This window comes from Carex rostrata, chromosome 32 (assembly GCF_964058835.1).
Source record: "Carex rostrata chromosome 32, lpCarRost1.2, whole genome shotgun sequence".
NCBI lineage: Eukaryota > Viridiplantae > Streptophyta > Magnoliopsida > Poales > Cyperaceae > Carex > Carex rostrata.
Window position 1 is genome coordinate 229,975 of NC_135949.1, and position 144,179 is coordinate 374,153.

Genomic DNA, 144,179 nt, shown 5'->3' on the forward strand with positions numbered 1-144,179 from the left:
TCTCCGATTCAATATTCCTTTCTCTCCTTCTCTCTTTCGAAATCTCGAATTTTCTCGATTTCTCATATTTTCGTTTTAAACTCGAGATTTGTGTTCGAATTGCTCGAGGATTAGTTCCTCTACACTCCTTGCTTGTTTATTTGTCAATCTTTTTCCCGATTTTCTTCCGATTTGTGGATTTTGATTTATAGGATTTCGTGCCAAAACCTAACTTGAGCATAATCGTGAATTGACTCGTTTAATCCGACCGATTAGACTTATAATCGGTAAGGTTACCCCTTGATCTTGAATTTCTAGAACATTTAACGGCTGATTTGAGATTTGACCAAATTAGGGTTTAACCAAACGGTAAATCGAATTGTCACGAGAACCAAATTGGTGAACTAGTAAGTGCATTGTTATCCAATTGAGAGTTTGTAAGGTCCAGAGGACCTAGATGAGATTGTGTGAGGTTTTAGAGGATTTTGGTAAGAGATAATGAACCGAACGAATTGGTACCAAAGGATAGGAGATTAGTTAAGGTATGAGCCCTAATACTGTTGGGTTTTAACTGTTCAAACCCATTGATTAAGTATGTTGGGGTTTTGACTGTTCAAACCCATTTATATGCTTAAGGTGCGGAAAGAGTAAAACAAAACTTTTACATCTACCTTAAGCTACGGATTAAATGAATCAAGAAGATCCGTTTAATCCTATTTACAGATCTACTCCATAATTGATTTCTAAAACATTAAATCTATTTATCAATTAAATAGATTAATATAACATGTTTATACCTTGTTTCCAAATCACAGTTGGAATGCAGACCGAGCGAGTAGAGCCTCACCAGAGAAGGAATCGACTTGGAGTATCACACGTGTGATACCTCTATTGTGTTGTTCTAGCAATAATCTTTTTAGTCTATTTGACTAATTTGCAAAAACATACAATTATTGAATTTTACGATTTCTTCTATTTTAGAATTATGCAGGTTCAAGTCAAATGGAATTGCAATATGGAATACTTGAACTGAAGAAATCATGAAGACTTATCAAGAATGTAAATTGTAAAATCTAAACTTGGTAAAGTGTTTTTGATGTTGTTTCAACAGGATAAAAACGTTGGTAACGTTTGTAAAACGTTATAACGATTATACCTTAAGAAAACGCTGTGAAACAACTCGATCAAAGTCAAAAAAAGTCAAAAAAAGTCAAAAAACGTTGCTGTAACGTTTTAAAACGTTGGTAACGTTTTAAAACGTTGGTAACGTTTTCTGTAACGTTTTAAAACGTTGGTAACGTTTTCTGTAACGTTTTAAAACGTTGGTAACGTTTTCTGTAACGTTTTAAAACGTTGGTAACGTTTTAATTAATTTCCAAACTTCAGAAATTCCTGATTTTGATCAAGTTTTTACAGTACAAAACGTTATGTAACGTTTTATAAACGTTGTAACGTTTTGGATGAGTTAGCTGAGCTGTCAGAAAAGTGTAAACCTAAAATCGCATTATAAGTTAAAACGTTGTAACGTTTTTGAAACGTTTGTGTAACGTTTTGGTGCAGCTCTCGGACTTTTGAAGTTTCATAAAACGTTACCAACGTTTCTGGAAAACGTTGTAACGTTTTAGCTCAAACAGCTCATTTTTGAGCTGCCACTATAAATAGACTGAAGGGATCACTTTCAAATCTAACCTAGCCGTCCCTAAACTTCAAAAGAGGCGATTTTCTGAGAGCTTGGTTCCACCATTGTTGATTGAGCTTAAAACTTCAATATCTCTCAATCAATCTCAAACAACCTCAAATCCACTTCACTAATCTCTAGTTAGATTAGGTTAGAGTGATCTATTGAGTGTTTCTCTTGTTCTCGAGTTGCTCGTGTGACTTCCCTTGGTTGTAAGGGCTCGCCGGCGCTCATCTCTCGTTGGCCGTGACTTCCCGTTTTGTAAGGGCTCACGGTTCACAATTGTAATCCTTTCATATTGGGTAATAGAAAGGCGCACCTAGAAAGAGGTTGCGACGCCCCGGAGACGTAGGCCATTGTTTTGCCGAACTCCGTTATCATCCCGCGTGTCAATTTCTCTAAACTCATCTCTTTTACTTTCAATTGCAATTTATTTTCAGTTTTTGTTCATTTAGAGGTGCATTAAGTATAACAAAGTGGTATCAGAGCAAGTTACTCAAATTAAGACACACTTAATTAGAGTTAGATCAACTTGTCAAATGGCACCCTATAGACCCGTGAAGGAACCCCTAATTTTTGGCAATTCGACCAAAAATTTTATGCATTGGAAGAAAACCATGATCAATTATTTAAACATTCTTGAGTTATGGGATGTGGTTAACAAGGGGTATACACCAATATTCACTACCACTACCACCGACATTAAAATCGAGACTCCCGAATCCAAACAAACCAAGAAAGACAATGATCTTGCAATTAATGCCATAATTAACTTGGTTAGTGAATCGGTTGCCTTAATCTTTGGTAGCTCTTCAACCGCAAAAGAAATGTGGGATGCTCTTGTAAACCGGTATGAGGGAAATACCCAAATTAAACGAACCAAATTAACCGGTTTAGAAGCCAAATTTGAAACCTTTAAGGTTGAAGATGGCGAAAGCATTGAGGATATGTATAATAGACTTATGCATATCCAAAATGAATTTACCGAGTTGGGAGAACCGCTTTCTAACAATAAAATTGTAGGGAAGCTATTGAGGATCATGCTCATGAGAGACAAATGGTCCGGCTTGGTGAGTGCGCTAGAAGCAATTCAAGGCACACATGACTCACTCACACCGGATGACCTCTATGCACACTTACGAAGCTTCGAAGAGAAACTTCGGCAATCCGGAAACCCAAAGCAAAGTTCAAAATTCAAAACCATGGCATTTCCGGCTCAAAACCGAAAACCTTCTAGCTCCTCAAACACTTGTCTCTCAAATGATCAATTTATAAACAAAATTGATCATAAGACCTCCAAAAATACCATTCTCCTATCCAAAATGTTTCAAGACATGCTTGATCTCGAAATAAATTACAACAAGGAACGAGAAGAGAAGAATAAAAGAGTAACGTGCTTCACATGTCATAGAAAAGGGCACACCACTCAAACTTGCTTCCAATTGGATGGGTACAAGGCCAAGAAAAAGGCTAAAGCCTTGCAAGCCTTATTCTCGTATGAGAGCGAGGCCGAGCAATCCAACACGGAGTCGGAAAATGAACAAGAGACAAACCTTGCATTGATGGCAAGTGTAGATGAAGGTCTCTCGGCAATTGATGTGGACTCGATTATCGCAAGCAAGAATATCACTGATGAGATCACCATCGAATTCCTTAAAGACCTTGTCAAATCAAGAAACATCAACAAGGAAGGTGATGAAATTGAAGCCTCAACTAGCTCCGCTAATGAGGTACATTTAAGTTTTGGTCTTAATGATCTTGATACCGAAGATGAATTGACCGATGAGGAAGAAGGTGGTGAAGAATATAATGATTCAATTGATGAGACCAAATATGACTTGTGTACCAATCGGTTAGAAACCAATGATACAAGCAATTTCACAAATGAGATTCTAACACGGTATGATGATGAACCTAGGTGGCAATCTCTCCTTGATGAGTCCAATAGAATTTTGGTTGAAAAGGAAGGTATTATTCAAAAATTGATTGCTAAAAATGACATGTTAGAATGTGAAGTTAGGAATTTAAAAACATCGCATATAGGTGAAATAGGCATATTAAAGGTTAAAGTTCAAACCTTAGAGACCGAAAATAGGGCATTAAGGTCTCCTAGTGAATCTTCAAATGTCACTAGTCTAGATCCTTATTATGTGAGTAATTTGATACATGATCAATCTTATCATAAAATAGATAGAGTTGGTCTTGGATTTGAGAAGGATAAATCCTCATTTAAATCCAATCACATACAAGACCCAAAAGAAAAAAGGGAACATTCTCAAACTTCAAGTATTCCAAATGCCAAACTTAAGTTTAATTGTGAGCAATACTCAACTTATCAATTCTTTACCAAAAAGGGTTTAACTCCCTTGAACAAGGAGTCATCCAAATTGAAGTCTTCTCATGCCTCAAATGCTAAACAAGATAAAAAGTCACCAAATTATGCATTTAGGTATAAGTACAATAAAAGAAATTTCAAGAACAAAAATATTTTTCAAAATAGTGATAAGAACATGTTTAATCCAAAGGGGTCAAACAAAACTTATTTCAAAGGACCCGATGGATGGTTTTATGAACTTAAAAATAAAAATGCTTTACAAAACCAAACTCAAAGAAATGGTGTAGCTAGAGATGTTCCCCAACATCATAATCGATTTGATTTCAACAAAACTAAGAGTGTCACATCTAAAGTTGCAAATAGGTCTCATGATAGTCGTAGGTGTAGCATGCATGAAATTAAGCATCAATACCAATCTGCTTTCAAGCAAGGTTCTATTGCTCAAAAGCCATCAATTACATTTTGTAATTATTGTTGCAAAATTGGCCATACCTCCTTAGAGTGTAGGTTTAGGAATGGAGACAACAACTCAAATGTTGTTTGGGTTCCTAAAGTTAAACTAGCTTAGATTCATACATAATCTCCCCTAATTTATTCAATTTGCCAAAAATCAAGGGGGAGATTAAACAACGTTTGTGTTAGTTACTAACTCAACAATAACTAATATATACTATTGTAGGAGTGATTGATTGCATCTCATAAACAAAATGCTTGGATCATTGATAGTTGTTGTTACACACAAATATTATGCGCAATCTAAACTCTGCATAATTATGAAATTCGCTTCCGCTACATACCAATTATGTGTGACAACACTAGAGCCATAAAACTAAGCAAAATAAAAATATTTATGTTAGCTATGACTCATACATATCGACACCAAAAACCAAATTGTCAATATTTTCACGAAATCCTTGAACTGTTGAGTCTCATGAATTGTGAACTTGTTAAGGGTTTGAATGCAAAAATGTTAATTGCTTGAATTGCTATATCTTAGTTAATTTGGTATTTGTAGTTGGTATGTATGAGATGTATGAATTATTTGAATTGTGTGAATTGATAACTTGTCAAGGGTTAAATTGCAAAATTGTTGAATGAGTAGAATTGTGTATCTTAGAATCTTGGCAAGTTGTGTGATATATAGAAATGCATGAATTGAATTATTTTATATGAATTGATATGCATTGAATTGATTTGTCAATTGATAATCATTGCTTTAAAATTGCGACATTTAAATGGATTTGTAAAATGTTTGACATGAAGTATTAGAGTAATCCCTCAATTTTATCTCATTTGTGAATTATCGGCATCATATTACTAAATTGAGGGGGAGTGCATATTTTGAGGGGGAGCACTTTTAATTTGTGCTAATTTTTCTCCCTTTCGTCGATTTCCAAAAGGGGGAGAAATGACTTGACATGCAAAATCACAATTGGGTGAACCAATTTGAAAATTTTTCAATTTATGCACTTACTCGCATTGTATGTTTTTGCAAATCGTCAAAAGGGGGAGATTGTTGTTCTAGCAATAATCTTTTTAGTCTATTTGACTAATTTGAAAAAACATACAATTATTGAATTTTACGATTTCTTCTATTTTAGAATTATGCAGGTTCAAGTCAAATGGAATTGCAATATGGAATACTTGAACTGAAGAAATCATGAAGACTTATCAAGAATGTAAATTGTAAAATCTAAACTTGGTAAAGTGTTTTTGATGTTGTTTCAACAGGATAAAAACGTTGGTAACGTTTGTAAAACGTTATAACGATTATACCTTAAGAAAACGCTGTGAAACAACTCGATCAAAGTCAAAAAAAGTCAAAAAAAGTCAAAAAACGTTGTTGTAACGTTTTAAAACGTTGGTAACGTTTTCTGTAACGTTTTAAAACGTTGGTAACATGAAAATATGAAAAAAAAATTTAAGCAATAAATTTAAAAATTAAGAATAATAAAATTTGAGATTGAGAGAATGAGATAATATGAAAATATTGAGAGAAAAAAAGGAATGTATTTAAAGAGTTTTGATTGGAGGGGGAGTAAAATTTGAAATAATAAAAAAAAAAACTGGGGGCATGGGTTTGATTTGACCGGTCCAGAGGGGGGGGGGGGGATTTTGAAAAATTTTGAAGTTTAAAAAATTAACGAATACACGACTATATGGTACACGGATATACAGGTGTGGGCACGGGTACACGGACACGAGCTCACGGGCATGGGTTAACGGAAATTACGGGCCGGGTATGCACAGGTTTTTTTCTGAAAAACCAAATCCGACCCGTTTCAAACCCGTGCCCATGTACCTGTGTACCAGTGCATATCCGTGACACGGACATGGGTACGAACGGATGGGACCGGGTTTAGCCCCTGGGGATTTGTCAAATCAAATGTCAAGATTTAGCCAATTGAAAATTAGTTACAACTGCACCCGGTCCAGTGCGTACGGTATAGAAATATCGCGTTTGAATTGATTGTCAAATTGCGACTCTTTTACGACGCGGGCAATTGAATATTTGAATCCAGCCATTTTGAGAAAAAGAAAATAATCTGTTTTCTCCATTTAAAACGGAGCGTCTTTCCCAATTAGTGAATGAAGGAGCGACACGTCTTCTGTGTATTGATCTGAACGGTCGATACGCTTTGACTTAACAACGGAGATGTCCATTTCTTAAAGAGATGATATTTGTACCTTGTTTGGTAACAGCCAGTAAGACACAGGTCAGATAACAAAGAGGACATATTATTTTATAGACACGGTCTTCGTGGGATGACCCATTTGTGTTTAATCTATTCTATTCTGAAGCAGGCAGAGCTAGCCACAATAATGGTAGACATGGTCTAGGAAAGTGACGCTCCAGCTCAGCTTGTATATAATAATAATAATACGAAGCGACCCTAAGACCAAAGCCATGATTTGAATGACATTATGACAATTTCATGGTTTCATGGTTTTTATTTTCCCAATATGTCTCTATGACAATTTCATACTTGATAAATTATGCCCATTCACATTCAGATGTAGTCCCAATATCTAATTAATGACATATCCAAAGGTTGCGGTTTATATATGTAGTCATTTTGATTGGCTTGGCTCTAAACTAAGGACATAACTCAAGTACGCACTCCAAATTCAGATTAATTTCTTTTGGACTTGATGGTTAGGTCGAGAGCCTGCTGATGCTGAAACATCAAGAAAGCAGGCCATGAGACGGTACAACAAACAACTAGCTAGTGAGCTCCAGTCTTGGTATGAAATTAGAAAATTCACCACTTTCACTCTTACTCAATCGTTTGATTTCTCCCGTAATCGAGAAACAAATGGAGGAAGTAATTTTTTCTACCGAAATTAAATCATTTTATTTGGCTGGTTTCACCAGGCGCAGATTGGTTTCCAATTATTGATTTAGGTGCATTGCTGGCTGATTGAGCCGATTTAATTTATTACCAAAATTTGATTGGATGAAAGGACTTGATATATACTAGCCTCTCGGAGAAATCACGAGGGGATCTTAACTTTAGCATTTTAATTTTTCGTCACTTTGAATTTTTGGGAGACTCGGCCAGAGGAAAAACGTGAAGAACATTTCATTTTAATAATCGGGTCAGAGGAAAATCGAAGGAAGAGAGAGCTGCACTTGATTAAGGGAGCCCTTATTCTTTTATTTTTTTTATTTTTCTGATTTTAATGGAATCAAATATGACTTGTTATTGTGTTGAAAGTATGCTTGGCTAAACATTTTATCTAGGGATATGAGAGTAACTTGATACTTTTGTTATGTTAATTTAATTGTTTGAATTTTATTTGTGGTTGTGATGTTGATTTGTTCATGAATGCTTGAATGATTTGTTTAATTATTTCTTATTTTATTAAGGGATTCACTAATAATAAATTGAGACCGAAAGGAGAAATTTATATTAGAAGTACTTTTTAAAATAACGAGAGTTATGCAAACAATATTAGGTAAATTTGGTGATGGACCGAAATGAGAAATTGAATTACTAGAACAACATAAACAAACTTAAGTACTCGGAGCTACGAAAGTAGTCCAAAAGGCTTATGGGGGAAAAACACGGGTTATCAAATAGCTTAATGGATTTAGATTAAAACTGGTAAGCCACGAACGTAGGAGACCTATTTAATCTAGATACGGTGCGAAGCCGTGAAAGTGGATAAACATCTACCTTAGGATAACACCCCCTCAATAATTGCAATCCAAATATTAGAAAAACAATTAGAAATACATAATTAAAAGTATCATAGTAAAACCATAATCCTAGATATTCATTCTCTCTTATTTTTCTCATCATTTTCTGTTTCTGGAATTCAATCTGCATTCTGTTAATTTAAGTTGCATTCAGATAATTCATCCTGCATTCTGTCTGGAATTCAGGCTGAGGTTCTGGAATTTAGTCTGCATTAGTTTATAATTTATCTTGCATTTAGTTAATTCATTCAACATTTTTATAATTCAGTTTATAAAACAAAATCACTCAATATTTGATTGTCTAGATTATTGAAAATCGGTAAACCAGTACTTACAATACCTCTCTGTGGTTCGATACCCAAATTACTAAGTGATAAGGTCATGCGCTTGTGACCGAATTTTATTGGAATTAGGGATTAAATTGTTAAGCTATTAAAATTACATCACCTCTCAAAGACTAAACACCATAAAAACCCTAAACCACGACAATACGTTACGAATAAGGTCCGATGCTAGTAATGCAACAGCTAAATTTAGAATTTGATTAATCTGGTTTGATAATAAAAAAAAAATTGTAGTAAATACTAGCATAACATACATGAGCATTGACAAATTTACAATGTATAATGATATTTTTGCCTTTATGATGCCTTCTCCCATTACCAGGGAAGAAATTTCAAAAATGCAAAAACTTTGGGGAAAGGTGCCATGAAAAGTACATTTGAATTGAGAAGACGTTCGGTGTTAGAGCCAGAGGATCTCTCGGATATGGCACAGATTGCAGCAGAAGGCGAATTTTTGAAGCTTAAATTAGTTTTATGTGAATTAGGATGCTTGATCCAGTTCGTAACAGAGAAGGGAGCTGGTCTTGACAAAGAGAGGCGAGTGAAGGACGCAGCCTTCATTAGAGAGAGAGAGAGGTTGGCAGAGCGCGTAGGCGGAGCGCCTGTGTGAGGAAGTAGCAGAGAGGAGAGACGAAGAATCAAATTCACATACTTTGAGATATTTGAACTTTTGCAATTTTTTTTAATCTCAATCGTTCAAATACGTTATACACGAATCTCAAAGCACAAATTATACTTGCCTTGCGTTATCCCTGAATTCGATTGGGATAGGCAACGGACACGTGGGTCCGGATCTCTTAAAGTAATTCAATTTTTGAGTTTAGATCCGGAATATTTGGTCATGCAAAAGTTACAGGGTCCGAACAATCAAACCGTCAGATCAATAGAAGCGAAGAAGAGGGTTGAGATATCTCAAAGTATGTGAATTCGATTCTTCGTCTCTCCTCTCTGCTACTTCCTCACACAGGCGCTCCGCCTCCGCACTCTGCCAACCTCTCTCTCTCTAATGGAGGCTGCGTCCTTCACTTGCCTCTTTTTGCCAAGACCAGCTCCCTTCTCTTTACGAACTGGATCAAGCATCCTAATCCAAATAAAACTAATTTAAGCTTCAGAAATTCGCCTTCTGCTGCAATCTGTGCCATCTCTGAGACCTCTGGCTCTAAAACTGAAGGTCTTCTCGATTCAAATGTACTTTTGATGGCACCTTTCCCCAAAAGCTTTTGTATTTTTGAAATTTCTTCCCTGGTAATGGGAGAAGGCATCATAAAGGCAAGGATATCATTATACATTGTAAATTTGTCAATGCTCGTGTATGTTATGCTAGTATTTACTACAATTTTTTTTATTATTATCAAACTGGATTAATCAAATTCTAAATTTGGTTGTTGTATTACTAGCATCGGATCTTATTCGTGACGTACTATCGTGGTTTAGGGTTTTTATGGTGTTATTTGCAGTAGCGGAGCCAATTCAGAGCAGGGGTGGGCAGTTGCCCACCCCTGGAAATTGATTTTTCTTTTACCGGATATAGTGGTTTCAAATGATGCCCACCTTTGATTTGTTTGTTGCCTCTCTCTGCAGCCCACAAAGCAACCCAAAGCCCAAATCTTATTATTAACATCAGCCCAAATCTTATTATTAAAATCAACCCAAACTCCCAAAGCCACTGGACGGCTGGACCTGCTCTAGCAATTTGGGGAAATCCAGAACAAAGAAGCGGAGATCCAGAAGACCAGAAGCGATTTGGCGGAGACGATCAGACGAAGTGACGAACTCTAGCGATTTGGCGGAGGCGATTAGACGAACCCAGGCGGACTGGCGGAGCCACGGTAACGGAGGCTCAGTTCCTGCCCCCTCTCTCTCAAATGGCGAAGGAGCAAAGAAGCTCTGCCTCTCTTTATCTCTCTGTCTGACCCGGCAAAGGAGGTCAGGTGATTAATTTCTCTGTCTGACCCGATAGAGGTGATTAATTTGGTTAAAATCTAGATAGAAAAAATAAACAAAGGAGTTGTTACGGTGTGTTTTATGATTAGATGTTATTTTTAATCGTAATTTAGATTTGTAATTTGTTACATTACTGCACAATTAAAAAATTGGATTGAAGCTAATTCAGATATGTAGAAAATCAGACTAAGGTTCTACTATTTTCTCACATTTTTGTTTTTCCTGTCTTTAATTTTGTTTATTAGAGTATCAAAGATGGACAAGTACTATAAGAGAACATCTAAATCTCCAATTGATTCACCTTCGCAAGAATCACATGAGGTTGATATTGTTGAACAAGAACCTCCCTCTGATCCTGCCCTAAGACCACCTATATCTCAATATAATCCAAATGAGCGTGATAGAATTCGTCGATTTTATCTAGTAAAAGGCCCATGTCAACCTAACAACCATGATTTTCCCCAAAGAGATATAGGGGGTACAATGAGAAGATTTAACAAAGATTGGTTTAAACCTGATCAGTATGGCTCTTGGTTGGAATATAGCATTGATAAAGATGCGGCATTTTGCCTTTGTTGTTATCTCTTTAGACCAGAAAACCTTGGATCAGGTGAAAGGACCAACTTCATAGGAGAGGGTTATAGAAATTGGAAAAATAAGAAAAGGTTTGATGAACATGTTGGTGATACAAATAGCTGGCACAATCAGGCTTGGAGAAAAAGTTTGGATTTGTTGAACCAGAGGCAATGCATCCAAACGGTCTTTGAGAAACAAACTGTTAGGCAAAAGATGGATTATCGGGTACAATTGAATGCTTCTGTAGATTGTGCTCGATTTCTTGCGAAGCAAGGTTTGGAATTCCGTGGGCATGACGAGTCCGAAAGCTCTATCAACAAAGGAAATTTCCTTGAAATTAGATCAATAGATGAATTCTTGAATTGTTGATTTTTTTTTTGAAACTTTCATATTTTTTGGTGAATTGTTGAACTTATCATATCATTATATAAATTGTTGAATTTGTTGAAAATTTTGTATCTATTGTTGAATTATTCTGCCCACCCCTGGCTCAAATCCTGGCTACGCCACTGGTTATTTGGTCTTTGAGAGGAATTGAGCTTTCATTTCATTGGCCCATTCAACTAACAAAAAGGGAAATTCAAGTATCCAACCGATCAATAAGCATGCACCATACCTAGCACCATGGTTCCAGAAATCGGCCGATTCCGAGTCAACTCGGCCGATTTAACTCGGAATCGGACCGGACCGGGCCGAGTTTTACCCGATTCTCACGCCTATATGAGTTTCTCAGCAAAAATCGGATGAACAGTGCTTGACTCGGCCGATTTTCCGATTTTCCGGCCGAGTCAAGCTGAGTTACACCGATTTTTCCCGAGTTATCCCGAGTTAACTTAGCTATACAAGTAATGTACAGAAAATCGATAAAATTGAAGCGAAATCAAAACATTTGACCGAATTTTCACTCATTCTCTTCTTGCTAGAGCATAAGTACACTTGTTTCAGTGATTTAATAAGACCAATTTTGAATTTTTTGCAACGACAGTTAAATAATTTGGGGAAATCGCGTTTCACAATGAAGAAGGAGAAGGTTAAATCCTTTTAAAATATTGTATAGACTTGGTGTATGAATGTTGTACTGTTTTATTCAAGGTTCTAAATAGCGATTATAGCGATATAGCGGAGAGACAAAAAAAAAAAGCTATTACGAATAGCGTAGCTATAGCGGAAGCTATCACACAGCGATTTTCTCTTTTCAAACTTTATATTCTATATTTCTACTAATTATCAACATAATCAATATTAGAGAATTGATATAACAACTAAATGACAACTAATCTAAGTCTATACTTTTTATCAATTACGCAATAAGAAGGAAAAAAAAATCTAAAAAGTAACATTATTTAATAGTTTAAACTTCATGGTATTACATATTATAATAGACAAAGAGTAATTAATTTTATAAGGTAAATGAAGTCAATATACATATTTAAACATTTTATAATTATAATAATAATCAAAATCAACTTTCAATTGAAACGAACGATAATAATTTTACAAATGAATACTATAAAAAGAGTAATCAAAATGAAAAATTAGTATTTGAATATTTCTCGATATAGAATGATAGAATAAATCACAAATAAAAATAGAAGCATATAGTTTGATTTAGTATACTTATCGTAGAAGATTATGTAGCATTAGAAATAAAAATAGAAATACAGAAGTCCATATAAATTGCAAAAAAAAAAAAACATGTAGCATAGCGGTAGCTATAGCGGGTCTCATATAGCGGTAATAGCGGTCAGCTATTATAGCTATAGCGGTCGTAGCTGAGTTAGCGCAATTTTATCTCATAGCTTAGCGTTTATGGTCTGGAAAAGCTATAGCGCCGCTATAGCTAGCTATTTAGAACCCTGGTTTTATTTTAAAAATATAACATGGTTTACAGTGCACAATGTCCAGACCAGTTATAAAAATGGAAGAGAATCAGCGGACGCACAATATATGTCAAAATGTCATATTGAGCAGTAATGCTATTTCTTGGTTTATGCCAAACTTAGCTATTAACAAAATGCTGTCCTATTAAGTTTAATTAAATAGAATGTGATTTATTTTATTATTATTATTTTTATTTGACTGAAGTAAACCGTGCATATACATAGTTGTTGACAATAGTAATTTATTTTAGATAAATGTTTTGGTACCCCGAGCAATGCATCAAACCTGAATCGTCCCCCAACCAGTTCAACCGTTAATACATTCCTAATTAGTCGGACCGTTATTTTCTCTCCTCTCCGGTTTCCTTTTTAGTCTTTCTAACCGAAATTCCCAAATCAAACATTTTTAAAAAATCAATCACTAGAACGAGAGAGAGAGAGATGAGAAGTCATGGATACTCACCTCCGCCTTCCACACCTCCGTCAAATCTCCTGTCAGCGCGATTTCGCTTAGATGATTTGCCTCAGACGATCTTGGTGGTGCCTCCGCTCAGACTCGCCCCCTCTTCTTCGATTGAACGAAAGAGAGAGAGAGAACGAGACAGATCGGAGGCGATCGGATCTGCGACAAAGTCAGAAAAAAAATCAACAAAAAAGGAGCAACAAGGCAAGCTAAAGCCTCCCTTTGTATAGTGTTAATGGCAACCAGTGATTGAATTCGTTGAGCTTTCTCTGATTAGAGTTATCTCTCTTTAAAACTGTAGTGTTAATAGATTGTTTGACCACTTTTTCTCTTGAATTGAAATAATGGTACTGTTTGTTGTACTCCTATTGATCTGCTTTGCCAATTTGATGATATTTTAGAGCTTAATTATTACGCTGGCTATACGGAAGTCATATATTCCCTTAGTAGTATATATGTCTAAATAATGAACATGAGGGGTAAATTTGTTAAGTCGAACCTATATTTTTCAGAGGGGAGTGGAGAGCAAGTGCAGTTTGCAAGCAGATTTAATGTGGCCAACTATGGTGAACAGTCTCAGGCTCGTAGTTACTCTTTTCAGAGCTCTAGGGTGACTTATGGTGGTGTTAATGGAACTTATTATACCTCTTCTACAACTAGGAGAAGCGGCAATGTTGGGGTAGGCCATTGGTACTACTTAAAAGCCAAAATCCTTATATTCTTGCAAAATTCATTAGTTGCTAGCAGTAGTGTTTGAACTTTAATTAGTTACTCCACCAAAAATATTCTCCGTTGCTGATACTTTTTCAAACCATATCCAACCACGGCAGCTCTCATACCTTCGTGAGGGACAAGCTAACGCATCCTCATCTCCAATTTGTATTCCGTCGATCACATCCTCTCTCAACACTCTCACACACGCAAATTGCAATTGCAAGTTAGTTTTCTCCTTTCAAATTGTTGTATATTGTTGAGGTTTAAATGTTTTTTACATGAGGTTTATATGTAGAGATTTGAAGTATTATTGATGAGGTTAGATTGGTGTATATTTTATTTATTTATTTATTTGATTATTAGTTTTAATGCTCCATTATTTTATTTTGAATGTTTATCCTTTGAGGTTTAAATGTTAGATCTCACTATAAATAAATTGTATGTGTATTATTTAGTTGATCGTTAAGTTTAAATGATTTATATATGAAGTTTATACGCTTTATTCTAGAGAACATCACTCTTTTCAGATGTTCGAGATCTTTAGAGATACAATAACTAATTGGAAGAAGAAGTCAAGACACATAAAATTTAGAACACCTTGAATCAAATATAGCAACAAGGAGACAGATTTCTAAGAGAAAGTGCAATCCGAAATTTGAAGAATTGAACAAGCAGAATGTAGTTGGGTAAGGATAACAATGCACAAAATTGACGAAAGGATGAGGGAATGGGGACTAGTACGCATACGAATGGGTACTGGTATGCAAAAGAACTGATATTGGTGTGCTTCAGACCCGGTTCAACATCGTCAAAACACAAGGTAATGAACTAGTACAGCAAAACCCAGTACTGGTACAGGAAATTGATGGAAATTGGACTGGTACATACTCGACCTGACACTGGTACGGTTTGGACCTGGAATGGCTCCGACAATAGCTATTGGTATTGGAAGACAAAGTACTAGTACAGTTCTTACTGATATTGGAGGCATACTTTATTGTCCTCTGACTCAACATGCAATTTTTGTTTTTCTGTCATTTACAAATTTTTAGGGACTTCTTTGCTTATTTTTCTTGTAATCCTTTTCTTCCTGTTTCAGCTCAAATGTAGTGAGCTCTTGCTTTTACTTTATTTTTAATTGTAGGTACAAACTTTTTAGCTATAAATCATTAATCAAATGTGGGAAAAGACCCATATTTTCTTTTCTAAGAAAATGTATGCTTATTGATATTTGGTTATTTGAATAATTTGATTACTTTATTTTCAGGGGGTCATTCGATAACTAGGAGGCTAAATTTTGATGGTTGCGTAGACACTGCTCAAATGATGCATGGCCTGTGCTCGGAAATTTTTTGGAATGGTAAGTGGCCAAAATGAAAATTTATGTTTCTTTAGTTGTCTCCATTTAATTTAGGCAAAGATCGGACAATTTGAGTACCGTCACAAATTAAAATACTTATTTTTGTTTTTTTGTTGTCTACTGTTTGCTGAGTATATCTTCAATGTTTCTATTTTGTGATATGCCACTTTATTTGCTAGAGTTCGAAGAAAATTGGAAAGGCAATGCGAGACAGAATTTTCCATAATGGAATCTTGATACAAATCATAGAAAACCTTGATTCAAAATATTATTCTGTTTTCCAATCAAATCCAAATGCAAATTTATTTACATATTATATGTTAGATCATATAGTAATTTCTAATATTTTATCTCTAGACTGACCTATTACTGAATTTCAACTATATATTCATATATAGGAAGGTGAAAGAGGCAGGCTTACCAGAAAGAGTATCACCATCACGGATTCCATCATAGCCCCACTTGCATGCTTAATTTATACTTTTGTTGCATATATGTTGTGTTAACATTTCAGGATCAAGTAAAGAATATTTTTACTGAATGTCAATTTTGTCCATCTTTTATTTTTGTAGATTAAGCAAACTGAAAAATTACCTTGTCGGGCAAGAGAGGAGATCAGTACAGTTGTGCCAAGTAATGATCAGCTCCAACATCAGAAGTTGTGCTACCTTCATCAGCACTGACAGTTGGACCTGGCGTTGCTTATTTAGTAATGTAGTGGAATTGTATGCTTATTTGTTATATAAAGGTCTACTAAAAACCTATGTCTTGATATGTTAGATTTCAATATTTGATATGTGAGGTTTAAATGTTTCGTATTAGATATTTATATGCTTCACAACTCTATAGTTAGCATTATTATAATCACAAGGTCAGAGAAATTTTTTGTTTCATTATTATACTCTATAGTTAGCATGTTATTCCAAATGTATCAGCACTTGGTGGGAGTATTTACTAAAATACATAACCATGGGTGATGTTTCTCATCTTTTTGTTTATCTAACTTGTAAAAGGGTAACTGAACTTAAAAATATTGAGAATCTTGGGGAGACATCAGCGGCATCAACCAGCGAGAACTGCTATGTTTCTCATCTTTTGCCTCAAGGTCCAGGAACTGATCAACTGAGCTTAATGGAGGAGGCGAGAGAGAGTTTGCTGGTGGTAGAAGAAGAATCACATTCCCCAAATAAGGTACTCAAATTAATCTCATAATTATTTGGTATCTGTGAATTAATTTCTTTGGATTGCAAGCTGAAGAGTGGTACCTCAAAGATTCTATTTGTGAATCAATTTCTTTGGATTGCAAGCTGAAGAGTGGTCTTATTGACATTTCTATTAAAACTCAATTTTAAATTTATAAAGTACCCATTTTAACCTTTATTTAAAAAATAAAAAATATTTAACTTTGTTTCAGATAAATTTTTTAGTCTTCTAACTTTGCTAGGGTCGCTTGTTGATCATTATAGTCTTCTGAAAGGGGTTGGGTCTAAAAGGAGGAATATTGCTATTCTCAATATAACTTTTCCTTATTGATCATTATAGAGGTTGAATTTTCCATTTGAGCTTTCTATTGATGATGATGCTTTTACTTCGAGGATTACCTTGATCATTGAGGTTTAAATGTTACATCTCACTGTAAATATATTGCATCATTACTTGGTTGTTAGGTTTAAATGCTTAATACATGAGGATTATTCACTTTATTCTGGAGATATGAAGTGTTATTTTATCTTGAAGTTTGTATATGTGAATGTGATATGTTAGTTAAAAACAGTGGATGTTTGTGTTGATGTTTGATATACTTGTTTAGATATAATTTTGTATTGTTTAAATGCTTCATATTTGTATTTTAAATGGTTGCAAATAGAGCTCTGAATGCTTCAAAATAGGCGTCAAAAGCATCTACCAAACAATGTTATATGGCTTGTCAGTATGTTATATGTCTGGAGCACAAAGGAGACCGTGCTCTGGTTTCTACACAAGGTCAAATTATTTCATTTTAATTTTTGTTTACTTGCTTTAGATACTGTTTTTTTTTGCTAATTTTGAGCTCTAGTTCATTTTAATTTTATGAAGAAATTATGCTATGGGCCTCTATCTATCCACTTATGTGTGATGACTGATGAATCCTTCAACTTTGAGGCTTTTATAAGACCTCTTGAGACAAAATAATGCACCATGTAGTTGCTCTTTCTACTTAATTTAGATAAAACTTGAATTGAGTTTACCCTAGATAAAAATAATAGTTGCAACTTTAAAGGTCTAATGTGCAAAATTTTCAAAGTGGAGAGGCCTAAGGTTTAATTCAAGTACCACTCTAATTGACATAAGTTTGTGCAATGAGTCTGTTGAAGAGCTTGTTTAAATTAGATTAAGTGTGTTTGATCTTTTACAATTCAATGTGCTGATCTAAGCATATAATAAATACACCCTTTATACCTTATGTTTACATAGTTTACTGTTGCATCTAGTAACAAATTATTCGGAGTTGTTGTTACAGTTTTTTACTCATCAACTACTTTCAGACCTGTAATTACTTTTTTCCTTTTTTTCTTCTGTTTTTTTGGTGCAGATGGCAGAAAGGCTGTTCGATTTTGTGATAGCATGGACCGTGATGTTTGCATAAGTCAACTTTACAAACTTCATCTGACTATACTTCTAGCACATATATTTAGACAATATATTTAAGGCATGATGATGAATAAAACTTAGTTTTGTTTCAGTAGTCTTTTATTTCAATAATGTAGTGGAATTGTATGCTTCTTTGATGATGAATAAAACTTAGTTTTGTTTCAGTATAGTCTTTTATTTCAATAATGTAGTGGAATTGTATGCTTCTTTGAGATTTATATGTTTAAAAAAGATAATAACTTTGATTTATACGGAGTGTTTTATTTCATATGTGAGATTTATATGTAGTGTATTATTTCATATTTGGAATTGTATGCTTATATGAGATTTGTATGTAGTGCTGTATTTTATATGTTTAAAAAAAATAATAACTTTGATTTGAGTTTTAAACGCTTGAACATAGTAGTTTAAATGGTGGACATCAGAGATTTAAATGGTTCAGAAGCTGCATTCCAAGAGGCGTACCAACCTTCTACAAAATCGTCGTAGTCAAAAGTGTCAGTTGTAAACAATAAAAAAAAAAATCTCAAAGGTGTCAACTGTAAACAATAAAAAAAATTATATTGTCAGCTGTAAAAAAAAAACCTTATATTTGAGGTTTAAATGTTTCAACGTAGTAGATTAAATGGTAGAAATTATAGGTTTAAATGATTGAGAATTGAAAGTGTTCAGAGGCTTAACTTAAACTTAAAAAAAATGACGACTTAAAAATAACTTAAAAATTGAGTATAAAATGTACGTATTTTTAGATTTGCAAAATTCATCATAGATCGTCGGAAAAATTGACGAGAATAATCAGAGAAATATAAATTAGAGTGGGTGAAATGAATATTTCCTTTTTTGGCTTGAAGACAAGTAGTTGGGAGTTAAAAATTATCCAGATTTAGAATTTAAATGCTTGTATATAGAGTTTTAAAAGCTTGCGAGTAACATTGTAAATGGTTATAAACAGAGCTTTAAATGCTTGAATATGAGCGCTGAAAAATGAAGTTAGACATTAATTACTTGGGGGACTCATTCGGGGATTTTGTTTGGGGTACAATTATCAGGCTCCTTTATTTTATTTATTTTTTATTTACTTAATCAAAATAAATATTAATTGTTTATGAAATAAAATATTTTCTACGAAGAAAAATTAATGAATACAAAATAAAATATAGAAATGTAAAGTTAAAATTAAACATTTTATATGTCTTTTGTGAATTTATTAAGCTTTTTTGTTATTTTATGGAATAGTCTATTTAATTTCTATATTAGAAAAATATTAGTTTTATAAGTAATAAACTATAAATTTGATTGTTATATGTCTAAATTTAACTATTATGAGTGCTATAGTGGTTTATTTGAAAAATGTAGTCCAAAACGTGCTTCTGGCAAAAAAATCCGAGTTTCCGATCCGATTCGGCCGATTATGACCGATTCACCCGATTCCAATTCCACGATTAAATGACCGATTTCGATTCTGATTCCGATTTTCAGAACCATGCCTATCACATTAACTATAATTTACTAGACAGTTTAAGTTTTCTATTTGTTTATTTATTTGTTTTAGTTTCCTAATGTTTTTCTTTATTTTTTGTGTGTGTATGTTTGTGCGCGTGTGGTGGTTGGGGTTGGGGGACTAATTAACTAATTTTTAATTATTACGGGGGGAATCAAACGATTGAGTTTGAGTGAAAGTCCTGAATTTCCTGATGTCATACCAGGACTGGAGCTCACTAGTTGTTTGTTGTACCATCTCATGGCTTTCTGATATAATCAAATCTTGATGTTTCAGCATCAGCAGGCTCTCGACCTAACCATCAAGTCCAAAAGAAAGCTGAATTTGGAGTGCATACTTGAGTTATGTCCTTAGTTTAGAGCCAAGCCAGTCAAAATGACTACATAAACTGCAACCTATGGATATGTCATTAATTAGATGTGACTACATCTGAATGTGAATGGGCATAATTTCTATATCAACTATGAAAGTACATAGAGCATATTTCTATATACAAAAAGGTCGACTCATTGATGCTAGGGGCAAAATGTAAAATTTCAATTGACAAAACTGTCAATTTGTAAATATGAGAACATGTTGGTCATTATTCATCCAGGATTAAAAGTTCTTAATCAAAGCAGTTGTTACTATTTTGTAGGTTGAGACAATACTTGACAGTGTGAAATGGAACAGCTAGCAAAGGATTAGCAGTTGCAATCGCACAAAACATAACATAGATACCGGCTCAATTCTTATGCAAGGGTTTGCAAATAAAGATGCCTTGGAAAAAACCATTTTGTCTAGAAAGGCCACCTTTTACAGCTGGTCCCGCTCGTCACTTTGGACAAAAGGAGAGACTTCGATGAACTTTATTAATGTGCATGATGTATTTCTTGATTGTGACCGAGATTCGGTAGGTTCTTCTTCTGTTTTGGCCTTTTATATTGTACATCGACATCTTAGACATCTGAAATAATTATGAACCAAATAACCCTCAGAAAGAGCACTCAAGACTTTTACTGATAGTAAACATACATGCTGATACCAATGGTGACTGCTACGAAATAGTATATTATTACATGCTGATACCAATGCTGATACCAATTTGTGAGACTAGCATATGCAAGGTTATCTGAGTTTTAGAATCATATGCATGAATTGTTGCATAAAATTGCCTCAGCCCTTTCTAATATTCTTATACCATTTCTATTAATTTAAGGTTCTCATTTGGTGTGTTGTATCAGATAATATACTTGGGAAAGCCAGATGGGCCTACATGTCATACAGGAGCAGAAACCTGCTACTATACTTCCGTGTATGATACATTGGAAGGCGGCAAGGTGGACAACTCTAATCTTCTATTGCATAATTTTTTTTTTCTTGGGTATATTCTTAATTTCGTTAGCCTGGGTGCAGCTTTTCTATTTTTCGAGTTTTCTTTTCCACTATTGCTGCATCTTGTGGGGATGGTTTATGATTACAAGATTAAAACTTTACTATGTTTGATTTGGGATCTAATCAAGACACACTGTGAGGTTTAGGTCCATGCTTTTGCATACTATCGGTACATGCTAGTATTAATTATACCCAATCTGATATTTTACCGGACCTTTTTATTCCAATAACTCCAAGATTGATTTAACATAATTAGACCTCATGTTGGGGCTACATGATTTTGCACTAAACTGAAATGTGTTTCCGTTTGAACTTCTTCTTTTCCTCTTTTTGTTAGTCTTGTTTCCATAAAACCATATCCCTATTCACTAGTTTAATAAGAACAAAATTGATATATAGATTAGCCCTACTTCCCTGGTCACTTGTGTACAAAAGAGAGTGAAATAAACAATAGTTTTGTGTCAGGATAATGTTTTGTTCTAATTGTCAAGTATTTTTTGCAAATATCAAAATTTGTTGGTGCTTTCTGTCAAAATTGGGGTAATTGGGAAAACAGAAAACAAGAAGGAAATTAAAAATGAAAGGATAGCCTTAGTGCTTTTGGGTGGGTCATGGCACTTACTGTTAATTGGTCCTTAATACATGCAATTAAACTTGAAAGACATAGCAAGATGAATTGTTAAAAACGGTTGTGCTGTGCATCTGATTTGGAGTTGGTAGACACCAGTACTCCTAGAACTTAATTTCAATTTAATATCTTTTGAAATTTTGGAAAAATTATGTCTTTAGGAAGGCAAGGAAGAGAGGTTGGCTAATACAACGCTCTACTCGTTGGAGGCGACAATTTCGAAAAGGAAAGAAGAAACTGAGACGTTGCCAAATGGAAAACCCTTTTGGACCAAGAAGTTGTTACTTGACCAGGAATTACTCTGCTCAAAAGTTCGGTATGTTGAAATTTATCTTTCATTCTGCTATGAGATATTTTTTTAAAGTTTACCGGCTTTACAACATTTGCAAAACAAATCTTCTTTGCTGGAAAAATTTGCGAAAATGAAAGAGGACAGTATGTTAGTTTCCAATAAACTTAAGATGTGGCAAAGAGTGTTCTTTTTATGCAATTATTAGACTGTTGAATTAAGATTTGTTGGTCCAACATTTTGAAATATTGGTTTGTGACATAATTTTGTTGTACATCTGGACAGTATTTCAAACATCGAATGGTTGTTGTATTAATTATTTTTAGCTCTGCTATATCATTGGAGGCAATTCCTTTGTTGATTTGCAATACATAAAGTGTTAGAGCCTAACTAATGTTATGAACTTGACATTGAATTTCTCACTTGACATAATTTCTCCAAAATAAGTGATTGTTTTTCTTGCAAGTATTGAAAAGTCAGGATTTTTGTGACTGGTGATAGCCAGTCTATGCTGGTCAAGCAATAACCTAACTTTGTAAGGTATGTATAAACAACTCTTAGCACTCTAGTATGAAGCACTAACCTGACTGGTATGGTATTAAATTTTTTGCACCTTAGTATCAATAATCACGGATCTAGGTTTGCTACTGGTAAGGCATCCTCTTAGCACTGTTGACTAGTATTTACTGGTAACATATTGTGACTCTGCTCCAGGTGTTCAGCTCCTATAGACTAGTTCTTCAAGTTCTATTTCAAATTTAGATTTTAACTCACATTTTTTTGTGATGCACACAAAATACGACTGTTTTGCAAAATATCTAACATAATTTGTTTACAGAGAGGAGGCGGGAGAGCTAATTCAAACCCTACTAGACAATGAGGATAAAGGCCGCACTGCCTCAGAGATGGCTGATCTATTGTACCACTCCATGGTACTTCTAAACTTGAAAAAATGTTTCAATTGAAGAGGTACTAGCAGTTTTAAGAAAGAGGTTCTCTCAGTCGGGTGTAGAAGAGAAAAATAGCCGCAAGAAAAATTAGTTGCATCTCATTCTTTAGAATGTTTTAGTTAGGCTGTGTTATAACATGAGATTTGTCAAAATTTTGTGTGTTATGTAGTTTTTTTTTCTTGGAGCAAATTTTGAATGTCGCTGGACTCGTGTAATAAGTGGAATTTCTAGCAGATGCACCAAAGTTGAACTTTTATTTATTAAATTAAATTATTTGATATGCACCAAAGCCAACTCCTATGACTAAGAATTTTCTAGGAGATGCACCGGAGCCAAAGGTTCCTTGAAACCTTTTCGAAACTTAATCGGTTCCTCATATGGCTAAAGAGAATTGAAGAGAACTTCGAAGCAAAATTGAGAAAAAAGAAACTCAGCAGGTGCAACAAATGCGTGTTAGGAATTGAGATTTCTGGCAATGGTGATTCATTTTTAATTGTACAGAATCTTAATCAAACGCTTTAGACCAACTCGGAAATCTCAAGTTTTAAATTCTAAAATTTATCATTTAATAATATCGGGCCGGCATCTGTTACAAAATTTTATGTCTCTTGAAATGTTCAATTTGATGAACACAATTTTGATGGTACGCCTTAGACCAACAAATGCGGTTAGTGGGCCGTGAGAGAGAGATTTATGTCTCTCAAAAATGTTCAATTTGAACCCCGGAACAAACCCCTCTGCCATCAAACAGCAATTCGGTTCCCTTTATTTTCTCACAGCCGAACAATTCTCAGCCCACTTTCCCTCCCTTTCTCCAGCCCAATACACTCTCTCTCTCACGGCCCACTAACACTACACAACCCAATCCTATTTTTCCTACTGGGCCGAACCAAACAACACCCCAGCCGAACTCACCTGTTTTACCTACTGGGCCGAACCAAAATTCACCTCAGCCGAACTCAACTAATTCCTCTACATCCCAGCCGAATTCTAAAACCAACAGACCCGATCCAGCCTCTCTCCAACCCGAACCAATATCCCCTCTCCACATCAGCAGCTACCTCTTCTCCCTCACAGCCTAATTCCATCCACCCCATGGTGACTAGAACAAGAGATAATACTCGCCGGCCTCGTACCTTCTCCAACCATGTCGCTTACACTACCACTTTAGATGTCGAATCGACTACATTCAAGCAAGCGAATACTGATCCCAAGTGGCGCCATGCCATGGCACAAGAAATAAATGCTCTCGCTCAAAATCACACATGGACCCTTGTTCCCTTTGATCCTCGAATGAATGTGGTCGGATGCAAGTGGGTTTTTAAAGTCAAGCGCAAATCCGATGACACTATCGAGCGATATAAAGTCCGTCTTGTTGCCAAGGGCTTTCATCAACACAAAGGAATTGACTATCTAGAGACTTTCAGTCCTGTAGTTCGACCCACCACCATTCACTTGATTCTCTCTCTCGCCATTTCTTCCATTGGCCAATTGAGCAACTCGACGTTCAAAATGCCTTTTTATTGGAGACTTAGCCGAAACTGTATATATGTCACAACCACCTGGATTTACCGATCCCTCTAAACCTAACCATGTATGCCATCTCTCTAAGTCACTTTATGGCCTCAAACAATCACCACGTGCCTGGTTTCACAAACTCATCGCAGCCCTTCTTGAGTTTGGTTTTCATGCCTCTCAATATGACTCATCACTATTCTAATCCTTTGCAAAAGACTATACAACCCTCCTCCTTGTCTATGTGGATGACATCCTCATAACCGGCAGTGATCCCTCCCTCATCCAATCATGCATCTCCCATCTCCAAACTCACTTTGGAATCAAAATACTTGGTCGGCTGCACTACTTTTTAGGGATTGAGGTCACCTCACATGACTCAGCCATTCACCTTGCACAACCGAAATATATCCAATCCCTCCTTCGTCGAACCAACATGCTCACATGCAAACCTTGCAAAACTCCAATGATTCCTGGCACACCTTTATCAGCTTCAGATGGTTCCCCTTTTGAAGACCCGCATCTTTACTGTAGTGTTATTGGGGCACTACAATATGCAACCATCACAATGCCCGACATTTCCTTTGTGGTCAACCGGGTGTCACAATTTATGTATAATCCTACAATCACTCATTGGGTCGCCGTTAAGAGGATCTTGCGCTAAACTATCACTCATGGTCTTACTATTCGTGCCTCCAACACTTTAGAACTCAATGCATACTTTGATGCTGATTGGGCAGGCTGCCCAAATGATCGTCGATCCACCACTGGTTTTTGCATTTTTCTCGGTCTTAATTTGATCTCCTGGAGTGCTAAGAAACAACTGATCGTATCCCGTTCTAGCACTGAAGCTGAATACTGTAGCCTTGCTCTCACATGCACCAAAATTCTATGGCTCCAATACCTCTTTCGAGAGCTCCGAGTACCATTACCCAAACCACCCACTCTCTCGTGCGACAACATTGGAGCAACTTTTCTCACCTCCAATCCTATATATGTTTCATGTCCACACGAAGCATGTGGAAATCGACTACCACTTCGTCCGAGAAAGAATTGCCTCCAAAGAGCTTTCGGTTTGTTATGTGTGCTCTAATGACCAGCTTGCAGACTTTTTCACCAAATCTCTACCCTCTCCCTCTCCTCGTTTTCACTCTCTATGCACCAAGCTCACTGTGGCTCCTGCCACTTTGGGGGGGGGGGGGGGGGGGGGGGGGGGGGGGGGGGGTGCATTACACAATTGATACAACAATGCTCCATCACAGAAGATCAAGATGAGTCTCCAACGGACTATTCACATAATTGATGAGCTGCATTATTCCTTTGGAATTTAGTATGAGCTGTTTTTGTAATTTAGCTTAGGATCCTTTCTATATATGTAATAGCCGATGTATCTGGAATCAATCAATAAAAAACAGAAATTCAAACAATGAAATACATTATCTTCTTTCTATCTCTTATATATCTCTTTTCTATATTAAAGTTCAATTTGGCATCATTCGTGGTGCCCCTGCCACATGAATTAATATTGGACTGTTAATGTATATTTATAATTTAATAATCCGGTTCGAAAATTCAACCGTTAAATTAAAAAAAAAATCTGATAAATTTATGGGATCCGTATATGGATCTTGAAAAAAGATTCACCATATCAATTGAATTGGCATATGAATATGACACAATTCGAATCTGAAAGCTGCTAAATATTTGATAAGTAATGTTATCTATCTAATATATTGAGATAGAGGAGGGTTCAAATGCACCTAAATTTTTGTGCACTCAAATGCACCTAAAGTCCGAATAGTCAATCCGAACCGTTAGATGCGATCTATATATTAAGATGTGCTTGAAGACCAAATTTTACATTTTTTGGAATTTGTTTACTATTTATTAAGCCACTTTGAAAATCGCTGATCCAATGGTCCAGAAAATGTAAAATCAGTGATTTTCAAAGTGGCTTAATAAATAGTAAAAAAATTCTAAAAAATGTAAAATTTGGTCTCCAAGTACATCTTAATATATAGATCGCATCTAACGGTTCGGATTGACTATTCGGACTTTGAAAATGGAGAAACAAAATTTGAAAGATAGAGTGCATTTGGGTGCACAAAAATTTGGGTGCATTTGAACCCTCCTCATTAGATAGATATAATTTATAATTTGAGTTTGAAAGCTATATCTATCTATCATGTACATTTATAATAAAAAATAGTTATATTTACTTCTGTTATGCCGATTTTTTAGTTACCATCTTTCAAAAAATAATAAACAAAATTGACGTGGAATCTGGAAAATTTTCATGTTTTCATCAAATGAATTGTGTGGCTGGACCAGTTGGGTGAGCAGAATAACTGCAATCATAGTTAGGTAAATAAAAATTATTATTTATAATATGTACATTTATTATATAAAATAATTATATTTACTTTGTGTTATGCGTGTGTGTGTGTATATATATATAGAGGAGGGTTCAAATGCACCAAAATTTTTGTGCACCCAAATGCACCCTATTCCTTTTCTCCATTTCCAAAGTCCGAATAGTCAATCCGAACCGTTAGATGCGATATATATATTAAGATGTGCTTGGAGACCAAATTTTACATTTTTTGGAATTTTTTTACTATTTATTAAGCCACTTTGAAAAATCGCTGATCCAATGGTCCAGAAAATGTAAAATCAACGATTTTCAAAGTGGCTTAATAAATAGTAAAAAAATTCCAAAAAATGTAAAATTTGGTCTCCAAGCACATCTTAATATATATATCGTATCTAATGGTTCGGATTGACTATTTGGACTTTAAAAACGGAGAAAAAGGATTTGAAATATAGGGTGCATTTGGGTGCACAAAATTTTAGGTGCATTTGAACCCTCCTCATATATATATATATATAGAGAGAGAGAGAGAGAGAGAGAGATAGGCTAATATCAAAACGTTTGCACCAATCCCTCCCGTGCAACCAAGTCATTTTCTGATTTGCAAAGTCCAAACGACCGATCCGAACCGTTAGATGTTTAATCCATATTGAAATGTGCTTGGAGACCAAATTTTACATTTTTTGGAATTTTTTTGCTATTTATTAAGATGGTTTGAAAATCGCTGTTTTTATTAAAATTCTGCACCACTGGAAAACAGCGATTTCAAACCATCTTAATAAATAGCAAAAAAATTCCAAAAAATGTAAAATTTGGTCTCCAAGCACATTTCAATATGGATTAAACATCTAACGGTTCAGATCGGTCGTTTGGACTTTGCAAATCGGAAAATGACTTGGTTGCACGGGAGGGGTTGGTGCAAACGTTTTGATATTAGCCTATCTCTCTCTCACTCTATATATATATATGAGGAGGGATCGGATGACACCATTTTTTGATGACATCGGGTGACACCGTGCATTTTCAAATTTCAAATAGTCGATCCAAACCGTTCAACTTGATGGATATGTTAAAATGTGCTTGTAGATCAAATTTTATATTTTTCTGAATTTTTGTACTATTTATTAAGATGGGTACAAAAATTCAACGGTCTGAATATAGCGATTTTGTTAAATACTTAATAAATAGTAAAAAAATTCAGAAAAATATAAAATTTGATCTGCAAGCACATTTTAACATATCCATCAAGTTGAGCGGTTTGGATCGTCTGTTTGGACTTTGAAAACTTTGAAAATGCAAGATGTCATTCGATGTCACCAAAAAAGGATGTCATCCGATCCCTCCTCTATATATATATATATATATATGAGGAGGGATCAAGTTACAACATTTTTTGGAATTTTTTTACTATTTATTAAGATGGGTACAAAAACTAGTCAAATTTATACCATTGAATTTTGTACCCATCTTAATAAATAATAAAAAAATTCCAAAAAATGTAAAATTTGGTCTCCAAGCACATTTTATTGTAGAGATCACATGTAACGGTTTGGATCGACGATTTGGACTTTCAAAATGTAGAAAATGTTTGTTGTAACTTGTTGTAACTCAAAAAATGTTGTAACTTGATCCTTCCTCTCTCTCTCTCTCTATATATATATATGAGGAGGGTTCAAATTCACCCAAATTTTTGTGCACCCAAATGCACCCTATCATTTTTCTCCATTTTCAAAGTCCGAATAGTCAATCCGAACCGTTAGATGCGATCTATATATTAAGATGTGCTTGGAGACCAAATTTTACATTTTGTGGAATTTTTTTACTATTTATTAAGCCACTTTGAAAATTGCTGATCCAATGGTCCAGAAAATGTAAAATCAGCGATTTTCAAAGTGGCTTAATAAATAGTAAAAAAATTCCAAAAAATGTAAAATTTGGTCTCCAAGCACATCTTAATATATAGATCGCAACTAACTATTCGGACTTTGAAAATGGAGAAAAAAGATTTGAAAGATAGGGTGCATTTGAATCCTCCTCGTATACATACATACATATATATATAGAGTTAGGCTGGGGTGCTATGGATAGCATAGTGGCCTCTATGCTACGGCTCAATATTTGAGTTTTCAAAATCCAAACGGTCGATCTGAACCGTTCATCTTATTCTCCATATTAATATCTGCTTGGAGACCAAATTTTACATTTTTCTGAATTTTTTTACTATTTATTAAGTATTTTACAAAATTGTTGATCCAACGGTGGCTGCACAAAACAGTAAAACCGTTGGATTAGCGATTTTCAAAGTGGCTTAATAAATAGTAAAAAAATTCAGAAAATTATAAAATTTGGTCTCCAAGCAGATATTAATATGGAGAATAAGATGAACGGTTCGGATCGACCGTTTGGATTTTGAAAACTCAAATATTGAGCCGTAGCATAGAGGCCTCTATGCTATCCATAGCACCCAGCCTAACTCTATATATATATATATATATATATATAGAGAGAGAGAGAGAGAGAGAGAGTAATGCTACGCTACTTTGCAAATTAATTCGGCTGTTTTAATTCGTGTTTCTGACCCTCCGATCTGCTTCAAAAATTGTGTTGATCGGATCTAAAATTGGCGAAACTGGACGTCTCCTATTCAGCCCCCGTTACATATCCTTATCTAATTTATTGAAAATGGAGATCTCCAATTAAAACCCCAGACCTCCCGATCCCTCTCCTCCTCTCTCACGCGAGAAAGAAATGAGGCGATCAGTGCCTCTCTAAACCTAAAGTCGCTCAGGCGATCAACGCCTCTCTAAGTCGCTCAGGCGATCATCGCCTCTCTAAGTCGCTCAGTCGCTCAATCGCCTCTCTCTCAGTCGCTCAGTCGTTCTCCCCTCTCTAAAGTCTAAACCTAGCCTCTCATACCAGTACTTCCCTCCGCCTCCGACTGGTCACTCGAAGACTAAACCTAGCGCCTCTTAGTCGCTCAGTCGCTGCCTCTCTGGTATTGTTGTACAACCTTGTGATTTTTGTTTTTCTGTTGCTTTGAATTAATTAGAATATGGGTGTATGCTTGAATGGTGACTGGTACTGGCGTGATACTAGTTTTCCAATAACAATATTTTGGGCTTGATATCGACAATTAGATGCTGGTTCCCTACCATTCATAACAGTCCGATAGAATTGTTACTAAGAATTATATATCTTTATTATACCTAGACTTTTTTTTTTATCATATGCAATCTACCTTTGCACATGTAAATTTAAAAATAATGCTTGTTCCAGTACTTGATTATTCATCTTTAATTTCATTTTGGAAACTAATATAAATAATTCTTTTTATCTTTGCAGTATAATGTTACTTCCAATCGGAACAATGTCGCTTAATGGGAATTGAAGCATAATATCTTATGAGATTCACTTGTAATGAAGATGTGAGCTGAACTGACAGATGTTCATAGCATCCATGAATTTGGGTTTCATCAACACCTCAATTAATGTAAAAGAGTGTATGATGCCGTATACTAGTGTTATTGCAAACTTCATGTTATTTCTGATTTCATAGCGGGATGTTAATTATGTGTTGTACCAATATAACCTATGTTTTAGGATCTGATACTGGTTTGTGGTACCAGTAGCAATTGGAGAATTTTACAATATCTCTGAGATGTTTGCTGTGATGTAAGGATACTTGTTTAATATTGTCCACGGGCTTTAAAATAATAAAAAAAAAAGTGTTGTGTATTTCTCTCTTTTTTTCTTTTTTTTTCTTTTGTCAGAATTTAGAGATGTATTTGTAATGGCAGTAGAAAACTGGCTGGTACAGGAAACTAGCATAATTTTAAACTAACTGGTACATGAGTGGTACAGGTGGGTTACAGGTTCATTTTTTTTTATTACTGTAGTGCTCAAATAATTACAGTATAATTCAAGATTGGTTGCAAGACTTTAAAATAATAATGTCACAAAAATAAAGAACATAATGATTAAGCCAATGTTGAAATGACAAATTCCATACATGAAATTGTCATACACAAGCACTACAAAGCCTTGCAGCATCTCTAATACATGAGAAATAACAATTATATAGAGATATTCTTCAATGCGCAAAATGAAAATATGAACTTTATAGATTCACATAATAGTAATACAGCAAGTTACAACATCAAAGAATAATAATAACAAATAAGAAGTGTTTTACATTAAGCTGACTTGCAAACTTCATGCATAATTATGATACAGAAAAGCTGACACTTTACAAAAAAGAAAAAAAAATATGAAAACCCGAAAGATTCCTGTATTATCCGTCCCATCAAAACCCGCAGATAATACACGAAAGTTACAACATCGACATCAAAATTTGCAACCCAACCAGTATGTCCTCTTGGTCATGTTTTTGCATAAGTTGGTTGAGTTCCAGTTCTGCCCCTACCTTGCTTGAGCCACTGATATTTCCTGATCTAGTGCCAATGTATACCTTGGAGCTTGTAGAGAACCTTCTTGAATACCTTTGTAGCAACAGCAATCTCAAAAGCTTGCAGAGAACCTTATGTTCTGGTCATGTTACAATGCATCCTTTAGTTTAAGAAAGAAAAATGAGAAAGCATTTGTCAGCACCGCTAAGAGAGCTTTTATTCTATTTTCTATTTCGGTCTTGCATTTTAGCTTCTTCTTTTTTCCATTCACTGATTTGCCCAGGCTTCCATAAATACCAATTCAAGATATACTACCCAACAAGGAATTAAATATGAGGCTTCTGTATAATTTTAATTCTATTGGTAAGGCATACAGGTCCTAGTTCAAATTTTGTCCTGCTATTTTTTCATCTTCATTGTTATCCTTTAATTGTACCATATATCACTCTGGTATGGTACAGGTGAAAATTGGCAAAGTTTGCAACCCTGATTATAAAGTGAGCAACAGTCTGTTATTTTGCTGCCTCTCCATTTTGTGTTGAAAATTGCCAAGTGTACTTCTATTGATTACTCAATCATATTCAAAATTGCCAATGTTGTCAGCTATATGCCAATAATACCAATGGTGCTGGTCAATGGAAATGAGGGAATTGGGACGGGATGGAGCACTTCTGTGCCGAACTATAACCCTAGGGACATAAAAAGAGAGAGAGAGAGAGAGAGAGAGAGAGAGAGAGCACCTGGCAAGAGAGGCAGCGACTTAGCGACTAAGAGGCGCTAGGTTTAGACTCCGAGTGACCAGTCGGAGGCGAAGGGAAGTACTGGGCGAATTCAACTGGCCGACTGAGCGACTGAGCGATGTCGCTTCTTTTCTTTTTTGCGTGAGAGAGAAGGAGAGGGGTCGGGGAAATCTAGGGTTTAGGTTTTCGCTCAGCTCAGTCGCCATGAGGAGAAGAAGAAGAGGGTCGGGGAGCGTCTGGGGTTTAATGGGAGATCTCCAGTTCCTTTAATTTGACAAAGGATATGTGCAGGGCTTGGACAGGAGACATCCAGTTCCGCCAATTTTAGATCCGATCAACACAATTTTTAAAGAAGATCGGAGGGTCAGAAATACGAATTAAAACAGCCGAATTAATTTGCAAAGTAGCGTAGCATTACTCTCTCTCTCTATATATATATATATATATAGAGTTAGGCTAGGGTGCTATGGATAGCATAGTGGCCTCTATGCTACGGCTCAATATTCGAGTTTTCAAAATCCAAACGGTCGATCCGAACCGTTCATCTTATTCTCCATATTAATATCTGCTAGGAGACCAAATTTTATAATTTTCTGAATTTTTTTACTATTTATTAAGCCACTTTGAAAATCGCTAATCCAACGGTTTTACTGTTTTGTGCAGCCACCGTTGGATCAACAATTTTGTAAAATACTTAATAAATAGTAAAAAAATTCAGAAAAATGTAAAATTTTGTCTCCAAGCAGATATTAATATGGAGAATAAGATGAACGGTTCGGATCGACCGTTTGGATTTTGAAAACTCAAATATTGAGCCGTAGCATAGAGGCCACTATGCTATCCATAGCACCCCAGCCTAACTCTATATATATATATATATATAGAGTACGGCTAACGCGCTTCCTCTAGCATATGGGCCGAAATGCTTCCGGTGGAAAGTTAAAATTTCAAAATCCAAAAAGTCGATCTGAATCGTTCATCTTCTTCTCCTTATTAATATCTGCTTGGAGACCAAATTTTACATTTTTCTGAAATTTTTTACTATTTATTAAGCCATTTTGAAAATCGCTGATCCAACGGTAGCTTCTGATTTTTACTGTTTGGTAAGCCACCGTTGGATCAGCAATTTTCAAAGTGGCTTAATAAATAGTACAAAATTTCAGAAAAATGTAAAATTTGGTCTCCAAGCAGATATTAATATGGAGAAGAAGATGAACGGTTCAGATCGACTTTTTGGATTTTGAAATTTCAAATTTCCACCGGAAGTATTTCGGCCCAGATGCTAGAGGAAGCGCGTTAGCCGTACTCATATATATATATATATATATATATATACACATTTCGGCCCATATGCTAGAGGAAGCGCGTTAGCCGTACTCATATATATATATATATATATATAGAGATGGGCTATTATACATTGCAATGTATAGGACCCTTCGTGCATTGGATTATGGTTCGTTGGATTGGCTATAAGATTTGTGCAGATCAGTGCGGATCAGTTCGCTGACCAATTCAAATTTTCAGAAATTTTACTCTCAAGTGACTGGAGGCATCCGGTCAGCACCTCTCTCTTCCCACATTTCCCCTCCCCCATCCCCTCTCAGAAAGGAAAAAGAAGACGACGAAAAACCTAGCCTCAGGCGACTCGTGTGCCACCCCTCCTCCGCCGACCCCCATCATCTCTCGCAAAGAATCGATCTACTCCCTCGCACCTCTTTCCCTTGGTCGTTCTCTCTCGCCATCGCTCTTCTCCTTCTCTCGCTCTCCGTGTTTCACTCGTTCCCAGTTGCTAACTCTTGATTCCCCTCTCAGTGATTCTACTTTTCTATTAAATGATTGAAGAAAAAGATTTCTACTCTACGAAATGCAATGTTCATGGAAATCTATGTCAATATACTGGATACCATTCGAATCTGTCTTCACAATTTTTGAGAAAGATTTATGTGTACTTATTTTTTTCAATTTTACAAATTGCAAAGTCGGTATAGAGTGGTATGATAGTATGATAGTTGTGAGGGTGCATACGGGGATTGTTGTTCCAATTACTTCCCAATTAAATTGACTTTTACAGTTTTATACATATCTCTTGAAGGTTCTCTTCTAGATCAACCTGGTACTCTTCAGTTATCTGACAAACGAGATTGAATTGGGATGTAGTAGAAACCGGTACTTAAAGATTTCATCCCGAAAGTAGAAGGCTCAGTAGTTTTCTCAATGTCAGCAAAGATGTATAGAAAATCAATTAATTGTTCAATCTGTGGCCTTTCTACAGTCTCGCATGTATAAAATTAAAACTACTACTCTAAAGAAGTTGAAGTTGAAGTTTCGGTTAATTCCAAGCAAGAATAAGGACATGAGATGTTAAAGAACCTAATATAAAAAGAAAAAGAAAATTGAATAGCAACAGATACATAAACCAAAATTTCACAAAATAAATGTGTTTAAGATAAAACAACAATTCATGTTTCTTTTAAAATTGTTTACACAAGCAAATAGCAATTTTTAAATGCAAGACTCCACAAACCAAGTCATTTCACCATGCTAAACATTACACAAGCTCCATCATACAAAGCTAAATTATGAATTCATGACAAAAAAATTCTAAATTACAAAGCTCCATCATACAACATCATCCTCGTATATTGCTCAGAAGGCTTGTTAGCAGCTTCAATTTCCTGCCAGAAGGAACAGTGAATGGCCTTGTGCTTATGCAACAATTGGTTTGATGTGGAAATCACATGACCTAACTCTCATATTTCCCAAACCCATATCATGAATTGATGAGTTTTAATTTGGTTGTGTGTTGACTATTTGTCGTCACTGTTCCTGGAATAAAGGCAAAAAGTATGTTGAAAGAAAATGGCAAGTACAAGATCACTTGATAATAATTATAATAAAAAGATCAATAGAAGCTTAGTTTTAAATATAAATAGAGAAATCATTCCATTATGATAAGTACCACAGTTCATTTGGATTCCGTACCAGAATCAGATATGCACCGGTACGAGATCTGAAACCATATAAGATGGACTGAGTACAATCAAATTGGTAATAGAGAGACTTACCAGGAGAAGCGAACGGGTTCGTGCTCGATCAAGAAAGAGGCGGCTGGTTTGTGGAGCACCATCAAGCGCATGAGTAAGAGCGAGAGAAGGAGAAGAGCGATGGCGAGAGAGAACGACCAAGGGAAAGAGGTGCGAGGGAGTAGATCGATTCTTTGCGAGAGATGATGGGGGTCGGCGGAGGAGGGGTGGCACACGAGTCGCCTGAGGCTAGGTTTTTCGTCTTCTTCTTTTTCCTTTCTGAGAGGGGATGGGGGAGGGGAAATGTTGGAAGAGAGAGGTGGGGACCGGATGCCTCCAGTCACTTGAGAGTAAAATTTCTGAAAATTTGAATTGGTCAACGAACTGATCCGCACTGATCTGCACAAATCTTATAGCCAATCCAACGAACCATAATCCAATGCACGAAGGGTCCTATACATTGCAATGTATAATAGCCTATCTCTCTCTCTCTCTCTATATATATATATAGAGAGTAAGGCTTGGGTGCTATGGATAGCATAGAGGGCTACGGTGCTACGGCTCAATATTCAAGTTTTCAAAATCTTAATGGTCGATCCGAACCGTTCATCTTGTTCTCCATATTAATATTTGTTTGGAGACCAAATTTTATATTTTTTGAAAATTTTTTACTATTTTTTTAGCTAGGTAGAAAATCACTTGATCTAAAATATTATGCACCATTCAGATATTTGATTTTCTACCAATCTAAAATAATAGTAAAAATTTTTCAAAAAATGTAAAATTTGGTCTTCAAACACATATTAATATGAAGAACAAGATGAACGGTTCGGATTGACCGTTAGGATTTTGAAAACTCAAATATTAAGCCGTAGCATCGTAGCCCTCTATGCTATCCATAGCACCCAAGCCTTACTCTATATATATATATATATATATAGAGTATGGCTAACGCGCTTCCTCTAGCATATGGGCCGAAATGCTTCCGGTGGAAATTTGAAATTTCAAAATCCAAAAAGTCGATCTGAACCGTTCATCTTCTTCTCCATATTAATATCTACTTGGAGACCAAATTTTACATTTTTCTGAAATTTTTTACTATTTATTAAGCCATTTTGAAAATCGCTGATCCAACGGTAGCTTCTGATTTTTACTGTTTGGTAAGCCACCGTTGGATCAGCGATTTTCAAAGTGGCTTAATAAATAGTAAAAAATTTCAGAAAAATGTAAAATTTGGTCTCCAAGTAGATATTAATATGGAGAAGGAGATGAACGGTTCAGATCGACTTTTTGGATTTTGAAATTTCAAATTTCCACCGGAAGCATTTCGGTCCATATGCTAGAGGAAGCGCGTTAGCCTATCTCTCTATATATATACACTTGTTTGGAATTATTTTACTATTTATTAAGTATTTAACAAAATCGCTATATTCAGACTGTTTAATTTTTGTACCCATCTTAATAAATAGTAAAAAAATTCAGAAAAATGTAAAATTTGATCTGCAAGCACATTTTAATATATCCAACAAGTTGAACGGTTTGAATCGACTGTTTGGACTTTCTAAACATAGGGTGTAACCGGGGTCACCAAAAAAATGGTTTAATCCGATCCCTCCTCATATATATATATAGAGTTAGGCTGGGGTGCTATGGATAGCATAGTGGCCTCTATGCTACGGCTCAATATTCGAGTTTTCAAAATCCAAACAGTCGATCCGAACCGTTCATCTTATTCTCCATATTAATATCTGCTTGGAGACCAAATTTTACATTTTTCTGAATTTTTTTACTATTTATTAAGTATTTTACAAAATTGTTGATCCAACGGTGGCTGCACAAAACAGTAAAACCGTTGGATTAGCGATTTTCAAAGTGGCTTAATAAATAGTAAAAAAATTCAGAAAATTATAAAATTTGGTCTCCAAGTAGATATTAATATGGAGAATAAGATGAACGGTTCGGATCGACCGTTTGGATTTTGAAAATTCGAATATTGAGCCGTAGCATAGAGGCCACTATGCTATCCATAGCACCCCAGCCTAACTCTATATATATATATGAGGAGGGATCGTATTAAACCATTTTTTTGGTGAACCCGGTTACACCCTATGTTTAGAAAGTCCAAACAGTCGATTCAAACCGTTCAACTTGTTGGATATGTTAAAATGTGCTTGCAGATCAAATTTTACATTTTTCTGAATTTTTTTACTATTTATTAAGATGGGTACAAAAATTAAACAGTCTGAATATAGCGATTTTGTTAAATACTTAATAAATAATAAAAAAATTCCAAAAAATGTAAAATTTGATCTGCAAGCACATTTTAACATATGCAACAAGTTGAACGGTTTGGATCGACTGTTTGGAATTTGAAAATTTTGAAAATGGAAAGTGTAATTCGGTGTCACCAAAAAAGGGTGTAATCGGATCCCTCCTCTATATATGCCTCAATTTTTTGTGCCTCCACTATGCCTCCATCTTTTAAAACTATCACATTTCAATTTTGTTTTTATGTAAATCATTAAGTTCAAAAATCAATGTCTAGAAATCATCCAAATTAGTGTGTTTTTTTACAAGCTCTTGATGACAATAAAAATAAAATTGAAATGTCATAATTTTTTACACGTGCATAGAAAAAATGACGTAGATCATATCCAACGGTTTTATTTTGACTTTTAAGTTTTAAATTTTGAATTATTAAAGTTTTTAAAAATGAAGGCATAGTAGAGGCACAAAAAATAGAGGCATTTTAACCCTCCTCATATATATATATGTTACTATTTGAAACATTTTAACTAGATCGCGCGTCCAATATAATCCGAATTTGATTCGAGATGCAAGTAATGGAGATGGGTTCGCATTTGAATTCTCAAATTCTTGTTAATCTGTAAATTTTTGTGATATCTCAATCAAATAGGAAAAAACCGAAAATCCATACAGCTGCAATTTACAGTTTACAAGACCACATTATAAATCCGGCGTTAAGAATCGATGGAATTTCCTGCTAAAATGGAAGTTTTGAATTAACCTTTTAAGTTGACATGTGGCCGTCTTAGCTCAGTTGTTACAGCGCATGGCTTTTAACCATGTGGTCATGGGTTCGAATCCCACAGACGGCGGCGGGGCGGCGTAGAGATTTTCTAATGTACATTGTTTTTTTTATCCTGATACAGGCATACAACACGGGTGGATGAATACGTTGCTCCCAACAGATGGACAGCGTCGGGCAGTTTTACCCAGCATTGCACTTTGATTCCTCTCCTTGATAAATCACAAGTCATTGTAGGCAGCTAAAATTTAGGAATTGAATATATGGAGAGTGGAAAATCAGAAAAATAAGTTGTATTTCTTTATTTGTTCTCATACAAACCTATATATGCGTTACATCTTTCATTCAAATTCCTAAACTATTCTATAATCATTTTTACCAAAAAGACCCTACAAAACCCAAAATACCGAAAACATACATAAATCTCAACACTCCCCCTTAAGATGGGCAAAAGATATCTATCAAGCCCATCTTGTCACAAAACCTAACTAGATCTATTGAGCTAAGTCCTTTGGTGAGACAGTCAGCTACTTGATCTCTAGTAGCTACATGACTCAGCTCCAATAGTCCACTTTCCAGCTTTTCCTTTATGACGAACCTATCGATCTCCACATGCTTGGTTCTGTCATGCTGCACAGGATTGTTGGCAATGATGATCGCTGACTTGCTATCGCACCACAACTTCATTTTAGCTCCGTGATTCATCTTGAGTTCTTCCAATAACCTCTTCAGCCACAACAACTACAAGAATGAGACACTTTTCGCGAGGATAAAAAAGTGACTTTTTGCAACAGACTACTCTCATTGTTCAGCTTTTTCTTTTTGCAACGGTACTTTTTGCGACGGACGACCGTCATAAATGCACTTTTTCCCTCGCAAAAAGTATCTACTTTGTTGTAGTGTACATCTCAGCAACTCCTAATGCCATAGCCCTGTACTCAGCTTCTGCCGTCGATCTTGAAACAACCGGCTGCTTCTTGCTCTTCTAGGAGACCAAATTGCCCCCTACAAACATGCAGTAGCCAGCTGTGGACCTCCTGTCATCTTGGTAACTGGCCCAGTCAGAGTCACAATAGCCCTCAATGTTCATGTGTCAATTCTGCCTGAAAATCAAGTCCTTCCCTAGTGTATTCTTCAGGTACCTCAGAATGTGATGCACTGCGTCCATATGGCCCTTCCTAGGGTCATGCATCTAGTGGCTCACCACGCTCACTGCAAATGAGATATCGGGAAATGTATGTGTCAAATAGATCAATCTGCCTACCAGTCTCTGGTACCTCTCACGATCAACCTGATCTCCTGCATCTGCACTTATCTTGGCCTTCACATCAATTGGAGAAACTGCAGGCCTGCACCCCAACATGCCTGTTTCTGTGAGCAAATTTAGGACATACTTCATTTGGGATAGAACAATCCCCCCTGCTCCACGAGCCACCTCAATCCCAAGGAAGTATCTAAGCTGTCCCAAATCCTTCACCTCGGATTCATTCCCTAATTTTTCCTTCAACCGTGCAATTTCCCCCTCATATCCTCGGTAATGATTATATCATCGACATACACAGCCAACATAGTAATGTGACCACCATGTCGTCGAGAAAATACCGTGTGGTCAGCATTGATTTGCTGATAGCCCATGCCTACCATAGCCTTCCTGAACCTATCAAACCAGGCCCGAGGGGACTGCTTCAACCCATAAAGCGACCTCTTGAGCCTGCACACCTTACCCACTGTCTGGTTTGTGCCAAACCCTGGTGTACACCTCCTCCAACAAATCACCATGAAGAAATGCATTCTTCACGTTGAGTTGGTGTAACTGCCACCCCTCATTCGCTGTCATGGAAATCAATGTCCTCACTGTGCTCATCTTTGCCACGGGTGCAAATGTCTCATCATAGTCAATGCCATAGGTTTGACTGTACCCCTTTGCTACCAACCTAGCCTTGTAGCGCTCAACCAGACCCTCTGGATTCTGCTTCACTGTGAAGACCCACTTGCATCCAACATCCTTCTTGCCTGGTGGTAGTGACAGAAGCTCCAAGGTTTTGTTCTTTTCGAGGGTCTCGAGCTCTTCTAGCATGGCTGCTTTCCATTTCAAATCTCCCTTAGCAACCTGCCAACACTTAGGGATAGAGACAGTGTCTAATGATGCAATGAACGCTCTATGTACCGGTGATATGTGTGAGTAAGAAACAAACTGGGCAATCTCATGTGGGAAATCATATCGGTCAGGAGGAATGCCCGCATTCTCGCGAGGAGTCCTTCTTACTGATAGGGGAGTGGGAAGAGTAGAGAGAGGAATCATAACACTTGTGTATTCTAAGTCTGTGGTGGATTATGTAAGTGTCTCAGGAGTCGGAGTAAGCAAGGACAAGGAACTTGGCACAGGTGGCACTGTAGGCACGGCTCCCTCATTCTGCTTATTTCTTCTCACATACACCTCACGGTATCTCGACTCCCCTTGAGCCTGAGTTCTACCTCCTTCAGACCCATTCCTCTCAACTTCCGGCTCAACCACAGCGGAATCCTCCATTTGCGGCTTAATCATGGCTGAATCCTCCTTTTCCGGCTCAACCACAGCCCAATCCTCCTTTTCTGGCTCAACCCTAGCCGAATCCTCCTTTTCCAGCTCAACCCTAGCCGAATCCACCAGTGGGCAAGAAATACCACCCACACTCACTATCCTCTCACCATCACTACTACTCTCCTCCTCTCGCCTCATACCTCCTGTATCGAGTGAGTCTCCAAAGGGTGATATAGTCTCTGAGGAGTAGTAAGGTTCGAGCTCGCGGAATGTAACATCCATACTCACAAACAATCTTCTCTCTTCCGGACTCCAGCACACATAACCTTTTTAAGTAGCTGAGTACCCCACAAAAATACACCTCACAACTCTCGGATCCAACTTTCCCACTGTTGGTCTGTTGTCTTTCACAAAGCACACACAACCAAATACTTTTGGATGAAGAATACCCCCATTGTCTCCTTTCAACATCACACACGGAGTCTGTCACTCCAACACTCTAGATGACATTCTATTGATCAATTGTGCGGCTGTCAGGACTGCTTGTCCCCACAAATGTTTCGGAACATTCATGGAGATCTCATGCACCGGGCTACCTCTAACAAGTGTCTATTCTTCCTCTCTGCCACTCCATTTTGTGCTGGTGTGTAAGGGCACGTGGTCTGATGATGTATCCCATGAACTGACAAATACTCCTCGAATGCCTTGTTTGTATATTCGGTCTCATTATCGGATCTCAGTGCCTTCACCACAGCACCATACTGAGTCTGAGCTGCCTTATGAAAATCCTTAAAGCAAGCAAGTACATCACTCTTGTTCTTCATCAAGTATAACCATGTGACACGAGAATAACAATCGATGAAAGTCACAAAAAATCTATACTCATTCATCGAAGTTGTTGAGCAAGGCTCCAATACATTCGAGTGTATCAAATCAAAGGCATGAGAACTCCTACTTCCTGAGCTTATATACGAACTCCTTGTATGCTTCCCAAACTCACATCCATCACATACAAATTTCTGTTTGTCAGCTTTCTCATACTTTGATGGATACAAACGTTCCAGTAGGCTGAAGGAAGAGTGTGGAGATAAATGAGGGACAGGGATAAGGGTTATCATATAATTATTCTTAATAAAATTCGTGGGTTGTCTTTAATTAGCAGAAAAGAAAAGAAAAGATAAATAAATAATTTGGGCCTAAATTAGATCAACATGAAATTTAAACATTGATATATGGGCCTTTTTGTGCATAGGCCCAAAGAATGGACTGATTTAATTTGTTAGTGGCGGACAAAATTCCCAAAATAATGCAATGCCCACTTAATTCACTCTTCAACACCTCACTTGCCAAGGCAGCCGAACCTTGATTTAAACTAGCTAGTCACATTTAGGGTGTGCTCCAATTGAAGGGAACGGAGGGGAGGGGAGGGGACGGGAGGCTGGGTGAAAAATTCGAAATTTACTTGCTCCACAACTCAATATCGGAAGGAAGGGAAAGATCTCAAAGTAACGCTTTTACTCTCGACGGACGAAATTCGTCACCCTCAAATCGGGGTGTAGCCGAAGGAAAAGAGTTACACGAGTTACCACTAATTTACACGAGTTACCCTTTTCCCGCGTGCTTTATATCTCCATTTTCGTATTCCCTCCACTTTTGTTCTTCTCAGGTCGATTTCTCATACGCGGTGTTTTTTTGTCTCCGTTTTTATGGTCTCCGTCACTTGCCGGGTAAGTTCGCAAGATTTTTTTTTTTTTTTTTTTGTCGTGATACCTTGGTGAAAAGAAAGAGAAGATTGTATTCTTCACACAGTTAAATTACCGTGATACAAACCAGATAGCGAGGAAGAATTTTCATCATTATATTTTAATGAAATTGTCAAGGGTCAAGGTTGTAGTTCGAAAATGATTGTATCATTTGCCTAAAGCACCAGATACGTAGATATATCATGGGTGATATTGAGTGACCAGTTTGGGTTAAATTTCATGTACAAGTCATTCAAAGAATTCTCAAGATAACACTAGTGGAAAAATAGAAATCAGGATCGGTTATATACACATATCAGTATCGGAATCCAACCGATCCTGATGAAGGCGATACTGATACTATCAGGATCGGTTTTATATTTTTCAAGAACCGATCCAAATAGAAACTATTAGGATCGGTTTTTTAATAGAACCGATCTTAATAGTTGTTATCTAGATCGGTTTTTGACTAAGAACCGATCCCGATACGTACTATCAAGATCGGTTTTTATATAAGAACCGATCTTGATAGTATTTTCGAATTTTTTTTTTAAATTACATAACAACCGATCCTGATACGTACTATCAAGATCGGTTTTATATTAAAACCGATCTTGATTGTATTTCAGATCATAATTCCAAAAAAAAAAAAAAAAAACTTTTAGGATCGGTTTTTATTTAAAAACCGATCCTAAAAGTTTTTTTTTTTTTTTTTTTTTTTTTTTTAGAATTAGGATCGGTTATTTTAAACAATCGATCCTAATAGTAGTAATCTGGATCGGTTGTTTAAAATAACTGATCCTGATGTTTTATTGAAGCTAAAAAAAATATTTTTATTTATTTGACCAGCTTCCATATATATTTTGCTGGCCAGCATCCTAAATTTTTTTTTGTTGCACAGTAAGAAGCAATAATCAATTAAATATCATATACACATTCTAAATTAATTATCATACACATCTTAAACTATTACAAAAAATTCATGTACTTCATAAAAAGTTTTGTGAAGCATTACATGTTATAACAAGAAATTTAAATTCCAAAAAAAAATTAATTAACAAACATACAATTGACTAATTGGGCTATTTCTTCAATTAACACACATTTATACAATATACACATTTATGCAATTAATGTAAAGCACAACAATAAAAAAATCAATAATTACCTCTTTTGCAATCACATCACTTGAGATTAAAAAAGACCCTAAAAACAAAAACAAAGGTAACAATTAGATGGAAAAACATTTTCCAATAAAAAATACAAAAAAATGTGTTTTAAAAGTATAATAATGAGAAAATTAGATAAAGCTAATACCATGATAGTTGATCGGCCGGATGATTAAGTAACTTGAGAGAGATGTCCTCAAAACTGTAAAACAATATATAAACACCATTAATTAATTTTTGAAACAATAAAACAAATTAAAAACTGGCACAATTGAGTCGGAGGTGCGAGAGGCTCGGATTTGAGAGAAAGAGACGGAGAGAAAGAGAGAGAGAGACACGGAGGAGAGGGAGAGACGGAGACAGAGAGAGAGAGACAGAGTACTGAGGATTTGAGAGGAAGATACGGAGACAGAGACAGAGATGCTAAATTGAAAATGAGAGGCGCGAAATGAAAATAAGAAGAACCCTAGCTAAGCTGGTTATATAGGAATTATCATTAGGATCGGTTGTTTATAAAGAACCGATCCTAATAGTATCAGGATCGGTTTTATAATAAAAAAACCGATCCTGATACTAATTTTTTTGTATAAAAATAGTATCAGGATCGGTTTTTTATTATAAAAAACCGATCTTGATACAAATTTTTTTTTTCAAAATTGATTCTGTAAAAAAATAAAAAATAAAAAAAAAAATAATCAGGGTCGGTTTTTTATAAAAAACCGATCCTAATAGTATCAGGATCGGTTTTTTATAAAAAACCGACCCTGATTTTTTTTTTTTTTTTTTTTTTACAGAATCAATTTTGAAAAAAAAAAATTGTATCAGGATCGGTTTTATTGCTAAAAACCGATCCTGATAGTATCTGGATCGGTTTTTAGCAATAAAACCGATCCAGATAGTTTTTTTCTTTTATTTGGAAACTCTTTTCATATGGTTATGTTTAAATAAATATAAAAAATTACATATTAGAAATATAAGTTAATTATTTAATAGAAATTTTATTTAATTTTCAAATTCTACTTAAATAATATTAAACAGGAGATAGGTACTATTTGACATTGACATTTCATTAATGTAATTTTGATGAAAATTAATGTAATTTATATTATTAAAATTTATGTGATAATATAATTAATTATTTGACATTGATATTTCATTTTGAAGTCATTTTGACTATTGAATATTTTTATACAATCATGCATGATGCATCAATGACTTGTGCCATATAATAATATACATAGGACTTGAACCCTTGTTGTGTGGGGTTGTGAAGGAACGAATACGAACATTAGCATTTGGTCGATCGGAACCGTTAAAATGAAAGAATGTCATATTAATTTCACCATTATAAAATTTGATACAATTCGGGATTCATTTACTAGTTCATCAAAGCAAAACAATATAGCAACATCGCACGGCCGTAAATAGTTTACGTTGGATCTTAATATTATTTAAGTAGAATTTGAAAATTAAATAAAATTTCTATTAAATAATTAACTTATATTTCTAATATGTAATTTTTTATATTTATTTAAACATAACCATATGAAAAGATTTTCCAAATAAAAGAAAAAAAACTATCTGGATCGGTTTTATTGCTAAAAACCGATCCAGATAGTTTTTTTCTTTTATTTGGAAACTCTTTTCATATGGTTATGTTTAAATAAATATAAAAAATTACATATTAGAAATATAAGTTAATTATTTAATAGAAATTTTATTTAATTTTCAAATTCTACTTAAATAATATTAAACAGGAGATAGGTACTATTTGACATTGATATTTCATTAATGTAATTTTGATGAAAATTAATGTAATTTATATTATTAAAATTTATGTGATAATATAATTAATTATTTGACATTGATATTTCATTTTGAAGTCATTTTGACTATTGAATTTTTTTATACAATCATGCATGATGCATCAATGACTTGTGCCATATAATAATATACATAGGACTTGAACCCTTGTTGTGTGGGGTTGTGAAGGAACGAATACGAACATTAGCATTTGGTCGATCGGAACCGTTAAAATGAAAGAATGTCATATTAATTTCACCATTATAAAATTTGATACAATTCGGGATTCATTTACTAGTTCATCAAAGCAAAACAATATAGCAACATCGCACGACCGTAAATAGTTTACGTTGGATCTTAATATTATTTAAGTAGAATTTGAAAATTAAATAAAATTTCTATTAAATAATTAACTTATATTTCTAATATGTAATTTTTTATATTTATTTAAACATAACCATATGAAAAGATTTTCCAAATAAAAGAAAAAAACTATCAGGATCGGTTTTATTGCTAAAAACCGATCCAGATACTATCAGGATCGGTTTTTAGCAATAAAACCGATCCTGATACAATTTTTTTTTTTCAAAATTGGTTCTGTAAAAAAAAAAAAAATCAGGGTCGGTTTTTTATAAAAAACCGATCCTAATAGTATCAGGATCGGTTCTTTATAAAAAACCGACCCTGATTTTTTTTTTTTTTTTTTTTTTTTTTGCAGAACCAATTTTGAAAAAAAAAATTGTATCAGGATCAGTTGTTCTAAACAACCGATCCTAATAGTTTAACTATTAGGATCGGTTTTTTAGAACAACTGATCCTGATACTATCAGGATCGGTTTTTTAGAACAACCGATCCTGATAGTATCAGGATCGGTTTTATAAAAAACCGATCCGGATAGTTCACAAATTAGGATCGGTTGACTAAAAAACCCGATCTAACTAGTTTTTAGGATCGGTTTTGTTCAGAAAACCGATCCAGATAGGTATTAGTATCGGTTGTTTCAAATAACCGATCCAGATAGGCCGATCCTGATTCATGTTTTTCCACTAGTGTAATGATGATGCTTGATTATGCAATTTACTAAACTTTTGTATGCACGCAAGCTATTCGATAAGAGTCAGCATACTTTTGTTTTTGTGTACCAATCCAATAGTAGTTTAGGTGTATGTCTGATTTGGGATTTTTTGACATACGTCTCTTTTGACATATCTCTTTCTAATCAAGAATCCCGATATGTTAGATGCTCTCCTTGGATGTCCTTTAAGTGAGCGTAAGAAACTTCTAGAAATTATGTCCCTCAATTAAGGTAGTTGAACCACTACCCTTTTGTTTGATGCTATATATGTATGCATCGTTTTTGTGGATAAAGACTTGTGAAGGTATATATTTTGTAATAGTTGGTGATAGTTTTTGTATTGACAAAGGTATATTTTGTGAAAAAACCTTGATATATTTAAAGACTTTATTATGCTTGATTATACTTGATTATATATGATGATGCTTTATTATACTTTTGGTATGATCTTTGATTTTTTTTACTTTGGAAGGGCTTGTTTGTACTATTCAACTTATTTAAGGGACTGACATTGCACAATATTTATACAAGTTTGTAGTCAGTAATCTACTGGTACAACTGCAAGTCACTATGGATGCAAAAATTTGGCAAGTAGTTATGTACTGATTTGTGAGTGATTGAGTTTGCCGTACTTACTGGTAAACTAGGCAAGAATAGATGGAATCAAGCTCCCAAGAGATAAATGGTGTCAGGGAGAAAGTTTTGCTAAGATCCTCAACATTTACAATTTTGCAAGCTAGAGGGGTCTGATGCTTAATTTTGCAATGGTTGGAAACTTTTTGTTCATGGTATAGAGCATGCACCTGCTACTTGAAAACTTTTACTTTGCTTTATGATGAAATCCTAACATGGTATAAAGGGGCCTGCTTCTTGTTGGCTTTCTCTCCTTCAATTGCTCTGACAGTACCAATGACTGGTACCACATAATTATATAATATACACGAAATTCAATTGAACCAAGTTTTAAAATGAAGAAGCGCATATAGCATTTATAATCATCAAAGCATAATTTGTGAAGATGTACATTTATTTAATTATTTATATATTACCAGAGCAGGTTGTGAAGGGCTTCTCTATTTTGTTTATGTGAGGGTAAATTAGTAATTTTAGATAAAATATAAGTTAAATTAAAAAAGTATTCAATTCCTCCCTTTCCTCGATATGTTTCTCTGGAGCAAGTAAACACCTTAAAAATTCCCCTTCTCCCTCCCGTCCCCTCCCCTCCCATCGTCTCCCCTCCCCTTCCTTCCCCCTCTACTTAAACTTCTGGAGCACAGTCTTAAGGTAGCTTCCAACTCACAATGGGTTGTGTTCTAATTTTTTCTTATGGGCTTCTTTTTATCGAGAATTTTTAGTACAGCTGTGACAGGACATCATTTAGGCTCTTTTTTAATTTTGACTATGGGATTCTTAGTTTAAAAATAAAACCGGGGGCTTTAGAACAAGCAAAATTGAGGCGTATTCAATAAAAAAAAAAAAAAAAACAAATACTTGAGAAAACGACGTCAATGGTGGTAATTCTCTAACTACGTACCTGCCTTTGATTTGTCTACAATCTCTTTATTATTAGTATTTAATTACTTGATAAAATTCCATATCCCATATCATATCACATCTTCTAGTTAGTTGCGCGCTTCTATTTCTATATATCAAACAAGCATGACACAGTCTTACCAAATTGCACATGGTCAACTCTGATAATTTATTTACAACGTGTGTATCTCACAAAAAGTGTGTATATCTCTGAGCTAACGTCTTCGGAGGAATATATAAGCAAAGTCTGAGTTTTGTATTTATATCCTCATCTCCTCTATCTTTTATGCTTCTAACATTTGGAAAGTCAGATATTAAATAATTCATCAATGCTCAAATAAAAATCCAAGACAATTCAAAGATGTGTAAGTGAGGGTTACCGGTTTAGATTTTAGTTGCTCTACCTTTGTGCTTAACTTTGAAATATGGATCTTAAGTGCCTGAAATGACGAATAAAACAAAAATATCACATGGAAATCTCATAGTTTCTATTTCACTTATATGATTTTATAATTTTTATTCATAATTTTCTCTTTTGATTGCTTTTTCCTCACTTCCCTGACCATGAAGCCAATTATGGTAGAGTAAAACCAGTTACAGGAACTTAAGTTGCCACTATAACCATGTGAAACCAGGAAGCATGCCTCATAGCAACTCGAGAGATCCGGAGAATAGTCCTAAGCTGAACAACTCACAACTCAAACTAATCCACAATCAGGTCTGAAGTGAACTTGGAAGTCGGGAGACATTCACAAACCCAACCTGATCTGAATCGAAGAAAACTTATCTGAGCCAAAAGAAAACTGAGTACAACTTTTGCTAGATTAATCATGGGACATGACTGAGACGTGAACAATAAAAACATGATCCAATGACATTTTTGCCATCTCAGACTATATCAAAAGTTAAAACACTAACCTCATGCCTCTGCAGCTCTACAGCTCGATGGATCGTGCAAGAGCTATCCATCCTCTTGGTCAATACATTTTTGGGTCTCAGCTTAGTAGGCTAGGCTTCTGGTACGACTTGCCCCAGTACAGGATGATGGCGAACCCCTTGGAGATCTTGTCAACCAATACCAGCACGTCGCCTCTTTCAGCCTCTAGAGACAAGGCTATGCATCTGACCTTTAAAATTATTTGAGAGATAAGAACTTTGACCAGCTCACGGTATTAGAATTGAAGAAGATTTAGGAATCTACGTACCTTAGACTTGAAGTACTTCATGACAACCTTTACTTTCTTGCAAGATTCCTACCAATCAAGAAAGAAGTTATATATATTGTCGTCAAAACATTCAAGTTAGATCTATACAAACTAATAAACTTATGTTATGCATTTATCTGCAATTTATACAGATTTATATAATTTTTTCTGCAACTGTTTTGTATTTATTTTCTCAGAACAGTGAAGGGGAGCTTGAAAAAGGGGGCACAAAGTCCCCTTCCATATTTCCTTTCATGCATACCCCTAGGACTTGTGAAATTGAGTATGTATAGTTCATGAATTGACAAGGAAAATCATACATGATTTTGAAGTGTTAGAGATATGTGTGATATTTCTTTCTTTTTAGGACCTTCCTGTAAGATAGCTTCGACCATTTTTATTAATACCCTAAAGAAAAAGAAAATTTTAAAACTGCTCCCACATTGGGGTTTTTTTAAAAATTGTCCTGACCACTTGGCCCACGGGCGGCCCACTTTCCCTAGCAGACTGCCTGGGCCAAGGGCGGTCCACTAGGGACCAGACTGCTTGGGGTCCGGGCAGTCCTCTCTCTTTTTTTTTTTGAGCTCTCTTAATATTTTGATTTAAATAATTTTGTGAAGAAAAAGTTTTCTCGTTTAGAGTGTATGCCAAAAAATAAGGCATTTGATATATTTATGGAGTGATGTCGTAACTCTTTATAACTTTAATTTGATTTGTTCACAAGTATAACACTAATTAAGGATTTGGCCTTGATTCTTAACAATTTATTTTATTCAAATATACATAAGGAAATATAGTTAGATTGCCTCAATGATGTCGATTTTTTTTTTTTTAGAGAATAATTGAATTATTTGATTATTGTCAACATATACCATTTTCTCGGAGATAGGCAAACGAACACAATAAATAATAAATGCATTTTAAAATAATTACATGAATAATTCTTGAATAATCTCTTAGGCTTTTGACTGAACAAAATACCGATCGTTGTACGTGTACCATTGAACGAAAACTTAAACTGAATTTTTGAGGCGCTAAACAATGTTTTTTTTTTAATTATGATGCTTCAGATGTCTAGGAATGAACCTCGAGCGATATTCGGATCCGTCTTGTACCCTTCTTTCTGAAAAGTGGTCATACGCGCAAATCCGACTTTCTTAGCCAAAGTTATGACTGTTTAAAGTTTTTTCGAAAGCTGAACTTTGAAAATTCATAACTAATTGTAGATAAATTCAAATAAATTGAAATTTGTATCAATTCTGTGTATTTTTTAATGCTTTACAGGTTGGTGTAATCACTTTTCCAGTTTGGTCCCTGTATCAATCCAGACTTGCTGATTTACCAGAAAATATCAAATTTGATGTTTTTAGTGCATTGCGCTATATCAGTGGCCTTTGCTAAGTGCTTGGCTGGTGAGTTTGGACTTGACACCATACCAGAGATCAGTCTATGATGCTTTGTGCATATACAGTGATTGATATAATTTGAGATTTGTTCATATTTTAGTAGCTCTAAACTACTATTTTAGTACTAGAAATAAAGAGAAGAAGATCAACAAGCTGTCAGAACTTGTAAAATTTTGAATTAGACCAAGTTCTTAATTAATGTTATCTATAAACTTATGATATTCAACTGACAAACCAAATCAAAGTTGTAAAGAGTTACAACATTACTCCATAAATATATCAAATGTCTTAATTTTTGACATACACTCTAAACAAGAAAATAGTTTCTTCACAAAATTATTTAAATCAAAATATTAAGTGATCTAAAAAAAAACAGTGAGAGAGAGGACCGCCCGGACCCTAGGCGGTCTGGTTCCTAGTGAACCGCCCCTGACCTGGGCGATCTACTAGGGAGGGTGGGCCACCCATGGGCCAGGCGGTCGGGGAAATTTTAAAAAAAAAAAAATCCAATGCGGAGGCAGTTTTAAAATTTTTTTTTTTTAGGGTATTAATAAAAATGGCCGAGATAACTTCCTTGCAAACATAAGGCCAGATGCAGTGAAATCACATTGTGGTCGTAATTAATTAATTTAAGGAGCACACATGCACAAAATTACAAACAACACACAAATAACTAAAGCAGAACAACCTAAAAGAAAACAAAAAAAAAAATAGACAATCAAACTAATAAGTAATAACTCTCACCAGAGCTGGAGCCAGAGGCGTTCTTTGCTGAGAGCAAGCAGGAGCGCATGAACATGCTCGCTGGAGGGGGGAAAATGTGGATTGTGCGAGGAATGGACCAAACGAAGCTTGTGGAGGGGGTTGGATGGTGATGAGGCGCTGAGCAGAGCACGCGCAAGGCCATGCCAGAGGAGAGAGTGAAGGCGCAGGCAACTGAGCGTGCACTCCTTTGCACTATCGACACGATGTGGCGCACCGCCACAAAGTAGGCATCCTTGTCGCTCGGGTGGTTTTCGGAGGAGAAATGGTTCCAAAGAGGAGGAGAATGCGGGGAACGTTGGAGACCTGACCTGACCGTCATTTTGAGAAGAGAATATAGGTGCAAGAGATCTGACCGTCAGATAAAAGCGAAGAAAAGATCTGGCCATTGGATACTGTAGCTCTGCAGTAAGCCATCCATCCAAAATTATATGGATAGATAGATAGATATCTGTAGCTAGCTAGCCTGGCAAGCGGCTTTATACATGCTTTGCTTATTTCTTATTAATTTGCTTCTCTAGCCTGGCCAATGGCCAATGGTATTGCTAAAGGTAACTGACTAATCATTTGGTTTACTTATCATTTTCGACTAAAGAACTTCCCTTCATTTCTTCTTTGTTACTAATAATTACCTTTCTATTAAATAAAATATAATTAGTAACTGTTGTTAACGGATAATTAAGTAAATAAAGGGGATGGAGGTGCCAAGATTTTTAGTTGGGCGGAGCAAAATTTTAGGCAAGACATAATATTATAATTATTTTAAATACTAAATAATTTTTTGTAAATATAGTCAACTGTAGTTTAAAAATTATCTCTAAATTATATTGTTGACTAATAGATCGATCGATCTCATGCTGTCTTTATAAAATGCAGATATATTAATTCTGAATATATAATTAATGTGGAATTGGCTGATGAGATAATTAATACACTCGATATTGTATGTAAAGTAAATAACAAGTGCTATTATAAAGATAGATTACGAAGAACAAACAAACTAGCTGATATTTTTGGATGAAAGGTAGCTTCATTACCAATCAAGCTATCAAGAAATTCCTTTACAAAATAAAAATTAGGGTATCTATCTATTTCTAATTGGTGGTAGAATTACAGAATTGGACAGAATCTTTTAAATTTTCTAATTGGTGGTATTTATATTAGATAAATTTTCTGAAAAATTACAGAATTGGACAGAATCTTTTCTTTCAATTGGTGGTAGAATTACTTCAATCAATACAGTTCTTTCTGTTCTCTCTTTATATGTACTTTATATATACGAACTACCAGAAAAAAGTTTAAAAAGAAAAAAGATAATTAGATAGTCTAAGATGCAATATATATATATATATATATATAAGAAAATTTCAAATTATTTCAAATAAAATCACAAACTAGGAATTTTTTTGCAGCCGTAAAGATATCACGAATAGGGGAGATGAATAACACATGACATTACCACCAAACTCCCTCTCAGTTTCCCTTATTTAATTATTTTGCAAAAAACCAGGTGCTGTGCATGCATGCAACTATGCAACAAGTTGCTTGCTCCGTACGTCCCACGCTTATCCGTGCTCATCCTCTTCACAACTCACAAGTAGACTAGCTAGACAACGACAATTTTTTTTCTACTTAATTTATTACTTAGCACGGTAATTTATTTTTATTTTACTAAATCATTTTAAAAATATGTCACTAGTAGATTTCTCGAAATGAGACCGAAATTATATCAAGTGGTATTATAGCAAGTTTGACTATCTTTGCGTCTACATAAAGTCATCTCCATCAACCGTCAAGTTCGATAACCACTTTTACGCATGCATGAAGTTGTATCTCCAATCAATTGTTCGACTCGACATCATCTTCGTAACAAAAATGAACAATCCAAACCTTAATTATCACCATCTTCGAGAAAATATAACGAAACCTCGAGCAAATATAACAAAAACAAAATGTGTTAATCGAATGCTTAATCATTCTTAAAAAGCGCCTCAACCCCAATAAAACCAAAACTGCTAACAACATAACAAATTAACTATCTCTCAACCGCAACACTCTACCTTGAAACAACGCACCTCCAAACCAAAAACCAATCATTCCAGTGGAAGAGCTCCTAGAACAATCGGATAAGCTTGTCGATTGGCTTGTTGCGGTTGAAGAAATTCAAAGTATGTTATTTGAATTAAACTCCTATAATACTTGATGAATACTTTGATGATGAAGATGGTTGATTGGTTGATGAATACTTCGATAATGAAGACGGTGTCAATATCTTGACAAATGAACTTGAGAAACAAAAAAATAGAGTTCTTTTAGAACTTTCAAGAAGATTTTGTTAGTGATTTGCCAATGCTTGCAAGTAGGGCTACAAACGAATCAAATCGAATCGAACTTACGTCAGTTTGAGTTTGGTTTGAATTAATTTCAAACTAAATTTGATTTGAATTAATTTCGAATCAAATTTTTTTACGAACTCAATTTCGAATCTTTTACGAACTTTTTTACGACAAGGAAGAGTGATCGTAGTCGCCAAAAGCGAGAGGTGAAAGTCGTCTAGGGTTTTAGAACTGAGAGCGAGAGTTACGACTTATGAGTTATGACTTATGACTGGGCAACCTTATGTTTTAACTTTTAAGTTATCAGCGAACATAAGTCATCAGCAAAAATCAACGGTTCACGTTACTTTGAATTTCGAACTAGAATTGTTCGCGAACCTATTTCGAACGAACCAGGTAGGGCTGCTAACGAGCCGAGTTAGCTCGAGTTATGGACAACTCGAATTCAACTCGGAAGATAGTGAGTCGAGTTGACTCGAGTTGAGATTATTGAGCCGAGCTGGCTCGCTGACTCGAATTCAACTCGCGAGTAACTCGAGTTGGCTCGTGACTCGTGAGTCAACTCGTTTAAGGTGTTGAAATGTTGAACATTTGAACTTATGATTGTTGTTATGTAATAATATGAGAAGTAAATATTGAATTAACAAACAATTCACAACAAAATGATTAAATGAAATGAATTGGGTCAACTTGAGTCAGTCACATCTAGTTGGGAAAATAAAATAGGTCAAAAATTATGAAGAAAATCATCAATCAAACGAGTCACGAGTTGTAACGAGCGAGTTCAGTCCAACTCAAACTCAACTCGTTTAACTCACGAGTTACTCAACTCGAGTCAGAATAACTCGAATTTTAAACGAACGAGTTGTTAGCGAGTTCGTTACCGAGCTGAGTTTGAGTAACTCACGAGTCGCGAGCTTTTTATACAGCCCTAGAACCAGGTTCAATTTGAATTTGGTTTGAATTAATTTCGAACTATTTTGAATCGAAATTTTTACAAACTTTTTCGAATCAAACTCGAATCAAATCACGAACTACGAATTTTTTGTGCAACCCTACTTGCAAGTACTCCAGTCAATATTTTGTATATGAAGGTTAGAGTTTATATTTTGCTGCAAACAATACTTTTGTGTTCGACCAATAATGATACCTTCCAAGTTCAATGAGGGGTGGATTCACAATTTTTATCGAGGGGGCAAAAAAAATATTGAATCGAATTTAAATAACTAATTGGATTTAAACTCATTAACTAATTAGATATTCGATAAAAAAAATAATACTTTGACTTATATTTTTTCAACGCGCTAACTTGTAATTTCTGATGCTCTAACTTATATATAAAGATTTAAATAGCGTTTATCGCGTCATAACGGACTGATTAAAAAAACAGCGCTATGCCCAAATAGTGCCGCTATAGTGCGAAATAGCGCGCTATAGCGCTGATAGCGCCAAAGCTTTTATAGTCTGAAAATACTATAGCGTGCTATTTAGAACCTTGCTTATATATAATTATAATTTATCAATCATAATTCAAAAAAAAAATATTTTGATTTTTATACTAAATTTAATCCGAATTACAAATCAAATATTCAGATAGAGGTAAAAAAAACTTTTCGAAAAAAAACAAAATGGATATAAATCACTAAAACTCAAAATCTAAGAACCGCCCCCAGTGCAACTAGAATGACTCATTCTGTTGCAGTCGGTTCCACATCTGAAAATGCAAGAAATTAAGACTGCGGGTTATGATGGTATTCGAAATTTGAGCCGCGAATATTGAGTCAGTTTGAAGTATTAATTGTCCACAAACTGTGCAGCCATTAGCAACCCAAGTTTGTAACGGTACACAGGTGCAACAGCTAGCTAGCTCGGAGCAATATATATATAAGAAAATTCTCTTCATCATTGTTGTATAATTTAACATATATTATTTTATAAAAATAATACAACAGCTCGGAGCAATATACAATATACAATATACACACACAAGTGCAACATACACTTACTTCACTCAATAAGTCATAATTTACAAACAGGGGAACAAAAGGAAGTCCCAAACATATCAACTAATAAATCATAAATTCTGCCATGCATCAAATCATATATATCAGAAATCAACTAAATCAGAAACCCATTTGATATCCGGCGTCTCGATTACACGGTCTCGAAACATATCTATGCCACAGAAAGTTCCGTTTTTTCCAATCCCGGTCGCGCTCGTCCTTCGCATATCGGTTACGATTGCGCTCAAAAGAGACGACAACATCGGTAGATGGGCCGAGTCTTGGTCACTCTCTGATGTCCAATTGCTTTTGCCATCACCAGGCCATCTCAACTGCCCCGCCGTGTGCGCAAAGAAACACACCTTTCTCCTGCACGCGGTACCATCTCTGCAGAGCTGTGTGCGGTACCTGTCAGGGTGGAGCCACACCTCGAACACACCGTGCGCGAACTGGCACTCGTCACGTTTGGCGCACTTACCGTTCTTCCTGAACTCGGTACAGAGTTCGCTGGTGTACTGGAATTTGCGGGGGTCACGACGCCGTGCCTTTTCACCGGGGTGGAGATACGGGCAGTCAGTCCAGTCATGGTTGGTACGGGTTGAGGAGCACCGCTGTATCTTAAAACAGTACATCCGAAACTCGTCGCTGGAGTTCATGGACTCCAGTTGCGGGTAGAGGTCGGGTTCGAAAGAATGGTTACAACAAGGGCAGTGGAGGTTAGTGGCAATGGCTTGGCTAGTACTCCATGAGGGACAGTGGTTGTTTTCTCTGGTTTTGTCTAGGAAACTCATTCCAGCAATGAAATGGATTTTTTTGGTTTAATTTAATTGTAGCTGTAGGTGAAGGTGAGGTGAGCAGTCCACTGTGTCTATATATAAATGTTGCTTGGTCAGGAATAAATTAATGATAGTTCTGCCGAAGGGAGGGGGCATTCATTAAATCAAGGGGAAATTTATGTATATTTCTCAATAATCCCAAAATTATATATTTTTCTTCCTAAATTCGTAATATCATATTTATATTTTTAACTTAATTTCAAAAGTCCAAATTTACCAAATTTATTTATTCTAATAAAAAAGCATATATAATGTCAGAAGTAAAAAAATATATATAAAATGAATGATTTGTCTTCACAAACCGGACAAATCTTTTACACATTATATATACTTTTTTTTTAAAATAAATGGTAAAATGGAGACTTCATACATTTAAAATTAATTAGAAAATGCAGTAAAATAGATAAATTTGTGAGTTTTTGAATTTAAAATGTTAAATATAATATTATAAAATATAAATTTCTAGGAGGGAAAAATACATAATTTTGAGAATTTCTTAGGGGTATAACATAACGTGAATTAACTAGTTTCTTAATCCTATTGCCGTAGAGTGCGACATGTAATGATTTTTGTAACAATATCAAGGTTCAAATATAATTAAGTCTGTACGGTCATGGATAATTGGATAATGGGGATTTTTTTTTATTTATTTATGAAACCAGATAATTAAGCAGTTGTTGCCTGGTAATCCACCCAGCCCCCTGATTCAATAAAATATATATATATATCTCTGCCTCTCTGGTTAGCTAGCCTCTGCCTGGCAAGCGGCTTCCTTTATACATGCTTTGCTTGTCTAGCTAGCCTGGGCCCAATGGCCAATGGTATTGCTAAATAAAGGTAACTGACTAATCATTTGGTTTACTTATCTTTTTCAACCAAAGAACTTCCCTTCATTTTATTCTTTGTTACTAATAATGACCTTTCTAATAAATAAAATGTATACGCATTTATATATATTAGCAACTATTATCTACTAATATTTAATCGATAAGTAACTGTTGTTAACTGATAATTAAGTAAATACAGGAGATCGAGGTGTTTTAGTCAACAATGATATAATTTTTAGGTAAGACGACATAATATATATTATAATTTTTTAAATACTAAATATTTTTTTGTAAATATAGTCAACTGTAGTTTATAAAGATAGATCTGGAAGTCGTCTTTGATAACATGATATAAATTGGACTTAATTTTATGGTTGGAGTGTTACGTATACGTACAGAGAGGGGTTTTAGTCAACAATGAATTATTAATTGTACGTGGATGTACATGTACTTGTATAAATGTCAATGAATTACTCAAAACCTTTTTTTTAACTGTAAGAGATGCTTAATTCACTACTACAAAAATGGTCATTGTACACGGATTTGATAATTTTACCTAAAAACCGTGGAGAAATTGTAATTTTTTGGAAGCCCGAAATATCTGTGGGATCTCTACACGGATGTTTATTAAAGAATCAGTGTAGAAAGCCTTGAGAGAGCTACACGGACATTTATTAGGAACTGTACACGGATTATTATTTAAATAACAGTGTAGAAAGCTTTAAGAGAGTTACACGGATATTTATTAAAGAACCGTGTAGAAAGGTAAGAATTGTACACGGATGTTTGTTTAAATAGCAGTGTAGAAAACTTGAGAGAGCAACACGGACGTTTAATAAAGAGCCGTGTAGAAAGGTGAAAATTGTACACGGTTTTTTGTTTAAATAACAGTATAGAAAGCCTTGAGAGAGCTACACGGATTTTTAAGTAAAAAATCCGTGTAGAAAGGTTATTCTAGGGTTTTGGTTATATAAAAGACCTCCTTCTAGCAGTGCCGTTTTGATCAATTAATACTCTCTCTCTCTCTCTCCTTCCAGAAGTGTCATTCTGATTTCTGTGCACAAAGAGCTAGGATCTGAGATCTTTGAAGTTAATTTGTATTTTTCCTCTCTATCTTGCTAAGCTTAGTCATGTATATATATATATATATATTTCTCTTTTCTGTTACTAGCTTATTATTGCTTATTTAGGTCAATTATTAATTAATGCATGCATGCTTGATTTGTTAAGATAATGTAAATAATTAGTGTAATGTGGACCATTTTTTGAAAGTGAGAAGTAAAGAAAACGCCTAAGGTCTCCATCATCAGATCTGAGAAAAACCATTGAAGATCAGTACTAACGCTTCCGCCTAAAGATGCCTGCACTTCAGAACTGTAAGATTTAAATTACTTTGCTATTTTATTTTGAATTTACAGATTCTAGATTGCTTGTGTTTTTTTAATTGCAAAACACGTCATGAATTATTAAGACTATCATTTGGTATCAGAGCCATCGTAAATTCATATAAGATGCAATAATTTTGTTTTATGAAATTGATTTTCAATGGTTCGTATAAAAGCTAGACAGATTCAACTAATTTTATATATAAATATTTTCTTATAATTTTGGATGAAAATTTTAAAGGAGAATTTTTATTCCCTATTATGTATGCACATATATGTTGATCAATGGATTCTTATTGGAGATACAATATGTTGGAGACCTTTAACCAAGAGGCATCATGTCATGGATCACATGGGAGCTCCTTTTTTGATATGTTGGATCTAACACGCCTTAGTTTGTATGAAATTTTGGTCCAAACTAGATCATAACCAAGAGTTTTGGCAATTTGAGCCCAACTTGACGAATTTTGGGCCAAAGCTTGATCATGTGATTACTAAGTGGTAAGGATATAACTTTTATACAAACATTGTATTGGATCCTGAGGAGTATATGTTATGTTTTATCACATGAGATTGCATGTACAAAAGGCTTTGTATATATATATGTTGCATGAATTGTAATCTTCTACCTTTTCTTGTTACTAACTAATACCAAATTATAATTGTAGTATGGACCAAAGCAAAAGTGTTACACCAAGGAGCAAATTGACGATGTCAGATGTATGTGGACAAGGCAGTTTCAATTTAAATTTTGTAATGCTCAATATGGATTTGTATAATTTTGTATAATTTAGTGTACATAAATTATTTATACTGTTGTATAGTTTTGGAATTATGAGTTTAAAAGACCTCTGTTTAATGTTTCTCTGTTTTGGAATTCTAATTTTAAATGGCTAACAAAATTAGAAGCTAGCCACAAAAAAATGGGAAAAAAAGAACAATTCTACATGGACATTTAACTAAAGTCCGTGTAGAAAGGTATTTAAACATTAAAAAAAATTGAAAAAAAAAAAATTCTACACGGACATTTAACTAAAGTCTGTGTAGAAAGGTATTTAAACATATAAAAAAAAATAAGAGAGCTACACGGACATTTAGCTAAATATCCGTGTAGAAAGAGTAATTGTACACGGACATTTAGCTAAATGTCCGTGTAGAAAGGTATTTAAACATATAAAAAAAATAAGAGAGCTACACGGACATTTAGCTAAATATCCGTGTAGAAAAAGTAATTGTACACGGACATTTAGCTAAATGTCCGTGTAGAAAGGTATTTAAACATATAAAAAAAATAAGAGAGCTACACGGACATTTAGCTAAATATCCGTGTAGAAAGAGTAATCGTACATGGACATTTACCTAAATGTCCGCGTAGAAAGAGTAATGATACACGGCTGTTTATGTAAATATTCGTGTAGCTCGGTTATTTTGAGAGCGACGCTGGCAAGCGTTTGTACACGGTTGTTTATGTAATAATCCGTGTAGCTCTCGATAATCGCACACGAGTAAATATCCGTGTGTAAATATTCAGGGATTTCTAAACCCTCACATTCCACATGGTAAGAAATCCGTGTAGCTCTCCTATTTATGTCCGTGTACAATCACTTATTCTGTAATAGTGATTATCCACTATTTTCATATATTCACATCCACATCCTACACATGATCACATTATCACCTTTTTTTACTGAATTACTTTGTTGTTTGAACATCACACTGCTAAATATTTGTTGTTTGGATTTCATATGTTTGGACATCAATAGCGGAACAAATTTGAACAAATGGAATGAGACATCCACATCCACATCCACATCCTACACATGATCAGTAGCGGAGACATTACCCAATTAATTAATTAATGATAACAACAATGGCGTGGCAGGGCAGTACACTGTATCGGTTCAATTGTTCCCTTTGAATAAATGAATGAATAAAAGCGAAAGGAAGGTTAATCCTTATCCATTCCAACAAAGAAATGAGATGCATGCATGAGACATGGGAATCCTTCCTAGTCCGAGTAGTAGATATTTTTGTCAGCGACAGCACCCTAGCTACCTTCATGCTCATATATATCCTTGCTCTGCAATTGTGGCGTGGGACCAATTAATCATGCATCAAATGCTGGTGTACATGTGGTGGTAAACAACAACATTGTATTATTGTATTGGGCTGAATTAATACATATATTCCTCTTGAATCCACTCCACGTGTAATTAATCTTCTTATTTGTCCGCAAACCGTTTTGGCTTTTGGGAGGGAAGTGATCTAACCAGACTACCATGCATGCACCCACAAGTCCACCCACAACCCTTTTAATTTTTAGATTGACGCCCACAACCACAAACACATCCTAGGTAGGCTAGGCTAGGCTAGGCTAGGCTTTGGAGATTAGCTAACACGACAACCGATCCAAATCACTTAGCTATAGCCAGTTGAATATATATATAGAGGCTTGTCGGGAGAAATCAAACGAGGGGCTCAGATTAATTTGTTTATTAGTGCTAGTGCGGATAATCAACATATATATATATATTCATGGTTAAAATATATTAATATCACTTACATAAACGTAACGAATTAGGATTCATAACAAATCATTTTATTTTATGCCTTCTAACGATTTATTTATGGGTCTTCACTGTAATATAATAATGTTGAAACCCATAAAATAGTTTGTCTACATTCACCATGCTACCGACATTTTTATTTTTACCTATTTTATTAAAAATAATTATATTTTAGTTTTTTTTTTAAATATTCAAACTGCAGAAAAAAAAAATTGTGGTTTGAGCTTTTTGATTAACTAATCCAAGCAGCAGATTTTTTTTTCTGCAGCTTGGGTTTTTTTTTTATAATATATGTATATGTATATAGCTCCAGGTCCTAATGAATTATCTTTCTTATTTTATCAGTCTTTTTGGGACCTAGTTCATCCTAATCTCTTACGGTTATTTATGGCTTTTTACAACAGAACCTTGGTTATTTCGAAACTTAACTTAGTTTCCATTTGTTTGATTATTAAGAAAGCGGATGTCTCTTCTATTACAAATTATAGATTAATTGTAGCTTTAAGATGATTACTAAATTATTAGCTAATAGGCTTTCTTTAGTTTTAGATCATCTTACAGATGATTCTCAAGCTGCGTTTATTAAAGGTCGATTAATAGGAGATAATATTATTAGTGCACATAAAATCCTTCATCAAGTTAGGTTATCTAAACATAAGGCATCCTTCTCAAACTTGACTTTGAGAAAGCCTTTGATAAGATTAATTGGAATTTTTTGTTTGAGGTCTTAGTTGCTAAAGGTTTTGGTAATCTCTTTATTAATTGGATTGGTGATATCTTACGAAGTGGAAGGACTTGTATTTCGTTTAATGGAGAATTAGGTGATTACTTCCATTTGTAAATAGGGTCTTAGGCAAGGTGATCATTTGTCCCCTCTTCTTTTTGATCTAGTTGCTGATGCTCTCAATAGGATTTAAAGTAAGGCTCAGTCGACTGGCCTAATATCTGGATTAGGTACTAACATTAAGGTTTTGAATTTACACTTTACCGATGACACTTTATTATTTTTAGAGGCTAATTCCCTTATGGTTGAACGTCTGAAATTTCTTTTATTAGGCTTTGAAAATTTGTCTGGTCTAAAAATTAACTTTGATAAAAAGTGAACTTATTCCCCTTAATTTATCCACTCAGGAAGCTTCTCTTTTAGCTAGTCAATTAAATTGTAAAATAAGTACTTTGTCAATTCCATATTTAGGGGTTCCTTTACACTAGAAGAAATTGGCTATTTCTGATTGGTTTCCTCTAGTTGACAAAATAGAGAAAAGATTACAAACTTGGAAAGGTTATTTATTATCTCTTGGAGGTAGGGTAATGTTATTAAACACTACAGCAAAACAGATTTTCTGCAACCGGTATCAGCGACCGGTACTGGCGCCAGTCGCAGAAAGTCTATTTTTTTCAAAAAAAAAAAAAACCTGACTTCTCTGGCGACCAGGAGTTTCTGCGACCGTATCAGCGACCGGCGACATGACCGGTCGCAGAAAGTTTTTTTTTTTTTTTTTTTTTTTTGATCGCTGAAATTTTAGGGTTAAAAAAAAAAGCGCCAGAACCCCAAACCCAAACCCTTCGTCTCCGCGCGAAACCCAAACCCTATCTTTCCGTCTCCCTCCCGAGTCCAGACCCAAATCCTACACCCCAGTCTACTCTCCATTCCGCCTCTCCCTTCTTCTCGCCTTCTTCTTCTCCACTCCGCCTCTCCTCACCTCTCCGATTCCTCCTCTCTTCTCTTCCATTCCACCTCATCCATTTGCAAGACGATGAGTCTGGAAATACAAAATCAAAAGGGTGCCCTGCTGATTCGTGACTTTGGACTCGGAGATGGTCGAGAGGCAGTGCTGGCTTCAACGGAGGGTTTTGCCCTTTCCATTCAAATTATCTTTATCATATTAGGTTAAGGCTTAGCATTTAACCCAATATTTACCAATTAGGTTCTTTTGTGCCTTATTCAATTTGTATGCTATTAATTAGAAAAGGAAGGTACTAATCTAGAAATTACCTGATATGCTTGGTTTAGACAGCAATGGTTAGGTCTTTATTCTTGTATGTGTAGCATTATTTTACTTGTGCTACATTAGAATCCAATTTTTTTTATGAATCCAGTACCTAACGAAAACAATTAGGAGAATGATACAAACATTTTTATTCTCTAAATGTAATACTTTTGTCAGGAGTTGAACGAATCACAGTCGGAGTTATTGGGAAGGCTTCGTGGGCTGAAGGCATTTTTATTTTTACTGTAGTTAATGTCATAGATTCATTTAATCAATTTTTCTGGTTTGATGTTTGAGGCTTGCTTATGTTGATGGAAGCAAACTATTTTGATTTTTTTTTTAAAACTAGTTTGAAAATAAGTTTTGATTTATATTTTACCTTATATTTGTTATTTACTCGTATTTTCAGATTGCATTGAAAGGTACTGCTTGCTTGCTTCAGTGGGATCTAAATCACATCGCTCTAAAAGCATATACCTCCACACAATAGGGTTACTAGTATGTCTTAGATGGTACAACCATGAACATTTATTTTGCTTGTAGGTTTTTATTCATGAAAAATCTGAACTTGATTATAGAATTGTTGTGTTGATATTCACAACTAACAATATTCTCCCTTTGATGAGCCTTTTTTGCTTAGCTTAGCTTGGAATTAAACTAATCAATTTTTAAGATGTTAATGTTATAATTGTTTCGATTCAAGTTATGAATTAAATCTCTATGACTATGGTTAAGAACTGGTGTTCTTTGTACCTCTTTTTTTTTTATGCTTAGCTACTGTTGTGACAAAATCAGTATTTTTGTTGAATTAAAGTATTAAGGTATTTATATGTTTATTTAGGAATAACTCATAAGTTTGACTTGTATTAATGTAGGTATATGATGTTATGTAATCCTTAAACAGGTCGATCGTGACTTGTGCGTGAGGTGTCAATGATAGTAAGAACAAAAAGACTGTAATTTTGGGATTTTGATTCAATTTACAATAAGTAGTTCTAAATATGCAGGACCAGTTTTGTCGGTTATTTTTTATTTTTTTTTATTTCATGACTTGAGAATTTTGAGGAAATTGTAATTGATACTGTGGCAAAATTAGAATTGTTGTGTTGATATTATTACTGTTGTATCTCAAATCAAAACCGTAATTTTGTATGATATTTGATGCTACAATTGGATTGATCTATTGTGTATGTTTTGAGAAAAGTAAAATGAAAAAAAATTGACAGAATAGTAAATAATAAAAAAAAAAACTGACAGAATAGTTTCAGCGACCGGATTTGACTATCAGCGATTGTTTTTTTGGTCGCAGATACCCTTTCATGACGTCAGCAAAAAAACAACAGCGACCAAAAAAAATGGTCGCAGAAACAGTAACAGCGACCGGTGACGTCATCGGTTGAGTATCTGCGACAGTGCTTTCAGCGACCGGGGTATCAGCGACCGGAATTGACTTTCTGCGACCGGATGGACTATCAGCGACCGGCGCCTGGACTTTCTGCGACCGGAAAACCGGTCGCAGAAAGTCAGATCTGTTGTAGTGAAATTCTGTTTTGACATCTATGCTCTTTTATTGGTTTATGGGGTTCGTTAGGTTAGCTAACGGTGCGGGGACGCAATGTGACGCATGAAAAATCTTTTCCTATCTCTCCCTCTCTGCTTTCCTCCTGGTTCACCCTTGTGACGTACTTATGTTCATGATCGGTTCGTCGGGGTTTTATTGTAATTTGGACTTTTTATAGGGTCTGGGATGAGAAATAGGCTTTCAGGGGCTTGTTTATAAAGATTTTATGCTGCCAGGGGTCTTTATGTAAATGTCTAGGGGTCTCTCTGCATATTTTCTTTAATCAGAGGGGTTTATATGCAAAAGATGTCTTTTAAATCATTTTTGGACTTTAAGATTAGTGCTGGGCTTTAGGATTTGGGTTTTTGGGGGCTTTGAGATATGTGCTGGGTCTTTGGATTTAATTTAATAAGCTTCAAGATTAGTGCAAGCCTGATTTAGTTTTATGGGCTTTGAGATTTGGGCTATTTCATCTAAAATCATTTAAATTACTGACAAGGGGGTCTCATTCTGTCAGAGAGCCGTTGGTTCTTGATTTTGAATATGGGCCTTCAGATTTATCCCTATTGCTTCAAGATTAGTGCATGTGCTTAAAAAAACGTGCTACACCATTGTCGGGTTAGGGTTGGCTTCTGACAAAACGAGTCCGGCCGATTCCGACCACGGCGGCGCCAGCCAAGGGCATGGCTATGATCGTGAAAGTGTTAGGAACCCAATGGTGGTGTTTTCGGCCGCCGGCGGCCATCAGAGGCGGCGGTATTGGCATGAACAGTACATGTCGGTACCGATTAAGGTTTGGATCGATTTTTATGGATTTCATTCTGATTTCTTCTAATAAATTGGTCATTTGAGTTATCCTAAAGTGAAAAAGGGTACTGGAAACATTAATTTCACGTTTGAATGAACTTTAGACATAATTTAGATTTTATGAGTTCGGTTACAGTACCGATTTGGTACCGATAGTCATTTAAATGGGTTTGTTATCAAATTAAGTGTTCAACAGTACCCTTTCAAGGGTATCTGGTCACCATAGGAACCTTAATTTATACAGGTTAAGCATTGATTACAAAGGGGGCATATAAACATGCATATTTTCAGAATTTCTGATTTATTTTCCTCTGAATTTTGTACAGAAATCGTATGTTTTCATTTTATGAACTCAAAGATGTATAAGTGAGGGACTTTTGTTTCAAATTTCAGAATTTTCTAGGCAGTATTGGTCTGTCAAAAGGGACCAAATAGAGTCAGGGGCATACACGGTAATTTTACCAAATTAATTACAGAATTTTCATTTTTTAAAAGTTGAACTTTGGAGATTCATATCTCTCTGTAGGAATGTCCAAATAATACAAATTTTAGGTCTATTTCATGTGTTTTTCTGTGCTTTATCTGACTGTGAAGCTGGTTTTACAGTATAGTCCTTTAATTAATCAGTATTGACAGATCTGTCAGCATAGGTCAAATGGGTGCATTTCAGCGCATTGCATCATGACAGTAGCACTTTACAATGCATGCATTGCTGAGTATCGTGTATAGACAATACCTGGGACTGGTCAAAGGTATCTAACATCTATGCAAAGGCCTGGTTGAGATCATAACAGGTTTTTGAGGGTATTATACCACTGTTTTGTATACCAGTATGAAAGAAAAGAAAATCAAAGGCTTCAAAGGTTATCAAATCATCATTAAATACATTTTAAAACATGTCAGACTTTAGAAATATGCAAGGAGGTCCCTGGATTTCAGAAAATCACTTTATATTGCTCTTTTCATCAAGATTTGGACATGATCATTAGGATATCATGGTGTTGAGAATATGAGTGACTCAAATCAATACACACTGATGCCTACTCACATCTTTTAAACTCCATCCTTCAATATATACACATTAGTTCACCTTTTTCCCTTTTTCTTCATGCAATCCAGTGCATATGGCTTGTCCTTAGCCTTGCAATGGGATTCGAGCTCACTAATGTGCAACATGGGTCCATTTTAGTTAAAGAAACAGTAAGGGAAGCCAGCTGGCTCAAGCTTATTACTTCTATTATATATATGTGTATATTTTATTCCCTAATCTTTTAATTAGATGATTTTAAACAATCCAACACAAGGGGAAATCAGCTGACTCAACCCTTATATTATCATGATCTCAACCATTTAATTTAGAGATTAAAGATTTTAATTAAAAGATGAAAGGTCAAAAGGGTCAAGAAAAGGAAAAGAAAGGAAAAAGGGAAGTTTTAATCATTAAGCTCCATGCCATGGCATGGAGCTCTCTTCCTTATGCTTCAAAATAGCAAGATTATTAATCAGATCAAGAAGAATAAAGAAATCAAGGCAGTGCACACTAAAATAACAGAAAAATATGCAAGAAAATATAAATCTTTCAAAACAACTTTATTCACCAAGGGAGTTAATACATCATACAGTTATCAAGGCTCTTTCTATATTGAATTGTACCTATTAACTGGGAGGGAGAAGAAGAAAGCACAAGGCTTGAGTATGAACTATGAGGGAGACAGAGAATCAAGCTATGAACTTGAGTGTATGTATGTATGTATCTAACCCTATGAGGCAGTGTATGCTTGTATCTGTCTGTGTCTATTTGAGCTTCATTCATCATGTATATATAGCCTATGGAGCTAGAGAGGTCTAGGGTTGAGCATGGCCTATGCTGGCATGATCTTCACCCTCAAATTCCATCAATTTGCTTTGTGTGGTCCAGATTGGAGCTCCAGCCTTCAAGGCATCATTTACAGAGGTCTAAACCAATCAATTTAAGCCATTCTGGCAATCCATGGGGTGTAGCAATCAGAACCCTTAATTTAATTCATTGAAGGGCTGAGATACTGGTATATGAAGATCATGCCCTTCCTTATGCATGGGAGGAAGATTCTTCTATTTTGTCATGATATGCAGGCGCCAGAACAGGTGTACAAGAGTCTCCCTTAACAGCTGATTTCATTTTCTGATTTTCTGCGACTTCATTTTTGCACTCACCCAGTTGCCAGTAGCCAATTCGGGCATATGCATTGCATTCCCATTCAATTAAAGCATTGAAGGGTCTCACAGGATCCTCAACGACTCCTTTTAATTGCTCAGAGAGCATTGATTCCAACCATTTCTTATTCAATTTTAAAAACCCTTATAACTCGGGTATTTGGGTTCGAGTTATCCATAACCATCTCTCTCGAATTGAATGCTCAAAGAGTATCGCACCGGGGTGAGGAGTGCCATTGTATTCTCAATTTATCCCCTTTAGCGTTGGTTTCGTCCAATTCGATCTTCTCTGTCACCGGCGACTAGAAGAGAAAAGGAAGAAGGATAGAGGGAGAGGCTGACAGGTAGGGTCCACCTCTGCACTGTTCTGTATTTTCCTTCTTTGAGTCTTGTTTACGCTCAGCTCATGGTGAGCCATGTATAGACTCGAGCATGGTGTACAGAGCACCAAGTGTATATCGTTTGAAGGGATCAAGAGCGCTGAAGCCCTGAGGCGTTAATCCCCCTTGGGTTTGCTTGGTCCCGGTGTATGACAGACCGAACCACTGACATCTCAGTTCACACGCTATCTTTTGGCACACCGAGTTCACTAATCTCTGGGCTCCAGCGAAAATAGTCTGAAGAGGCTGACTGGTGGGCCCAGGGTGTAAGGTTATATTCTGGCGCTCCAATTTGCACACAGAGGGATTAGGGTAAATGCTATGGGTACCCAGAGCTACGTGGCACCAACCAAAGGCTGCCATGTCACCAAACATTTGAAAATTCATAACTCTTCAACCATTTTGAGTCAGAATCTGTACAACATATCAAAATTCATGATTTGATATGTAGAGCATTATTATGAATCTTAATATGCTATTTTCATTCATCTTGGAGAGTCTTCACGCATATTTGGCATTTTCCAAACATTCTTAATATCGCCAATTTCCTGTATATGTAATTAGCAATATTTTAGGGTACAACAAAACCCTAATCAAACAGGAGAGGTAGACCAAACCTAAGAGCCTAATGGGACGGGTCATTCCAACACCACAACTGACCCATCCAACACAAAGCCACTGGAGGTGCAATAGTTTTTCACACATACCTCACCTACCAGAAGTACAACAACACACCCCATACCTTGGGATGAGGAAGATCAGGAAAAGACAGATAATACGAGAAATCCACAATTCATCCCAATGGATTTTAGTGTTGATAAGTTTTCTGAGGAAAATCCACCGGTCAGCAAAGATGCGCCACATCCGTTCCCTACAGGAGTTCCAAACCTCGTACAGCCTACCCCAGAAATCATGCCTGAGACACAGCTAGAGACGTAGATGAGACAAGAAATTCATGATTTCTACTTACGTCAGATGGTGGACCCAAAAGGTAAGGCTGCACATATCCCTTTTTCTATTGAACAATAAGGCTTGGGCAGAACCAACAGGAATGCAAACAAACCCACCAAAAACAAAAGGAAGAAGCAAGACAAAAATAAAGGAGAAGCGGTCCCATCAGGAAAAGATGCACAGGCCAACCGCAACCTAGATGGAATTTGTGAAATCAAGGTCAAACGAGCCCATTCCGAGAAATTAGCAGACGTATGTGGGCTTCATCTCAAAGAAGTGGAGCAGGTCATTATAGAAGATAATGAAGAAAGGGCAACACTTCAACAGGCTGGCCAAGAAGAAAACGCACAAGATGAACCCTCTAAAGGACAATCCCAGGCGACACCAATGGCAACTGAAAGACAAACCTGGGATGACTCCCCTCTCATAGATGGGCCAGACGCGAATGGGCTCTACTACTCCCAATTTAGCCCGGACTCGGCTGATGACATGGAGTTAGAGACAGACCAAGTGGATTAAGTGCCAAGTTTTTCCGCTTAGTTAGTGTTTGTTTTTGTTGAGTTGCTTAATTGTTTTTATTATGTATACAATGAAAAAAAATCAACTTACTGTGCTGGAACACTAGAGGTTTGAGTAGTGAAGAAAAGTCAGTTGTAGTACGGAATCTAATCAAGGATTCGAGGTGTGATGTAATTTGTATTCAAGAAACTAAATGGAATGGAGATGAGTTGGTGTATGTTTCTCGTGTCTTGCCAACCTTTTTTGAGAGAAACTGTGTTATCATAAGTGCCCGAGAATCATCAGGTGGGTGTTTTATTTAGTGGAAAAGAACCTACATGTTGCAAAGCTCATGGACAACCGAACACACGTGCTCTGCTAAACTACTCCAGATCCACACAGGCAAATCGGTGATCATAACCACAGTATATGGCCCCTCAGAAGAATCTGAACTTATAAAAATTCCTTTCTTTGATGAAATTCGGTACCTTTCAACCCTGGCTGATTGTCCTTGGTTGCTTACCTGTGATTTTAACGTCATCAGCTGGTTGGTTGATAGATCAGGCGCCATGAGGGGGTTCAATTGCATGTCTAAATTCAATGAACTCATAACTAACCTGCAGCTAATTAATGTACCTTTGAGAAACAAATCCTTCACTTGGACAAACAAGCAGCCAGCACCGATCCACTCCAAACTGGATTGGATATTCCTGACACCTGACCTCTCCCTAATTTTCCCAATAATATCACTGCAGGCGCTACCAATGATGGTTTCAAACCACGTACCACTTCTTCTCACTTGCAAACCAAAACCAAAAATTGAGCTTTGCTGGTTTAAATATGACATCCTCAAATGTAAGGTGACACAAAATTGGGGCGATGGCCAAGGTCAAGGGCTAGACATGTTCACAAACAGAGCCAACCAATTAAAGCAACAAATGAGTGCATGGCATAAAAGCAACTTTAGTGAGGCCCAGTTACAACTAGATTATTGCAAAAAAACAAATTCTATCTCTAGATTGTTTGGAAGAAAAAAGAGTGCTACACCAACAAGAATTTCAATACAGAATTCAAATGAGAGAGAGGGCATATGAATTAGCAATCTTGATTGAGACTCGTTGGAAACAAAGAGCAAGATGCAACTGGCTTAAAAATGGTGACCGGAACACTAGGTTTTTTCATGCCTTCGCATCAGCAAGAACAAGGAAAAACACAATTCTTTCAGTATGATATGAAGGGCGTCTAGTTACTGATCAAGAAACCATAGCAAAGGCTTTCTATGAATCCATGAGACAGAAATTGCAAGAGACAGAAATTGCAAGTGCGGTAAAACATTTGGCAAACAACAAGGCATCGGGTCCCGATGGGATCCCGAACGAATTCATCAAGGTTTTCTGGAATGAAGTTAAAGAAGATATCATGCATACAATTAATCTGTTTTACCATGATAGCTTAGACATGCAAGATGTAAACTGTGCAGACATCATTATGATCCCAAAAAAATCCATCTCCTTGGACGTTGGAGATTACCGCCCCATAATCATGGTTAACTTGATCCCAAAACTCATATCAAAAATTCTGGCTAACCGATTAGCATCAGAACTGCCAAAGTTGATATCCCCCTACTAGAGAGCCTTTGTTAGAGGCCGTCACATTGCTGAAAGCTTCATAGCAGATGTAAATGTGAATGTGGATTGCATGGATGGGATACTGTTCTTGGAGCATGAAGAAGATAGCTTTTATTGGAAATTCACGGCAGATGGCGACTACACTACAAAATCAATTTGCATGGCACTAGTGGGAGGAGGGAAGCTCTCATGGGAACACTCACACATGGAATATCAGGGCGCCCCAGACAGTAAGAATTTTTTGCTATTTACTTTTGAAAAAACAAAATACTCACAAAGGAGAACCTCAAATCAAGGGGAATGCAAGTGGATACAAGATGTTTGATGTGCAATAATTGCCAGGTAGAATCGGCAGCCCACCTCCTATTCCTATGCCCCTACGCAACTTCAGTGTGGTTCTACACGGGCATAAGGTGGGACAGTATACTCACAAACAACCAAATGTCGACAAGTGCAATTTGGAACAATTTTGAAAATATGGCAAAAAACAAGGGGTTAAATGTAAAAAAAAAACACATGACAAGAGCTAGTACTGTGCACTGTGTGGGAGCTTTGGAAACAAAGGAATCAGGTCCTGTTTGGAGGGCAAAAGCTACCACCGAAACTCTTAGCAGACAGAATCGATGAGGAGTCCAAATTATGGGAGAAATACATCTAGTGTACCAGTGTACCGGTTTTACTGACACAACACTGCAAGGGCATGTTTCAAAAATTAGAAAGATGGGCTACGAGTAGTTTTTTTTATGTTACTTTTTCGTTTTATTTCTGTTGGGCTTTTGGGCGCTTTTGACCCATTTGCTTCATTTGTTCTATTTTTGTTTTTTCTTCTTTTTTTCTATTTCGTTTACGGTTTTTTAATTGAATGTTTTTTTGGGCCTTTTACAAAGCAGTAAGAAGGTAGGAGTAGGGGTGTCAACGGCTACGATATAGGGCTGCTAATGAACAAAAGCCCTGTTCATGACCGGTCCAGATCGAAATTGAATGGAACAGGCCCTGTTCATGATCGACCCAAAACGAAGTTCTTCAAGCCCATGTTCAGCCCGTTCAGTGTTGTTCAAAACTGAGCCCTGTTCGAACTGAGTCTTGTTCGGAACATGTCCAATTCAATTGAACTGGGCTGAACCATGAACAACCAATCGGGCCCAACTTTGGACAACCTATGAACCAAATCATAAACACATTATCAACTAATATAAATACCAAATCATAAATACAATCGGACCCAGTCAACAACAAGAGTTTAAAATCCAATTTCAAACAAAATCCAATTTGCAAATTGCAAATTGCTTCACACTAATTAAAATCCAATCTCAAACATTAGACAAATTATCCTAGATAAACAAATCTGAGTTCATATCTTTCAAACAAATCCGAGTTCATCTCTTTCAACAAAATGCAACGATGGAGTTTCTTTGGTCTGGGACACAACTCTTGTTGCAGAAGTAAGCAGGTCACGGATCTGTTCAACCTCAGCTGGCCCAGCAGTTTCTGGTAAATTAAGGTAAAAAGTGATAGGTAGATATATTTGAGTAAAGTAATTGAATAGTATCCACAACCTTATTTTTAAGAAGAAATAGGCAAAACTTTTAGTTATCTTCCCTCTAAAAAATCCTCAAAATATATAGTAATAATATCCATCCATGCCTCATGCAATTCTGAAACATCTCATATGATATGTGCCCATTAATACAATAACTAAAAGTAGTTTTTTAACCTTGAATTTTTGAGCGACGGGAGAGTGGCTCTATTCAACTTGGAGGCCTTCTTCTTTAAGATATCAACTGACGATCTCCACCATGTACGTCTAATACCAGAAACTTGACTTACAAGAGACTCGATTTGTTGTCTGTACTTCTCAACCCAAGCAGTTGATGATGCAATTACTGTCACTTCTCCAAATACATCCTCTATGAGGCCTGACAATCTGTGATTCAGACATAATATCATATATAATCAACGATTTGAAAACAACTTACAAATTACAAGATTATATCAGTGGACTGGCCTGGCCCTGTACCAGCAATAGTTTCTTTTTTAGTATATGCACCAGTATGATACAATGGGTCAATTCCTCAATTTTCCAAGACATAGCATAGCATAGCATAGCACCAGTATGAAATTAAATTAAATTAAATTAAATTATGAGTATTTTAGTTAGGATATGCACCAGTATGAAATTAAATTAAATTAAATTAGTATATGCACCAGTATGACATTAAATTAAATTGAGAGTATTTTAGTTAAGATAGCAGAACATAGTATAGCATAGCACCTTGAAATAGCAGATAGCTACTTAATGATATTTTAGATTGGTACCAAAATCTGATGCACATCCATCTCACCAAAACAAAAAAAAATTAGGTTGGTACCCAACAATGGTACACCACAACCTGAACAACCTAACAATGGTACCCAACTGATCTGATACGGCCTTGATATGACGGAGAAGAAAATTACCTGGAGAGAGGAGACGGCGACGGCGGAGAGGCGAAGGGAGGCAACGGCGGAGAGGTAACGCGACTAGGTTAGAGGCGATATCGCAAGGCTGAGTAGAGAGGCGAAGACGACTAGGTTAGAGGCTGAGCAGAGAGGCGACGACGGAGAGGCGAAGGAAGAAAGAGAGAGAGATCGGACTCCATTAGAGGCGATATCGTGAGGGTCTGTCGCTAATTCGATCTGTTCAAAAGCTACTCAAATGGGCTGTTCAAAACTTGTCCAAATGGGCTTCTAATTGAACATAACCGAACTTTGTTTAGGCCCTGTTCAGATTTGATCCACTCATAAAACTTAAATTGAACATGAACTGAACATTAGGCCCGTTCAATTTACAACTCGTCCAAACTTTGTTCAGCAATTGTCCAGTCCGGTTTGTTCATGGACAATCCTGTCCAATTAGCAGGCCTACTACGATATGGATCGGGTGGAGATATTTTTATATCCGTATCCATTATGATATTGAAAAAAAAAAATTTATCCTTACTTGTTTTTTCGAATACAGTACAGATCAGGTAAACAGATAAAAAAGTGTCATTAACATTTTGATTTGTGCTTTCAATAAAATATTTTTTAAAATAAGAAAAAAAAATGAATACAACTAATTTTTATTATGAAAATTTAATAAAATACAAAATTTTATTGTATCATGTATCATCTACATACAAATATATATCTATAAGAGAAGGGATCAAGTTACAACAATTTTTTAGGAGGAGGAATCAAGTTACAACAAGTTACCACAACTATTTTTTACATTTTCAAAGTCCAAATCGTCGATCCAAAATGTTAGATGTTATCTCTACATTTTATATTTCTGTAAAAGATTGTTGCATTTTTTATTTTCTTTTGATGTGATGTGATATGATGTGATATGTAATTATGTATTAATTGCATTGTTGCTTTAGTGCAAGATAGCAAGTCCTATTAAAAAAAAATATCAATCAAGTAATAGACAGCTAACTTTATATGGTTTCCAATCCTGAGTCGCACCTAACAAGATATTTTAGTGCAAAATTAATTGCCTTCTTTTCATTAACAAGAAGAAAATAAATTAATAAAGTAATAACAATGAATAAAAAACAGTACCACAGACCACCATCTTACAAGGAAAAAGTCAAATTCTAGATAAGGTGATATTCATTGCTTCTCCTTCTCGCTTCTTATTTTGCATTTAGTATGTCTCTATTCTTATATCAAGCATGTTGATGTCTTTATCTGTTAACGGTTTTAATTAAAAGATAAAATTTTAAATTGAATATTAGTCTTCTGATTAAATCTTTTGATTCTATGCATTTTTTATGTGTTTTTACGTATATAAGTCTAAATTTATCTAGACACGTACTCGCTACATACAAATTGTATCATTTCTTTATTGGTCTTGATTTCTTTTGATTTTTTAAATATCATTTAAGAAACTTTTAAATTAATTGATAATTGATTGGTATAATGTCTTCATTTCTTTCTATTTTTTTACATCATTTGCGATTGTTATTTGTCATTTTGGAGATTTTTTTTATGAAAATATATCAAAAAGATAAAAAAAAATTATCATTGAATATATTATTTCATATGTCATTTAAGGAATGTTATTTGTCATTTAGTCTAACTTTTTTTTTATGAAAATATGTCATTTTGTATTGAATATAATCTCTGATTAAATCTTCTCATTCTATAAATGTTTTTTTTATGTGTTTTTGCATATATAAGTCTAAATTTATTTAGACATGCACTCGTCACATGCAAATTGTATCATTTTTTTATTGGTCTTGATTTATTTTGATTTTATAAATATCATTTAAGGAATTTTAAAATTAATTGATAATCGATTGGTCATGTCTTTATTTCTTTCTATGTTTTTACATCATTTAGGAATGTTATTTGTCATTTTGAATGAGATTATTTATAAAATCTAAAAATATGAAAAAATGCATTGCTAGATTTAATTCTAAAAATATGAAAAAGTGCATTGCTAGATTTATGAAAACAGGCAAATTGCCTGTTTGCGAAGAGCTCACGTGCAAGTATTGTATAATCACGGCGTTTTAAATACAGCGCATAGTTAAAGAAAACTAAAATTAATATTTTTTGAATAAATTATTTGATAAGCCATCATCATGACTGGGCTCAATTGGTGGGGACCACAAGCCAACTTTCTTTTGCTTTTGTAATCTTCTTTTCTTTTCTTTTTTAAAAAAATAAATTGATATTTTGCACCAAGACCCAAACAATTTAGATGGCTTTTATGGGAATTAATTACGAATCAATAGAGAAACTATTTCATAGCGCACATAATTTATTATTATATCCCGTTATTTTTCTAAAAATAATTTAAAAAATATACTATTTTTCAAAATAAAGCATATGAATAAATAACTAACGGCTTTAAAATTATTATAACACACTACATTGACATATTGTTTTTGTTCACTACGACCGATGTATAATTTTAACGCATTTATAGTTAGTGCGGATCTAAGATTTCTGTAAGAGTGGGAGAGGAATCAAGTTCAAATTCATTAGCTAATCGAGTTCAAATAGCTTAATAGGTTCAAATTCATTAACTAATCGAGTTATAAATAAATAGCACTAAAAATAATTTCTTACATAATAGAAAATATTAAAAATAGTACATTATTTTAATAGCGTATTTTCTTGTTTATATAATTAGCATAAATTTCAAGTCGGCTATTAATCGACTAAAAATATCAAGCATGTCCCTTTATTTTTCTAAGAGAAAGTCCTAAAAAAAATACTGTCTTCAAAAGAAAGCATATATAAATGAATAACCACGGCTTTAAAATTATTATAACGCACTACATAAAAATATTGTTTTCGTTCACCATTATACAAGACCCATGTACATTATTAACGCATCCGTAGTCAGTGGCAGATTCAGAACTTTTGTCAGGCTAGGACAATCTGACAGGAATCGAGTTCAAATTCATTAACTAATCAAGTTCAAATAACTTAAAGGGTTCAAATTTATTAACTAATCAGGTATTAAACTAAAATAATAAAAATAGTTTCTTACATAATAAAAATTATAAAAATAACATAAATTTTACATATTAAAAATAAATTCGACAAGGGAGGTATAAAGAATGGTTCAGATAATTAGAGAAAAAGATAGATTTGTAAAGTTGATTTTATTCATTTCTCTGATGCAATTGTTACAATGCTTTAAGGTTGTTTAAATATAAGGATCTGATAATTGTACCTCAAACAAAGTACCTGTGCGTGTCCCTCAACCTTCTAGAATATCGGCGACAAAAATATTAGGTTTTACTTCATACAACGCAATAACAATACCAATCTTTCTTTATTGTATAGAATTTCGCTGCATGAAGAGAAAAACGCTCTGTTAAACAAATTTAACAAAAGTACCGCCAAATGTGGTGAAACAATCGTATAATTTAAACATATAAAGGAAAGCGTTTAATCTACTGCGTTCAAGTGTTTAACTTTCATTGTAAATGAGTTAAATTTTCATTTTTAAAAACAAAAACGAATCCCAGAATTCATCCCCGAGCAAAAATTTACAGATCTAAACTGAACCAATCCCCAAGCGCATCCACGAACACGAAATTTACACCTCTAAATTTGTACTAATCCCCGAGAGCATCCCCCAACACAAATTTTCTTCATTTGTCAAGAATGTGCCAGGAACAGTACATGTGAACAAGTAAAGCATGTAAACCAATATGTACTGGCAAGAAAACAACATAAACAAAGCATTGAAAATTTGTGCATATAAATCTGTATTTACAAACATATTTTAAAGCATATAAATCTATGTGTAAAGCAAGTAAACCAATATATACTGGCAAGAAAACAACATAAACAAAGCAATGAAAATTTGTGCATATAAACCTGTGTTTACAAACATTGAAAAATTTGTTACAAACATATAAATCTGTGTTTACAAACACATTTTAAAGCATATAAACCTGTGTTTACAAAAATTAAAAAATATGTGTTACAAACATATAAACATGTGTTTACAAACACATTTTAAAGCTTATTCTTCAAACACATTTTAAAGCATATAAACCTATGTTTACAAACATTGAAAAATCTTCATTTAATGGATTACTTGTTCAAAATGGAGACTGTATTTTTAGTTATTAAATATCAAAAGCTGTTAATTTGCATAATTAAAATTAGAACCAATCCCCCATCACGTCCTCGAGCTAACTGGGTTTAAATTGTACTTTAAAGTACTTTAAAGTACGTTCAAGTAAGTAGTTAATTAATGATTACATGACTGTTAATAAGTTGGGGGACTAGCTCGGGGATTAGTGATTACAACTCCTCCTAACAGATTGTCCACGAAATTAAAGTGTAAGACAAAACCGTGCAAAGCTAACATTTAAAGCAATCAATGTAAAATAGCAATGCGTTAAAACATCGAATTGTTAATTAATGGCAAATTAACAAATTTTTGTTATTAGCGGACGGTTAAACCCAGTTAAACCAGTTCGGGGATGAGCTTGGGTTTGATGGCTCGGGGTACCAGAACATTTCTCTAAATATAAATCTAAAACCCTATAATTTACATTCTATTGAGAGCAGCAATTGCGTGACTCTCTCAGACAGAGGGAATATTTTCTGAAGAATAAGTTGTAATTAATTTGATGAGCTGTCCATTGTCCTTATGTGCTGAGCCACTGGAGCTATCCATTGTTTCCTTAACAGCCCCCCACAAGCTGATGGGGTAGAAGACACCATTAGCTTGTTGTGAAGAAAAAGAAATCGAGTAGTAGTTAGAGCTTTGTTCATGACATCTCCAATTTGGTCTCGAGAACATAAAAAGCTAATGCAAAGCTGTTGATAAGCGACACGCTCTCGTACAAAATGGAAATCTTTACTTCACAAATCTTTACTTCACCTTTATATTAATTATATCTTTTATAATTAATTATCAACATCTCATTATGTTTACGATTTCTCGTATTAGGTGATAATGTCATAGAAGAAAAACATATCCTTAGTTCTTCTCAAGAATTTAAGAATATTCATTTTAGCATTATAGTGCTCCATGCCTGGAATTAGCATGATATCTACTCGTCACACTCAAAGCGTACGAGACATCAGGGCGGGTGCACAACATGGCATACATGATAGAGCTAATAGTCAAAGCGTATGGTACTCTACTCATAGTGCTTTGCTCATCAGTTGTCGAAGGACACTGAGTCTTGCTAAGCTGTGTACCATGATTCATTGGCAGGAATCCCCTTTTGGAATCCTGCATGCTGAACTGATTCAGCACTTTGTCAATGTACGTGCTTAGACTCAATCCTATGAGTCTCTTCGATCTATCTCAGTAGATCTTTATGCCTAGTATATAGACAGTCTCGCCCAAGTCCTTCATTGAGAAAACTTTCTTTAATGAAAACTTGACTAATTGCAATAAAAGAATATCATTTCCTATTAAGAGTATGTCATTTACATATAAGATTAGAAAGGCGATGGCACTCCCACTAGTTTTTCTATACACACATGGTTCATCTTCGCATCTAACAAAGTCAAGCTTTTTGACTTCTTCATCAAATCGAAGATTCCAACTCTGTGATGCTTGCTTCAATCCATAAACTGATTTAAGAAGCTTGCACACCTTCCCAGCATTATTTGGATATTCAAAACCCATAGGCTGTGTCATGTACACATCCTTTTCTAAATTTCTATTTAAGAAGACGGGTTTGACATTAATTTGCCATATTTCATAACCATGAAATGCGGCAATTGCTAGGAGTATCCTGATTGACTTAAACATAGCTACGGGTGAAAAAGTTTCATCATAATCAACTCCTAGAATTTGTTTGAAACCTTTCGCTACAAGCAGTGCTTTGTATACAGCCATATTACCATCCATGTATGTTTTTTTTTAAATCCCACTTGTTAGCTATGGGTTTCACCCCATCAAGTGGTACAACTAGGTTCCAGACCGTGTTGTCATACATGGTCTGTATTTCGGATCTCATGGCCTCCAGCAATTTATCAGAGTCAAGCCTATCCATTGCTTCCACATAGGTCAGAGGATCTTCGGTATCGAAAACTGAGACCTCGTGTAGTCCCATGTACCTCTCAAGCGCATGTACTGCCCTTGTTGACCTACATAGCACTTGTTCTTCGGGCTGTTGAATTTTATCCACAACAGCGTGCAGGTTTAGTTCTACTTCAACTTCCAGATGCTCATCAACTGAAGCATCGAGTGGTGGGTTGCTCTGATCTAGTTCAGATGTTATATTGTGTGATGTATCTTGAATTTCTTCAAGTATTACATTACTCCCACTACTTCCTTTTGTGAGAAACTCATTCTCCAAAAATATACCATGACGAGCAACAACTATTTTTTTCTCGGACTAGTGATAGAAGTAATATTCTTTTGTTTCCTTAGGATATCCTTCGAAAAAACACTTGTCAAATTTGGGTCCAAGTTTGTCAGACATCGAGCATTTGACAAATACTTTGCAACCCCATACTTTAAGATAAAACATATTTGGGGATTTTCCAAACCATAACCCATACGGAGTCTTTTCTACTGACTTGGATGGAACCATATTTATCGTTAGTGTGGCAGTATCTAGCGCGTGTCCCCAAAATAATTTTGGAAGAGTGGCGTTACTCATCATGGAACGAACCATGTCCAGCAGAGTTTGATTTCTTCTCTCAGAAATACCGTTCCATTGCGGTGTCCCCGGAGGCGTGAATTGTGAGATTATCCCACATTCCTTTAAGTATGTTTTAAACTCAAAACTCAAATACTTTCTTGCTACGTTTGTGAATAGCTTGTGGTGTTTGTAACTCCTTTACTAATTTAGATAAATTGATAATTTGAAAATTGTTTTTTATTGAAGTTAGGTTCCTGGATATTTTTGTTGACTTAATGTGAAAATGATAAGGGCAATTAGTGGACTTGTACAAGGTTGTCAGAGTAGAGACACCACCATTTTGGGTTTGGAGAAGTTTTTCATGAGTGAGAAGAAGAGCTTGAAGATCAAGAAGAGTAAGGTTTTCGCGGGTGGTGGTTGAGATGACAAAGCATTGAACTCCGTTCCAAGACCACTTAAAATATGAAGCACCATGTCGTCATCAGGAACATGGTGCCCATTAAAGGACAATTCGTCTGCAATTGCCCTCATTTTGTGAAGATATTCGGTGCAGTTTGAGCTTCCTTTCATGGTGGTTTGAAGGTTTTGCCTGAGTTCAACAAGCCGTGCACGAGAGATGGCCGAGAAGGTTTGCACAACACTACTTGAGACATGAGGGTATTGGATAGGGAGGATTGAAGCCATCCCAGCAACATTTGGTCCTGCTTGCGCTAATGGTGAAACTCTAGATTGTCAACCTCTTAACCATCAGCAATAATCTTCTGAGGCGGAGGGGAATCAGTGAGAAATCTGTGTAAATCGTACCCATAAAGAAGAGGCTCGATTTGGAATTTCCAAGCAAGGTAGTTTGTTCTATTTAATTTGGTAAAAATGAAAATAGTGAGGATAATGATAGATTTAGAAGAAGGATTTGGGAAGCAGTAAGGGTCATAGAGGAATTGGGATTTAGGGGATTAATTGTCTCCATAGCTCTGATACCATACAAAGAATGGTTAAGATAATTAGAGAAGAAGATAAATTTGTGAAGTTGATTTTATTCATTTCTCTGATACAAATGTTACAATACTTTAAGGCTGTTTAAATAGAAATCTAAAACTCTATAATTTACATTTACATTCTATTCGGAGCAGCAATTGTGTGACTCTCTTGGACAGAGGAAATATTTTTTGAAGAATAAGTTGTAACTAATTTGATGAGCTGTCTATTGTTCTTATATGCTGAGCCACTGGAGTTGTACATTGTTTCCTCAACATGAGGCAAAATTAATCGTGTATCACATTGATCCATTTTTTTTTATGGTCGGCGGGAAATCGATCCAATTTTATTGATGTTAATTGATAATCTTTTGTGATGAATGAAATATTTCCAAAACTATTTTTCCTCATTGTCTCTTCACAAAAAAAAAAAAATCGAACACAGACCGTTTGTATTGATTGATCAATTTAAATTATGTTTGATTTAAAGTTGTGAATTTGTCATGTAAAGATTTAAATTTCTGGATTGAAAGAAATTTAATGCTAACCGAATTAGAGAGGAACCGAACTTGTTTATTTTATGTTTAATTTCTGCTATTTTTAATAAAATTATATATTTTTTATTAATAAATTATCTGTTTAATTAAAATAATAAATATAACCCGCTTTAAATATATTTCCTGAATATCATTCTTTTTATGAAATTTTTAGTTGTAAATTTACCATTCCACTGTTAGAGAAAGTTTTGGTGAACAAATCCTTGACCAATAACTGTATTTTTTAACACTTACGAGGGTGCATAGAATTATTCGTCGTATAAAATTGGACCATCGGATCGAGAAGAATTGCATTGCATTGCAGCGACTTAAACCTAATTTTGAGTTGTATATGAGCTAACACACTTATTATAATCATTCAATTAAACAACATTTGTTTGAATTCTTCGTATTTGATTGAGACTCTCCATTCTCCAAAGGTTTCAGCTAAAAGGAATTTGTTTTCTAATTTTAAATAGAAGATCAATTAATTAAATTGAGCTAAAAGGAATTTTGTTTCCCTTCCAGGGAGGCCCTTCCTTAATTTCAAACGAGCAGTTCCTCTCCAATTCAGCTTGTATGATTTGACCTTTAGAAACATCTGTAGTCGTACATTTTGAATCGGACGATTCTAGTGGGTATCCGAAATGAGGTACAAACTCGTTGATTTACTTTAACGGTCAGATGGGACCACAGATTGGTTAATAATGAAACCAGGCAGAGCAGTAACTAGGTAAAGTAAAGACAAGAAGGTTTCAACTTTCAAGAGCAGCCCGTAGATTGGTTAATAACACAGATCTAAGTTTAGTTCGCAGTTCAGAGTGGGGTTGATCATATGGGCACTGTATCAAATCTAGTCCGACCGCCAACTATAACCGTCCAATTAGAATAAAGATTAGTATGCAATCGATCTGCGCGAATGTTGAAGTTGACATCACAATTATTGATTCTGATCTACCGTCTTAAGTGGGCAACGGAACGAATTTGGTCCGACAGTCGTTGGACTGCACCCCATTTCCATCCAATTGGCAAAAGGAAGATGATTAATTACAAGTAAACCTTGTTTCCCCATTGGATTCTCAATCTGTAGCGACAAGAGCATGGCAATATTGTAATTATCTAAAAGAACGAGTCTATTCAATCTTTCTCAAGACTCTTGACAGTAAGCAGCACGGAGCACTCCAGCTTAGCTTTCTTTGCTTTGCTTTGCTTTGCTTTGCTAGAGAAGAGAGAGAAGATAACAAAAGACGAAGAGAGAGAGAGGGGTCTGACTTGACAGTTTCTCCTCCTCTTCTCTTTTCGAATTTCTCGCTCATCGACTCCATGGCGCCGCCGCTCTTCGTTCGATCCACCTAATTACCTCGTAAGGTCTCTCTCTAGATCCAATCTATCCATTCGATTCCCCTTTTCAGATCTTTCAATTCCAATTCAACATCTTTAGAGGGAGACAAATTGATTTCGACCTCAGATCCAAACCATTGGATCATAGATGGATGACTTTTCCAAGTATACACACAGCCCGGCGCACCTGGCTGTGGCGCGCCGGGACCATGCCGCTCTTCGTCGAATTGTAGCAGCTCTCCCTCGCCTCCCTAAGGCTGGTGAGGTTACGACCGAGGCGGAATCCATTGCCGGTGAGACGACAGCTGATGCCGTCTCAGCAGTGATTGACCGGCGTGACGTCCCCAATCGGGAAACCCCTCTCCACCTGGCTGTGCGCATGCGGGACCCCGTGGCAGCAGACATTCTTATGTCAGCTGGTGCTGACTGGTCTTTGCAAAATGCTGACGGCTGGTCTGCATTGCAAGAGGCCGTCTGTGCAAGGGAAGATGCCGTCGCATCTGTAATTGCGCGGCACTACCAGCCCCTCGCCTGGGCCAAGTGGTGCCGGCGTTTGCCTAGAATTCTCGCCTCAATTGCACGAATTCGAGATTTCTACATGGAAATTTCCTTCCATTTTGAGAGCTCGGTGATTCCATTTGTTAGTCGGATCGCACCGTCAGATACTTACCGGATCTGGAAGCGTGGTTCATCATTGCGGGCGGATATGACCCTTGCAGGGTTCGATGGGTTCCGAATCCAACGGTCTGATCAGACATTTCTGTTCTTGGGAGATGGTGCCACCACACCGAGTGGTAAGCAGTTGCCACCTGGGTCTTTGATTGTTCTGTCACACAAGGAGAAGGAGATAACAGATGCATTGGAGGGTGCTGGTGCACAGCCGACAGAGGCTGAGGTGGCACATGAGGTTGCGCTAATGTCCAAGACAAACATGTACCGACCCGGAATTGATGTAACTCAGGCAGAGCTGGCGCCACATCTGAACTGGAGGAGAATGGAGAGGACTGAAATGGTGGGTAACTGGAAGGCAAAAGTGCATGAAATGCTTCATGTGTTGGTCACAGTCAAATCCAGGCGGGTCCCAGGTGCCATGACTGACGAAGAGCTCTTCAACATGGAAAACGAGGAGAGACTTGGCCATGCGAATGGTGGTGCGCATCTTGATGCAGAGCTAGACGATGTGTTAACCCCAGAAGAAAGGAAACAGCTTGACTCAGCTCTTAAAATGGGAAACCAAGAGGGAGAATTTGCTGAACTTGAGAATGGAGTAGAAAATAACAATACAGAGAGTTCCAGTGGAAATAGTAAAGATAAGAAGGGTTGGTTTGGTTGGCATAGTGGAGGGAAAAAAACCCCGGGGAAGCACGGGAGCAATAGTGGAAATACAAAAGAGGATTCACCGGAGAAGGAGAAGGAGAAGGAGAAGGAGAAGGCGAAAGAGAAGAGTAGTAGTGGGAAGAAGAAAAAGGGTGGGGTCACACCATCAGAGAGTGAGTACAAGAAAGGGGTGCGACCGGTGCTGTGGCTGACACCAGATTTTCCTCTAAAAACTGAGGAATTGTTACCTCTACTTGATGTGCTGGCTAATAAGGTCAAAGCTGTCAGAAGGCTGAGGGAGTTGTTAACTACTAAGCTGCCCACTGGGACATTTCCAGTCAAGGTAAAACCTAGTTCTCATCTTACATGTATCTGTGCCAGTATAAGTGGGTTTGCATACTTTACTTTTCCTGTTTTCCAGGTTTAGTAATTAACTAATTACGCATCAAAGAAAGAACCAAGGTTTGGAAAAAAAATGGTTATAGAAACAAAGTCAATCTGTACTGTCTGAAATTCATTCTGATTCATACCCGGTAGCAGTTGGTGCAAATGGTGGATATGGGGTGAAGCCAGGATAGCCATATATCTGAAACTGCTTATGATCTGTGGAATAATGAGCAATTCTTTGGTACCACCTCTAATTTTAGAATTATGATGGGTGCTAAATTGGAAAATAAAATTTTCCAGCCTATATGGCTTTGTCTTCTTTAAGCCAGCGACAGAACAGACTATTTTTACAATTCTTCAATGGTAGAATGACTAGCAGCAGTTAGTGTCTTTTTTTTTAGATAGTTAGCATTAACCATACAAAATTCTGGAGAACATATTGGTCACCTGAGACCCTTGAAGTCTATTGTGGAGTTATTATATATGCAAATTCTTAAATCCTGTTTATAAAAAACGTGAAATTAATGAAGAATATGCAAATTGTCACATGGCTTTGTGACATCTCTGATAGTGCTTGTGCAAAAATCATCCTACACGCATGCATAGGTTAAGGTCATTGCTCTGAGATAGAATAATAACACTGAAGTCAGAAACCTTTTTTAATCATTCAGTGAAATTTGGAATTATCGCAGTCTTTGCAATTTCTTGGCAAGTTTCTCGTCATATTCACACTTGCCGAATTTTCATTTAGAGTTGTAGTTGCATTAGGGTAGGTCTGTCCTCAGCATGTTGCCTTTGACCTTATTGGATTTTTTTCCTTGACCTTCTTGGCATCATATCTTGTCGTTCCCCGACTTTATGATTTATTTTGTCTTTTCTCTGTCTCCATCTTTTCTTTGTTCTTATGCCATACATGAGGTTTTGCAGGAGTATGCATGGGACTTCTGCTTTTCATTATTTGAGTTTGTTACTCATTGTTCTATTGGTGCTTGTCATTCCCAACCCTGAATTTCACTAAACTTGCAATGATTATCAGCTAGCAATTCAAAATGTGTAATGTGTAATGACTGGGTTCTCTTAACCAAATTCTAATTACCTCCAGGCCACAGTTTATTGGCCAATATGCAAAAATTTGATTATCAAAAGATAAACGTCTTCTCATTCTTTTCTCTCTATTTGAATGTTCTCAAGTAGTAAATTAAGGTCCTAAAACCAACTCAGGCATTGTTCAATTGGTTCTTGTCATTCAAAATTCCCAAAGAAATGAGTTTTGTTTGCATTTATCAGAATTTTTTTGGTCTTATAGGAACTGCCAAATTTTGAGTGGTATCTAATAGGGCTTGACTGAGATGATCTGTATTGTTAAATTTTGAGGAAACTGCATTGATTTTAAGCTAGCAATTCTAATTTTGTTAACGAGTGGGTGCTTTTAACAAAATTCAAAGTAACTCTGAGCCAGCAGGTTATGGCCCAATATGTCAAGAGATCTTCTTCTTCTCATTGTTTTTTATCTTGATTTGAATGTCAACTCTGAATATTCTCATTTGACTTGTAGTGGCATTCCCTAATGACTTTTTGCAATGAAATTTTCAGATAGCAATTCCAATAGTACCAACTATTCGAGTTCTTATTACCTTCACCAAGTTTGAGGAACTTCAAACATCTACTGACGAGTTTGCAACCCCACCTTCCAGTCCTACCCAATTCCAAGACAGCAGCAAGTCAACGAAGGAACAGGATGGATCCAGTTCGTGGTACTCCTGGGTAAAAGGAAGCCGAGGTGGTAGCTCCAGTGATAGTGATGATAGAGGGTTAAGAGATGAACCCGACCCGTTTATCATCCCTTCAGATTATACCTGGGTAGATGCTAATGAGAAGAAACGGCGTTTGAAAGCAAAGAGAAGAAGTAAAAGGGGCAGCAGTGGTAAAAAGCAGCCGTCATCTTCTAGAAATTCAGAAGGCCGGCAATTGATGGACGGTTTTGAGTAGGGAGGGGGGGGGGGATTATTTTCTGTTGTAATATTTTCATTTACACGTGATTTTAGGGGTTTGGGGCCTAGTTGGTGTTGTATTTGAGTATGGTTCGAGTTGATTTGTGTTCCCATTTGGGGATCTTCACATGGCTTGATTACAGTACGTGGTGTTTGTAATATCTGGTTTTTTAAATTCTTTCTTCAATTTTTTTTTTCACCCTGACTATGGATGCTCAAATCTGCAAATTGACCCTATTAGTTCTTGGTTCGGTTACACTGACACTGACACTGACCGGCAGCTGGTTTCATTTTCTGGTGTTACTACTTACCAGTCTAACAGTGTATCAGCGTTGGTTGTTCTTACTGTGTTACCTTATTGGTAGCTTCTCTTTCTCTGCAAAACAGTCGCAACTATAACATCTATTTTGTTAACGGATTAAATGGGTACTTTTATTTTTTAATTAAGGGTAGATGAATAATTTATAAATTTAAAATGTGTTTTATGAGAAGACAATAAAATGAATAAGTTTGTGAGTTTTTTGAAATTTAGAAGGGTAAATGACTAAATGTGATATTATGAAATTTTTAGAGAAAAATATGTAATTTTGAAGTTTTTAAGGGGGCCCTTTTTATTATGCTAATTGGTTGCTGCTATTGGTTCACTTGTAGCAGCCTGTGCTGTTTTCGTGGTGATATAGATATAGAATTGGGTTTGTGCTTGTCACGCCCCAGCGGCCGGGCCGGGCACGCGACGCGACAGAACGACATCCTCGCATCCATCCGCCGTCCTGTCAACCTACGTCGCAACAGAAATAAACAGAAGCAATATGGGATCAGCTACAAAGTCGAGTAACCAGTTATTTAACGACGCAGCTTCTTTATAATTGGCTTAATAATAGTAATCAACCATTTCAATAGGATTGGATTAATCCACACAATTAAAAATCAGATTACGCATGCATATTTAACTGATAATATCAGTTGGGTCTAGGTTTTCAGTAAAATCAGTTCCATTCTAGTTGAAATCCCTGAAACAGGTGATTCCCAGTATTTCCAGTCCATTAAAAACAATTTCAGTATCTAGACCCCATATTCCAGTTAAATATGCTATCATAATCCGATTACCCAATTCAATAACAAATAAACCATGCAAATCGAAAGCACAGATTATAGAGAAGTCTGGTTACCTGATAGCGATCAATTCAGAAATCCAATTCAAGTTGCAACAACTATTCAGAATCAACGCGACGTAGACAGAATTCCAATCGAACAGAACAATCAAATCTTAATCAATATCAAGTAATTCTTCCACTTTCTCTAAATTTCTTTCATATTTTCTCTTTCTCTCTCTTTTTTTTTCCAATTTTATTTGGTTATGTTTTCTTCTTCTTTTTTCACTTTAATCCGAAAGAAAATTACTTTATATAGAGGTTTTAACGGTGGTCAAAGGGATGAAGTTTATGCATGAGAGACACGTGGGAGAATGCCACGTTGGATCATATATATATATATATATATATATATTTTTAAAGTTCAACATTTTTATACAAAGTAACCTTCTAATCCTGAAAATTGCAAATAAGTCCATAGTCATTTTAAAAATAATATAAAAATTTATCGGGTGTTACAAATTTGTCACTCAAAACATTGTTTAGATAAAGAAATAGAATTTTCAAAAGAAAGTTTTGCATGTTTCCCAAGCTTACAAGCATTACAAGTATAATAATCTAATTTATCAACACATTTAGGATTCAAATCATCGTTCTCAAGAAACTTAGACAAAACAATATTGTTAGGATGCCCTAATCGTCTATGCCAAAGTTCAAAATCAGTAATGCTTGTAGGAAAAGCAGACTTTTTGTTTTGAACTACTCCACTTGAAATATTAGAACTAAAGGGATATAAAGATGATCCTTGACTATTGCACCGAAAAAGCTCTCTCTTCGTTCTCTTGTCCTTCAAAGAAAAACCATTAGAATCGAATTCAAATGAATAATTGTTATCATCACAGAATTGACGAACATAAATCAAATTTTTTTTTATAGAAGGAACAACAAGGACATTTTTCAAATCAAAGGAGTGAGCTCTAACACTAAGAGATGTGTTCCCAGATTTTGTAATTGGAATCATTGCACCATTTCCAACCAAAATTTTTTCATTACCTAAATAAGGTCTAGTTGAGTGTAAAGTACCTGATGTTGAAGTCATATGATTTGAAGCTCCAGTGTCGGGATACCAAATTTCATCTTCAGGAACATTGAGGCTCATGGCAGCAAAGGAATGAGGAAGACCATTAGGAACAAAGGAGTGATTAAAGCGTTGTCGGCACTCAAGAGCTGAGTGGTTGTATTTTTCACATATTTGACATAGCATATCAAGGTGTGAGAGTTGGTTAGGGTAATTAGCATTTAATTTGTGGCTTGTATTTTGATGTGTATATGGGGATTGTGAAAATTTAGAGAAGTTTGGGTTTGGGATATTTTGATATGGCTGTTGAGAGTACATAAACACAGGTCCACGACTAGAACTAGAGTTTCTTCCAACTCTACCTCTTCCACCTCTGCCTCTACCTCCACTTTGATTTCCTCTGTTTCCACCTCTTCTTCTATTGGCATAAAAAACACTGGTGTGTTTCTGATCTGGGATGAATATCAACCCTGATATCACCATATTTGATTTATTGTTTTGACCAATTCCCATACCAAAATCAGTATTTTAAACCATCAAATAGCGTCTATTACATTGAATATCTATAGAATGTGGTACTGCTGCGCTTTCATTCTTATTTTGCAGGAAATTGGTGAAATCAAGGAAAATTCTGAAGTTCAGAGATTTTGATGCGACCCGCATCATGATCTACGCGAGTCGCATCCAGTCCTCCAAGTCGCACTGACAACCTCTCCAGGTCGCACCAGCAGGTCGCAGTGCCATCTCATGCGAAGCGCATCAGTCATGTTCCAACGCGGGTCGCAACGCTGGTGATGCGACTCGCATCAAGAGTTCGTAGAGCAGACAGCGGAAGCCCATTGAAGCCCAATAAAGCCCAGATTTTGAAATATTTGTTTGGGGAAAGCTATAAATAGACCACCACTACCACTGGAGAGGGAGTTCAGAAATTCAAGATTTAAAAGTCTCAAGACCTTTGGAGTGTCGTTCAAGAAAGAGAAGGAGCTGAGGAGTGAAGATTCTTCTTAGATCCAATTCCTCCTTCGGTTTTATCATGATTTCTTCTCTTTCATCTTTCTTTATGATGCTTGAGTAGATCTATCTTGTTTCTAGGGTTGATGTAATCTAAAACCTTGTTTGTGATGCATTGAATTTGAATTTGAGTTGTTCTTGTGTTCATTTGAGTGAGTACTATTCTTCCATTGCTTGATTGAGGTTGTTTGATTGAATCTTGTTGTCTATTGTTGAATGTTTCTTGCATCTCTTCTAATATTTTGACCTTGATATTTCTTGCAATTTGATCAAGTACTTGAGGTAGATCTTAGATCTGAAAAGATAGATCAATTGAACCGAGAGGTGAGATTTCCATCTATTGAGAGATAGTGGATACCTTTAGCAAACCGAACAAATGACTTAGATTGAACACTAGTAAACGAAAGTTTGAGGTTGTAGATCTAAGAAGGTGAAATTGCAATTCCTTACTAGTTTCATTAAGCCAATAAACGAAAGTTGAGGTTCAGGAAACTTTAGGTACGGTCAATAGATCCTTGCACAAGTAAATAATTCAGAAACGAGTTCAATGCTGCATTCACTCGAGGACCACGCGGGTCGCATGAAGGTCCAGAGAGGCAAGGTTGAGGATGAAATCTGAAACCCTGGAAACTTCATTTTAAATCAATTTGAACCAACATTTATTTTTCTGTTATCTTCTGTTGTTGAATTTAGGAACTTGAAACGAATTCAAACCAAACTTGTCACTTCTAGTACTTAGCCACGATAAGTAGTGATCTAGAATAAAATTGTACCGTCCCTGAGGATCGATACCTGATTATACTCTTGAACGAAAGTTGTGCACTTGCAACCTAATTCAAAAGCTAGATCACGGTTTAAAAGGGTATAGCTCGTTGTACCTGAAACTTTGTGTATAGCATACTTTTGTGCGAACAAACCCCAAAACTCTCTATATCCACTTCTTGTTGTAAAAGAGGTCTCAGTTCTTGAAATGTAGGTAGAGTGCGTTGAGCTCGAATAGCAGTCACAAAACCTTTGTATTGCTCGGGTAACCCATGTAAAGCGGTCAACACCAAATCCTAATCACTTTCGGGTTCTCCTATAGATTTTAATGCATCTGCTATTCCTTTGATTTTCTGGAAAAATTCACCCATTGACATACTTCCTTTCTTTAAAGCTCTAAGTTCTGTCTTTAGTGCATAAACCTGAGAAGTAGTATTTTCAAGGAAGTGTCTTTCTAATGTTAACCATATTTCCCTTGCTGTTGTGTTCTCTGGAGTAACTACAAGTTGCAACATGTCCAGAGATAGAGTGGCATTAATCCAGGACTGAACAATCATGTCCTTTTGTATCTATTTATCAAATTCGGGGTTGACAATTTGCTGATCTTTTTCTAAAATTGTAATAAATGGCCTAATACTAGATCCATCTACATGACCTTGCATATTATGGCTACGCAATACGGTTAAAAATACCTGTTTCCAAATCAGGTAGTTGGTTTCATTTAGCTCCATGGGGACCAAGCTCTAGATATTAACCGTTGGTAGCACCATACTTGTGCATACACCTGATAACACACTAGAGACAGATGGAGTGGTCGATAAAGTGGTTGATAGAGCAGTCGCCGAATCAGTCGATGGTGCTGCCGACATATCTTGATTCTCAACAAAGAAAAGGTATTATGGTGAAGATTTGCACTTTAGAGAAGAAATTGGCAGAAATTGGCCTCAAATTTGTGCAAGCTACTGTGATGCAAACAATAGAGGCTCAATTTTTCTACAAATTGGCGACACCTAGGCACAGATAATCGGTGGCCGTACAAAAGTTGTTCTTCAATGCGACTTTTGTCAAGAATCGCAACGAGTGAGGAGAGTGCGGAGTAGTACTTCTAAGGCTGACACGGTTAGGAGAGAGAAGCCCAGCTTGCTTTGATCCTTGACGTAGTAGGCAGTGTTAATCAGGAATTGGGATTCAATTAGAGAAGAAGGAATAAGAGATTTAGGGGAACCTAGAAGGTTCCTCGGGCTTTGATACCATGAGAAAATTGATCTATTTCGCTAATTCAATTCACCAGATACAATGTCTTAACATATATTATATATTACCCAGTGTCACTCACGTGAGAACTTCTACAAGCTTCTCTAGAATACTATCCTATATAATTGTATACAATTTTACTAAAGTCTATTATACTATTTACAATATATTGATTTTTCCTAACATAGCTATCCTATAGACGCCCTCCTTCGTACTTAACTTCTGATATAGATCTTCATACGCACGACCCCTTGCTTCACTCATCGCTTTCTTTGAGTTCTTTTTTGCCGCTTTGTACTTTTGCATGTTGTTCTCACTCCTGTGATGATGCAAGCATTTGTAGCATTCTTTTTTTTCTTCTCTTTGATAGCCTTTTGCACATCCTCGTTCCACCACCAGGTATCTTTAGGTTCGCGCATTTATTTCCTCTTGTCACTCCAAACACCTCCGTAGCCACCTTCCGAATGCGATTTATCATCTCATCCCACATGTGATTTACTTCTCCTTCTACGTTTCATGCCCTTTCTTCAATCACCCTATCCTTAAACACCCGTGAGGCGTCCCTTTTGAGCTTTCACCACTTCGTCCTTATAATTCTGGTGCATTTGTCCTGTCGAGCACATATCTGAAGAAGAAAAATCGGATATCAGAAGCTGATGTTGTGAAACGACACATTCTCCAGGTATAACCTTACAATCTATGCAAGTTCGTTTGTCCTCTCTTTTAGTAATGACAAAATTGATTTGACTAGAGTGCTGGCACTACTGAAGGTAACTATATAGGATTGTCTCTTTCTAAAAATTGTATTAGCTAATATGAGGTCATATGCTACAGTGAAATTCAAGATCTCTTCTCATTCTCGGTTTCTATCGCCATATCCAAAGCCTCCAAGCACCCTCTCAAATTCCCCACTAGTTGTACCAACATGACTGTTAAAATCTCCTCCTATGAAAACTATCTCATTACTAGGCACACCGCTGACCATGCCATCAAGATCTTTCCAAAATTCTCTTTTGGCGGCCTCACTTAGACCTACTTGTGGGGCATACGCACTAATGACATTCAAAACCTTATCACCAACTACCAACTTAACTAGGATGATCATATCCCCTTGTCTCCTATCGTCGACAACTCCGTTCTTGAGATTCTTATCAACTAAGATGCCCACCCCATTCTTGTTCCGTTCTTTTCGCGTGTACCATAGTTTGAAACCTGTATCCTCCACCTCCTTCGCCTTCTTGCCCGTCCAATTAGTCTCCTTAACGCATAAGATATTCACACGTCTCCTAGTTGCAGTATCAATTACCTCTCTTAACTTACCTATTAAGGACCCTACATTCCAACTACCTAAACAAATCACGCTTTCCTTGGCTAGCTTCCTTGCCCCTCGCACCCGTCAAGGTGTGAAGACCTTTGCTTATTTACCACTACATTCTGGCATCGATGTAGCGTGCCACTAACAGGGTGACGATCCCGCCCTTACTCATTTAACACCATATCCATGTCCCGATATGGCGCGTCACTAATGAGGTGACGACCCGGCCCTTGCTCATTTATCACCACACTTGGGTTTCGATATGGCGCGTCGCTAAGAGAATTACACTCCAACAAAATATCTAGAGGTTTCATTTCATGAGAAAATGGTTGTTTTTCGACCATTAGTCTATCGTTGGTTCATCACGCTTATCACGACCCTCCTCCTTTATCCTGATTTGGAACAAGATGTGCAAAAACTACACTTGCGAAGTTCTCAAATATTAGCACTACAGGAAAATATTTGGGCATTGTAATTGTTCAGCAAAGCTCAAGAAAAGTTTAAGCACTGCATTTTCCGGTCATCGTACAATTATGCTAATAGAATTAAACAAACGATTTGTAATTTCGTAATATAAATGCAAACTGGACAGATGTCACAGACCCATTGGGCTGGACTTTTCTCTGATCTACTAAATTATTCGAGTACTAAAAAGTTGTGTCAAAATTGATCAGACCGTTAGATTATGTAATCATCATCGTTTGTTGAGATCGTACGGTCTGGAAAAAGAATAACAGGATCGTGCTTTTATTAAGAATAACAGATGATGTGGTCCATTGTGGACCAACGCGCAGGTGCTCTCGGTTGAAGATTGAACCACGTGTTTCACAAGAACCAAGATTGAAGATTCAAGTCATTGAACCCAAATCCAAAATTCGAAATTCAAATCTATCTCAATCCTTCTCCTTCCCGGCCAAACCCATTTGGCCTTTTCTCTTGCTACTTTCTCTAGTTTCTCCTCTGCTAAACTAAATCCCTTCCCAGAAAAACCCTACTAAATTATCGATGATCTCCTCTAGACTCAAAGAGCGCGGCGGTGGTGGAGGCAAAATCATGGCTTCCCGGCCCACAAAAACCCTAGATCCGTCTCCCTCAGCCAAGCTCCGACCAAGCAATACCACCTCTAGCTCCTCTCGAAAAATCACCCCTCTTTCGTCTTCCAAAGCAAACCCTAACCCTAACCCTAGTCCTAGTGCCAGATCCATCTCTGCCGGGCGTCGTCGTGACCCAACTCCAACTCGAATTGAGAAACCATCTGCTGCCACTGGTAGTGCGGTCCGCCGCTCCACTTCCTCAGTGCCAAGAAGCCGAGCACCTCTCAATCCATCAGATTTTTCACGCCTTATGTCAAATCTTCGCAGTGATCGAACCGCACCGACTAGGGTTTCTACAGATCGGTTTGGTAGAACCACCGAAAAGGGTATAGAAGCTGGGTCTGTGCTTAGGCGAAGTACTAGTGGTGTAATTAGGGTTTCAGAGCAGGACAGTGGTAAAGGGAAGGGTGTGAAGAGCTCGGAAACTGTGTCAACTAGGGGGCAGTTGGAGAAATGTAATTTAAAATCTGTAAAGGGTAACAATGCTGCATGCAGCTTGGAGCTCTCTAACAGAAGCACTGTAAAATTGTGCAAAGATAAGGTATTGGCTCCTAAACAAGATAGCTTCAATTCTAGTTCAAGTGATGAAAAGAACAAAGCTTCTTTGCCTACATTTTCTGTCAAATGGGATTATGTTTCAAACCCATGCAATTCTGGGGAAATTGTAGTGAGCCGAGAGAAGGAAGTGGTAAAGGTTTCAGATAAGGTCAAGATTTTTGAAAAGGTAATTGATGACTCTGCCGATTCTGGCACGCAAGGTTCTAAGTACCCGAGTAAGTTGCATGAGAAATTAGCAATGTTAGAAGGTCGGGTTCAGAAGATTGCCACTGAAATTAAACGAACCAAGGAGATCTTGGATGACAACAACCCTGATGAATCAAGACTTATTCTTTCTGAAATACAAAACAAAATTTCTTTGGTCGAAAAAGCGGTAGACCACGTTATTACAGATGGGTCTACAAGTGGTGCTGACAAAACCCTAGTTAGTGCACAAGCTGCTCCAAGATTTTTGTCCAAAGGTCTCAATTGTGAAGAACTGGAATCAAGATTTTTCCCACACCAGAAGCTATTGAAAAACAATGTATCAAAGAACACACTTCCTGTAAACCAGATTGATGAAAGGAGCATAGAGGTGGAGTTTCTATCCTCTTTGAGTGGTACAAAATCAGCTGTTTCTCGTACTGGTGCTGGTTCCAAGGTTTCTTCCTCAGAGGGAAGTGGTGAAAATACTGTAATAAGTGGGTTTTGTGAGGAAGAAATAGAGTTGTGTACAGATGAGAGAATTGAGGATTTTGATTCACAAGAGAGTAAGCAGGTCTCTTTAGTGCAAGAGGAGACTGGGGATGCTTCACCAGATGAATTGCGGCAGATTGGTAGCAAATGTGCTGCTGGGGGTTGGTTTGTCTCTGAAGGAGAAGCGGTTCTTTTGGCACATACCGATGGTACCTGTTTGTACTATGACATCGTCAATTGTGAGGTACTTCATTTCTGTCCCTTTTTTGATGATTATTGAGTTGCATAATCAATGGTTATGAGCGCTAGTTTAATTGATTGATTTGAGAAAAAGGTTCTTTGATGAAATTTTTATTAATTTAATTTAACACTTAATCACCTATAGATATGTTAATTTGGTTGTTATTACTGCCCATTACACTGATGTCCTATAATTGTAGAATAAGGCCGAGTACAAGCCTGAAGTTGCGGTACCTCAGAACACTTGGGGAGATTGCTGGCTGCTACGTGCACCAGGTGCCGATGGTTGCTCTGGCCGGTATGTGGTCACAGCCTCTGCGGGGCCCACTCTTCGTCCTGGGTTCTGCTGCTGGGATTTCTACAAGAGGAATGTCTCCGCATTTCACCTGGAGAGAGAATCTGAAACTTCTGAACCCGGCAAACAGTGGTGGTACCGGCCATGTGGGCCTCTCCTTCTCTGTACATCTAACAAACAAAAGGCTATAATGGGTTATGATATAAGGGATGGGGACATGGTGATGAAATGGGAAATGGATACTACAGTTGGGTCAATGGATTGGTCAAGCCCTCTCCAGTGGAGGAGCAGGGGCAAAGTTGTAGTTTTAGGGACTGATTTTATTAGCCTCTGGGATGTGAATTCAGTTGATGCACAGCCACTGTTGTCGATTGGATCAGGTAATAGACGGGTTTGTGCACTCCATGTCAGCAACACCGATGCTGAGATCAGTGGTGGCATTCGTCAAAGGTGATTCTTTATTTTTAACATTTTTGTTTTATAATGGATTCCTTTGATTATGAGAAGAAAGGGGTAGAAAACTTTTTGAGGATATGGTGCATTTTTAATTAATTAGCAGACACAATGTGTTAGTCACATACTTATTTTAAATCTTATTTTCAGGGTGAGTTCATCAGATGCTGAGGGCAATGATGGTGTTTTCTCCACTCAAGATAGCATTAATGTACTAGACTTTCGCGTACCAACTGGTACCGGTCTCAAAATCTCAAGGCATGGAGGTGTTCCAGTTTCTATATATTCGCGTGGTGACTCAGTATTTGTTGGCAGTACTGAAGACAGGCTACAACTTAGAGGCGGGAGAAAGTCCTGGGTCCAGCATTTCTCTTTGCGGAGAGGAAAACTTGCAGCCAGTTATGAGTTACCAGTGCAGAACTCAGATTACCGTACCAGTTCAGTATCTCAGGTATGGGGGAACTCGAACCTTGTGATGGGTGTTTGTGGAAAGGGGCTCTATGTCTTTGATGCATTGAAGGATGGTGCCTATGCCAGTAGTGGTACAGTAGAGGCAAGAGAGACTATTAGTACTGATGCTGATTTGCAATGCCCGACCTTTGATTATTCCAGTTCGAGAATGCTTCTGGTATCAAGAGATAGACCTGCACTGTGGAGATACTTATCGTAGTTTGTAATATTATTTGTTTTGTTTTGCTTTAATTATGTGTGATGATGCATGACTAATGCAGCTTTTTATCATGTCTTATTGTGTGGTAGACTATGTTGATGTGTGATGTATGGTATTTCCTATCTTTGTATGCTTTTATTTTAGTAGAACAAGATCTGTATATGATGTTCATGTACCTGTGTCGGATTGACAATTGATTTAGTAACTTCTTCAATGAAATGGCAATCTACTAGGACCACTTGCTATTTAAATATAATTTTGATATAAAAGTTTGCCATGCTTCAAGTGCTGTACTTTTACTTTAGGGATAGCCAAGGAACAAAAAAGTAAAGAATTTCTTTTACCATTTGGAATATTCTCTCCTTTGGGATTTTGCTGATTGTCCACTTTAGCATCGTTGAGAACCTTTTTATTTGAATAAGCTAAAGGCCCATGATGTCATGACTCTGTGGTTTGTGACACTCCAGATTTCCATATAGTTGATGACTTGATTGGCATTTTGTCAATATGCCCTTTCAACATTCAGTATTGCATTAACAATTCTTGAATTTGCTAATTTTCTCTCTCATCAAGAGTCTAAATTACATAATACATATAAGCAAAATACATGACCCATTGGGCTCAAAATTATTTTTATTTTTTACAAGTACATTATGATTTCATCAAAAACTACAATCTCATTCTGATATCAGAATGTTGGGCGTTACTGGAAATATTTTTGAACCCCCTTCCCCGGTTAAATTTTTCAATAGAAATAACATGAATTATACAATCACCAATTGTGGCTTCCAATTAGTACATTTTACTTCTTCTTAATTGTGCTGATTGAAAATAGCACTTCATCAATCAGATAATCTGCAGCCCTCTACATTTCTCAAATTGCTAGATTCTAAATTCACCTTCAAAGCTAGTACCACTAGTTAATTAGCTTCTTATCCCTTCAACTCCATGACTTCCATCTATGACAACAATTCACCGTGCCGCCTTCTTTGATCAGAGCCGTTGATTTATATACATACACTTGTTTATGGGCCTACTATTTCTCTAGTAAGTCAGTCTGATCCCATATCACAAAACGGCAACGGTATGGCCTTCATGGTACGGAACTTGCCAACATTGTTCAAGTGTTCATTTTCTAACCGGTAATAGTTCCAGTGGCCTCGCCGAATTATTTCAAGTGAGGCAAGTGTGAAATCGACTAGACGGTGCTCAACTGGACCTAGGTCAATCCTCATCACGCTTTCAATCCATGCGAGCCTCAGCACGACATTCAAACCCTGAATGCAGATAATTGTCCATTATATTTACAGTACTGTTAGATTGTATTACAACTAGAGAGATTTTGTGACAATGAACTCATACAACAAAAAATGGATGAGAACCAGATCTACTTCAGCTGGGTAAGGCAATTCCTTTGTATAGGAGATGTTGATTCAAAACTGTTAGCTGATTTCGACAGAATATTGTAAAAATATGCTCGAGCCTTACTTTTAACAAAAAAAAAATGAAACAAAATATTTGCCCAATGATTTTAGATATAGTTTGTCAGTACTCAATCCTCTTACCATGGAGAAATAGTAGACTGATTTTTTCTTTAGGATAAGTTGATCTCTGAGGAAGAAGTTCTTGGATTTAGGGTTCAATAGACCCCAATCCTTGACAAAGTCCCAGTAGAGCTGGTACATTGTGGCCCCACTGCACGCGATGATTGCAAGGGCTAACCTCACGGGTGTGGGGTCCATTGCATACAACATCCTGGCCGCTGCTGCTACCATGGCTGATATATACTTTCCACAGTTTGCCATGTGATTGATATCATATCCTTCTTCCACGTATCTCCTTATACACTACAAAATTTTATGAAAATAAGAATTATATGAAAAGTTCTTTAGGTAAAAATTAATGTTGCATAAATATTCTTGATTAAATCAAGGCCCTGCTATGCCTTTTTGGGGGTTTTGTTGCTGATTCTTCCCTTTCAAATCTGCCCCAGAAATGTTCATATAACCTTTCTTAGATTGTGCTATGTGCGCATACGTGAGCACCAGACGACTTCTATAAATTCATACATATTTTAGTTGTGTACATATTCACTTGTAGTATGTATTTTGGTATACCTGCATGGCTCTCCAGTAGTAAGGAAGAAAAGAAATGACATAAGCTAATAGCTTGTATTGATGGCTAGAGTTACATGTCCCATATGAGCCAGCCTTCAATCCTCCACCAATGAAATAGCATGCTGTAAACTCCATGTATCTAAGCAGTGGTATCTGTCATGTTATCAACACTTTAGCTTTAGATTTGACATATATATATTATGATACAAGAACAAAATTAAAATTAATCCTAATAATTTTAACATCTATCTTTGTAAGAAAAAAGTTCACCTGACTAGTTAGTTGATCGGCCATGAAGAAATCGGCCATCAGCACCTGCAATTCATTATCATTTATTCAGTTATTACTGTCTAATAATGCAAATCAATGTGAAATTAATATACTATGGTGAAAAGCAGGGGGAGTAGAGAGCTAACCTTGTAAAGTGGTGAGAAAACAATGTTGCGGATAACTCGCAGAAAACAAAAGCGAGTCTCTCGGTAAAATATGTTGAAAGGGCACACCAGTAGGCCTAAACAGATCTGTGACCAACAAGCAAACATGCATACATGCCGTTTCAGAATACAACTATTAATTCTGATAAATTTTAGGGAAAAAATGTAATTTACTAGTACATTATTATTACTAAATTAGTTAGTCTAATTTCTCTAATATATTAACCTAAAACATAATTACAGCTCTGGTGCCACTGCATTATGAATATTTCTCTAGATATAGGATCAAATTTAGCTAATGACAACATATATATTTTTTTAATGCTGATTTTTTGAACTTACCAAAAGAAGAATTCCAGGAAGTGCTTCTAAATGGTGTGAAGAAAAATGGTTGTACTTGAAAAATAAATGTGCCACCATGGCGCCTACGACAGCGGTCATGAAGGCGCTACTAATGAGGAAAGCATCTCGGTGCTTAAGAGCTGTGCTCGGCTTAAAGTCGAATATGAAATTGTGGTTGATCCTGGTGCTCTTCCACATGAATAAATTGCAACCATACAAGAATATGTGTAGGCTAATAAGTGCGAACATGCTGCACGACAATGATCAAGAAAAAACATTAAATTACAATGCCGAAAATGGTAAATTGTCTTAAATATGCATATTTTCTCCTAATTTTCTCAAAAAATAGAAAATGTCAAATCAGGATAGTTTCTGCACGGACTACCAAAAGGGAAACTCATACAGTAGGAATTATTACTATCACTATCACTATCACTATCATCACTACTACTATTATTATTATGGTTTTTGAATAATGAATATAATAATAATGTTATTATTAAAATTATTAGTTTAAAAACAAATATTATGATTAACAATAATTATTATTTTATTATTATTAAATACTGAAAATAATTATAAAATAGAAAGACAAAATAAATTTAATTTTTGTAATAAATTGAAAGTGGAAGAATTGTAGTCTTCTGGATGAAGATCTCTTAAGAAATTTTCCAACTTTCTTGGCAATCTTTATTTTTATTCTGTTTGTGCATTGCATTTTTTTTAGAAAGATATCTTCTTCCATCTAATTCCGGATGAAATTTTGATTACAAACACCCCTATAGATATTTAAATTAATTATGGAGGTTTTATTACTTCTTCTTTCTTTGGAAATGGTACTATAACTCCTGTGCTGTCTGGGGCCTAGAAAAAATTGCCAATTTTGTATTTGTAAACTAGCATATTGTCCCCTTTTATATCACAACAGGACCGATAAGTTTTTGTTTTCTATTTTTTTTTTTTTTAATAAGCTATAAATTTGACCATATATATTGTGATTTATTTATTTATTTTGTAAGTCAGTGGACAAAGAGATCAGAATAAGCTATATATTGACTTTACACAAATGGAATAAATTCTCATCATTGCTCTTTCTCTATAGATGTAGGAGAATGGTTGGTTTCAAGTTCTTTAAAGAAAGTAGAAAATAAATCATGGTATAATATGGTCTGAAACTCTCTGTAGCCTTTCAATATGGTTTCCTTTTCATAATATGCAACTATGGATATATTCCACTTAGTAAGTGGACACTTATACTATATATATGAAATAAAGTATTTTGCTTTATACATGGTATGTGTATATAATAATTCATTTTTAAGTGGGGGGGGGGGCAGACTAAGGGAGCATGTGGATATAAATTAAGCAAAGACAAATTAAAATTATTAGATTCATTTGTATATAATAAACTTAGTGGGAGCCAATTTGATGATGTAGACTCAACTATTATACCAATATATCGATCGTACAAACAGCTTATAACCTCTTCCTCTTTTCTTCTTTTCTTCTTTACTAGATGCAACGAGTTATGGTGCATTTTTGTCTTCTATAATTAATATATAAATTATTTTTTAAATGTGTTTTTTTTTTGTACCCTTCCATCATGTCAGTCCTAGTGGTGAGTTGCATGGCATGTTATTCTTTTAATTGATTTTTATTATTGGAGAGTGCAGAGCAATTACTCACAGCAATATACTAATTTAGTTGAGATAAACCTTTTTTTTTTTTTTCTTTATTTCTCATTTGCTGGTCACTCATGAATATTGGTAAAAAATAATGAAAAAAAAGGCACTGACCTAAAAACAGGGTAGACAGTCTCCACATAACCTGATGTTGAAGTGGATGTGAAAATACCACAAAAATGAGCCAATATAGCATACACACCAAACAAGGTCACAAATGAACCAGTGAATAATCCTGCATGCATGTATCATAGAAAAATTAAAGAAAAATGAACCAGTGATCAATTAAATAGGATTCTGTAATTTTTAGTTTTCTGATGTTGGATATTAATTAATTTGTTTACCAGCGAAAAAGGAGATGGTATGAGAATCTTTGTTTTGCTGGGGCTTAAGAGTAATTCTTGCTATTTTTCGATCGTTGCTTGCGAAATGCTTTGTGAAAAGCATTTCCACCTCATCTTGTAACCGCAGCACCTGCACGTAGATTAATTAATTAATTAAAATCATTTATATATCACCTCCACCTCATGTAGCAAAACATGCATGCATGATTGTTTTTAGAAATGAAACATTAATTTTGTTTGTAACTGATATATATTTCACTGTACTATAAGTAGCTAGTATTAGCTATTTTTGTTTGTTTTAATGAAGGATATCATATTATATATGCTATGATTGACAAATTCAGGACATGTCTTGAAAGATAGAAAGATAGATAGATAGATACCTTGTCTGAGACAATGAAGTGGGAACCCTTTACTTTTTTCATGAAACAAGCTGAAGCTTCCTCTTCATTGGTTACCTTTAAACTCACAAAAAATGGCATATTGTTGTCATGTTTCCTATTTTTGTATTGTTGGAATCAGCAATAACCACTGATTTATTATACAAATATATATGGTATGTGCTTCAATCTTCACCTTGGTAACCTTTTTGATGATCTTGGTGAACGCCAATAAATTCAATGAGCTATAGAATAAAAATAGAAAAAAAGAAAAGATATGAGCATGATTAATCCAGACAGTGTATGCCTGTCAACATCAACAGATAAATCAGAGAAATTATTAAAACTATACAACTTCAAATTAAGGATTACCATACTAAACAACTTCACTCATGCATGCATGTAGGTACAAATGTCATTTTACATTTATACCCCTCCCCTCAATCTCACTCAATTATATACTCTGTGCAACCAGGTTGGTTTCAGTACTCCTGTTTAGATATTATCAAGTTTATACCACTTCAATTCAATTTCATGACATGTTAAGCTACCAATCATCACTTAATTATTCACATAAACTATGAATCATAGAATAAAAATGTACCAAAAGAAAAGGAAAAAAAAGTCAAGTATATATTGAAAAATGATATTATTATCAATCATTTATTTTTACCTATATCTCTTCATGCGTTCGAGTCCTTTGTAGAGCTCAACGAGCGCATCACGGATCATCTTCTCTGCCTTCTGTATCTTGATGCGGGTCAGGTGGTACCCGTTGCCGCCCTCTCCTTCCTTTTGGAGCCAGTTGACGAGGCTCTCCCAGAAATTCATGAATGAGAGTGTCGGGTTGGTAGTGGGAATGTCGATCCTGATAACATCAGCCCTAGGTTTTGCCTCCTTCTTCACCTTGCCCCGTGCCGATCCAATGAAGCTCAATCCGTTCCTCTCCAGTGCTGCTATTACCTCCGCCACTACCGGTACTTGTTCTCGCTGTCCATCCTCTGTATTCATTGGTGTCCCCGCTGTATTCGAGGAAAAATAAATTAAAATAAAACTTTAGATTAGTCATTTTGGACCATTAAGCCATGCACCTCCTCAGTTTCTCCCTAGACATGCTAATGTTTTTACATTAGCAAGTTATTTTATTTTACTTTAATTTGTTGAAAGAAGAGCAAGCTATTGATATCCCTTACCTTCAATATATTTTATTAATTGATATCCATTTGTAGTACATAAAATAACCAGAAACAAAATCTGAAATCATTAATCAAGGTAGAATTCTTAAGTTGGTTTTTTGTTGTTATATATAAACAAGAAGTTCAAAAGTTTGCAGAATTACCACTTCAAAATGGACACTCACACAATTAAAAATATTATAATTTTGTATTGCATCAACATCTCGGAATGATAAATACTTAGAGAGAGAGAGAGAGAAATGACATCCAACCTGGGACGGAAGAAGGAGAATTGATGCCCGACAAAAGAGCTCCTGTGGACCCGGGAGAGATGGCAGGTGGGGTATGGTGGCGGGGCCGGCGGTGACGGCTCTCCTTGAGTACTTGTTTTACTTCCAACATTATTTGAAGTTGCTTCAACACTTCTTCACCTCTCTGGCAAAACCCTTCTTCCATTCTTGTGTAAAAATCATCCACCTTCTCCAATTCCTTGTCAACCCTCTCAAAGAAGATTTTAACCTTTGTAATTGCAATGTGTTCAAATTAGAAAGGTGTTTAATAATTTTGTACAAGTATGTCAAAGTATATTTGTAGTATATATAAATAAAGGATCATTATTATATACCTCTTCATCTCCTGATTGAATTTGGTCCAGTTCATACCCATTTTCTTCATCTGCCTGATAAACACCAAAATGTTCCATCATTTATAACATAGAAGTAGATAGAAAAAAAGAAAAGAAATTCCTATAATTTATATTTACAAAGAAGGTATATATACTACTTGTCAAATTTGAGATGCTTGGAATCTCCATCAGTGATTAAAGATTGAAAATAGGTGTTATAGGTAAATGTAATTGAAAAATGTCATAAAGTGGTCCTTTGTTACACCAACTTTCACATTACATATGCACCTAAGTTATCTTATGTACTAGGTTCTACCAGAGAATATACCTTATGAATAAAGTTGACAAGTCACATGTTTTTATTGCAGAAAAAAAAAAGGGTTTGGTTTTAGTAAAGGAAACTAACCTCATCAGCACATCAGTTTCATGACACTAATTATGAAAATGAGAGGAAAATAAAAGTTGATGTTCCTTAAACGGTTTTACCAAGAAACCAGGAAAAAAAGATCACTATATATATGATCATCTCTTCTCCTAAAAATAAAGTAAACCCAAAAAATATTCTTACTTTGTTTTAAATTTTTTCACATATGCATGCTATTCTGCTAAGTTATTGTAGACCTTAATTTGTTATATAATACCTGTAAGTTGTTTTGCGAATTCGACCTAGATGAAAAATGGGTAGCGATTGCTCGGATTGGGTCTGCTACAGAAAACCCATAAAGAAGGCTCTGGCTCTCTGACGAGCTTTTTGGGGATGAACCAAGGAGAGAAACCTTGATGTTTTTTATGATCTTTTTTAGGCGCTTATAATCGACATATCCATCTCTCCATTCATGCACAAGCTGTGCCTCAAGCTCTCTAGAGAATTTCATGTTTTTAGTTCTCTTCTTTAATTTGTTTTGTGTAAGAGAAGAGGTAGAGAGAGTTAGAAGAGAGGGTTAAGATGAGATGTGTTATATAGAAGAGATGCATTGGAGAAAATAAAGGAAATAAAGTTGAAAAAAATAGTAGAGATTCAGAAAAGAAAAGAAAAAGGAAAAGAAGAGATAGTGTTGGAGACCAGTACCACAGTGGAGTTGCTTTGCTTGGTCAGATTAATTTTATTTTCTAATTTTTTGGATGAGTTTGAAATTAATTAGGTGTTTTGTGTTTACAAGGATGATGCATTGATGGCTTGATGCTTTGTTTTCATTTCTTCTTCTTATTTTTGCCCCAAAATACCAATGTGGCACATTTATGCTTTTGTTAGGCACAAGATATATATATATATATATATATATATATATATAATTGTATTAAAAAAACGGATGAATTTTACATGTGGGGCCCCAATTAAAAGGTAGAATTCTTAAGTTGGTTTTTTGTTGTTATATATATGTCTTGATGAATGACATGTATGTATATTAATTTGCAGATAATAAGTGCAAACTTCATATTTTTCACAATTTTCTCTTTCGGATTTTTTATTCTCTTTAGTTTTGCTTTTAAAATTATTATATAAAACATGTCTTTTTGGCATAATAGAGATGCAATATAATTTTGTTACTTTTGTTGTCTATATGGTAACACCTTTTTTTTTTTTTTTTTGTAAAATATTCTATGACAAGATTTTAGTATTGAATTATTGCCTCAATTAATTTACAAAATAGCTACCCTATAGGTATTGAATAGACTTAGGGGGTGTAAACGTAGCGAATTCAGAGTGGATAATGTTAATATCAAATTCATATTCACATTTCAATGAGCATATATGAGTACGAATGCAGACAGTAAATAGATGTCAAAATGTAAAATCAAATATACTTTAAACGGATACAAATACAAAGCGGATAATCTACGAATATGGATACAAAACGAATAATTGAGTCATATATATAGACTTAATTCGGAGCAAAAAAAATTTACTACCAATTCGAAATAGAAGCCCAATAAAGATAAACAAAAATCAAATATTCGATAAAACCATACACTACAAAATCATTAATAAATGTCCACTGGTTTAACAATTTTCAAACAGTGAAGAAAATATAAAAAAATTTGCCCCGGTCCAGAGCTTAAGTTAGTCCCACAGTTAAAATCAAATACAATGTGAGACATTTATATATGATACCAGACTCTAATCTTAATTTTAATTGCACGGAAAGAGCTGCTGAGCCTGAGCCTGAGCTATTAATTTTAAAAAAAAAATAATTGATCCAGGTAATTGGTATTTGAACTAGAGGAGCGATTGGATGACATCCTTTTTTAGTGACATCGAATAACATCGTGCATTTTCAAAGTTTTCAAAGTCCAAATAGTCGATCCAAACCGTTCAACTTGATGGATATGTTAAAATGTACTTGCAGATCAAATTTTACATTTTTTCTGAAATTTTTTACTATTTTATTAAGTATTAACAAAATCGCTATATTCAGACCGTTGAATTTTTGTACCCACCTTAATAAATAGTAAAAAAATTCAGAAAAATGTAAAATTTGTTATGCAAGCACATTTTAACATATCCATCAAGTTGAACGCTTTGGATCGACTGTTTGGACTTTGAAAATGTACAGTGTCATTCGATGTCACCAAAAAAGAGTGTCATCCGATCCCTCCTCTTTGAACTATAATCCGTTATCGGAAATTATCCAAATTCAATTCGGATCGGAGCGGACTATCCATATCCATTTTCAGTACTAAATTTCTGTTTCATTATAATTATTTATTTGATCAATCCATATCCTTATACCATTCAATTAAAGAAATTTTAAATAAAATTGTTAAATCTGCTAATTATTCCCAGATTTCCTTTGTAAACCAAACCAATGATTGGAAAAATAATCATTTTATTTTTTCAGTCTATTTGTTTAATTAGTCTGTAGATTGAAAAGTTTCTTACCAATGACATGGTATTTCTATTTCTATTTCTATTTGTATGTCCATCAAATTTTCTATTTTTATATATATTCAACCATTATAATTAATAAGACTGAAAAAATGACACAAACGGGATTCATGAGCTTAACTAAATAAAAATCAATTGTCTTCCAATAATATGCAATTATTAATTTACAAGTTAAACGTTTATATTATAATTTTTTGAGTTATTTTTAAATTATGTTATAATATGTCTCTGTTGTAATGCACGTGCACGATACCAGTGAATAATGTGAACATACAACAACAAAAATATAAGATATTTACCAATCAATTTTTAATTTAGTAATAAAAACAACGTCTTCCGTATAAACAGTTGCATGCATGTTTGAAACTTAGTTGGAAGATTTGTAATTAATATTAACTAAGAGACTCGACTTCATCTCCACTCAAAAAATATATATATATAACGGTGTATATATGTATTGGAAGTGACACTTTGCTGATGTTAGTTATTTGTTGTATTTTTAAAAAATTAAATAATATCTTTTTTTTATTATCTTGTGATATAGATTTGTTTTTATTGAAATAGTTTAAAAATAATAATAATAATAATGTTTAGCCCTTGTATATTTGAATTCTAGTTTCTTATCTGATTATGTGTATTATATATAAGTGACATATTCAGTAAAAAAAATTAGTAGTAGTTAGGACCTTAGGATTAAATGTTGTTGGAGGCGGCCGGAGAGATGTATAAGCAAATTAGAATCCGTATCCTCTCCGGTATTGTAGAGGATCACCCTTATTTTATGGTTTGATATTAAATTTCAACCGGTTTGGTATTCGGACCGCAATAGGGGGCAGTATTTTTGGGCTTTGAGATTTGTGCCAAGTTAAAAAGAACGGTTCAGATCTAGTAATTGTAAAAGATTCCCTTATCAGGTATTGGAGAGGATGTGCATTCAGCAAATTAAGGGGTGCTAAGAGCATTTCCTACAAATTAATAAAAAATTTCATTTTTGGTCTTTAAAAATTCTAATATTTTATAAAAATGATTAACACTATTAGTCTAGTCTAGTCTACTTCATAAAATATAAATTACATGATACTTAATTAATAACACTTATCCAGTAAGTATCCTTAATTTCAATTTATTGATTCTGACATGAATATATAATTATATTCTGTCAGCAACTGAGTGATTTCACCTGGAGGATTTCAGAGAAGTTGATTGTTAAGTTAATTTATTTCTTTAGTAAGTTTAGATTTTATATAATAATTAATAATTATAATTAAATTAATCCAGCATCCTCACATAGTAACATGGAACAAGTGACGTCACCCAAAAACAAAGACCTCAACTCAAAAGTGCTTCGCATACTTTGTTATCCGGATTCTCTGTGGCAGATATATATATACTTGAGCATACAATTCAGGCGCCATTGGCTACACATACCGCCATACAATCTCTATCTAGAAAAAGCATTGCAATCATTATACTATACATAAACATATATAATTGAAAAATAGGCGACCTAAATAAAGCCAAATATGTTCGTATCGTGAGTCGTGACTACAAGGAATTTAATTCCTATCACTAAAGGTAACAAAATATTAATTTCTCTTTCCATGCACACCGTCCAATTACAATTAGAATATGCACGAATATTAAAGGAGTCATGTTTATTTCATCTCGAACCAGATTGTTCTCGAACTAGAATAAATATGATATTATAAATTTTAGAGAGGATAATACATAATTTTAATATTTTTGAGTAAGATCATCTATATTTATGCTATTAATTAATTATTAGAATTTCTAATATGATGTGGCAGCTGTTAATCCAGTTTCAGAAATGTGCAAGAGTTTCTTATTAAAAATTGTTTATAAACTTTATGCTACTTAAATGATTGGCTCAAATTAATTTTCTTTCGTAATTTGTTGCTGACGTGGCTTAATAGAAACTTTAAAATTAATTTTAGAAATGTGAGAGTTAGAAACTTTAGAGATCTAAATTAAATTTGTAAAAAATAGTTAATAGTTATTTCTAATTATATGCTGCTATGCACAAAATTTCTCCTAAAAATATCGAAATTTGTACAACATATATCCAATGTGACATTTATTAATTGTAGCTGAGCTGAAGGCTGAAGCGGATATATAGTTTCTAACTTTAATACGAGCGGTACAAATTTTAAATCAAAAATATATATATATATATATATATATATATATATATATATATGAGGAGGGATCCGATGACATTCTTTTTTGGTGACATTGAATGACACTGTGCATTTTCAAAGTCCAAACAGTCGATCCAAACCGTTCCACTTGATGGATATGTTAAAATGTGCTTGCGGATCAAATTTTACATTTTTCTGATTTTTTTTACTATTTATTAAGATGGGTACAAAAATTCAATGGTCTGAATATAGCGATTTTGTTAAATACTTAATAAATAGTAAAAAAATTCATAAAAATGTAAAATTTGATCTGCAAGCGCATTTTAATATATCCATCAAGTTGAACGGTTTGGATCGACTGTTTGGACTTTGAAAACTTTAAAAATGCACGATGTTATTCAATGTCACCAAAAAAGGGTGTCATCCGATTCCTCCTCTCTCTATATATATAGTCAATGGTACGGTTTATATCAGCTTGTTAATTAACGGTCTGAGATAGAACAAACCAAATCAAACCGAACCGAACCAAGTTGAAACTCATCAGATGAAGGATCGAACCGAAACAAGCCAACTCGTTTTTAGATCATACCTGGACGAACCATGAATGATGAATTGCATGCGATCATATCATTCATTCATCTAGTCCTATCACAATTATATATATATATATATATATATATATATATATAGAGAGAGAGAGAGAGAGATGGGCTATGGTGCATTGCAATGCATAGGCCATGGTGTGCATTGGACCATAAATCACCGATTCAAAGTCCAAATGACCAATCCAAACCGTTCATCTTGTTCTCCATATTAATATGTGCTTGGAGACCAAATTTTACATTTTTTAAAATTTTTTTACTATTTATTAAGCCACTTTGAAAATCGCTGATCCAACGGTGGCTTCTGATTTTACTGTTCCAAACAGTCACCGTTGGATCAGCGATTTTCAAAGTGGCTTAATAAATAGTAAAAAAATTCCAAAAAATATAAAATTTGGTCTCCAAGCACATATTAATATGGAGAACAAGATGAACGGTTTGGATCGGTCATTTGGACTTTGAATCGGTGATTTATGGTCCAATGCACACCATGGCCTATGCATTGCAATGCACCATAGCCCATCTCTCTCTCTCTCTATATATATATATATATATTATATGAAAGCAAATGAAACAATATATCATGCATTCATTGCATTCATGCATGTATCGGATACAATTAATTAATTAATATTATTTCAGCGTTTTGGTTGGTTATGGCTGATGATCATCGAATAGTGAATAACCTAAAGCTAGGTAATTAAGTAATTTTCTGAAATAGAAATTCGTTAATTTGATATTTATTTATTCTAATGTCTCATGTGAAAATTAATGGAATTAGTGTTTTGATAAAAGGCACCATCATCCATCATCCATCCATCATCTATATATAATTCTATACTATACTAGACCAACGGTTCACCCCTAAAGCAAATTAGGCAGCTCATTTTTTTTGATCTGAACAACAAAACAGTAAGGCGCACTTACTAGGCTAGACACGTGCTTTTCCCAATTTGATAAGACAGGAGAGGAGACAGGTCAAATAAGAATGTAGGATACAAAGAGAATATTCTTCCAATATATATATATATATATATATATATATATATGTCTATCTAAATTAGGAGGTTAATTAAGGCCAATACCGAACATGCATGCATGCCAGTCTATTGACAACTCGATCATCATGCATTCTTCTGAATTAGATCCATGCATGCATCCGCGCGTGCATCTTTTTCTTAAGATTAGTTGGCGATTATCAAATTATATACAATATAATTACGTACATTCGTCAAAAAAATATAATATTGTACAAATTAATTAGAATGATAACTATAAATAAAGTATGAAAAGGTAAGTTGATTTTATTCTACAAAGCAACATGAAAAAAGTCAAAACAAAGTAGATCGAACACCATTATTAAACCATAGCTAGATTAATGGTCTGATTAAGCAGGCATTACAAAAAATAAAAAATAAAAGAAAAGAAAAGAAAAGAGAACACAGAAAGAAGCAAAATATACTCATCTAAGATATGCCTTTTTGATTTGATATAAATTTATGATCTGTTTGTTATCTTTAGCATACAAGTAGAGTTTTATACGGAGCATGAAGCTCCAAAAGATAACTTTAGATGGGATTGCCAACTACATAGACAACTCAAACTTAATTATATTTACATGGAGATATATATAGCTAATTAATTAATTCATTAATTAATTAATTATAATATTAAGGTAAACTAAAATAACACTTGATCCTCACCCAACAAATTGCTTTTTCAAGTGTTCTTCATTAGAATGATAAATGAGTACCTCGATCCTGATTCAACTTTAACAAAGCTACAAAATACATCTCATACTATTCTTTAGGAAAAAAAGAAAAAAAAAGATGAATTTTGTTGGCATCTTTTTCTGTTTTAAAAAAATATACATATTTTAAGGGGTCCGGATTCCCTAAAGTAACTCAATTTTTGAGTTTTGGATCGGGACCATCCGATTCGAATCCGTCGCTCGGAATCGTCTCAGGATTCAAATCGGTTGCTCGAGATGTGTGCGCTCTACTTCAGAATAGATTGTCGCGGATTCGAATCGAACAATCCCGATCTAAAATCCAAAAATTAAATTACTTCACAGGAACTGAATTCTATTATAAGCCGGTACATGGCTCTAACTTAAGTAACCACATTGCATCATTTCTTTCTCTAAAAAAAGTGCCTCCAACCCTATTAAATATTTTGGAGGATTTTTGGAATTTTTTTCATTTTACAATAATTTGTTAATGATAGATAATACTATATATATATATATATATATTTTTTTTTTCCCATTCTACAATAATATGTTATGTAAGTTGCATTTTTATTAGTGGATTAGCTACGTTTTTAATTGACAAGTAATATATAACTACTTTTGTATTATTTAGAACTAAAGATTGTTTAAAAAATAACTGACTCAGAATGCTTTACCATGTAATAGTAGTGGCATTTATTCTCTTGACCTGACAAAAAAAAAGAATAATATTTTGTTGCCCTATGACCAAAATGATTGGAACATATGTCCAGAAAATAATTTTATATAAATACTTTAATTTGTTGATACGTTCATAATCACAATTCATAATCACAAGTAATTAATTAATTAGGTGCATTATGAACCAACCCACTCAATCTACATAATATCAAAAATATATATACTATACTCGTGTCAAACAGCTAGTGGAGCATGCATTAATGAATCAGCATGCAGTAAAACTTGTAGCAACAAATGGCGTTCAAGTATAATGCTAATGATGGAAACCTTAATACGTATTTGGATAAGCAAATTATTAGGAAAATTGCACAAGGGATGTTTTCATGATAATTAGTGGGCTTAAAAAGGGGTTTGCACTTAAGTATTAGTTATACTAAAATAAATTTTAGGATTAGCCTTTTGCATTCTTTCAATTCCTATAAAGGTTTATTGCAAATAATAAATTAAAAAGGATCTATTTGCATAAATGCCAGCAAGCCGCAAGCGTGTCTATTTTGGCATATGTTTTTACCGGAAAATTTTTAATTTTTGTTATGCTATTTCTTGTATGTTTTGACTTGGTAATTTTTTTTTCATTATTGAGACAAATTTTTACATCAACAAAGTCAGGAAGCTAGTTTTCTTACACTTGATTCCTTCAATTTTCATAATAATACTTTTCATGACTAATTTATAGGTTCATAAAACTTTTAGGACCAAAATGGAACTGTGTCCTCTGAGAATCATATATATGTTTAATTTACAAAGAAGGGGGAAAAAGGAACCTACAAAATAAAGTGATGTGTTTGTGGGATTAGTTAAATTTATTGGGCTCTAAGAGGAATATGTTGGCCAATGCCGGACATGTTTTGTGGGAATTTTTTTGTTTATAATTAATTAGCTTATCTCATATCCTTTTGGACTTAATTGATGTGTTCTGTGTACTAAATAATTTCAGCTGCCCCAAACCTGGAAGGTTCATGCTACATATACAGCCTTCCAAAACTCTAAGAGGTGCGCATTATTTGAGATATTTATTCCAAGAGTATATATCATATGGGGTAATTAAAATGCTTTAATTGGGATTAATTGGGAGCATTAGTGACAACTTTATCATGGGGAATTGAATTCCTCACCCATGAGCAACACATCCTTCCCATTCGATCTTTTATTTATTTATATTAAATTATAGAGTAATTATATCTTTTTCATCTATCTTTCTCTCATTTTTTTCTCTCAACTGATTAACTTTCTTTTTTAATTATAACTACCTTTATTTCTTTCATTTTTCTCCCTTCCTCTCCCACCTCCGCCTCCGCCTCCCTCTTCCACCTCACCCCCACCTCTACCTCCCTCTCCCACCTCCTCCTCTGCCTCTATTTTTCAATCTATGTTTGTTGCTCCCGCTCCAACGGACGTTCTGCCGGAGATATTTTCAAATTCATCACTGTCAACCGCCTCAAAATGAGTGCTAAATGGATCGAGTTCAACTAATTTTGCCTCTGTGGATGCAATTAATCATTTTCGTGTCTATGTTCCTCTTCCTCATTAAGTAGCGAGTTATTTGCAAAGAACAAAGCTTCATTAATGGTGAATTAGGCCAGTGCGTGCTAAGTACTAAGAAATGACAAAAAAACAAAATTTGAAAAAAATAGAGGTGTATGAATGAATACTTGATGTTTTAGATATGAATAGTTCAACGTACATGTACGAATACTTGATATATTATGTATGAATACTTCAACGTATATGTAAAATTAATCGAGTTATGCACATATGCTTGTAATACTCTTGATACATGAACTATTTACACTTGCATTATGAGGGTGAATATATACTTTCTCGATAAGGTATGAATACTTGCGTGACAAGATATGAATACTTGTGCAACAGACAACTCGAAAGTATGTCATCATTGATCTCATTTGAAGGATAAAATTGTGTACAAGACGTTCGTCATTTTAGATTTGCAAAATTCCTCACAGATCGTCAGAAATATTGGTTAGATTAAACGGAGAAAAAAAAATCATCTCTAAAAACGTGTAAAAGATGAGTGAGTGATGTGTCCATTTAAAAAAAAAATACTTGATATCTTAGGTATAAATAATTGATGTGTTATATATAAATACTTGCGCCGGTCAGTTGTAAAATCTTTGTCAAATATTAGACGGTCTCCAAATAATAAGTGGTTCTCCTAAGTAGTTAGTAGTTACTCAAGTAGTTAATAATTGAAGGTAGAAATGAGAGAATATTACGGGAAATAGCTAGGTGCTCCCTAAATTATATTACTATTATGTTTTCATTAGAATTTTTGACCCATCGAACTGAACCCAAATAATTCATTTACATGATGCGCTACTACGCTATACATGTGATGTACATAGAACGTAGCAGAAGGTCACATAACACATATATCTTAATAACCTTTTAAAATTCTAATTCATACTTTATAACCTTGATAAAAATTTGTATTTATCAATTATTTATAGATAATGGGAACATAATAACTCTTTTATAACCTTGATAAAATTAATAAAAAAAGTTTCCTAACTGTACTCGCATCAAATTAATATGACCGATTTTCTTTTAGTTAGCGATTTAAAAAAAATACACAGTTACTATATATAAATACAACAACAACAATCAAGTCTTTAGTTCTAAACAAATTAGAATATACTAGAAATGAAACACAATCACAATCATAAAATAAAGATAAGTAGCAATAAAGTAGTAATAAAAATAAAAATAAAAATAATAAAAATAAAAGCGAAATTGATAGTGATAGTAATAGTGATAGTAATAATACTAATATTAATATTAACTATATTCTACTTAAACTATCAATCGTAGGGATCAAAGTCCTAAGCTTACATCTTTGACTCCAAATTCATAGTCCTATGACCTAAGACCTATATCTCTCCGTAAGCTGTCTCGTCAAGAAAATTGCCTCTATGGTCGACCTCCTGGGTATAAAACCAAATTGGTTCTTCGTAATGCTTGTCATTTTTCTTAAGCGATGTTCGATGACTCTCTCCCAAAGTTTTATTGTATGACTTATAAGCTTAATTCTTTTGTAATTTGTATAACTTTAAATATCTCCCTTATTCTTGAAGATTGGTATTAATATGCTTCTCCTCTACTCGTCAGGCATCTTGTTTGATTTGAAAATGCTATTGAACAACTTAGTTAGCCAAGCTACCCCTATGTCTCCAAGGCATCTCCACGCCTCGATAGGGATGTTATCAGGCCCCAACGCCTTGCCTACTTTCATCTTTTTTAATGCCTCCTTCACCTCAGACTCTTGAATTCTCCGAATAAATCGTTTGTTGGTATCATCACAAGAGTCATCCAACTCGATCGTGGTGCTATCATCATTTCCATTGAATAGCTTGTCAAAGTATGCTCTCCATCTATTCTTTATCTCATCGTCCTTCACTAGAAGTCCACCATTCTCGTCCTTAATGCATTTAACTTGGTTGAAGTCTTTCGCCTTCCTCTCGTGGAGTGTAGCTATCCTATAGACGTCATTTTCGCCCTCCTTCATACTTAGCTTCTGATATAGATCTTCATACGCATTACCCCTTGCTTCCCTCACTGCTTTCTTTGCGTTCTTTTTTGCTGCTTTGTACTTTTGTATGTTGTCCTCACTCTTGTGATGATGCAAGCATTTGTAGCATTCATTTTTCTCTTTGATAGCTTTTTGCACATCCTCATTCCACCACCAAGTATCTTTAGGTTCGCGTTTATTTCCTCTTGTCACTCTAAACACCTCCGTAGCCACCTTCCGAGCGTGATTTGCGATCTCCTCCCACATGCAATTTGCTTGTCCTTCTACGTTCCTTGCCCCTTCTTCAATCACCCTATCCTTAAACACCTGTGAGGCGTCTCCTTTGAGCTTCCACCACTTCGTCCTTATAATCCTGGCGCCTTTGTCCTGCCGAACATGTATCCGAAGACGACAATCAAATACCAGAAGCTGATGTTGTGAAACGATACATTATCCATGTATAACCTTACAATCTACGCAAGCTTGTTTGTCCTCTCTCCTAGTAATGACAAAATCGATATGACTATAGTGTTGGCCACTACTGAAAGTAACTATATGGGATTGTCTTTTTCTAAAGAAGATATTAGCTAACATGAGGTCATAGGCTACAACGAAATTCAAGATCTCTTCGCCTTCTTGGTTCCTATCGCCATATCTAAAACCTCTATGCACTATCTCAAATCCCCCACTAGTTGTACCAACATGCATGGCCGTTAAAATCTCCTCCTATGAAAAGTTTCTCACTACTAGGCACACCACTGACCATGCCATCAAGATCTTCTCAAAATTCTCTCTTGGCGACCTCACTTAGACCTACTTGTGGGGCATACGTACTAATGACGTTCAAAACCTTATCACCAACTACCAACATAACTAGGATGATCCTATCCCTTTGTCTCCTAACGTCGACAACTCTGTTCTTGAGGCTCTTATCAACTAAGATGTCTACCTCATTCTTGTTCAGTTATTTTCCCGTGTACCATAGTTTGAAGCTTGTATCCTCCACCTCCTTTGTCTTCTGGCCCATCCATTTAGTCTCCTGAACGCATAAGATATTCACACGTCTCCTAGCCGCAGTATCAACTATCTCTCTTGACTTACCTGTTAAGGACCCTACATTCCAACTACCTAAACGAATCCTACTTTCCTCGTCTAGCTTCCTTGCCCCTCACACCCGTCAAGTAAGGTGCGAAGACCCTTGCTCAATTACCACTACATCCGGGCATTGATGTAGCGCGCCACTAATGAGGTGACAACCCGGCCCTTGCTCATTTAACACCACACCCGAGTTCCGATATGGCGCGTTGCTATGAGGGTTATGCCCCAACGAAATATCTATAGGTTTCATTTCATGAGAGAATGACTGTTTTTCAATCATTGGTATATCGTTGGCTCGCTACGCCTATCATGACCCTCCTTCTTTATCCTGACTTGAGACAGACTGTGCAGAAACTATACAGGTGGAGTTAGTTACTATATATAAAAATTTTTTTAATTCTAATGTTAGCTACTACTCATATATTATCTTTTTAATTTTTTATATGAGCATCATTTAAGAATTTGATAATACATGTGTGCCACATGAGTGCCACAAAGGTGGTAATCAGATATTTGGCTGACATTGAATTTTTTTCTAGTTCCATGCCAACTTTTTATTTTTATTTTTGTCAAATGCTAACTAGAAAAAACAAATATAATACACAATATCTGATTATATAAACAGATTCATTTAGACCCCTAATAATATACACTTATTCACTGAGACTCTTTTAATTGTCCGATCGATGAATCTAGGCAGTCTGATTGAAATCATACGGTCTGAAATTCTCAATGGATCGAGTTGGTACGTGTTAATAAGCTAGGTACTTAATTAGTGGCGCGCATAGAATTAGAAAAGCTGCTTAATTAATTGCGTGAGGTGAGGGGGAATTCGTATCCGCAACCATATCCTTGCTAGCTAGTATTTCACAATTTTACATTATAGTCCAGATTTATTTTAAGCATGCAGGCCAAATAATTAATTCAATCATGTGCATATATATTTTGAGTACTGTAGAGAGAGTTTCCTTTAAAATTCGTATCAGGTTAAAAGAATGGTCCGGATCATCTCATTCTACGCAATACGGAGGATACGTAGCGCGGGTCAGTAATGTTTATGTTTTGAGATTCGTGCAGAACGTATTTGAACGGATGCGAATTCTTGTGGAATCCGGAGGGGAGAGTAGGTGATTGTATGTGGATTGCAGGCGTGTGGCTAGCTGATGTGCAAAACAGAACGAAGCAAACCTATTCTATTCTATGGCTATGAGAGTTTGCTAATTAAAAACAGCAGCCTGAATGCCTGATCATGAGTCTACTTTAATTTGAGCTTAACTGGTACATTAATTATTCCTTTATCTTCTCCTCTAATTTTTGTAGTTATACATGGTTGGTTGGTTGGTTCTTTCAATTCATGCATATATAATATATATTGTGTCTTAACTCTTAATTAAGTTGAATGGTGAAAGGCGAATTTATGATACAAGCTAGTATTTAATTTAATATGTGTTATTATATGGGCTCGTTAATTGAATTGAATTTGTTACACCTGCACTACACTCACGAGGTAATGCCCTGCTGAGACAGAGACAGAGACAGAGACTGAGACTGAGACATGTGCATTCTCAATCTTAGTATGATATTTATTTTGCTAGACATTAAATTTAATATTAGCACTGCAATGATACAACACTATTAATTATTAGAAATTCAATGAACCAATTATGTACAAATTAAGGATACCTTTAGTTTTCATGAGTTTTGACCAATATAATACCAATTTAAAGTTGAAAACTCTCTCGCTCTCGCTCTCGCTCTCGCTGTCACCTAATCAAACTACTTTACTAAAACAAAACATTACTTACTTTAATCACAATCATAACCCCAATCTCTACCATGACAGCATTATAGTAAGTTGGTGGATTTCCCCATCCTTCCTCACAATTATAAATAGTTTACATTTTCTAACTAGCTAGCTTGCTCTATTCTCCCCTTTTCATTTCTCTTTTCATGTATATATAATTAATGCATGGGTATTATCTATCTTTTTCCTTCTTCTTTTTTTTCAGATTTCCTTTCAAGCTGAATATATATAACATTGAGATGTCTTTTTATGGTTATTATGAAAAGGAAAAATTTATAGGCACGCAGGACCAATGGCTGATGTCATTGATGTATTATTTTTAAAGCACTCACATAGCTTTAGTTCTATCATCCACTAGTAATGAGGTTGAGCCTTTATATTGTCTTTTTTTAAATCATTTTTCCAAGGTCCACATTTTTTATTATCATATCTTCTATCTGTTAAAGCAACCTGTAATTATTTTGCTGCTTTTCCTTATTATTTAGACAAAATAAAATCACCAAGGACACAAATTTGTTTAAATTTGAACTTTTAATTAATTGTACATTGTTGACTATTGTCTTTATTTTTTATTTGAACTTTTTTAAAATTAAATCACCAATAGGACAAAATCCAAAGGAAGTGCGATGAGTCAATAATTTTAAATTGGATCATTATTCAAGACACTAATTAGTTTATTTGAAAATTTAACATTTTCAGTATAAAAGCACATATATATCAGCAGTATTACAGAGTATTATTACAGTCGTTATGCAAGTTCTCCAAATATATATATATATATATATATATATATATATAGGTCCAGTTCATATATAGGAAACAAATATAACTTAGAAAATTAATAATCTATTATTATGAGAAGCACTTTGGGTATGTTCAGGTTTGAACTGAAAACATATATATATATATATATATATATATATATGAGTACGGCTAACGTGCTTCCTCTAGCATATGGGCCGAAATGCTTCCGATGGAAATTTGAAATTTCAAAATCCAAAAAGTCGATCTGAACCGTTCATCTTCTTCTCCATATTAATATCTGCTTGGAGACCAAATTTTACATTTTTCTGAAATTTTTTACTATTTATTAAGCCACTTTGAAAATCGTTGATCCAATGGTTTTACTGTTTTGTTAAGCCACCGTTGGATCAGCGATTTTCAAAGTAGCTTAATAAATAGTAAAAAATTTCAGAAAAATGTAAAATTTGGTCTCCAAGCAGATATTAATATGGAGAAGGAGATGAACGGTTCAGATCGACTTTTTGAATTTTGAAATTTCAAATTTCCACCGGAAGCATTTCGGCTCATATGCTAGAGGAAGCGCGTTAGCCGTACTCATATATATATATATATATATATATATATATATATATATATATATATATATTTTAATCCTTTTTGCATTGTTTATGTTAAAGTGTTTCTTTTTTGGGCATTTTGCTACATGCAGCTTGGTGGGAAAATTAGTATGTGTTCATAATTGGTGGTATTGCTACGGTAGTTTGAAACCAAAAGGACACAACCATAAATATCTATATATTTCTTTGTGATTGCAAAATCTACAAGAATGAATGCTCCATATAAAACAAACAGTGATTTAATTAAGTTGAACTGCATTGCTTAATTAAGCCTTTAGTGCTGTTATTTTTGCTACCTGGAACAGAAACAAAATTAAAGTCGGTTTGTCAAGTAATTGATTGATTAAATGCACAAACCTAACCCTATGTATATATTAGCCAAATTAATTAAGTTATGCCATTAATTACTTTCTTTTTAAGAAGGCCTGATCTGATCTGGTCTGGTCTGGTCTGGTCTGGTCTGGTGTGGCACCGATATGATTCCATACAAGTCTTAATTAATTAAATAGCAATTTTACTGTCACTTAATTAATTATAGTATGCAAGATAATTTCAATTTCAATGCCGTCTCGTCTCCGTCTCCGTCTCCTGAGTGAAGCGCGCGAGTGGTTAAAAATCTTGTGAATCATATCTATCCGATCCAATCTGAACCGTACCCGAGGTGGATGAACAGTACATGTACAGGCCAGGTCTCTTTAATTAATCTTATTGTTGACCGAATTATTCCTTAACTTAATTTTAATCCTCTACATAATATATATATATATATATATATATAGAGATAGGCTAATATACAATCGATTGCACCACGCCTCTCGTGCAACCAAGTGGTTTTCCGATTTTTAAAGTCCAAATGATCGATCCGAACCATTAGATGTGTTCTCCATATTAAAATCTGCTTGGAGACCAAATTTTACATTTTTTGGAATTTTTTTACTATTTATTAGCCACTTTGAAAATTGCTGATCCAACGGTGGCTTGCCAAACAGTAAAAATCAGAAGCTACCGTTGGATCAGCGATTTTCAAAGTGGCTTAATAAATAGTAAAAAAATTCCAAAAAATGTAAAATTTGGTCTCCAAGCAGATTTTAATATGGAGAACACATCTAACGGTTCGGATCGATCATTTGGACTTTAAAAATCGGAAAACCACTTGGTTGCACGAGAGGCGTGGTGCAATCGATTGTATATTAGCCTATCTCTATATATATATATATATATATATATATATATATATATAATTTCCGCAAATATCAATCTCTGGACTAGACAAGAGATTGATCCTAGCTATCAAATAATTAAACGATACAAACCTCTACTTTTTTGGATGTCTCTTTTACATGACACTAGCTAGCTACCCTTCAAAATAGGTCCTATATATATATTTTGTTGTCCTCTTGCATGTTCTTTAATGATAAAAAAACAAATAATTAACGGGTCATTTTCATTTTCTTTACTTAACCTTGTTCATTGAATGGAAAAATGGTTTGGTCAAAGGAAATTAAAAGAAAAGGTAGCACTGCTACAGTGTACTAATTAATTAATCCCCTAGCTAGTCACCTTAAATGAGCAACTCCTATATATAGTATATATATTTCCAATTAAGTGGAACCAATTATCTTTCTTTTCAGATAATCAAATTGCTATTACATATTTACATCCTATATATATCTATAGCAGAACTATTTATTTCCAATTAAGTGGAAGCATTTTTCTTTCTTTTCAGATAATAAAATTGCAATGTCAAATAAAATATGCATGTAAATTTTAAGGTATTGGAACCCTTCAAATATAAATTTAAATGAAATAACTTGAGCAACATATATATATAGGTGCAAAAGGTGTACCTAGCTAGCACGCATTAATTTTGTAATACAGTGTGCCAAACTTATTTTCGTTGTTGATCAGATTTATTTAATTTAGTTGTCGAATAAAAATGGGGTGAAGTTTAAACTGTATCTTGTACTAGATAACTGCAAAAGTACAACATATGGAATTCAATTCTACTTGAGCAAAAGATTAAAATTTATTCCATATATAATAAGTATAATATATATATATATATATATTTTTTTTTTAATTATAGAATAAGATGCTGTCATGAGTCATGAATCATGAAACTGCTATGATGACAACTTTCTAGGTGCAGCTATGAGTGGGTAAGAATTTCTTCATGTAGACCCTCGATATATATATACCACTGCACCAAAAAGAAAAAAAATAATAATAAACTACTAAATACAACTGGCTAATATTTTCAGTGCTATTACTATTTAACCTATAGCATTTGAAATTATGAGCAAAACTAGGGTGTGATGGGCTCACCAAGAGGAGTTGGTGAGCACACCTCCAAAAGACTATCGGATCAACTTCAAACTATAAATCCAAACTGTTGAAATTCAAGTACTTCGTGAATGATGCATGTACATGCAAAAATTTTAAAGTTTCGAATTTATTTAGTACATGGTCAAGCAGACAAAATAATGAATATTTTTTAAGTTATTTTTTTTAATTGTTTTATGTGTTAATTTTTCATCATTTTTTTGATCGCTTGTCCATATACTAAATGAATTAGAAACTTTAAAAATTTTGCATGTACATGCATCACTCACAAAGTACTTGGATTTCAACGGTTTAGATTCGTAGTTTGAAGTTGATCTAATAATCTTTTGGAGGCGTGCTTACCAACCCCTCTTAGTGAGCACATCACACTCGCGTTTTACTTCGCAACTCACCGTAGCCCATCTCATATATATATATATATATATATAACTTTAGTTTTACCCATCATTTCCCTTATAGTGGGGTGCAATGCTGTCATGCATACATGGCTATGACTTGTTTTATTGTAAGTTAGTGGAATTTTTTATTAATATATTATGACATCAATTTTAATTATAGCAAGAAAGATGGAGACACTGCATAGCACCTGATATGAGCAACCACATTGTGGGGAGAAAATACATTACAAGAATCACAACTTGCATCCATCCATTTTTCCAAAGAAAATAGATTAATTACCAGAATCAAATATTGATTTTTTATATATATATATATATATAGGTATGTTTACTTTTGGCTATTGATCCTTTTGATTAGTGTATGTTTTATGGCTATATATATGTTGACATAGACAATGACCATGTGACAAAATTAGATCAACCAAATGCTGTGAGATCATGAGATAATTAAAGCTGTGCAAACTAACAGTATATTTGTTTTGTAAGAGAACATTATCTGATTTAAAGTAAACATACTCTTTATTCATGTAACATATATTCCTATTTTCCATATCTACTAACCTGATGTACAGACAATTTTCATCTGATATTCCAGTGAATTGAAATTAAATTTGGGAGCATGACAGAGGCTGTCAATGCTTGCGTACAGGAAATAAAAATTACATCCATCCATCACAACAGTCTACATCTTGTAATCAACTAGAAACTGGAACATTCATTTGAGTGACTAACTAATCTGTTAAAATTGTACTTTTCTAAATGTTACATGAAATCATCAGAAAATCGAGGGACATGATGCGACACATCAGCCGACACAGACCTTCATCCCATGTCCAGGTCAAGAAGATGACGTGATTTGAATTTCTTGGAAAACGAACTCTCTCGAGTCTTGACCAACCAATAAGGTAAGAACATGCATGTCGTAGGGTTGTTTAATCGGAAACTGGCATATTGCGAGGCATGTAATCCTTCTTTTTCCAAAATTGAGGATTTTACCCCAAGTTGGTAATACCAGTAAAATTTTGTGCTTGCAACATTGTACCATAACTGGATTCAGAAAAATACCAGTAAAGAGCTTCGATATTTAAGGGGAAAAAGAAGAAGAAAAAAGGCATTTGCAACATAGAAAGTACATGAGTATGATTGCTACTGATAAATCCCATTTTTTGTAAGAATATTCATTGTGATGCTGATGGTATCCAAAACAAAACAAAAGAGAGAATAAATTAAGTGTTCCAAATTCTTAAAAACAGAAATTTAATGGTCCTATTTCTACAGCCAGAGGCCTAGATCGAGTGCACTACAAAAACCCAATAATTATAAAGCCTGAAAATGATGGCAATAAGCCTAAACAACAGAAACAGGGTTTTTAGTTAAGCAAACCTTCACTACCACAAATTCAATATCAAATTAATTTTAAACAAGGAAAAATTGGTGGTAGACAAAATAATGGCCACACCAAACAAACAAATGTACACCTTTTCTCTCAACCAATTGTATCAGAAATACATTTTCATGCCCCCCCATCCCCTATTCTTGCATCACCTTCAAATTTTGTAACTTATCATGTTTCGGTGGATAGCGCCACTACCGATTTTGACTCTTCTCTAATTGGTCCAATTTTTTTTTTGTTTTCAAAAAGTAGAAACCCCACCAAAAATAGAGATTCTGATACAGTGCCATGTTGAATCCGAACTGTTTATATTATATGCCAACGTAGTTAGCACTACTGGATTTCATGATAAAAAGAAAAGAAGCCTAATTAATTACATTCAGACTTTGGTTTGACATAATTATGAAATTTAGTAGGGTTATTGATTCCTCTGATTGTCTTATAATATAATTAAAAGACGTACCCGTTGTGTGATACTGATACTGATACAACATACAACAACTATTACTAATACTATACGCTTTGTCTAATAATATAATAATTTATTTAAATTTTCATATGCGACAAAACAGGGGGGTGAGAGTCCGAGAGATGATAGCTATATATATATATATAGCTGTTGAAGAGAAAACAAATAGTAAGTAATAGACTTAATGGATTTAGGCCCGTGGGCTTTACCTGTGAAGAATCAGCCCAGCCCAGCCCGTCACAAATTAATTGACTAGAAGGTAATTAAAACAATATGGAATAGGGGGTGGTCAGGCTCAGGCAGAGCAGTGCGATATGCATCAAGATTCGTGTATACAGGAACGGAATTATAAAATTTAGATAGGAGACTAATTAAAATTTAAAATGAATAACTGGGGCTTGAATTCAAGTTTTCTCAATAACAAATTAAAATTCTCTGCTAAAGGTGTTGTTCCGTTGAAATAATTTAAAGGATTTTATTTAAAAAAAAAAAATCGAGATTTAGGAGTAGAAGGAAAAAGTATTTGTAATAAAGTCTTTATGGATTTAGGCCCATGGGCTTTACCTGTGAAGAAATGTAATCGGTAAAAAACAAAATGAGCTCCTACTTTCCTTTCTTTCTTTTTAAAGTAATTAAGGTACTTGACGTTCGCAAACAATACAATACAATAGTCAGTCAATAGAGTTGATTTGATTGAAAATCAGTTCGGGCTTTTTGTGCGTGTCAACTGTAGGCACCTGAAGGAACTAGGAAGGATGTTATCAGAAATGTACTGTTCAACAGCAGCAGCATTTCTTACAAATAATATTAATATTAATATTAATATTAAACTAGCTAGGTTCTTAGAGCGCCAATTCTTAATTATAATTTTTGTTAATTTGTTTAAATCTGTACAAAAAAAAAAAAAGGAAGCGAACCATCGTCCTTTTTTAATCAGTAGTAAAACAATTATAATTTGTAATTTGTTTAAACCCTCAACTTTGGAAAAAAAAAAAAAAAAAAAAAAGGAAGCGAACCATCGTCCTTTTTTAAATCTGGCCCGAATCTTAAAGCGGACCAAGTATCCAAATCTAGACATTTGCTAACGGGTTACCCGTGACCCGTTCCGGGTTACCCGTTAGGGGTAACGGGTAGGACGGGTAAAGGGGTAGGTCGGGTACGGGTAAAACCCGTAACGGGTAGACGGGTAATTTTTTCAAAACCTCTATCCGGTCCGTTTATTACCCGTACCCGTTGCGGGTTGACAGGTCTGGTCCGCCCGTTTTTTTTTTTTTTTTTTCTGTTTTTTTCAAAAAATTCAAATTTTTTTGAAGTGAAACGGGTCGGGTACGGGTATGCGGGTAGATGGGTACGGGTAGGCGGGTAGACGGGTACGGGTATAACGGGTTTTTTTTCAAATTAGATTGTCCGGTCCGTTTATTACCCGTACCCGTCTACCCGTTTGTACCCGGGCAACGGGTACGGGTAGCTCGGGTAACGGGTACGGACCGGGCAAAACGGGCTGAACCCGTTAGGGGTTTAGCAAACGTCTATCCAAATCCAAGAAAAAGGAAGCGAAAAAGAAAAAAGAAAAAAAACCCAAATCCAACCCCCACAAGAACTAACTAGTCGCAGTCGGTGAGAGAGAGAGAGAGAGAGAGAGAAGGCGGCGATGACGAGCATCCGGCGATTCTGCTGCGACGACCTCCTTCGCTTCGCTCATGTCAACCTCGACCACCTCACTGAAACTGTAACTAATTCTTTCTCTCTCTCTTTTGTCTCATGTATCATCTGTAATCTGAACTGTATGAATGTCTCTAGTTCAATATGTCCTTCTACATGACCTATCTCGCTCGCTGGCCTGATTACTTCCACGTGGCGGTAGCTCCCGGCCACCGCATCATGGGATACAGTCAGTTCATACTCCCTCCCTTCCTTTCTCCTCCCCTTACCTTTCTTTCACCCTTAAATTTACTACTGATTAAATGGTTGTTTTCTCTTTCTTCTTTGTTGCAGTTATGGGTAAGGTAGAAGGCCAAGGTGAGTCATGGCACGGCCACGTCACTGCTCTCACTGTTGCTCCTGAGTACCGGAGACAGAAGCTTGCCAAGAAACTCATGACCCTTCTTGAAGATTTCAGTGACCAAATGTGTTTTCTCACTCTTTATATTTGGTTTTTTTTTCTTATTTGCATGCCCAACTGTTGCAATTCGTATCCTGTGAGTTAACTCAAATTTTCAGTTAAGATCTGGACCGGTCAATTTTAATCTGCACTAATATTAAAGGCCCCGTTTGTTATACACGCGGGCCGGATTGGCCCGAATTCTGATCACACGGACCAAAAAATTAACTCAAATGATGCGTTAATGCTGAGGATATAGATTCCAACTGTTGGGTATTTTAACCATGGTTTGTACCAGTACAAACTGCTTGTGTTATTTGACATTAGTGACCTTATATTTTGTCTTTCTCTTTTTTTTTTAACTTTTTTATGGCAGGGACAAGGCTTATTTTGTGGATCTCTTTGTCAGGGCATCGAACACACCGGCTATCAAGATGTATGAAAAGGTAGTCGAGTTGTTTACGTATATTTCAAAATTGTTTGAATTTGATAGTTTCTGCATCCAATTCATCTCAAATTGATCTTGCTATCATGGTTTTCCAGCTTGGCTATGTGATATATCGAAGGGTGCTGCGCTATTACTCTGGGGAAGAGGATGGATTAGGTGAGTTTTACTTATGATTTAGTTTTAGTACATTTGCCAACTTTTTTATTTCGGTAATAATATATATATATATATATATATATATATTTGTTTTGGTTTTGGTCTTCTCCAGATATGAGGAAGGCACTCTCCAGAGATGTAGATAAAAAATCCATTATACCTTATAAGAGGCCAATAACTGCAGATGAACTCGAGTATGATTAGAGGCTTATGCCTACTCATATCAATATTGCTGTTTGGATATTGTACTTTTGCAACTCGTGATTTCAGAAATCAAGTGCTTCTGTAAGATTAAGAATTGTACAATGATATTTTTGTTACTTAGATGCTGAACTTGATTATCTTCCGTTGGTTGTGTGATTATGAGACAAGCAAACAAAATGAATGCATTTTTTTAGTAGTCATTGTTCAAAATGTTATTTATTTATTGAAAGAAAGGCCCTTGAAGGAGTCCATTTTAACTGAAACATCTGTACCAGTATCAAACTGGAAATGGGTACAGGTAAGGTCTTCAATGCTACAGTTGACAGTTCACTGTGTGTCCTCCTCTGGTACGGACATTTTCTATCTTGAATGGTTCGTTCGTTGCTTCTTGCCACTGTCTTGACTGGTATCTGATAATCTCTTGTCAGTATAGTTTTTTTTTTAAACCTTTGGTGCTCTCTACAAATCTTCCTTTTTTAAAAGTCCTTAGGCAAATCCATTAGCTGTGTTGTCAGTTATACTTTTATGATGTTCCAAAATAATATTACCATCTGAAAGGCAAAGTAAATCAAGCGAAGAGGTCCTTGATAGTTCAAAAAATGCTGTGCAGTTCCTTTAGAGCTTAAAGGGAATAATAGGTCCAAGTTTGAGAATAGCAACCTATTCCAATAATTATAGATCAAGTTACAGGCTGAAATTTGATAGTTCTGGGAAGTTACCAAAACACCCCCAATTCATAGATCAGAGAGGAGAGAGGCATATGGTGCTGACTGCTGATAAAACAAATATCATATGTACCACAATGCCCCTCCTGGTACCCTGATGCAAAGGTAGGGTTTCTGACCATTGACTTTTCATACATCAGGTTCGGTTCAGCACGTCCTTCAAATCTGTACCGTACCAGTACAAGTATGCCAGTAAGTGTTCCCAGTCTCTATATTACCCTAAGATTACCAGTTACATGAAGCACTAGATTGTACCTGATAAATTATAATCATAAATGATGCAATTCGTATCAACTTCAAATCTAACAAACTGTTGATCTCCTAGTAGATACGTCCAGTTCGATTGCATCAGCTAAAATCCTTTAATAAAAGTGGCAGAATGATAATCTTTTACCTGTTTGATCGAAATTTACTGGTTCGGAGGATACCTAAATCCTTCCTTTTTATTATCTGGTGGAAACCTTTGATCTATACCTAAGTCCTGACATTTTTTCTACTGGTAAATATTATCAGTATTGCTTCTCCAATTTATTATAGCAAATATGATTGTTTTACCTTGTAAATTCATGTTTGCAAAACTCAAAATACGGCATCGCAATTCAAAAGACAAAAAAAACTAATAGCATTTAGAAACAAAATCTAGTTGCAATGTCAACTAGCACCCTACAAGATGCATCTTATTTGATCTATAAACTGATATATGGATAATGAGTTGTTGATCTCAATCAACATAGTAATTAGTCCTTTGAGGTACCTGATCTATACCAAGATTTATTTCAAAATGCTGTCCAGTTGAAAGTAAGTTAATTAGCTGCACAGACTCAGTAGGAGATTGGAGAAGTTGGCACCTTCAACTAGGTCAACAGTTTCAATATAACCAGTTGTAAATTAAATAAATATATTGTTTAGATGAGTATTTAAATTATTTAAAATGATTTTGAAATAAATTAATAATGCCAGTGGAATTTATGGTTACGTTCATTGAATGATACATTTTCCATGTTTATAATAAATCAATCATATTTTACATAGTAGAGATTTATGGTTTAGGATTTAGATCAATATATTCCTGCTGACAATTAAATTTAGTTTCCGCTTGATTAAATGTTTGTAAGCTTAAGATACTACAGTTTTATCTTAATATATTAACACCTATATTGTTGCCTCAATTATAAGATTTAGTCCACTAACAAGTTCAATTATAATTGTGCTGGACATGTGGGGACAAAAAGTTGGAGATCATTAGGAGTTGTTAAGTGTCATCTCTCCAACTCAGAGGCAGAGCTGAGAGCTCCACACAAAAATAATGCGTTCACTTTGCGTCATATCTAATCTAATGTACCACCTACAGCTACATCTACATCTACATCTATAGAATATTAGAATTAGATCATACTCTGTCTGATTCTGATAGCATTTTGAGCCTGCTTCCATTTATGTGACGACTCAAACAAACCAATGAAATTATGTATTTACTTCATTATAAATAAAGTAAGAAAAAGGTGTAACAATTAATCTAGGAAAAGTTAATTTGAAACTAACTCCTTGGAATAAAAATTCAGAAAACTAATAGGATACCAGCTGAATTCGTATCCTCTGCATTAACTCAAAAAGGAATCTTTTGAGTTGATATATCTAGACCGTCCAATCAACTTTAAAAATTCGTGCACGTTAGATCCGCACTAATATTGAAGCCCCGCTAAGTTATAGATTGAGACTGGATGGACTCCATTTAATTAAAATTAGACGCATTAACTCATAAAATGTTCTTTTGAGTTAATGCAGACGATGCGTTCTCATCTGAGCTTACTATGTTTTTCTCAAAAAGTGTTCATTCTTATGAGTTAATGCTTACGTTATTAAGACTTAAGAACTCTGAGAGTTAAACTGGCAGTCTCTGCTAGGCATTCAAAAATAAAAGAACTCTGAAAGTTTAATTTTTATTTATTTATTCAACAACATGCTTAATTTAAACTTCTTATGATCATTCAAAACATAAATGTGTAAAACATTGACTAGGATTAGAATGCACCATTAATTTATGCTCCAATTATATTTCACATTATTTTTTATTTTCAAAGTTCAAATAATCAATCTGAAGCGCTCAAGATTATCTTCATATTAAAATATGCTTGGAGCCACATTTTAAAAAGGAGAACACATTGGGCACTTCAGATCGACTATTTGAACTTTGAAAATCACAAAAACGAGTTGATAGCAATAAAGCTCAGGAACTACTATTTTGATCTTAGACAACCTCTCTCTCTCTCTCTCTATATATAGAGAGAGAGAGTATATATATAGAGAGAGAGGGGGGGTTGACTAATTTCAAAACGTTTGTTCATAGACTATGGAACAAACGCTTCGGCTTTTACATTTTCGAAGTCCAAGAAGTCGATCCAAACCGTTCAACATTCAATCTATAATAAATGTGCTTGAAGACCAAATTTTACAGTTTCTGAATTTTTTTTACTATTTATTAAAATCAAAGTTATAAAAATTTACGACATCACTTCGTAAATATATCAAATATTTTATTTTTTGGCATACACTCTAAATAAGAAAACTTTTTTTTTCACAAAATTATTCAAATCAAAATACTAAAATCTCTATAAAAAAAAAATAAAAAAATAAAAAAATAAAAATAAATAAAAAAAGAGACTATGGGGTGCCCCAGGCATGGGCGGTCCGCTAGTGGTATGGAGCGCCCTAGCCACGGGCAGTCCGCTTGTGTTTTGGGCTGCCCGTGGGCCTGGCAGTTAGGACATTTTTAATAAAAAATTCAATGTAGGGTTATTTTTAAAATTAAGTTTTTTTTAAGGATATTAATAAAAATGGCCGTAGTTTAGATTATATATGTCTCTAATATTAAAGTTTAAAATATAAAATAAAAATTGTTAAGTGATACTTAAGCTATGGAGTGCACTTTATGAAGAATGACTTGCAATAATGAAAATTGATGTGTATCTCTAAATTAGATAAATAAAGAGCGCAATATTTTCACTAGTTATTGGACACTTCAGAGTTCAGACAAACATTTGTCAGTCTCTCTCAGTCTCAAGTCTCAACTCTTTCCATTTATAACGCAGCATATTGCTACACAAGATTGTATAAATAAAGCGCCTCAGAAATACCACCTGATAATATATATTTCCCTTCTCTTCTCTTGTCAGCATCTATGTACTCTCACTCTGTTTTGCTCGGTAATAGCTGAGCTTGATCATCAGACCTTATTGAGAAAGGCCAAGAATGTTATTTCCTAATATTACTTTTAATTTGCATGTTAATCTTAAGCCATCTGTCTACTTTTGCTGACACCTGTTAGAGAAGATCGAGGAGCTCTTTCATAATTTCATTTTGACTTTTGGGTACTTTTAGAAGAAAGCTCTAACCTTTTTTCTCGCTTGTAATCTATTTCGTTCTTGTCTCTTAGCATAATTATGCATTCCTTTAGTTGGTTGTAGAGTTGGTAAGGTTCAATAGGGGTTGTTAAATAAATGTTAATCCTCTTTTGAGTTGTGCAATTTCTTCAATCTCTTAGCATAATTGCATGCAGTTCTTGAATCTATCCAATTAATTATTTTTGAAAAAAGATGGAAGGACATGGAGAAAAGAGATTGGAAAATGCTCTGTCTCAAAAGGCTTTACAGATGTCCACCTCTAATTCATGCAAAATATGGATAATTGGTTTCATTTGTGGTATTTGTTTCACCTATGTCTTTGTGCTCGTCTTCTCCCCTCTTTGGCCAAACCTTCCTCTCTCTTTCTATTTCAATTCTCCCACTGCAATTTTCAAGAATTCAAGCTTGCCTCATGCTGGTAAGGTTTCAATCTTCAATCTTTGTTTAAAATATTTCTTATGAAATTTCATTTCCTGACAGTCTTCTTTTTTGTTAGTAATTAGTAGTATATATTCGGTGATAGTTTCTTGTAATTAACTTTAGAAAAGAAATATTCTTGCTCATGTATTAAATAAGATAGTCAGAAAAGGGTAACATTCCCCCTCATGTTTAGTAATTTCTGATTTTTTATTTATCAGTTGACAGTTGTACACCTCATATGTTCAATTGTTCACCTGAGATACTTCAATTTCTTGATTTTTTTTTTTTTATTTCTCTTTTTTTGTTTGGTACGGGTTGAAAGAAATTAGTCTTATAGTAGTAACAGTTATAGTAGTAACAGAAGGCCAACCATTGAGGGTATAATGATGGGTACCCGAGATCAAGTGACTATTATTCGAACTATTACCAAAAAAAAAAAAGTAGAATTATAATTCTTTTTATTAAAAATAGTAAGATTTTTTTTAGTAGTAGTTCGAATAATAGTCAATTAGTCTCGTGCACCCATTATTGGTTGGCCCCTCAACGGTTGGCCCATCATGAGATAATGCATTATGTACTATGTAAGTATGTAACCATGGAAAGAATTAAATTTTGGGTACTAAGATGTGTACATATGGCATCCACCTCTCATTTTTACTTATATATATACATGATATTAATTACTTTATTATTTGGTTGAAGCCTTCAAGGTATATCTATTAATAGCATTTACAAAAAATCTCAGGCATTGTAGAGAACAGCGCAAACAGGAACACTATTACCATACAAGAAAAGGATGAATCCAGCATTGTGAGTCTTTACAAGACATGGAGCTTGTTAATTGACAAAAATTCAAATCATGAGGCGCAAATTCCAGCCGCTGTGCCAAGGGCTCCTCATTTGGAGGATTGCGAAAAGAATACACAGAGAAACAAGCACGTCGATAACCGTGCCGAGAACGGGAGTTTACCTGACTGGACTATTTGGAAAGGTTACATGGCACGTGTGTTGCATGAGAATTTGTCGTCAGAGGAGCAGATAGACCTCAGACCAATTACTCCTTGGGTATACAATATAATTGAATGATATACTCTCAGACTCTCAGTGAAGTAATAAGGAAAATAATCATAAAAAGAATTTAAATAAAAATTGTAAGCTCGACTTCTGATACAGAGTAGATAGTTATGTACCACACTCATACCAAGCATAACGGGCTGGTTTTCTAATTTGATACCTGTTTGGTAACTGCTTTTAATATTATTATTTTTTATTTTGGTACCTGCTTGTACTGAAACAATGCCCAAATCTCAAATTGAAATGTCAGGTACATAAGCCTGAAAAAGACATTTTATTCCTAGATTAATTTTTGGTTTTGCATACAAATGTTAGATTGAAGGATCAGACAAAGACAACTACCCTCTGACGAGGATGGTGCAAAGGGACATATGGTTGCATCAACACCCTCTAAATTGCAAAGACCCCAACATGCGATTTCTCGTGGCCGATTGGGAGAGGCTACCTGGTTTTGGCATTGGGGCCCAGTTGGCAGGGATGACTGAACTGCTAGCCATTGCTATAAAAGAGAGGCGTGTTCTTGTCACAAATTATTACAACCGTGCCGACCACTCCGGCTGTCTAGGTAACACAAGTTCTGGAGTTCTCTTGTGTACCAATCAAGCTTAACTAAATTGGGGATATGGTACCAGTGGTACACCTTTAGAAAGTCCCATAAGCCTTATTTTGTTTACTACCAAAGTTAAACAAAAGAAACTTTTGGCACAGGTACTGCACGGTCTCACTGGTCATGCTACTTTTTGGCCGAGACCTCAGTTGAGTGTCGCAATCAGGCCATTGAGCTCATGAAAAACCAAGATGCTTTGATCAATGGAGTAGTCAAAGTCAAGGAGAACTACACCTCGAAGGGAATTTGGTCAGGCCGTACACCCCGGTACATAACTTAGTTGGTTTTGCTCTTTCATTGGTCATTTTGTGCGTGCATGAGTGAAGATCATGGGTTCTATATTAATGTTTTAATTATAGGATTTGGGGTAGTCCATGGAGGAATTTGCAACCAACTACTCAAATTGATGGTAAATTGCTTACGAAACATCGTAAGATGGACAGGAGGTGGTGGCGTGCACAAGTAAAGCCTTTCTTTTAAGAACCCAAATTTTTTTTTTAATTTGAATTTCCTTTTATCCACTCTGCCTCTCTGGCCTTTTTATGCATGTATTGTTTCCTTTTTTATAGGCAGTGAGGTATTTAATGAGGTTTAAAACAAAATACATGTGTCAGCTGCTGAATGAGGCAAGGCATGCAGCTTTCGGCTTCGAAGCAGCAAAACTAGTTACTGAAGCTCTAAATGTACAGCCGCATAAGGTATTTTTATTTCATTTTTGAGTAATTTTGACAGAAATAATTGGTACAAAATCATGGATTGGAACCTCAACACCAGAAATCCCGGTTTTATAAATTGGCTTCTCCAAATAAACAAAAAATTGCATGCCCAATTAATCTTCAGTTGTGAAAATGAAATCAACCTAATCTCCAATTTAGTAAATTTATCATGAATGTTCGCGGCATTATTCGTTTGAACACTAAACAATTCCGTAAAAGTTCAAAAAAATAAATAAATAACACATTGCAATCACTGGTACCAATGAGATCATTTAATTGATTTCAGGGAACCAACGGCATTATGAAATCGGAGATAGAGCAGCTTGTGTGGTCTGACCATAGACCGTGGGTCCCGAGGCCTCTGCTGAGTGTGCACGTAAGGATGGGAGATAAAGCTTGTGAGATGAAGGTTTTCGGGTTTGAAAAGTACATGGAATTAGCAATCCAAATCCGCGAGCATTTCCCAGACCTAAAGAACATATGGCTCTCTACTGAAATGCAGGCATGCTTTTATAATATTATTTTTCTTTTTACACATCTTCTATTTTCATTTTTTTTCCTCTTCTGATTGAAATTGAATTGACAAATCAAGAGAATTCTGTCAAAATTCATCAACTCTTTCTGTGCAGGAAGTAATTGATAAAACAAGCCTTTATCCTAACTGGAACTTCTACTACACAAATGTAACACGCCAGGTTGGCAACAAGTCAATGGCTGCTTATGAGACAAGCCTCGGAAGACAGCTCAGCACGAATTATCCACTTGTCAACTTCCTACTGGCTACAGAGGCTGATTTCTTCGTCGGGGCTTTGGGTTCAACTTGGTGCTACCTAATAGATGGTATGAGAAATACCGGTGGTAAGGTTATGGCTGGATATCTGTCGGTGAACAAGGATCGGTTTTGGTGAATATTTTTAAGTGCTGTGCAGCTTGCTTGTAAATTCTTAAGCTAACTTGTAATGTAGATATATTTTGGTGAGTTTTTTGTACATAATAACTGTGTATATATATTGTTGAAATTACTTAAATTTTTTTTTTTTTTTTTGAGAAACAATAGGGGTCAAGCCCCCATTTATATTAACCTTGATCGGTTACATGTTGGGTAGGTTTCCGGGAGTGGAAACCTTGTGTTGTGTGATAAAAACAGTGGAAAAAAATAATAGTCTAAAGATTGGGGATCTAAGTGAAAGGATGAAATAAAAATGAGAAAAAAATAAATGGAAAATTAAGTGCAAGTGCGGCTTCAAACTGCACTAAACTACAGTAACCTCCAAACTTTGAATCTCCTATTAGCCATTATCTCTAAATTGCCAACCAGTATTCCCGTTTTGCCCTTCTCTTACCAGTACCAGTTGAGACAATCTCCACTGCTGGTTTATCTCCTCTAGCAACTGATTGCTTGTTTGTATTTTGTCGTTGAAGATTCTATTACATTGCTCACGCCAAATTATGAAGCTGGCAATGATTATTACCTCTTTGATTCTCTTTGGTAACTCGGTGTCTACCATTGCTTGTATAAAATCATACTCCCTTTGTCGGATATTCATCCCACCTGTAGCCTGTATTGCTTCTCTGATGATGGTGCATCCTATTAGGCATCCATTGAAGAGGCGTTTTGTTGTTTCATCACTTGCTCTGCTGTTCGCACAAAAGTGTATCACAAAATTTCAGTAGCTGTACCTTTTAAATCTTGAGTTAACTTCTGATTAAGACTGCAAGTGCACAATCCTATCGTATAGTAAAATCATGTATCGATCCACAGGACGGTTCAAATATAAACTGGGCTCTACTTAAATTAATTAGATACTAGAAGTGAGAAAATGTTGGTTTGGTTTGTTTTAAGTTCCTAAATTGGATTGCAATAATTAAATGACAGTAATTAAAAGTTTGGTTTTTAACAATTATAAAAAGGCATTTCCAGGGTTTCTGATTTTATCTTTCACTCTGCCTCTTAGCACTATTCACGCAACCCGTTTCTTTTCAAAAGCGACCCGTGTGACGCGGCCAGCGTAGCCCTTGAGTGAAACATGTGTCCTCAATGCTTGAATTTACACAAGAAAAAATTAAATAGAAGAAAATATGAAAACTAACCAGATATGGATTGAGGAGTGAGGCGGGTGCGCCTCACTGACTGGTGTGAGGTGGATCGGGTGGTTCAAGCAATTAATTACCCGTCCCCGTAATCGACTCATCATTGCCGTTAATTAGTTTGTACGTGTTACCATTATCACAAAATCTATCCGATACTTAATTAATTAACATCCAAGGTTTAATTAATGGCCCATCCGAATGAACATCTTCAACGCAATAGCATAGAAAATATCTAGAGGTTTTCTCAGCTAATTAATTAGTATTCGAATTGATATGAGGAATTAATACTATTAAGATATATTTGTAAGTGGCAACCTTCTTGGGACAGCGTTTAGGGTTTAGGGCACCAAATTAACCCTCATGCATTACAACTATATATATATATTAATTAATGATTCATAAATGAAGCCATCCTACTAACTAATTCCAAAGTCCAAACAAAATGTTCCCAATCTGTCCCTATAAGTCCAGCTCATATCACCCAAGGTAACAAAATATTTATGTTTTGATACAGGCCGTCCGATCATAATCCGTACAAATATTAAAGGTCAAATGTCATTTAATAAACAAAAATCATCCCATCCATGAGAATTGTGCCAACGTTTAATTTTTTTTATAAAATATTAATATAACTACACAAGTACACAAATTATTAAAATTATTCTTTACAAGAAGGTGTGTCAGTTATGTTATTAATTTTATTAATAGTTTATTTTAAAAAAATTGATACATATTTTCCCAGAAGATATGATTATAATTACATAAGTACACAATGTTAATGCATATAATCTATTTGACAACATAATTACAAGAGCTGACTAGATCAATAACCGTTTTATATGTACCTTCTTCGAATGGAGATTTGCGTGTCGGAATTCTCAGTTGTTTTCTTTAATTCTTTATATCATTTTGGTTTTACTCCATCAAAGAATAATTAAAAAAAACTATTTTTTGTGTGTACTTTCTCCGATGCCATAATCAAATTAATTCTCCTAGTAATATTATATAACTTTAGTTGCCTTTTGTTATTCTTGGTTGTTGATATTCTTTTTTAGTTTTCTCTAATATTTTATATTTTATTTTTAATTTATTGTTATTATTTCTATTGACCATGTTGGACGCAATATATAGTACTTTTTATTATTTTCCTTCAATAAGCTTTGAGTTTGAGCAATCATATATATATATATATATAGCTAGCTGCCAAACTTTAGAAGTTAGTTTAATCCAAAGTATCAGCAGCATAACAATATTGTTTTGCCATGCGAAATATGCATGAGAAGGGTAATTAAGTATCATTCAGTTTCCATTTTTTTTTGATAAATAGTAGATACATGCATGTTTCTGCTTTTGTGATATAATGGCATACACCAATTAAGTGTGCAAATTTACCATTTTTTTTTTAATTTTCTTTTTTGGATTCACTTGAATTGCAGTCATGGAGGCCTGAGCAACAAGCGTAGGATTTTGCTAGCATTAATTGATAAAATTCTAAGAACATTGACAGTGTTAACGTTATATTTTTTAATTGAAAGAAAATCAGTGGCATAAATTAATGTCCTCATTGTTTAATTACTGCTTGGCACGCGCGCGTGCAGCACAACATCAAACGGTTCATGCATGTTGTTTAGAAATTTATGCACTGCGTCAAGATTTATTTTCAGGTTCTCTTTAGAAGAAGATATATAGGTAGATGTTTTGAGTAGAGAGAAACATAAAACAATCAATAAAATTAACTAATTTCATATTCTATCTTACACAAGAAATAGAAGCATATACAAATAAAATGACTTCACCTGAACCACAAGATTTCTTAAGCTAATTATTTGTTGTCAAATTCAGCACACGCCAACACTTCTCAAGCAGCTGGCACGACAAACCTGTCATGCCAAGCTTGTCAAGTGTGCTTTCAAAGAACTTGCTTGACACCCATTTTGTAAGTATATATGTCCAGGGCCGACCCTGGTGCTGGACAGCCAAGGCAACCCAAGATTCAAGGGGGCCTCAAAAGAATTTTTTTTTTTTGGATATACTAAAAAAAAAAATTGTATATATTAAATAAATAAAATATTAGAGTCCAAACTTTCAATATATAAAGGGTTCAAACATTTTTATAAATAAGTATGATTTATTTGCATATCAATAAAAAAAATTGTATATATTAGTATTGTAAATAACGGTATGCGCTTGTCGAATGACGGGATACCATCAAGCGATTAATCGGTATGCAGCCGATTAATCACAATTATACGGACAATTTTGTATTTTTATTAAAATTTTGTGTATATATTCACAATTTATCAAAAATAATTTATTTAACTCATCAAACTTATCAAATAAACTTAATTTAACTAATTAGTTATATTATTATAACATGACACTATGCTTAACGATATACACACACTTTACATGTGTAAGTAACACATTTATTTAATGAAAAAATAAATTCGAGAATTAAGTGTTTTCAAATACTAATAATATATTATTTAAAAGACATGAAACATTGAAACATAAAATCACTAAATTTAATTTGTAATAACAGCTTCATTTAATATATAAACATACTGTACTGATTGAAAAAATTACATCAGTAAGTAACAAAAATATATGGTATATAAATAACAGAAGAATTAAAGATGCGCTTCGTCTTATCATGTTGGACCAGAAACACAATGGCTGTCAAAACTCAAAACTAATCATTTTCTGGCAAGAACCCGCACCAGTACTATAACGTATGTTAATTATACTTTTTTAATTTTATTTGTCATCTTAATTTTCTGATGAAAACCGCCTATGAGTAATATATGTTCTTCGATCCAGGTCAAAATATATAAATCCTCCGGTGACAATGACATCACGTGAGATAAACTGAGGTGTGATGAAGACTAGATCTGGTGGAAGCATGCATACCGGCATGCAGTCAAAATTGGGTGGACTGCATGCATCCAGATCCAGTACGTATATGATGGAAGGAGTCTCTATGTTCCAGGAGAACTTTCATTCGAATCAGAATCATATAATGTCACTCACACTGATAATGATGGCCCACCTCAGTATTTGTCTATATTATTATTATTATTATTATTTTGTTTTGTCACTATACAATTATTTTTTACAATAATAATGCACTTTATTCATTTGAAAGATTTTTTTTTTTACAGGGGATCGAAAGAGAGATTTTATAGTAGACTTATAATTTTACATCTATTATAACAATCTTTCATAAACAGACATTTATTTAATTCTTTACATTTTGTTTTGTTTTATGCAGAAAAACGTTTTGGGGGTGTTCATTCTTCTCAGATATGCATGGGAGCAATAAGGTGGGAAAGGGTTCAAACATATGGCAAGTGTTTTATCAGAGTCTTCATCAGACTCAAATGGGTCTCTCACTAAATCTTGTTAAGTACCTATACGGTATACCAACTTTTCCTTTTAGATATTGGTGAGTGTTGCGTCTGAATTTCATGTCAACTATCCCAAATTTCGGATAATTAAGAATATTTTACCTTTTGAATTTATAGGTGTTGTTTCAACGGTTTTTATTGAACCATTGACAGTAATTGAGTACACATGCATGTCAAAGTGTTTAGGAAAAGACCTCCACAACAGTATACTGACTGATGTTGATATCAGAAAGGTATTTGTCTGCCCGCAGAATTTTAACTTGATTCAAAATAACCTTTATCTCATCTCTTTCATCTTTCTCTATTTCAGATTAAAATAAATTTGAATGGTGCATGTACAAGTTATGGTTCAATATCAAGACAAAGTGCAAAGGAAGCATCGTATTTCGGATCTGACAACAAAAACTGCTAGAGAGTTAACGTAAGCACAACATGTGGATACTGGTTTTGAGAAATTTAATTTATTAGCACCCTTATATTGTATCATTGTCATTGATGCAGGTTTGCATATGGTGAAAGTAAACTAGAGAGAAGAGTTGAAGATTATTATAGAGATGTGTACAATTATGTAATCGAATACGCTAATTTGCCATGTCTAGTATTTAGTATAGGAAGGTGAATTATATTTCCATTGAGGTGTGTATTTTTATCTACTATTTTTCATTAATTTTCTCGTGTCATAGACTTTGTATCTAGTTCACGGGATTATGTCCACTGAATTGAGGATAGTTGCTGAGTGCTTGTCAGAAAGGTCTGATTAAGAGTATCAGGCGGACCATCTGATCTCATGGGCATTGGAGAAGATAACCATTACTTTTCTCTTCTATATCATATTAGATATTTGTCTTTGTTAATGGAAAGGCTTATTATTATAATTTGATTTTCTCTAATATTTAAAATAAATAGAATACATAATAATTCACATCGTAATCCCATATATGAAGCAATAAATTTGTTGTGGATGGTACTCAAATATTAAATGTTCTCGTTTGAAATTGTTTGGAAATAAATTCTTAGAAGATAAAAAATAGAAAGTTTCAGAGGAGCATTTGTATTAATTAGATAAGTCATCCGACTAGCATGAATAACCATTTTAAAAGGAAGAAATAGTGTGAAACAAAAGACTTTTTTCATGAAATATAGTAACTGCCTCCATATATGCTTAATTGTGGTGGGATTTAGATCCATAATCAGGCCAAAAAGCCCAAGAGGCCCACTTGTTATCACTATGTGTTACACGCCAATGGTTAATTATCAGGCAAGTCAGAGAGAAAGACAATACAATGGACTAGAGAGAAAGAAGCTCCTACTTTTCTTTCTTTCTTTCTTTCTTTCTTTCTTTCTTTCTTTTTAAAGTAATCAAGGTACTTCACTTCATGTCAATAGGCCACAGCAACAGAGTTGATTTGATTGAAAATCATTTTGGGCTTTTTGTGCGTGTCAAATGGAACTTCCATTTACATTTACATTTACAGAGAGGCAATTTGATAGTTGCCTAACAAATTCTTATTTCTTTCCAAAAAAAAAAAATGATACATGTAGGCACCTGAATGGTAGTGATTTATTAGTGATTAAAGTTTGTATTAATAAAGATTGGGTAACCACTGCATGGCAACTGAAGGTATATATACGTCTTTACATTAACATTACTCACTACTCAACTCGCAACAGCGACGTTCTCTTAGTTATGTCCGCAAACGATCCTACAAATAAATTCAGCGAGATTTTAGGAATCATTTCGGAGAAAGGAAAGGAAAGAGAGATCAGGATTGGATTTTATCACAGAACAGAACAGAACCCAATAAATTTTATATAATAGCCTGATAATTGTACCTCAAATAAAATTTCCGAATGAGTTTCTAAGTACTTAATATCTAACTTTCATTTTCATAGCTCATATTCAAGCATTTAAAGCTCTGTTTATAACCATTTACAGTGCTACTCACAAGTTTTTAAAACTCTATCTACAAGCATTTAAATTCTAAATCTGAATAGTTTCTAACTCTCAAATATATTTGTCTTCAAATCAAAAAATGAAAGATTCATTTCACCTACTCTTTTTTTTTTCCTCTAAATATTCTTGTCCATTTTCCCGACGATCTATGATGAATTTTGCAAATCTAAAAAAGACAAACGTTTTATACTCATTTTTTTCTTTCAAATGAGATCAATGAAGAAATATTTTTGAGTTATTTTTAAGTCGTCGTTTTTTTTAAAGTAAAGCCCATGGACACTTTCAATTCTTAAGCATTTAAACCTATGATTTATATCATTTAATCTACTACGTTGAAACATTTAAACCTCAAATATAAGTTAATTTTTTTATTTTTACAGCTAATACTTTTGACACTTTTAACTATAATAGGAAACTAGTTAAACCGTTATTCAACAATCAAAACTGGAAATTATCAGCAATTATTTGTTATCCAAAATTATAAAAATTTCTGTTGAATTAGATTGGGGACTGAATGGGGTATGATGGCTTGAGGTACTATAACATTTAAAACATTTAAACCTATAGTTTGATGCGTTTAAAGTAGTACACTCGAGCATTTAAAACAATGCAATCAAGCTTTTAAAATTACATGAATAAATTAACACAAGTAAAATTTAACAACATATATAGAGCTCATGTACAAAGAATATAAACCTCATGTACAAAGCATATTAGTTAATAGTTAAAAATTAACTAAATGAAAAATTAAAACATCTAAACCTCATGTACAAAGACTATAAATCTCATGTATAAAGCATATAAACATCATATATAAAGCACCCTAGCTAGATTCAAACAAGAGGTACCATGTGAAGTTTTAGAGTAATAGTTGGTATGACGTTATTAGAGAAATCAATTAAACTGAACCATAATTGCTTTAATAACAAACAAATCTTCATATTAATGTCACAAAATGTCATTCACTTAAATCCTTACTAACCTATATATCAGGGCTACCCTTGAGTACAAATCAGCCAATACTAATAATAATATAACCAAACAAAGTAAGCACCAGAATCTCAATATCAAGCTATTTTCTTCCTCTGAGTACTAACAAACAAACAATCTATAGTATTATGTAATACTGCAATAAGGTAACAGTGAGTGAACAAAACTACAATACTATTACTACAACTGAAACTCGGTACATGAAACTGATACCAGTAAGTGAACAGAAGTGGAGATGAGTACCAAATCTGACAACCGGTACCAGTAAGCTATTTGAAGCTATCCTAGGTGGAAAAATGGTTGAATGCAGAACTGATATGAATTTTTGATGCTCCACCTGCCATATAATTAGCCTTTAGTACTATTTTTCCTTTGAGATGGCATTACCAGTATAATTAATTGCAATGAAAAAATATATATATTTAGTAAATCAAGTACCCTCAAACAGGCGAGTAATTCAATCAGGTCAATGCATATGCCGGTGAGGTATTTGTTGCATCTTGCTAACACTACCTGGATAATATAAATCTTGCTAACAAAATACTTATCCATATATAACTTTTGAATTTGCAATCAATTTGAATAATTAATATTGAAAAAAACAGTCATCAAAATTTTATAATCATCTACAAGCATGTAAATTAATTTGAATTTTTAAAGATCTGAACAAATGCCCGAGTGCTTAATTTCTCTGAGTAGAAATCTATTCCAGTAATGATCTATACTCGTGCATAGTTCCATCACTGGTTGCCATTAACACTAAACAATGGGAGGCTTTAGCTTGTCTTGTAGTTGTTGCACCCTTTTTACAAATCTGAACTGAGATGCACTTAAACTACTACCTTCTTCACAGGTCTCTCTTCCTGCACAGAGAGACCACCTCCTTTTCTCCCCCTTTTGTTACTGCTTTGGTGAACGATCTCCTTCTTCTCTCTTTTGATGAACAATCCCCCTTTTGGTTACTGCACAGAGAAATCCGTTACGAGAGCT

General features: G+C 35.1%; 8 protein-coding genes, 3 long non-coding RNA genes and 1 other non-coding gene across 21 annotated transcripts; 9 read left to right on the forward strand and 3 right to left on the reverse strand.

The window, feature by feature from the left end:
- The first annotated feature begins 10,233 nt into the window (after window positions 1-10,233).
- LOC144548184 (uncharacterized) lies at window positions 10,234-11,505 on the forward strand. The gene is made up of 2 exons (XM_078296888.1): window positions 10,234-10,466; window positions 10,730-11,505. Exon 2 carries the CDS (start codon window positions 10,740-10,742, stop codon window positions 11,427-11,429), a length of 690 nt encoding a protein of 229 aa, XP_078153014.1. The 5' UTR covers window positions 10,234-10,466; window positions 10,730-10,739; the 3' UTR covers window positions 11,430-11,505.
- Window positions 11,506-13,310: 1,805 nt separating this feature from the next.
- On the forward strand, window positions 13,311-18,297 carry LOC144547714 (uncharacterized). Of its 8 annotated transcripts, none has more exons than XM_078296414.1 (9): window positions 13,311-13,607; window positions 13,916-14,082; window positions 14,234-14,340; window positions 14,645-14,937; window positions 15,385-15,477; window positions 15,876-16,202; window positions 16,491-16,668; window positions 17,345-17,460; window positions 18,050-18,297. In XM_078296414.1, exons 6-9 carry the CDS (start codon window positions 16,018-16,020, stop codon window positions 18,075-18,077), a joined length of 507 nt encoding a protein of 168 aa, XP_078152540.1. In that variant the 5' UTR covers window positions 13,311-13,607; window positions 13,916-14,082; window positions 14,234-14,340; window positions 14,645-14,937; window positions 15,385-15,477; window positions 15,876-16,017; the 3' UTR covers window positions 18,078-18,297. The 8 variants fall into 8 exon arrangements, 4 of the variants coding, with proteins under 4 accessions (XP_078152540.1, XP_078152542.1, XP_078152543.1 ...); XM_078296416.1 differs by having other exon boundaries at window positions 16,050-16,202; XR_013509140.1 differs by having other exon boundaries at window positions 15,876-16,225; window positions 16,491-17,460.
- Window positions 18,298-20,302: 2,005 nt separating this feature from the next.
- On the forward strand, window positions 20,303-23,145 carry LOC144547962 (histidine biosynthesis bifunctional protein hisIE, chloroplastic-like). Its single transcript, XM_078296649.1, is given in 5 exon segments — window positions 20,303-20,501; window positions 20,833-20,928; window positions 21,773-21,927; window positions 22,739-22,847; window positions 22,849-23,145. Coding segments are annotated over 5 exon segments (612 nt in total). The 5' UTR covers window positions 20,303-20,342; the 3' UTR covers window positions 22,942-23,145.
- A 14,809-nt stretch (window positions 23,146-37,954) lies between these two features.
- Window positions 37,955-38,027, forward strand: TRNAK-UUU (transfer RNA lysine (anticodon UUU)). The gene has a single exon. It is a non-coding gene; the product is annotated as a tRNA-Lys (tRNA).
- Window positions 38,028-48,050: 10,023 nt separating this feature from the next.
- LOC144548010 (uncharacterized) lies at window positions 48,051-51,295 on the reverse strand. Of its 2 annotated transcripts, none has more exons than XR_013509203.1 (3): window positions 51,157-51,295; window positions 49,003-49,054; window positions 48,051-48,923 (listed from the first exon to the last, which is right to left on the reverse strand). It is a non-coding gene; the product is annotated as an uncharacterized LOC144548010 (long non-coding RNA). The 2 variants fall into 2 exon arrangements; XR_013509202.1 differs by having other exon boundaries at window positions 48,053-48,928; window positions 49,007-49,054.
- Window positions 51,296-58,442: 7,147 nt separating this feature from the next.
- On the forward strand, window positions 58,443-59,420 carry LOC144547883 (uncharacterized). The gene is made up of 2 exons (XR_013509175.1): window positions 58,443-58,552; window positions 59,230-59,420. It is a non-coding gene; the product is annotated as an uncharacterized LOC144547883 (long non-coding RNA).
- A 12,645-nt stretch (window positions 59,421-72,065) lies between these two features.
- LOC144548195 (uncharacterized) lies at window positions 72,066-73,818 on the reverse strand. The gene is made up of 3 exons (XR_013509283.1): window positions 73,595-73,818; window positions 72,852-73,061; window positions 72,066-72,625 (listed from the first exon to the last, which is right to left on the reverse strand). It is a non-coding gene; the product is annotated as an uncharacterized LOC144548195 (long non-coding RNA).
- Window positions 73,819-82,933: 9,115 nt separating this feature from the next.
- LOC144547718 (Ankyrin repeat family protein) lies at window positions 82,934-87,002 on the forward strand. The gene is made up of 2 exons (XM_078296418.1): window positions 82,934-84,755; window positions 86,393-87,002. The coding sequence occupies exons 1-2, from the start codon at window positions 83,244-83,246 to the stop codon at window positions 86,786-86,788; spliced, it is 1,908 nt and encodes a 635-aa protein (XP_078152544.1). The 5' UTR covers window positions 82,934-83,243; the 3' UTR covers window positions 86,789-87,002.
- Window positions 87,003-94,143: 7,141 nt separating this feature from the next.
- Window positions 94,144-97,422, forward strand: LOC144547719 (Transducin/WD40 repeat-like superfamily protein). Its single transcript, XM_078296419.1, has 3 exons — window positions 94,144-95,872; window positions 96,069-96,613; window positions 96,767-97,422. The coding sequence occupies exons 1-3, from the start codon at window positions 94,307-94,309 to the stop codon at window positions 97,284-97,286; spliced, it is 2,631 nt and encodes an 876-aa protein (XP_078152545.1). The 5' UTR covers window positions 94,144-94,306; the 3' UTR covers window positions 97,287-97,422.
- A 486-nt stretch (window positions 97,423-97,908) lies between these two features.
- Window positions 97,909-105,342, reverse strand: LOC144548165 (phosphate transporter PHO1-2-like). The gene is made up of 14 exons (XM_078296872.1): window positions 105,027-105,342; window positions 104,386-104,439; window positions 104,033-104,279; window positions 103,259-103,607; window positions 102,782-102,830; window positions 102,589-102,663; window positions 102,206-102,335; window positions 101,976-102,096; window positions 100,180-100,429; window positions 99,820-99,924; window positions 99,674-99,718; window positions 99,404-99,556; window positions 98,852-99,133; window positions 97,909-98,563 (listed from the first exon to the last, which is right to left on the reverse strand). Exons 1-14 carry the CDS (start codon window positions 105,258-105,260, stop codon window positions 98,339-98,341), a joined length of 2,319 nt encoding a protein of 772 aa, XP_078152998.1. The 5' UTR covers window positions 105,261-105,342; the 3' UTR covers window positions 97,909-98,338.
- Window positions 105,343-126,463: 21,121 nt separating this feature from the next.
- On the forward strand, window positions 126,464-128,014 carry LOC144548088 (Acyl-CoA N-acyltransferases (NAT) superfamily protein). Its single transcript, XM_078296768.1, has 6 exons — window positions 126,464-126,624; window positions 126,696-126,786; window positions 126,891-127,023; window positions 127,373-127,442; window positions 127,540-127,600; window positions 127,713-128,014. Exons 1-6 carry the CDS (start codon window positions 126,547-126,549, stop codon window positions 127,802-127,804), a joined length of 525 nt encoding a protein of 174 aa, XP_078152894.1. The 5' UTR covers window positions 126,464-126,546; the 3' UTR covers window positions 127,805-128,014.
- Window positions 128,015-132,023: 4,009 nt separating this feature from the next.
- Window positions 132,024-135,783, forward strand: LOC144547689 (uncharacterized). 2 transcript variants are annotated; one of them, XM_078296373.1, is made up of 8 exons: window positions 132,024-132,348; window positions 133,096-133,415; window positions 133,740-133,989; window positions 134,133-134,298; window positions 134,391-134,493; window positions 134,601-134,729; window positions 135,034-135,249; window positions 135,377-135,783. In XM_078296373.1, exons 1-8 carry the CDS (start codon window positions 132,123-132,125, stop codon window positions 135,653-135,655), a joined length of 1,689 nt encoding a protein of 562 aa, XP_078152499.1. In that variant the 5' UTR covers window positions 132,024-132,122; the 3' UTR covers window positions 135,656-135,783. The 2 variants fall into 2 exon arrangements, with proteins under 2 accessions (XP_078152499.1, XP_078152500.1); XM_078296374.1 differs by having other exon boundaries at window positions 135,381-135,519.
- Window positions 135,784-144,179: the final 8,396 nt, after the last annotated feature.

What these genes read in the sequence shown, in the direction of transcription:
- LOC144548184 (XM_078296888.1), top strand. Translation starts at nt 10,740, where the DNA reads ATGGACAAGTACTATAAGAGAACATCTAAATCTCCAATTGATTCACCT.
- LOC144547719 (XM_078296419.1), top strand. Translation starts at nt 94,307, where the DNA reads ATGATCTCCTCTAGACTCAAAGAGCGCGGCGGTGGTGGAGGCAAAATC. An exon ending in ATGACATCGTCAATTGTGAG is followed by an intron (nt 95,873 to 96,068) that starts GTACTTCATTTC and finishes CTATAATTGTAG; the next exon opens with AATAAGGCCGAGTACAAGCC. An exon ending in AGTGGTGGCATTCGTCAAAG is followed by an intron (nt 96,614 to 96,766) that starts GTGATTCTTTAT and finishes TCTTATTTTCAG; the next exon opens with GGTGAGTTCATCAGATGCTG.
- LOC144548165 (XM_078296872.1), bottom strand. Translation starts at nt 105,260, where the DNA reads ATGAAATTCTCTAGAGAGCTTGAGGCACAGCTTGTGCATGAATGGAGA. An exon ending in ATTCGCAAAACAACTTACAG is followed by an intron (nt 104,440 to 105,026) that starts GTATTATATAAC and finishes GGTGTTTATCAG; the next exon opens with GCAGATGAAGAAAATGGGTA. An exon ending in ACTACTGGAGAGCCATGCAG is followed by an intron (nt 99,134 to 99,403) that starts GTATACCAAAAT and finishes AAAATTTTGTAG; the next exon opens with TGTATAAGGAGATACGTGGA.
- LOC144548088 (XM_078296768.1), top strand. Translation starts at nt 126,547, where the DNA reads ATGACGAGCATCCGGCGATTCTGCTGCGACGACCTCCTTCGCTTCGCT. An exon ending in CCACCGCATCATGGGATACA is followed by an intron (nt 126,787 to 126,890) that starts GTCAGTTCATAC and finishes TCTTTGTTGCAG; the next exon opens with TTATGGGTAAGGTAGAAGGC. An exon ending in TGGGGAAGAGGATGGATTAG is followed by an intron (nt 127,601 to 127,712) that starts GTGAGTTTTACT and finishes GGTCTTCTCCAG; the next exon opens with ATATGAGGAAGGCACTCTCC.
- LOC144547718 (XM_078296418.1), top strand. Translation starts at nt 83,244, where the DNA reads ATGGATGACTTTTCCAAGTATACACACAGCCCGGCGCACCTGGCTGTG. An exon ending in CTGGGACATTTCCAGTCAAG is followed by an intron (nt 84,756 to 86,392) that starts GTAAAACCTAGT and finishes TGAAATTTTCAG; the next exon opens with ATAGCAATTCCAATAGTACC.
- LOC144547714 (XM_078296414.1), top strand. Translation starts at nt 16,018, where the DNA reads ATGTCAATTTTGTCCATCTTTTATTTTTGTAGATTAAGCAAACTGAAA. An exon ending in TTTAGTAATGTAGTGGAATT is followed by an intron (nt 16,203 to 16,490) that starts GTATGCTTATTT and finishes AACTTGTAAAAG; the next exon opens with GGTAACTGAACTTAAAAATA. An exon ending in TGCTCTGGTTTCTACACAAG is followed by an intron (nt 17,461 to 18,049) that starts GTCAAATTATTT and finishes TTTTTGGTGCAG; the next exon opens with ATGGCAGAAAGGCTGTTCGA.
- LOC144547689 (XM_078296373.1), top strand. Translation starts at nt 132,123, where the DNA reads ATGGAAGGACATGGAGAAAAGAGATTGGAAAATGCTCTGTCTCAAAAG. An exon ending in GGAGGTGGTGGCGTGCACAA is followed by an intron (nt 134,494 to 134,600) that starts GTAAAGCCTTTC and finishes CCTTTTTTATAG; the next exon opens with GCAGTGAGGTATTTAATGAG. An exon ending in TAAATGTACAGCCGCATAAG is followed by an intron (nt 134,730 to 135,033) that starts GTATTTTTATTT and finishes AATTGATTTCAG; the next exon opens with GGAACCAACGGCATTATGAA.